A 113,782-nucleotide genomic window follows, 5' to 3' on the forward strand; every position below is an offset into this window, starting at 1 on the left:
TGCGCTTTTCCTCTTCCTCTTCCCCACTCTCCATATGTTCATTGGCGATCTAGACGACCTCCTTTGAAACCCTAGTCTACGCAAGCTCCGATTCTGGAATCCTCCTCTTCTTCGCGTTCAATCTCTTGCAGCATCAACTGACTAGGACTGATGGCGATGATCGAGATCTAGGCAATTAGTGTTGCCCAAGTGCGTCAGGGTCAGGAATTCTTCGATGGAATCAGTGATCATTGCCGTAGAGATCAGTCGGATTCTTGTCCAATGGTTTCGTGCATTCCGTCGATCGATATTGTCTTTGCTGTTTCAAAAATTAGCATTTTTTAAGGGAGTTAGCTCCGTGGCTCTGAAGTTGAGCGCCACCACCACCACCCAGGAGATTGGCTCTCACCTACTCCTGGAGTAGGGGACGACATCACCCTCCTCCTCATTTTTCTAACATTTTTTTATTTTATTTTTTTCATGCTACACAAACAAGCAAAAAAAATATATATTTGAAATAATTAGCATATCAAAACCTCTCATAGGCAAAAAAAAAAATTCTTCTATGTCTTTATACCTTTGACGTTAGTGTAGTTGGAGCGAGCTTCGGCAGTCGGGGTTTGTGACTTCTGAGTACGGATTTGTTCTATCCTTACACGGTAACCCCTTACATTTGTAAGGTGAAATCCTTACACACAAATATATCCTTACACGGTAACCCCTTACATTTGGTGAAATTAAGACCCACCCATGTAAGGATTTGTTCTATTTCTTCCTCTCTAAGTCAAGTCTAGTAAATGGATTTCAATTTGGGTATACGTGAATCTTGGAAACCAACTTGGTCTTTGAAGTTAAGCCTTCTTGTTTTAAGTATTTTGGATTGCATATTGGTTTGTTGGAAAAAATGAGACTTGAGTTATGTGCGAAGTTGGTGACCAGTGTCCATGGTTTGTTCTTGGAATCCTTCTATCTGTCTAAAGAAGTTGTTGGATAAACCATGATCGCTGGAATTAAGAGGGTTATGAAACAAAATCTACCCTTTATCGCATGAATTTGTGCTGCCCTGAATTCAGAAGCATGTGATTCTGCCTATAAAAGCGAACGACTAACTGCAGTGAAGTGAAAATAAAGGATGAAGAAAACAAACTCTCTTGGTGATCTATTGCCATATACATATATATTGCAATCAGTTTTACTGTTCCACGTTTTATCTTTGGGAATTCCCTTTTTTTATCATAATCAACATTTAGAGTTTCCAAAATGCAAGGCATTAAAAATTGATTGTAATCCTATCACGTGGATATATCTAGCACTCCTTGATATGCATTGGATTTGGACAGGATTGTTCTGGAACCTTCCTTACTGCCACATGTTGCCAACTCTTTCTCAATTTGGCCATGCAAACCATAGTAGCCAAACTCGTCCTCGGACATTCATCGGAAGATCGTCCGAAACAAAAGTCGGTCAACCTCAGCTTGTGAACTCACCAAATCGTGATTAATCGACAAAAACATGAATTTTATATTTATAAACACCTAAATTTTAAAATATAAAAACAACTACAACTACGCTTTCATCCCAAAACAATTGGGGTCGGCGATATGAACCAACAAAGAAAATCATTCTGGGTCTTCCACATGAATCCTTCTCCTCCATTCATTTCTATCCAATGCCATGTCCTCGGTGAGGTTCAAAGCATTCACATCCTTTCCTATCACCTCCATCCATGTCTTCCTAGGCCTACCCCGACCTCTTTTAACTAATATATTTTCCCATTTCTCCATCCTTCTAACTGGAGCATTTAAAGAAAATTTTTAAATGCACAATTAAAAATTTATTTAATTGTGCATTTAAAGTTGATGGCATGTTAATATCCCAGGTATATGATAAAATTTGGTCGAAGCTACACTATGGTCAAATACATAACAACTTGTAGATTAAAAAGGAAGAAGCAAGAAGGGGCAGGGGCACAACCCCTGCTTGCCGTTTCAAAAAGGAGGGAAGGGGCAAGGGCTGCACCCCCACCCGGTCACCTATCCTGTCGAAAGAAGCAGGGCAGGGGACGCGCCCCTGCCAACTGCTGTCAAAAAGAGAGGCAGGGTTCTGCCCCTGCCTGCAGGCTGCCGGTAGGACCGAGGCAAGAGAAGGGCGCAACAACACCCTCCCTCGCAGAGAAGCCATGATAAGCAGGGGCTCGGCCCTTGCTTATGGACCAATCAAAAAGATGGTAGGGGCAAGAGGGCCTTGCCCCGGCCAGCGGGACCAAGATGATGGCGGGGGCTTTGCCCCTGCCTGACAAACACAGAGAGGCCAGGCAACAACCCTGTTTGTCTGAGGGTCCAAACGACAGGGGCCTCACCCCTGCCTGAGCAACTTCAAAGAGGCAAGGGCGGAGCCCCTGCCTGACGGAGTTAGACAAAGGGGGAAGGGCAGCAGAGGCGGGTGAACCCCTGTCTACCGCGGAGAAAGAGGGGTAGAGCCTTTTTGCCTCTGCTGGCGGTGAAGGGGAGGCAGGGGTGGGCTTGGCAACCTGGCCAAGCCCAGCCCAAACCCAAGGGCTGGGGTGGGCTTGGCAACCAGACCGAGCCTGACCCTGCCAAATGTGTGTGTGTGTGTGGGGGGGGGGGGGGGGGGTAGAGAGAAAAGGAAGGCCGGAGGGCATATGCCAAAAGGGAGGGAAAACAAGGAGGGGACCGAACCCCTCCCCTGTCAAACACGAAGAGAGAGAAAATGAGAGGGTGGGCTTGCCTAAGCCCAACCCAGAGCAAGGGAGGGGGAGGGCAGTGGCGCCCTCTCCTCCGCCGCACACAGTCGGAGAAGTCGAAGAAGCAGAAGAAGACGAGGAAGGAGACAACGCAGGAGGAGAGAGAGAGTTACGTAAGAGGAGTCATCGACGTCAGGCGACCTTTGACGAGCTGCAGGGGACAGAGGAGGCATCGGGTGAAACGAGGAAAGAGAGGGAAATGAGCGAGGGAGGAAGGAGCATGGACGGTGGCCGCCGAGGTTGGTGTCGCTAGCGAAAGGGAACTCCGGCGAGCTGAGGGAACCCGAGAGGGGGGGGGGGGGGGGGGAGGGGGTGGCTTCGAGAGAGAGAGGGTGTCGTCGGTGAGAGCCCTGGCGAGGCTGCCGGAGAGTGGGAGGTCGGGCGACGGTGGTGCCCGATCGTGGGTCGCCGGTGGGGAGAGCAACAGGGGAGAGAGAGCTGCACGGAGAAGGAGGACAAACATAGAGAGAGGGGGAGGGGAAACCCTACCCTACGCGTGCTTTAAGTAAGCACGGGGGGTAACGAGTGCTCGGGTTGGATCTGGGTCAGGTCCGACCCAATAGCTCCCTTTTTTTTCTTAGAAAACCTTGGGTTTAACACCAGCCCCTCCTCGGCCCCTGGATCTGCCCTTGATTTTACATGATTCAGCAAAATCGTCAATATCTACAAGAAGAATGACGAAAGACTTTATTAATATAATCAATCACTACTGATGTCACGGGTCTATTTCCTTCAATGGGCTAGCGTGGCGCGACGGTCCTTCCTTACCGCCGCAAGCCTACTCGTCAGCTCCCTTGCCGGTCGCGGAAGCTTGTAATCAGAGTGCAAGAGAGCAAGAGAAAATAGAGGGAGAGAAGTTGCAATCACAAGAAACAATCACAACGAGGGTGAACAAAAGAAAGCTCAACGAATTTACTTCATTCACAATTTTGCCCGCAGGCTACTACAGTTCAAGTATATGGGCTGCCCCTTCGGGGTATTGATTCACCTAAACCGGGCAGCTTACATCAGACTCAACAAAAGCAAAACAGACTCTAAGCGCAATTGTACACTGTAAGTCGCAAGGGAACATGCTCCCCCCTTCAAATCATGCGCCGTCCTCGGCGCCATTTGTTTCGTGGTAAGCCCTGACTTCAGCCAGGTAGCGGTTGTTCATTCGAAATGCAGGCTCCCACGTTGGTTCCGTTGTTTCCTCCCACTGCACCAAGTATTTCTTCGCTTGTCCCAAGTAGTTGACCTTGTGGCAAAGGATCTGACTGAGGTGCTTCTCGGCCCGTTGTGCTGTCGGGGCCCTCTGCATGATGGGAGCGCGTTGCGGCACACTGCGTTCTAAGTCTCCATCATCTGGATGGAACTGCTTGAGGTTGCACACGTGGAACATCGGGTGCACCTTGAAGTCTGGGGGCAACTCCAGCTTGTATGCCAGCTTGCCCACCTTTGTGATGGTGAAGGGTCCCTCATACTTTTTGAGTAGTCTGCGGTGCCGCCCACGGAAGATGCCTGTGCAACCAGGATATAACTTCACCAACACTTGGTCCCCAACTTGGAACCCTGCGGGCCGACGGTGTTTGTCCGCCCACTTCTTCATTCTCTTTGCCGCTTTATGTAAGAATGCCTTTGCTAACTCATTTTGCTCGTGCCAGTCGCGAACACACTGATTGGCGAATGATGGCCTTCCCTTTTCCTGTGTGGCAAGAGTGTGCGGGGTCAGTGGCTGTTGTCCCGTGGCTATCTCGAACGGACTGTGTCTTGAAGACTCGCTCTTCTGTAGATTATAACAAAATTGTGCCACATCAAGGAGCTTCACCCAATTTTTCTGATTGGCACTAACAAAGTGCCTAAGGTACTGCTCCAGTATCCCGTTGATGCGCTCTGTCTGCCCATCTGTCTGCGGATGGAAGCTTGTTGAAAACAGCAACTCAAAGCCAAGTAGCCGAAATACTTCACGCCAGAACTTGCCCGTGAAGCGAGCATCGCGATCACTCACAATGCTCTTTGGTATGCCCCAGTGCTTCACTACATGCTTTACGAACAACTCTGCAGTCTTCTCTGCAAGGCACTCCTTGGAAGCTGGGATGAAGGTGGCATACTTTGAGAAACGATCCACCACAACCAAAATAGAACTGAGGCCCTCTACCTTTGGCAGACTAACAATAAAGTCCATGGAGATGTTATCCCAAGAACGTTCTGGAATTGGTAGAGGCTCAAGGAGACCGGCAGCCTTCTGGTTTGTCCCCTTATCTTGCTGGCAGATAAGGCATGTCCGCACATACCCCTCAACGTCGTCTCTCATCTGCGACCAATAGTAGCCGCGCTCAAGGAGTGCTAAGGTCCGCTCCTGACCAGGATGGCCGGCCCATAGTGTATCATGGACCTCCTTGAGTAGCTCTCGGCGAAGGCTTCCCCACCGTGGTACAAAGATGCGTCCCCCTTTTGTTACGAGGAGGCCATCCTGTAGCCAAACTCGACGAGTCTTCCCTGCCTGCGCCAGAGAAACAAGGTGTTGTGCGGTCGGATCCTGCTGCGTACCCTCGCTGATGCGGCTCAGCAATGCACCCTCCAAATGCACTTCAGAAGATTCCGCACGCGCAGCTGCCAGTTCAGCTCTACAGCTCAGAGCATCCGCCAAAACATTGGTCTTTCCAACCTTGTACTCCAAGGCAAAGTCGAACTCAGCCAAAAACATCTGCCATCAAGCTTGTTTAGGCGTCAACTTCTTTTGTGTTTGAAAATAGCTCGTGGCCACATTGTCCGTCTTGACGACGAACTCGGCACCCAAAAGGTAGTGCCGCCAGGTCCTGAGGCAATACACAATGGCGGTCATCTCACGTTCGTGCACTGTGTAACGCCTCTCTGCATCCTTCAGCTTGCGACTCTCATATGCGATCGGATGACCATCTTGCATAATAACTCCGCCAATGGCAAAGTCTGAGGCATCAGTGTGGACTTCAAAGGGTCTCGAATGATCAGGCAGTCGCAACACTGGCTCCCTCACTAAGGCTTTCTTCAAGCCATCAAAGGCATCTTGGCACGCTCCTGTCCAGAGCCATACCCGATTCTTCTTTAACAAATCTGTGAGGGGCGCAACAATGAGGGAATAACCTTCGATGAAACACCGATAATAGTTTGCCAAACCGAGGAATGACCGCAATTCTGGCACTTTGCTTGGCGGAACCCATTCCTGGATGGCCCTTATCTTCTGTCCATCCATACGCAGCACACCACGCCCCACAACGTGGCCAAGGAAGCTGATCTCCTCCTGCCCGAAGAGACACTTATCTTGTTTGACACAGAGGTCATTCTCCTTCAGCACCTGAAACATTGTTCGTAAGTGCCCGACATGTTCCTCCATGTTGCTGTTGTAGATCACGATATCATCCAGGTAGACTACCACAAACTTGTTTAAGTAAGGGTAGAAGATCTGGTTCATTAAAGTCGTGAACGTGGCTGGAGCATTTGTCAACCCGAATGCCATTACTAGAAATTCGTAAGCACCATAGCGGGTGACGCAAGTTGTTTTCGGCTCATCACCTTCGGCAATCCTCACCTGCCAGAAACCCGATCGCAGATCTAGCTTGGAAAAGATACGGGCACTGCCTAGCTGATCGAACAAGTCCTCTATCAATGGCAATGGGTACTTGTTCTTCACCGTGACCTTGTTCAAGGCACGATAATTCACACATAACCGTTTAGAGCCATCATGTTTCATCTGGAAAAGGATCGAGGCACCAAATGGGGCTTTTGATGGACGAACAATGCCTGCGTCTAACATCTCGTCTAGCTGCCTGCGCAGCTCCTTCAACTCAGCTGGCCCCATATGGTATGGAACCATTGCAGAAGGCTTCGCTCCCGAGGTCAACTCAATCTTGTGGTCAACCTCGCGTCTTGGCGGAAGACGCTTTGGCAATTCCGGGGGCATTACCCCCCGAAACTCCTCCAATAGTGGGGCTAGGGTCGGCGGCACTGCTGCTTCTACCTTTCCTTCATCTGCACGCACTGCAACTAAGAATGTCTGCTCCCCATGCTTGACACCCTTCTTCAGTTGCATTGTCGATAACACTGAAGACTTGCCTTTTTGCGTAATGCACTGCACTGTGTGTGACAAGTCTGACCCCATGATCGTCAACGTGTTAAACTTTGGCAGCATCATAACCTTCTGGCTTCGCAGAAACTCCATACCCAGAATCACCTTGAAATCGTCTAGGGGCACCATAGAGAAGTTGGCTTTGCCGACCCAACTCCCCACTTGAGTAGCCACATCTCTTGCTTCACCAAGGATGGGCTTGGACTCAGAGTTTACTGTTTTGATAGTCCTCTGCTTTGGCCCAGTTTTCAAGCCCAACCGCTCTGCCTCTTCCCGCGAGACAAAGTTGTGTGTGGCCCCCGAGTCTACCATTGCTGAAGTAGACTTTTCATTCATAATGACTTCTACGTACATAAGTTCCTTACTGACCTGCATGTTCTTAGCTGCGCAACTTCTAGCTGCGTTAATCGATCGCATGGCCCCCATCCTTGGTTGCATGGTCTCAGTGTCACTGCATTCAGTATCGCTGCATTTTTCCCGTGCAGCATTGGCTTGTCTGTCGTCCTTTATAAGGCGCTTTGGGCACTGCCTTGGGGATATGTCTATCGCCGCAGAACCAACATGTCACAACCGCACCCTTGTTGCTGTTGTTATGCTTTGTGAAGTTCTGTTTCTTTTCGGATTGATGGCGTGTCGACGCCTCACCTTTATCATTGCGTTGCTCATCCTTATTGCCTCTGTGGTCAGGCTTCTTCCCAACTTTGGTTGATGGGGTGAAAGGCTTGCGCTGAGTGTCAACTAAACGCTCAGCCGCCACATATGCATCTTCCAAAATACGGGGGTTGCTCCTTTCCACTTCAGACTATGCCCATGGCTGAAGTCCCACAATGAACCAGTTGAGCATGTCGTCTTCTGGCATGTTAGGTATCTCTAGCATAAGCTTCTAGAACGTTCTGACATAGTCTTGCAACGAACCAGTATGTTTGAGCTCACGAACCATTCGGTAAGCCTGTCTCTGCGCATTTCTTGGCATGAAGTAGTTGCGCAACTCCACTTTGAAGTCATCAAAGGTGTCTATCACACATTGACCCCTCTCCATGTCATTGTGCTTCCGCCTCCACCAAGCGATAGCATCACCATCAAGTAAGACCGCTGCAACCTTGATCCTCAGATCTTCGAGGGTCACATTCTGGATATCCAAGTAGTCTTCTACTTTGAACAAGAAGTTCTTAATGGCCTTGCTATCGCGAGAACCATTGAATTTTGCGGGTCTAGGTACATCAATCCTTGATGGTCTCTCACCATTTTCGCCATTTAGGGTCACCGTCCGCTGCAACGTACGGTTCCTCAACTCAAGATCGGTCACTGTAGTCGTCAATGAAGTGACCTGCCCCATTAGTAAGTTCATCTGCTCTTGCAGGCTCGCCACCACATCATTCAATCCATTGAATGATTCACATGCGCGTGAAATTGCTTCATCATGCGAAGTCACATCTTCCACCAGCTTGTTAACAGTTGCAGCCAACTCTTCTTGGCCCCGAGGTGAACTCATCTCCTCAGCTTCGGCAACTGCCTTGCCTTTGGTGTTGCGCAAGTGTTGATAAGGCGCCACGATGTCTTGCTCACAAATCGCAGCCTGTCGGCGTGTCTGTCGACACCGACTCCGGAGTCCCTTCCCCAGCACGAGAACGGGCTCTGATACCACTTGTCACGGGCATATTTTCTTCAATGGGCCAGCGCGGCGCGATGATCCTTCCTTACCGCCGCAAGCCTACTCGTCAGCTCGCTTGCCGGTCGCGGAAGCTTGTAATCAGAGTAGAAGAGAGCAAGAGAGAATAGAGGGAGAGAAGTTGCAATCACAAGAAGCAATCACAACGAGGGTGAACAAAAGAAAGCTCAACGCATTTACTTCATTCACAATTTTGCCCGCAGGCTATTACAGTTCAAGTATACGAGCTACTCCTTCGGGGTATTGATTCACCTGAACCGGGCAGCTTATATCAGACTTAACAAAAGCAAAACAGACTCTAAGCGCAACTGTACACTGTAAGTCGCAAGGGAACAACTGATACAATGGAGAATAAATAAAGCCACAAAGAGAAACAACTACATATGACGTTCAACCCACCAAGATGATCGATGTGTACAACCCAAGATCTTCCTCTTCGTCACCAAAAAAAACTGACACCTTTTCTCTGTCACAAAAAAAAACTGACACCTTTTCTCTCTCACTCCTCTTAAAACCGTAAAAAGCACATCTCTCCCTCTAAGTAAAGAAACCAATAGTATCACCCAAAAGAGAAAACACCCTCTCTTTTTTAAAAACCAAAATTACCAAAAAAGGAAAAAGAAAAGCCTGATCTCCCTTATTTATTCCTTTTCTATTCTCCTTTTTTTAAAGCTTAAGGAAATTCACGTTTCCTTTTTTCACAATCCCACCTCACGTGGGTAACCAAAAAAAACAAAAAGTGTCCAAAAAAGGCTTTCATGTGGCACATGTGGGTCCCATTCAAGCCACAAGTCAACAGTATCCTGTGTTTGATACGCAGGGACCAAGTGGTCCCTGTGGGGACCGCTTGCTTCCCCGGCCCTGTATTTCAAAGTGTCGGATGAGTAGTCGCACCCTTTGGGGTGCGACTCACAGATCCTGGACAAACACCACCTGGTGTGTCCAGGTGGCATTTGCCCAGCATATTAAACGCACCCTTAAGGTATCAAGATTCCAAAAGATTAAGCACATGAAGTGAACCATAGCATCCTCCAAAACCAATCCGATCACCTGTAAAAGCGCAAAAGGCTTTTCAGTATCCGTACGCCCTCAGCGCAAGGTACACACCTCTCTAGCAGAGAATGCATCTTCTATTTCTGTGGGTAATGCTGAGTGCACCCAAAAGAAATGGTTTCAATTGCCTTGAGACATATGCCGGAAGCCACAGAATTACACTACTCTAAACAGAGAGCAGAGATCTTCACAAGCTAAGCTGGAGCTGCTTGTGAGTGGCTCATCTTGTTGCTCGTAAATACACTGTTCTTTGTCAAATAAATAGGCAGTTCCATAGTCAAGCTAATGGATCACTCCTAAGGAACATTGCAATAGAGGCTGCCAGTTTAACGTCGGCTTATTCTGAATCTCTTGCAATGCCACCCCGGCCCAAATAAATTCACGTCACCGTTATCTGTAGCTCCCAGACTTGGCCCAGCTGCTCCATCTCCTGGTGAAGCCGTAGGTAACGCAGAATTCTTTTAGTGCTTTGGTATGTTATTATCTGCCACCAACCTTCTGAGATAAGACCATGAATAAAATATAGCAGAAATTATTTTGTTTCGTTTCCGCCTTTAAAATATGGATATTAAAGTACTCTACTTTATGATAACTAGAGTAGCATTCACATTGTGATAAAAAATTCTCTGAGCACATTGAGTTGATTGTCATTTCATTGGGGAGACATATTTGGTGGTCATATGCTTGTCATGTGTGCAATCTTTGCAAGATATTTGCACTCTTTCCACTCAGAGTTTAGCTACCTTCCTCGCCACATTTGCAGTGATTCCTGTTGCACCCTCTCAAATTCGAGGAAGAAAGTGAAAGAATACAATGTATATATTCTTGTAATGATTCACATTATATGCAGCGACCTGCTTCATAGCTACCCATCTTGGCATTTCTCGAGATGGGTGTATCTCAGGAAATGTTGAGATGGATGGTCATCAAAAACAGCCTTGTATCAAACCAACCAGAGAGACATTAGAAACATTACTTTGCCCCCCAACGCAGAGATCAATAAAGTAACAGATTTCTTCTATGCTGCAAAGAACAATTGGATAAATATTGAACTGTATCATGCTACATGGATCACATAATTTCTTCGCAAGCCGCCAAAAAGGCACACTACATTACAGTTAGACATGGCAAACTACAAAACTGCCAACTTCAGTAACTTTTGAGAAAATAACCGAAAATTGGAGCTATAAACACTTGCTTAAAACTCATGTACAAGAGAGGAATTTAACTTCGACCATTAGGCACCCCATAACATGCATGCATGTGTATTCAAGCCTTCCAGCCATAATCCATGTCGGTTGGTTCACCATTGAATATCCCATTTTCTGCAAATTCATGAGAAACATCCTGAACCAGCTCAGGCAAGTGGAGGTTCTGCGACACATCAAATCTTAAATTAAAGGCCTTGTTGCCACCAAGAGTCATCGGACTGTTGGTAGCATTTTTAAAGCTAGTATTCCTGCTAGGCATCATACCAATAATATTATTTGCTAAGTTGATGTTTCCAAATTGCGGCCCGTTACCAACCGCAACCCTTGAAGCCAATACTCCCGAGACACTTGTTGCTTGGAAAGCATCCTCAACTGTATTTACATTTGCATTCTGCCCGCTAAGCGACTGCCCTGATGGACCTCCATTGCTGTTTAATACATCATGAATCAGTTGCTGAAGTATATGCTGCGGAAACTGCTGGCTTGGTTGAGAAGACTGGGGATGCATGGTCTGAAGCAAGTTAGGGTTCAGTGAGTCCTGATGAACTGTCGTCGATAGAGGCACATTTTGTAGAGAGATGGGCATTGAAGAGATAGGCCCTTGGAATGGTGATGATTGTGATGGTACTTGATTTGAACCACCAAAAGAAGAGGCATGTGAAAGCGCAGTTGAATTTGAATTTGCATTCTGTCTTAGTAAATTGTGATAGCCAGCCAATCCCACCACAGGCTGGGGTGAGCCACTCAATACTCTGCTACCTAGATGGCTGCTATTTGTATGGTTGTTTAGACCAGAATGCGTGGCCATCATCTTATTGAGCAATGTTTGGTCTGGAGCCATCCCCTGACTCATCACCTGGTCCATCTCCTGAAATTTTGGTGTTTGAAGCTTAGCAGCAGCAGATAGTCGACAATAGCTCTGCAAACTTTCTGCAGAAAACACATAACAATTGGCTTCAAGAAAATGTCCACATGTAACATGTTTGATTTGCATAATTGGAAGTCCATTTGATTGAATCAAAGAATTTTGCTTCGTAAATTACATGAAACATATCTAGAAAAGGGGAAAAAGAAGTAGAAAGCACTCGCTCAGGTAACAAGTCAAGAATATTTCTCCTTTTTTATGCATGAGATGTTTCGTATCAAAAGTGTCCAAGGAATCAGGTTCTAATTTCATGATCTGACTGCTCTATTCAACAAATTAACAGTACTTATTCATGTCATACAGTTAAGAGTCATAAATGGGTGGGCATGGCTGGGTGGGGAGTCTAGAAAGAAACCAAGTAGCTGTCCACGTTCAAAAAGAGTTTTCAGCTACCAGTTCCAGCATTCATGCTTAGTGAATAACAACTTTGTTCTTCTTATCACCACCATCATCACGAGTGATTATGATCATCTTTCCCTTTATCACATTCACCATCATTGGAACCACCATGATTATCATCTTCAATCATCACTAACACCATTACTGTCATTGTTTTCCTTCACCTTCATCAGGATCATATAATCAACAACAAAACAATCAAACCTCTCTGTCTCTGTCTGTCTCTGTCTCTGTCTCTGTCTCTGTCTCTGTCTCTCTCTCTGAACTTCATTTACAGCACCCTCCTAACCATTTTAGAAGAATTCCATGGTAAAAAATAAACAAGAATTGATTTGCAGTTGAGAGAGAGAGAGAGAATTGCAGTATCATCTTGTAATACCTAAACATGCTCACAAAATCCAGAAGCATCCTTTGGGATATTTTTTCACATCATGTATTTTGTATTTGGGAAATTTCCATTCAGAGACTTATTTTTTTCCCCATGTAATTAAAAATCGCCAAATCCCCCAAAACACAACAGTCTCTTTGAAGAAGTTAGCAAATACAGACCTATGGTTATGTGCATCCATTTAACTCAGGTTATGAACATTTAATTTGAGTAAATTTATAAGAAATTTGCTGCCCCTTTCATCACATTGCCAAGCAAAAGCCCTTTATTCACTATTGCATGCTCGATGCTTAGAGCTGGTGATGAGAATGATAGTAAGCAAAATCAGGAGGAATCTAACCACTGGGTTGCTTTATAGATTGAGAATCATGGAGAGCATTGGATTGATTAGCCTTATGTTCTTCTATTCTTTCCTTGATCAGGGTCAGAGGAAAAGATGTCATCTTGTCATTGAAATCGCACTTGCAGGAAAACAATTACATTGGGAGGTATTGTGTTCACATAGAAGCAGGAAAATGATGTGCCTGAAGTCATTGATGTAAACAAAGCTAAGTTCTATGAACCTGAGCACATTGATAAGTTGGGTTTATAATACAATGCTGTTGAGGCTGCAGACAAGACAGAAGCATTATCTACCAAATCATCGGAAGTTGTCATTTATTTTAACCCTGCCAGCAGTTCTCATCAGCCCTTCAGTTAATCTTCATAATCTTCATATAAAGGCTCAAATTAAGGAGTCAAAGGTGGTCTACACTGAGATGAGTTCACGCATGGGAAATTTCCACTTTGAAAACTAGGGAGAATCTTCCAGATAAGATGAGGGACTTTACTCTATGTCTCTAATCAGATCCATTCATGGATGCTCCCTCTTTCTCAGAAAACTAGTCATAGTTCATAAAGGTATTTTCATGAAATGAAACATATGGGTAAAATATTTTCTAAAACAGGTTAAATATGCAATCTGTTTTCATCATAATCATTTCCACTTTGTCACTTCTACGTAGATAAGGGAAATTAGATGTTCAAAAAGATGAGTCTTACGAGACAAAAGATAGGTCCTTAATTGGAAAATTTTCCCCTTCTACTAAAATCGGTCTTCCAGAATTCATATCATACAGCATGATACAACATGATTATTTGTAGTATCATATGTCTATACAATATAATATATCCTCATGTACCCAAAACATCCAGACATCATGTCTTAAAATTGAGTATCATACAAATGTATGGATGTAGGAATATGTTACACACAACGCGCTTATACTGTACAAGTAACCCATGTGTTTTCAGTTGAACCAAACATCTCCAACAAAAATTTTTGTTCAGAAAGAAATTAAGAAATGTATATGGTCATTTTAACCCTTTCTTTCGCACCCAAAGTCCATTTCTTGATATCAAACATTCACAAAGTTGGATCTTTTCGTAATCTGTCCTTAATCCAAAAATAAAACCTTCCAAATTGCACGGGAAAGCTAAATCTGTAGTTGTAACCTTGTTTTAGGATGCATGATTATGTAACAAACTTACAAGTTTAGGCAAGATGAGAAAGACACAAGTTTTTTGGGAACTGTTGGCACAAGATCTACTAATAAGTAAAAGAGGTTCCAGCATGGCAGTTCGCTCAAATGGTTGACCTTAACAAGATAAGGTACGTATCATATTATAATGCATTTAGTGGTAAAACAACTAAAATATCTTATGAATATAAGACCATATAGACACTTATTACCTTTTCAGTTTTATGTTGTAGACATTTTTATGAAAGTTTAGATGCTTATTAGTGTTCGCTGAAAGCCATTATAGGTGCCTTCCACCAGAGCACACAGATAGGTGCCCTTTGGTTCATTTTGAACAAACTTTTCATCTTATTTTATCACTTCATGAGACCTTATGAGTTACAACTATTGAGGTCACGTTTCTAATTAGTTATTTTCACTCTATTGTGATGTGATTGGATCTGGATCTGGATCTGGATTGGATCCAGATCCAACACATTCAGCCTGGGGCGTTATGTTTATTTACATGTGCCTTTAGTATTATTATTTTTCCATTATTACCCTTATTAGCTGTGTATTCGCTTTTGTATTGATGTGGTAATGTTGTAACATTACAAAAAAGAAAGTTCATATATAATAGAAGGCAGACCCACACGTTCCCACATTGGGAAATGTGTTTTCAGAATTTTATCCAGCCCTATTCTCCTCTTTCTCTTCTCCGTAGCATCCAGATCTCCCCTTATATTCTGTTTTTGTTCTCTCTTCCTCTCCATCTGATTTCTTTCTTGAATACCTTTTTTTAATCGTTCTCTTTGTATGGATTTCATCTTGTTTCCCAATCGTCCTTCCTATCTCCTCGATTTAATATCTTATCACACTAACTTGCTGCATAAGTTAGGGTTCTTTTCTTCCTTCTTTCAAAGATCGGATTTGGTATAATAAGATACTAGATATCATATCTGATATGTGTGTTTTTTGTGATCAGCCTATTTTAAAGCACTTTCTTTGTGATTCACGTGAACCTTACCTTGAATCTCTATAATCTTTCTTGGTATTCTCTCTCATCTTGTGTAGCCTACATCCTTCTGCGTTAAAAGGTTTGTTATTTATCCATATTGATTAAAACAAAGTTGTTAATACAAGGGATCTGATTTTCTGGTACTGCGCAAAGCAAAAAAAATGAAACATTTATGGTCCCATTTATTTCTCGTATAATGATAGATCACATGGAGTAGGTTACTTTTCTCATTTTTTCTCAGTCTTTCCTTCTATTTTTGAATTGTCCCTGTGTTACTTTTCTTTAATTCTGTCATTATTACCTATATCGTGTCATGGATTCTCTTCAATCTTCTCCAAATCTTTCGTCTAATTTTCTTCCATAGTTAATCTCAAAAAAGCTTAATAATTCCAATTTCTTGACTTGAAAAAAGTATTACTCCTTTTATAAGGAGTCAGGATCTATCGAGACACCTGGATGGCTCTGTCTCGGTCCTGCCAAAGTTTGTTTTGCAAGAAAGAAAAGATAAGAAATGACAAATTGTTAAATCTATGCAGGTTAGAAATTCTGATGAATAAGGATCACACACTTGTTGCTTATATCACTTCGACCATTTCTCAAGAAGTTTTGATTAGGATTCCAGATGATTGCACAGCTATGTAATTGTGGATACACTTGGCTCAGACATACTCTCATGTATCTAAGTCTAAAATCATGTATTTGAAGCGAGAATTCCAGCATTTGAAAAAGCACAGCAATACCAGAACAAGATTAAGAGCATAACGGATCAGCTTGCTCTTATTGGGTGTGAAGTATCAAATAAAGACAAAGTGCAACAAGCCCTCAATGGGCTAGGTTCATGTTCTAGCTACCACCATGTCATGCCTTGAGAAGCTTTCAACTTTTGAGAATCTAAAACCCAAGTTACTTGACTATGAGATGTCGTTTAAGGGGTTGTCCGATAATTCTAACAAGGCCAAGGAGATGCACATGATGTCCTCTTTAAGAAGTCCTCCTATGGAAGAGGTGGTTTTCATGGAGGCAGAAGTTGAGAAAAGAACAATAGAGGTGGATGTGGCTTGTTACCCACTCCTAATATGCCCCCCTTGACGAATAATCAAGGTGGGTGTTGTGTTCCACTTGTTTTTTGTGCAAGAAACACATAATAAGCAGAAAAGTGAAAATCAAGGTTAGCAGAAGGCTCAATCAAGTGAGACTAGTAGTCCCACCAATATTAACATGTTATTGACAACACTTACTGTAAAACCCACGTTTTTCATAAAAAAAAAATAATAATTTATCGGACCCGGGCCGGGTCGGGTCCGGACCCGACCCGGGCCCGCCTGCGATAGGGTTTTAAGATAACCCGACGTAGGAAGAGGATTTTAAATCCTCTTCCCGAGCGTCGCCCCCCCCCCCATTGCGCCTTCTGCCCGATAGGGAAACCCATCGGGGTTTCCCCTTTTGTCGCCCTCCCCGAGCTCTTTAAGAGCATTGCGGGAGGGGAGGAACGATGCCCCGCCCCCCTTCTCGTTCCTTGCAGGCAGCAACCACGACCGACGCCTCCTCCTTCACTGCGCACGCCGGCGATCGCCAGCCACCTCGCCTCCCAGGTACGCCACTTCTCCTCCTCCCTCTTCTCTTCCTCACCCCCCCTCTCTCCGTCACCTCGTCGGGAGGCCGACAGGCGGCTCACAGCCCCTGTCGCGGCCTCCCACCTTCCCTGTGCCCATCGGGGGCCCGATAGGTGGCCTATGGGCCCCTGTCGTCCCCTCTTCCCTCTGGGGGTGCGCCGGAGTGCCGGCAGGGGACCAATGGCCCCTGCGACACCCCCTCACCCCTATGGGTGATAGGGAAACCGACGGAAGGTCGGTTGCCCTCCCTGTCACCCCCGCCCAGGTCCCTCTTCTTCTGGCAGGGGTCAGTCCCTCTGCCACCCCTAGATCACCTGTAGGTAGGGGCAATGCCCCTGCCGCTTCATGTTTCCCGGCAGGCAGGGGCTCGCCCTGCTGCCTCTGGGGTTTTGGCGCACAGGGGTAGTGCCCCTGTCGTTTTCCTATCTCGGCTGGCAGGGGTAATGCCCCTGTCGCCCTTTGTTTTGTGGGGCTGGCAGGGACTCACCCCCCTGCCGCCTCTTGGCTTCTGGGAGGGCAGGGGATAACCCCCCCTGCTGCCCCTTGATTCTCTGCACGCAGGGGGCTTGTTCCCCTGTCCCCCCCCGTCCCGAAATCTCTCCCTCTCTCTGTCGGCAGGGGCTGGGCCCTGCCTCCTTGTTGCTGTCGGCAGGGGCTAGCCCTGCCGTCTCGTGGCTGTCGACAGGGGCTGCCTCCCCTGCCGCATCGATGCTGTCGGCAGGGGCTGGTCCCCTGTCGTCTCGTGTTGTCGGCAGGGGCTGGCCCCCCTGCCGTTTCATGGCTGTCGGCAGGGGCTCAGCCCCTGCCGCTTCGCTGCTGTCGGCAAGGGTAGGCCCCTGCCGCCTCGTTGCTGTCGGCAGGGGCTGACCCCCTGCCGCCTTGCTGTTTTTGACAGTGGCTCATTCCCTGTCGCCCCGTTGTCGTCGGTGCCGCCATCGCCTAATTCTACCCTTGCCCCGTTGCACCATTAATTATATTAGCAAAAATTGAATATTTAACACTCTTGCCTATTTACGCAACAGGTCCCGATCGTGCTCCACGGCTCAACCCTCGTATTATCCTCTCGCGTAGGCGTACGCAGCTGCACGACATCCCAAGGTAGGGTAAAGTCGCACAAGGGGCAATAAGATCTAATTAAGTTGAAATAATTAAAATGTCTATGCTAGTTGTACTTAGATTTATACTGCTGTTGCGTGACTTATTGTTCTTATCTCCATGTTTATTAGTCGAGGTACGGTTTTACTCTTCGAGTATTAAATGGTGTGGTTTCGTATTTCTTGAAATACATATGCCCTTGTTTGCTTGCATCCATTTTTGCCTGCACGTTTCCTTTGAGTGAGGTACGACCTTGTGTCTCGTGTATTACTTATGACCTTATGTGTTTGCCTGTCTAAGTGGTCCATGTATGGTGTTGGTACCTCATGTATTACTTATGTGCTTTTCCCTCGATGTGCGGCATCGTAAGTCGAGAGTTGTTTGTTGACATGTTATAACCTGTATATGCTCACACTCATGGTAGATATGTACTTACATAACTGTAGTCTTGTGCATATCCTGTTATCACCTGTTTTCAAAACACCAGAAGTTGCACTTGTGCACTATAGTTCTTTTAAAGAGGAGTTCCTTCTGCAAACCCAGGGCTCTTCAAAATGCACAACTTTTGCAAAGTATGATTAAGTCTTGCAGGATTGCGAAGTCACATTTGGCCCCTCCCAAGTCCACACACTCGGGAGAAATGTTTTATAACCTTGACTCAAGTTGCGGTTCATTTTGAATAACCCCGATCACGGGCATGAGCATATGAATGAGTGGGGTTCTTTTGAAGGACCCATTCTTTATGTATCAATCTAGTGTAACATGTCGATACTAAGATAAATTTTGGATGTAAGATTGATAGTGTTGTGTCTTGTGTGAATGACTTAATGTGGCATTATGGCTTTTAAGGATGAATCGTGCCAAATGAGCACTCTTATATTCTTTGAGTTGTTATGAAGTTGTGTGTTGGGTATTCCTTTCGAGAAGCCACAGACCTCCCTGGTTCAGTAAAGCGTACTTTTAGACATGCACAACATGTTAAGTACTTTGTTGATTGGACGAGAGATCCGAGATGACCTTGCATCATGAAGTATGAAAAATGTTGTTAAAGTGAATTCAAGATTTATCTTGCCAGGCTGTGTTGTATTAATTCTTTTTGCAGATAACATCTGTTGGGGTTTCTTTTGTGGAACCTTATTCCTTTCATCGTAGTCGTACTTATGACATGTACGACCGTACTTTTTGACAAGTACGTCCTCTTACGTTGCGATGATTGGATGAGTAGGTTGTGGCAACCTCGATGAGCGCAAATAACAAAATGTTGGGATCACCTAAATAAGTGATGTTTTCGCCTTCACCGGCAAGATACTCAAGTGGGTCGAAAGACTAGAGTATGTAGAATGAGTCTTCAGTTAACTACCCCTGATGTACTCATTCGAATCGCTGACTCCTGTCAGGGGAGAGGACAGGAAGGTACAAAACTTCGATGGACAGGCCATTAATGGCAGTTACGAGCAAAAGACTCGGCTTCCCCAGTCATCGGAGTTAGGGGAATGGGACTACCATAATTATCCTAGGTGGTAGCTCTCCATGTTTGGGATGCATCCATTGTTTATGCTGCTTTGGGGATTTCTCTCTTGGTCACCGACCATCCCCTTAGGCGCGGACTCAGTCAGCTATCCGGGTTATCATAAAATACATAGCATAATAAACCCCCGGATCAGTCTAGGCTGTTTCTAGAGTCGTGCCTTGTGCGTACCCGCTTGGCCAGTTAATATCGAAACATAATTTAAATCCGATCACACAATGTGTTCAGTTATGCACGTATGAAAGTTATAGGGTACAACATGTTCAATACTTATGGAATTGTGTGTGTGGTTGATGAAGCATTGAATTTTGCTAGTTAACTTTCTTGTGCAGTGCTTTGCTTGTAATAGTTAGCCTACTTGTGCCAGTAAAATGCTTGTAATAATTTTTGCATTGTGTTAATGATAGTTGCTCTGTGAATCTGTTGAAATTAAGTTGCTATATAATTGTCTGTCTACTTGACATATTAAATTATTCTGCCTAATTATGTTCAATATTGTCATGCCGGTGCACCTACCAGTTTTTAGCGAAACTGACCCATTTTATGGGCAGGTTTTGAATAGCTAATACAGTCTGCGATGGCACGATGGCGTGATGAGGTCAAGATAGAGCTCTTTCCCTGACGTTTCGCTCCTGAGGACATGTTGGTAAATTTGGCTTAAAGTGTGTTTGAAAATTTCTCTTTTATTAAACCGTGAGTTAATAAAACTGTTTTGGTAAGCTTCTTTTTTGTTTCAACAAACGAATTCTCAATTATTGAAACTCCATTTCGAAACCATTTGATTTCAATGATTGTGCGGGATTTGACAAAAGGAAAGGTTACGCTGTAATGTGCTCAAGGTCCATTGACTTGTGGTTTTAAAAATATCATTTTCCGCTGAAGTATTATTTAAACTCTGATTATTGTATGCTTTCTAAACTTTTCTAAAAAGTTACAAGTCCTGGATTTTTGGGGCGTTACAACTTGGTATCAGAGCGACAGGGAAAATAGTGATTCTTGATCATCCGACATCTGCATCGCACAGTAAGTGCTATTGATTTTGTTGTTTTGTACTTAATTTGATTAAAATATTTTGCTTCGATTTAGATGTCGTATAATGAGATGAGCGAGGCAATAAATGTTTTGACTGGAGCCGTTATTCATCTCCAATCTATGGTTCAGAACCTGAGTCATAGTGTGGCTTGCGAGAACACCTTTCAGGGTCAGTGCGATAAACAGATGGATAACCATCAAGTTACCCCTAATCTATTGTACCCCCGAAATTCTATTGTTTGCTCTTTCTGTGGTAAGGTGGACCATTCAGGGAAAGAATGCCGCCATAAGCGAAAGTACGATGGGTGGCATCTGGCCACACAAGGCTTGGAGCAAGGGAAGCAAGTTAAAAATATTCAGAACAAAAAGTCAGTTGGTAGTAAGGAAGTTAGCAAATGCCGGCTTGCCAATAATAGTTCTTGTTATGCATTAGTTCATGCATGTTTACCTATTCACTTGGTTGTTTATGTTAATCATTGCATGATGTTGATCTCTGTTGCATTTAATTTCCTTATTGATTAAGTTGTGATCAATGTTAATTACTTCGTGTTCCCTTATGTTCAATTCTGCATGAATGGTTAATTGTCTTATGAATTGATTATAACCGTATTCCTCAAAATATTACATGGATCTTATTTATGCTCTTTTTCTTATTTGATTCATTAGGGAAACCTGTACGCAGAATTCTTCGGATTTCTGACCCTCTCATTTTATTGGTTTTTCCCAGACACAGGTGATCAGTGAAGTTGACTCGCTTCTGAGGGGATACGAGGGTCACGTTTACTTCAGACGGCTTCACTTACGGACAGAGTGGCTCTACTTGTGTTTCCTTTTAGTTCTTCTTATTTCTTGCAATTTGATATTTCACTTTTGACATTGAATATGACTCTTGTTGATTCATTAATAAAAGAGTTCAGTTGATTGGTTATGAATGATAAATGTAAGTTGTTTTGTGGTGTGTGGTTATCCAACTGAAATTGGAACTGTAGGGACCCCGGGTCTCTGGGAAGTTTTCCGCACTGTTTTAAAAAAAAAAAAATCCGCATTTTCAAAGGGGATGAGTTGGGGTCGTTACACTCAAGGTCCATCGACTTGTTGTTTTAAAAAAAATATCATTTTCCGCTGAAGTACTATTTAGACTCTGATAATTGTATGATTTCAAAGCTTCCTAAACTATTCTAAAAGTTACAAGTCCTGGATTTTTGGGGCGTTACATTATCACCCTTGGTTGAACTCAGATCTCTTTTCTAGTATTGATAATGTATGTTCTTCTGAATGTAATCAAAGAGACGACGGAAACGTATCTACTGCTGCGCAAAGAACTCAAGAAAGTGTAACGTCTGAATCACCATTGGCCCTCGAAAGGTATAAAGGCATTGTTTACTCTCGACGTAAGAAGGAGATACCTCCCAGCTTTAATCAGGAGCATAATTCTCCTTATGTTTCCACTCAATCACCTGCTCACAGAAGGTCTACCCGACCTCGGCATCCTATTGATAGGTGGGTCAGTTATAAGAACTTCACGATGGATTTTCAACTTTTCTTAACCTCTTTGGGCAAGGAAGATCAACCAACAACATTTTATCAAGCAATAAATTCTAAGAGATGGATTGAAGCTATGAACGACGAAATGGAGGCTCTTCATGAGTGTGGCACTTGGGATATTGTTCCTAGACCACATAATCGGAATGTGGTTGGGTCAAAATGGGTCTATAAGATAAAGTATAAGCCAGATGGTACTATCGAGCGATATAAGGCAAGGTTGGTTGCCAAAGGATTCACACAGGAGCAAGGACAAGACTATGATGAGACCTTTAGTCCAGTTGTGAAAATGGGAACTATCTGCATCATACTATCATTGGTTGTTGAGCACCAGTGGACTCTCAACCAATTGGATGTGAAGAATGCGTTTCTACATGGAACTCTGAAGGAAGAAATATACATGGAGCAACCCACTGGGTATGCAGAAGGGAACTCTAAAGAATACGTGTGCAGGTTAAAGAGAGCTATATATGGTCTGAAACAGGCATCTCGATCTTAGTTTGACAGTTTCTCTCTTGAAGTAGAAAAATATGGGTTTAGTCGGTCTCTTCTTGACCATTCTCTTTTCATATTCAAATGCAAAGATATAGTTACCCTGTTATTGATATATGTTGATGACATTATCATTACAGGTAACTCTAATGAACATATTGAACAGGTTAAAGAACTTTTGAATCATAGATTCAAGATGAAGGATCTTGGTAAACTGCGATACTTTCTTGGAGTAGAAGTTGACAGGACTCCTGAAGGCATGACACTTACTCAACATAAGTATACCATTGATGTTCTTAGCAAGGCAGGTATGACAGATTGCAAGCCCCTCAGCACACCCAGTGTACTTCATCAGAAACTCAGTTGCCAAGATGGAGATTTGTATGAGGATCCTACAGGATATCGCAGGATAGTAGGAATGCTTCAATATCTTACCTCCACTCGGTCGGACATTGTTTATTCTGTCAATCAGGTATCTCAGTTCATGCATGAACCACATATTGAGCATATGGAAGCCGTTAAACGCATTCTTCGATATTTGAAGGGTACTATTGGAGATGGTCTTCAATACAGAAAGAGTATGCCTAGTCATCACATGCATGAACTCCTTACTTACACAGATGCAGATTGGGCAGGAGATCCAGATGAACGTAAGTCTGTCTCAGGATACTGCGTTTTCATTAGGCTAAGTCTTGTATCCTGGAGCAGTAGAAAACAAAAAGCCATAGCCAGGTCGAGCACAGAAGCTGAATATAGATCAATGGCAACTGCTACAGCCGAAGTAACATGGATCAGACACCTGTTGACAGAAGTAGGAGAATCGATTTCTAAAAGTATTCTCTTGTGTGACAATCAAAGTGCTATGAACATGTCATTCAATCCTATCTACCACAGTCGTGCCAAACATATTGAAATTGATCAACATTTTGTAAGACAAAAGGTTGAAGAGAAGGAAATTGAACCAGAATACGTGCGAACTGCTGATCAAGTTGATGACTTGTTTACAAAAGGACTTATCAAGGACAGATTTTGGATGTTAAAAGGCAAGTTGTTCATGGTCCAAAACCATGTACAACTTGAGGGTGGATGAAAAGATACTGTCATTCAGTATAAGGTCTGGATCTCAAGATCCAGACCCAATTCCTTTCATTTTAAACACATGCTCATTAGTGTTTCATTAATGGCATGCTGTAATTTTATCATAACATGTAATGGGTATTTTCGTACCCTAGCTATTGTATATGTGTGTATTTAATCAGAGAAGCAAAACTAAATACCCTGATTAGGGATTTTTGTTGCAGCCACGTTCTCTCTCCCCATGTTGTGCTGTTGCTTGTAGATGAAGAAAGGAACCCATGATTTCTATCACCAAGTATATGTTTACAAAGCCTCTTGCTAGACCAAATTTCTCAAAATGTTGTGACAAGCTGAGCATGATTGATATCTATGCTCCAGCTTGAGGGAGAGTGTTGAGATTAAGAGGTTTTAAGTTTAAGTTTTCCTAAACTAGAGGTTATTTGATATTTAATGTTTAATGATGGACTTGTGTGTAATTTCTTTCTTTGGCCTCTCTCTATTTAACATAGAGATTAGCCCTAATCTAAGTTAACGAGTTCCCTCATTCTTTACTCTCTCTCTCTCTCTCTCTCTCTCTCTCTCTCTCTCTCTCTCTCTCTCTCTCTGCTTCTGTGTTAGTTTTCGGAACTTCTACACTTATCATGAAAAAAGTAATATAACACGTGATGGAACTCGACATCCCATCACATGTTGGTCAAATTTTCATTCTCATGTCCAATTCCAAGTCTCTTACCTTGTCTAATGTTCCTTTATGTTCCCCAAATCAAGAAAATTTTAACTTTTGTTTTCAAACTTGTGGATGATACTAATTCTAACATCGCATTTATCCCTGATTTTGTTTATGTGAAGGATATTCTCACAGATAAGACGTTTGGTGAAGGGAAAAGATGCAGGAATATGTATCTTCTCAAGGAGAGTTGTGTGAAGCATGTCAAGCCAAAATTGAACGTGCCATTCAAGTTGAAGTTGGTGTCATTGTCATCGTCATCTTTTGTTTTATGTTTCCAATGTCCATGAGTCAAATAAGCCTGAAATATGGCATAATCGTTTAGCTTATTGAAGGTCTTTTGTTGAAAAACTTGTTTATGGTCATTTGGTTCCTAGGTCTAGTCTAGGAAAGATAGTGAAGGTTCTTTATGTTTTAGTTGTCAAGTGTGCAAGTGTAATATCATGTGTTTTTGTATTGTGTTCAACTTTAAAAAATTTTAAAATTTGGCCAAGTATTGTAGAAACATCGGTAAAATGCCCCATGCTAGATTATGATATTTGAGTCTGGGCTTAGTTCAGGTCTCATCGACAAGACCTAAACGAGCTAATTAATAGGTGATAAAAAAATTTAATTTTGACCTTTAAAATCAAGCGAGGGTTGTGGTAGGTCAGTGACAGCCAGCATAAAAACTTAGTCATACCCTATGAATATGAACCAATATGAGAATTTCGTTGGGGTGTTCCCTAATGAGCGACGCGTTGTACTCTATAGGCCTAGAGGCAGTGATAAATAGGCAAGGGTTGCTAGGTCGTCGCCCAGAAGCGACGCGTCACACCGGCGCCCAGGTGTGGTGTCAAATAGGCAAGGCTTCCCTCACTTTGTTGGATGGGTGGGGGTAAAAAAGATAGTTCAAGACCATAAAAGTATGGTTAGCTACTTGGAACATAGAGTCTTTAACTGGTAAGTTGGTAGAGTTAGTAGATGTTATGTGATGCAGCAGCGTGGAGGAGGAATAAACAATGGCCCACCGTGAATCGGTGTGGCTGAAATCTTTATTAAAACAATAAATGTTCCAATAACCAATAGGAAATTCAACTGACAATAAGGAATGAACTGAAAAACAACAATAAGCAAGTAACAATGGAATAGGAATAGGAAAAAAAATGCAGAAGGTAAAGACGGCTGGAGTTTCAAAACTTCTCCTCACGCAACCCTAGGCAGGGCCTTTTAAAGGTTGTTTACTGGACCGGGTCGTGGGTCCAGATCTGGATCCGACCCACGATCCGGGACAGTCTCTCTTTGCAGCTGGTTCTGGGGCGTGCGAGCTCCACCACGCCTGACGTAGGTGCGCAGGGGTACCTCCCTGCGTCGTGGCTCCGTCCCTGCAAGTGAGTCATATGCGCGAAGTCCTTCATTTGCCCTTTGTGGCAGATCGGGTGGCACGATGGACCCAATCGGGTCCTGCCCTGCATCATTCTCCCCTGGTTGGGAAGAAGTCGGCTCTGTCGACTTGTTGTTGCCACAGTAAGCATATAGATCAGCCACGTTAAAAATAGGGGAAATATGCCAATCATCGGGCAGCTCAAGGAGGTAAGCATTCGAACCCAATCGCTGAAGGATCCTAAAAGGGCCATACTTCTTAGGACTTAATTTGCTATAGGTGCCTACAGGGAAACGCTCAGGACGCAGATACACTCAGACAAGTTGACCGACCTCGAAATGGACATTACGACGACCTTGATCTACAAAAGCTTTGTAGGTCTCATAGCTTTCAACAAGTTTGGCCCGGACTTGTCTGTGAATGTCACGCATATTCTCAACGGCATAAAAGGCATCCGGAGCTGGAGCTGAGAGATCTGACACAGGGGCTAGGTCAACGACATGGGTGGGAGACCGACCATACACTACTTGGAACGGAGATTTACCAGTAGAACGGTTAATGAAGTTGTTATAGGCGAACTCGGCTTGGGGCAATACGAGATCCCAAGTCTTGACATTTTCGCCCACTAGGCTTCGTAACAAATTTCCTAAGGTGCGGTTCACAACTTTGGTTTGGCCATCGGTCTGGAGATGATACGCACTACTGAACTGAAGCTTAGTTTTCAACAAGGCCCATAACGATTTCTAAAAGTGGCTCATAAAACGCGTGTCGCGATCAGAAGTGATTGTGTGAGGTAGACCGTGGAAACGGGCAACATCCTTGAAATAATATGAGGCGACTAAAGAGGCATCGGTGGTGCGCTTGCACGGAACAAAGATAGCCATTTTGGAGAACCGGTCAACAACTACTAAAATTGAATCAAAACGACGTGGTGTGCGGGGAAGGCCCACAATAAAATCCATGGATACATGCTCCCACGGCCGTTCAGGAATGGGTAACGGGGTGTACAGACCACTATTCTGACGATGACCCTTGGACACTTGACACACATGACAGCCTTGGATGAACTTGACAACATCTTTGCGCATTTTGGGCCAAAAGTATCGTTCATCTAAGAGAGCGAACGTCTTATCATGCCCGAAATGCCCTGCTAATCCTCCTTCATGTAATTCAGAAATCAACTGAAGTCTAAGGGAGAAATTGGGCACACATAATTGATTACCACGGAAGAGGTAACCATTATGAATACAAAAACGGGGGTCGAGGTTGCGATCTGAAGAAATGTACCCTTCCCAGACTTTGTGAAAATCAGGGTCCGTAGGGTATAAATCTTTGCATTGCTCAAAACCAATGACCTGCACCGACATAGTCATCAGAATATTGTTCTTCCTACTAAGAGCGTCAGCCACCTTGTTCAGGGTACCCGATTGATGCCGAAGCAAAAAGGTGTACTCTTGCAAGAAGCTGACCCACTTGGCATGACGAGCACTCAACTTCTTCTGACTGTTCAGATACTTCAATGCCTCATGGTCCGTGTACAAGACAAATTCCTTATAAATGAGATAATGTCTCCAATAACGAAGGGCTTGTACAACGGCATAGAACTCAACATCGTAAGTGGAGTATTGGCACCTGGCCTGAGTCAGTTTCTCGCTAAAGAAGGCAACGGGCCTACGATTCTGACTCAAGACGGCGCCAATCCCCACTTTAGAGGCATCACATTCAACCTCAAAGACTGCACTAAAATCTGGGAGGGCTAAAACAGGAGCACTGGTCATTTTGTCCTTGATGATCGTAAAGGCTTTGCTAGCCGCTGGTGTCCAATGAAAACTAGTACCTTTTAGGCACTCCGTGATGGGGGCCATAAGGGTACTAAAATTTCTCACGAAACGTCGGTAAAAAGTGGCTAACCCGTGGAAACTACGGATCTCTCCTATAGTCTTTGGGGTAGGCCAATCGACAATCGCGCGGACTTTAGCAGGGTCGGCCTTGACGCCATCAGAGGACACAATAAACCCTAAGAACACAACACTGGACGTCATAAACTCACACTTCTTGGCATTGGCATACAATTTTTCCTTTCTCAAAATATCTAAGACTTGACGCAGGTGACTCAAATGCTCGGACAATGAGGAACTATAGATCAAAATGTCGTCAAAGTAGACAACAACAAACTTCCCAATACACGGACGCAAGACCTGGGTCATCATGTTCATAAAGGTACTTGGGGCATTAGATAACCCAAACGGCATGACTAACCATTCGTACAATCCATCACGCGTCTTGAATGTTGTTTTCCACTCGTCCCCTTCGCGTATACGAATCTGGTGATACCCGCTTTTTAGGTCTATTTTAGAGAAAATGGAGGCACCAGATAACATATCAAACATATCGTCCAAACGAGGAATGGGAAAACGGTATTTGACTGTGATGCGATTGATCGCACGACTATCGACACACATGCGCATGGACCCATCTTTCTTAGGAGTAAGTAAGGCGGGAACGGCACAAGGACTAACACTCTCGCGGATGAAACCCTTTTGCAACAATTGTTGAACCTGTCTTAATAACTCAGTATGCTCAGTGGGGTTCATGCGATATGCGGGAAGGTTGGGTAGACTCGACCCTGGCACAAAGTCAATGGCATGCTGAACTACCCTTGCCGAAGGTAATCCATCAGGTAGTTCATCCGGCATAATGTCGCGGAACTCCTCTAGAAGAGGGGCAACGTCCGCGGGAATGGACACGGACGAACTCATCACTGGCTTTGCCACTAGGGCATAACAATAGCCATCTTCCTGACAGTGGTCCAGGAAGAGCCGGTACGAGAGTCCTGCGATTCGGGAAACTCGCTCAGGTTTGTCTACAGTGGGGAAACCAGTCTCCTTGATAGGTAGAAGGACTATTCTATGGCCATTAAAGACAAAGGAGTAGGTGTTCTTGCGGCCATCGTGAGTTGTCTGGCGATCGAACTGCCAGGGACGTCCCAAGAGAATGTGACACACGTGCATAGGGGCTACATCACACCACACCTCATCGTGGTAGTGTTCCCCCATGAAAAACCGGACTAGGCATCGCTGAGTGATGGGAACCTCATTTCCTTTCTTGAACCAGGCCATCTTGTAGGGTTGGGACAACTTTTCTGTGTTAAGTTTCAAGGTAGACACCATGTTCTCACAAGCTCCGGTATCAATGATGACGTCACATGCGTGCCCTTCACAGTTGCACCGGGTCCTAAAAATGTTATTCCTTAGTCATTTCGATGGGGCCAATTCTCAGGGTGTGGTCAACACATGACGGATGGACAACAAACTTTCGACGTTGCCGTCGAACTCTATAACTCCCCTCTCATCCTCAACCTCAACTAGTGAATTGTCATCACTATCACTCTCACTTGCAGACTCGACAATCCCTTCAACCAGATGGGTGTTCTTGCTCATGGTCGGACACTTGGATGCGACATGTCCTAACTCTTGACACCTAAAACAACGAAGGGTCGACTCAGTAGGTTTGGCTTTGGACCGGGTGTAAAAAGCTGGACCTGACTGGTCAGGTTTGCTAAGGTCTGTCCTAGGTTTTGAATCACTAGGGGAGCTTGCTCCCCTGGTTGGGAAACTAGGCTTGGGTCGACTGGAGGGCTCATTACGGGTCGTCTGATATTCCTGCCTCCGCTTTACCTTGTCCTCGATGTTCATGGCATAACTGCTGGCTTGATCTAATGTTTCGACTATGACACAATTAAAATCATCAGAGATAACAGGGCGGAGACCCGAAATGTACATCGTGACCTGCTGACGAGCTGTTTCCTCGATCTGCACTCGCAGGGAAAGACGATGGAACTCCGCGGTGTACTCGGCTACAGTTCGGGAACCTTGGCGCAGGGTCAGGTATTCCTTGTAGGCTCGCTCGGCGTGATCCGAAGGCACAAACTTTGACTGCATCAGTCTTTGCTTTTCCTCCCACGACTGTACGCGCTCTAATCCCTGCCGCTCCCTTGATCGTTGTAGCTCCACCCACCATGTCTGTGCTAGGCCTCTCAATCGTGTAGAAGCTAACGAGACACGACGATGTTCAGCAACTGTGTGATAGTCGAAGAAGAACTGCACGGCATAAGACCAGTCGAAAAACTGCTCCGCATCGAATCGCCCCGCAAACTCCGGAAAATAAAATTTCACGCCATAGGTGGAGTGGTCTGGTGGTCTCTGCTGTCGCGGCTCCACTATTCCTGCAGGATGCTCGTTCCAGAAAATGTCGTCGTCCCATGCTGCTTCATTGCCCGTATGGCGGTATTGTTCGCCGGGATGCTGGTGCTGTCGAACTCTCCCGATGGGGGGTCGACAGTCGGGGCGCGCCGGTTCCTGCTGACATTGCCTCGGTCGGGTTTGTCCGTGGGCGGGCACCATCTGCGGCCGGTATTGTGGTACTGGAATGACGGGAAGTCCAAGGTTCGGGGGAGGGTTCGGTTGAGGTTCTGGTTCCGGACGGGTAGAATGGGTATAATATGGTTGTGGGTTAGGAGTAAGGTGTTGGGCCAGATATTGGGTTGGGTTTTGGGTCAGGTTTGGGCAAACAGGTTGGTTTGGGTTTGGGTATGGGTATGGGGCTTGATGGGTATATGGATGGGTTGACTCGCCCGATGGGATGTGGATCGGGCCCACTCCTACACTACTCGTCGGACCCAGATATGGATGGGAAGGATCGAGGTTCGAGTTTTGGTGATAATAGGCTTGTTCTGAACTCGATCCCCGATCCAAGAGATTATGGGTCTGGTTTTGACCCGGCTCAAATCCAAACTGGAGCTCCGTCCGGGTCCGATATGGGCTAGGGTCGGCCTGAGATCTACTTTGTAGGTCAAAATTACTGGGTTGGTTCTGGTTCGGGGTTGCCCGCGCACCTGAACCAACTAGGTAGGCTGGGTAAGGGTGGTCTAGACCCAAACCCGCTCCCTGGGACCCAAGGGTTGGTCCCAACGAAACGGCCTGTGCCCTGCTGGAACAAAAGCCGAGTTGGACCCTCTGATATCAGGTCCCTCCAAATGGGTCTGGCCCTGTAAAACCCGAGATTTCTTATTTGAAAATATTTCAAATTTTTCAATTTGGGGCCTAGATCCACATTACGGATCCAGGACCCATAAAGGGGGGGGGGGGGGGGGGTAATTAGGATTGATTATTTGAAATCTTGATTTAAAGGGTAATAATAAATAAATGAAAATTTTTTTCTAATTAAAAATTTTTAATTTAATTCGAGGATCCACAGTGGATCCATTTGGATCCACTTGTGGACCCATTTCGTTTTGGGGCTGGGTTGCGGGTCCCGGGTTCGGACCCGAGCCCCACCCCAACTAATAGCCTTTTTAAAACAGAAAGGGCAACCCGATAAGGGTTGCCCGATAAACCCTAACAGGTTAGGAAAGGGGGAAAGGGGGTGTTACGCAAGGCGTAACCGACCTCCCCCTCCCATCTCGGCGAGGAAGCAGGGGGCCTGGGATCGATAAAAGGGGGGTGAAGAGAGGGTTATGCCCTCTTCACTCGGGCTCTCTCTTCCCCATCTTTCCCCATCTCTCTCTCGCTTTCTCGGTGCACGCACGCCGGAGGAGAGGAGGTCGCCGGAAAGCTGCGACTGCCATCAAAGGCCCTCCCGCGAGCTCCCTGTCACGGCAACAGCAGGGGCAACCCCAGCCGACCGTGGTTTCGCGTCCCCAGCATCCGATAGCCGAAATACCCTTCAAAAAGGTACGGGTACCTCTTTTTGATTCAAATGGGGCATCGGTGGAGGTTTGATTTCCATGCAACAGTCGATGGAAATCTCATGGAGAACAGTTCCACTGTTACTCCCTTGCACCTTCTGTGCTTTTGTTGTATAGAAGAAAAAAAAAAGAGAAATTTCAGTTGCAAGATAAATATGTTGTTGATTGCTGGCAGCATACACAGGCCCACACTGGGCCTGTGTATATGCTGCTAAGCCCAACCAACAAGGTCGGCTGGGCTGGGGCAGGTGTGTGTTCTCACAAAAACAAAAGATACCCAGTTTTTGTGGGGGGGGGGTTTTGCTGTCACCTTTGACAGCCTACACAGGTCCAAACTGGACCTGTGTGTATGCTTTTGGACCCAGCCGACAGGGTCGGCTGGGCTGGGTGTTCTTCCCCTTTTAAAAAAAAAAATTACACATGATATTTTTATCAGGTAATGTGCATAAATAAAAATTTCTTTTATGTTGTTCTTGCTGACAGCATACACAGGCCCACACTGGGCCTGTGTGTATGCTGTTAAGCCCAGCCATCAAGGTCGGCTGGGCTGGGCAGAGTTGCAACAAAAACATTTATAAAAAAAAAAAATCAGTTTTCTTGTAGCAGGTATGCTGTTCTTTTGACAGCATACACAGGCCCAAACTGGGCCTGTGCACATGCTGGTGGACCCAGTGACAGGGTCGGCTGGGTTGGGCTTGTGTTTTCATCTTTACAAAAAAAAATATAATAACAAAGATGCTTAAGCTGTTGGATTAAGTTATGGACAGTAAGAGAAGGATGGGATTTAAGTTACAAGCCTTCTGGGCTAATTTGTTTTTCTACACACATATATTATGTATGTATTATGGTGTGTGCACGCATCATGTTTAATCATGCCTTTTTCTTTTAGCAATAACAAGTCTCAATTTGTATTTTTTTTATACATGAATATATCACTATGATGCATGTACGTATCTGTGATACATACAGTGTATGTTTCTCTTTCAAACTTAAATCAAGTCAACTCTCTTTGTGATCTATCCTAATCTTCCCTTATGAATATAAATATGTTCTTAGTTTCTGATCCATCCTTGTTGACCCATTTTGTGTTTTCATATATCGATATGAAATTTTATGGAAAAACATTTAGATTTATCATGCTGATAGGCATTCTTATTTTAATTTGAATGGTTAGAATAAAATGATATTGTTTAAATGGAATTGACATCAGATTTATCATGCTGATAGGCATTCTTATTTTGGTTTGAATGGTTAGAATAAATTGATATGGTTTAAATGGAATTGACATCAGATTTATCAAGCTGATAGGCATTCTTATTTTAATTTGAATGGTTAGAATAAGTTGATATTGATTAATGAAGTTTTGCATCAGCATTATCAGGTTGATAGATGTCTTTTAATTGAACTGGAATGGTCAGAATAACGTTGATATTATTTAATAGTCTTGCATCAAAATTATCATGTTAATAGGCATCCTTTATTTGAACTTGAATGGTTAGAATGAGATGATAATTCATCCATGGTTTAATTCTGATATGTCTTGGAAATTAAATATGGTATTGAATTTGTGATCCCTGTATTAGTGTCCCGGTGATCAAAATGAATCATCGAGGGTTTGGTAAACCCGAGCTGTGGGAATATTTTCTATTACTCATTTCAATGCATTTCAAAGATCATGCTTCATAAATATTTCAGCTTTATTGCACTGTTCGACATGTTTCCACAGGCCGGAGTCCTGTGATGGCTCTCGCGAGGTAGATGCGAGCTTTTATTCTTTCTTTTTGCATATGATGTTGCAAAACTTAAGAAATTAAATTTTAAATAAAAGAAATAATAAAGCACAGTGTAATATACCCTCTAGGATCACCCATCTGGAGAATGGGGATCTTAGAAATCCGGTCTTGGGGAGACTGTGAGGATACAAAACTCCGTGTGCTTAATTTTGGTCCCCTGAACCCGATATTGAGGTTCCTTCTCCTGGCCACGATTTTAGGGAGAGTCCGCCACTTTACCCGGGAGTGGTGTGTTTGACACAACTGTTGTTTTTGGTACCAAGGAAGTGGCACTTGTGGGCGTGGGGTGTCCCTTGTGTCCCCGACATTAGATGTGGAGGTCTAATGTTCCGAAGGTGATTCGGTCGAGGGCTAAGTTGGAACCCAGTAATAAAATATAAATTGTGTGCTAAGCTACCCTGGGAACCTAACTTAACCTCGGAGTTTGTACCCGTTTGGTGTATCCGCGGGCAACGGTAATTAAAAAGAGAAATTTAAAGTGTATGCATTTAATAGGGCATGCATAAGGAAACAAAGGACTTAATGGAAGATAATAAAATGATTCATGCATTGCACAAAAGACATGCATTTTTCCTGTTATGCATTAGATCATGCATATTTTAATGGTTTCCTTACTCAGTACATGAGGGTAAGTGTTGAATGTTTAATTCTTGTTGCATGCTGAAATTTTAGTAGATGCTACTGCTTTACTGTCTGTGCAGGCTTAGCAATTATGATTGTTGCATGAATAAATTCTCAGTTGCTATAAACTGTCTTGTATGTAATTCCATTAATTGTTGCATGATATCTTATCTTCACTCTTTATCTCACTTGTTTCATTAAGAAGTAGCTGTGCTCAGGATTTCGATTCTGACACCCTACTTCATTGGTTTTTCAATGGAACAGGTGATCAGTGAAGTCGACAGCTACTGCGAGGGCGCGAGAGTCACAACGAGTTTTGACAGTCTTCTTTGTGGACAGAGTGGCTCTTTATTTTGGTTTTTCAGTCTAGTGTTCTTGTTATTTGCTTATTGTCATCAGTAGTTACTTGAGTCAGACACTTTATTTTTTAGATTAGTTTTTAATTCATGAATAAAGGTAATGGTTAGTTATGGATGTTAATTGCAAGTTCTTTTGTGGTTTGTGGCTATCCAGTTGGAATTGGAACTGTGAGGACCCCGGGTCTCTGGGAAGTTTTCCGCACTGTTTTAGAAAAAAAAAATCCGCATTTTTCAAAGGGGACGAGTTGGGGTCGTTACAGGCCCGCTCCCGCTCGTGGAGGTATCATTTCGGAGCCTCTCCGTGCGGGATCGGGAGGGAGAGATGGTTCTCCCCTGGGTCGGACAGACGAACCTGGGTCCATAAATGGACCCAGCGTGACGCTGGGGCCGTGCCGACCCAGGTCCCATTGCTGCGCATAGCGCGTGGTGCCCTGCCACGGGGTCGGACCTGCAGGTGGGCCCAGCGCAAAGCTGGGACCCTGCAGGCTTGGGTCGACCTGCAACGTAGCCCCAGGTACGCGCGACCACTCGCTGGGACCAACAGGCGTCTCCTGCACACGGCTGGGGTCCTGCTGGTTCAGTCCTACCTGCGATCCCAACGCAGGGAGGCGCGTTTTCGATGGAGGGGCTGTTACCAGGGGGTTGTTGTTCATCGGGGCTCCCTGGGGTTGCTGCGCATGACTCAGATCAGGGGCGAGGGTTGTCGCCGGCAGGCACGCGGGGCTTCGACCCTGCTGGTGTTCCGTCATCGGCAGGGTTGCGGTAAAACAGGGAAGTGAACCTGCTGTTGCGCCCTCGCCGAGGCCTGCGCACAATGTTGCGCACGGCTGTTGGGGTTTCTCGAGCGCTGTCACGCGATCTTCAAACCCGTCCATCCTCTTTGACAGGCCGGCGATATCCCTATTCATTCGCAGCATGTTTTCTTGGATTTTCGTCAACACATCCATGACTCGCAATAGTGGGTCTTCGCTGCCGGCCGCTTCACGTTCCTCGCCTCACACCGGATCGTTCCCTGCTTCAAGAGCCATCTCACTGATGAAGAAGGGGCGGCTCTGATACCACTTTGATGCAGCAGCGTGGAGGAGGAATAAACAATGGCCCACCGTGAATCAGTGTGGCTGAAATCTTTATTAAAACAATAAATGTTCCAATAACCAATAGGAAATTCAACTGACAATAAAGAATGAACTGAAAAAAAACAATAAGCAAGTAACAATGGAATAGGAATAGGAAAAAAAAATGCAGAAGGTAAAGACGGCTGGAGTTTCACAACTTCTCACGCAACCCTAGGCAGGGCCTTTTAAAGGCTGTTTACTGGACCGGGTCGTGGGTCCAGATCTGGATCCGACCCACGATCCGGGTCAGTCTCTCTTTGCAGCTGGTTCTGGGGCGTGCGAGCTCCACCACGCCTGACGTAGGTGCGCAGGGGTACCTCCCTGCGTCGTGGCTTCGTCCCTGCAAGTGAGTCATATGCGCGAAGTCCTTCATTTGCCCTTTGTGGCAGATCGGGTGGCACGATGGTCCCAATCGGGTCCTGCCCTGCATCATTATGTGTAGGAGAAAGATGGATATTTTATGTCTACAAGAGACCAAATGGGTAGGTGAGAAAGCAAAAGTGATAGAACCTTGGGGATATAAGATTTGGTATACAGGAATAAATAGGAATAGGAATGGAGTAGGGATTGTTATTAGTCGTCAGTTTATAGATAATGTAGTTGAAATCCGTAGGAAGGGTGAAAGGATTTTACTTATTAAATTAGTATTAGGTACAGATATTATTAATATCATTAGTGTTTATGCACCTCAAGTAGGTTTAGATGATTCCATTAAGCGTTAATTTTGGAAAGATTTAGATGTAGTACAAGGGATATCTTATGGAGAAAAGTTTTTCATTGGCGGTGACCTTAATGGACATGTAGGCATTAGTAAGGATGGATTTGAGAGTATCCATGGAGGAGGCTATGGTATAGGAAAAAGAAACGAAAGTGGAGAAAAGATTTTAGATTTTTGTTTGTTCGATGATATGATCTTAGCAAACACTTGGTTTAGGAAGAGGGTGTCTCACCTAGTAACATTTAAAAGTAGGGTTAATACGAGTCAGATAGATTTTTTCCTACTTAGAAAGAGAGATAGGGGTCGTTGCATCGATTGCAAGGTTATACCGGGAGAAAGTGTAGCTACACAACATAGTCTTAATTTTAGATCTTACAATTAAAAAATGCCGCAAAAGGGATAAACATAGGATAGATCCTAGAATTAAGTGGTGGGCACTGAAAGGAGTTAAACCAGGAATGTTTGTAGAGAAGTTGATTGGTGTCTCGAAGAGGATTCAGAATCAATGTGGAATAAGATAACGGGTGGCATGAGAAAGGTGGTTAAGGAGGTATTGGGTGAGTCTAAAGGCGGTGCACCGCTAAGTAAGGATATATCATGGTGGAATGAGGATGTCAAATTAGCTATTAAGGTTAAAAGAGAGTGTTATAGAAATCTAAGAGTCGTGATAATGAGAATTTGGAGAAGTATATGATAGCAAAAAAGGAAGCTAAAAAGGTAGTTCGAAACGCGAGGGATAAGGTATATAAGGAGGTTTATGACAAGTTGGATACCAACGAGGGCAAGACGGATATTTATAGGCTTGCAAAGATGAAAGATAGGAAATCGAGGGATCTGGGTATGGTTTGATGTATCAAAGATGAAACGCAAAGGGTTTTAGTCAAAGATAAAGAGATTAAGGAGAGATTGAAAGATTATTTTGATAAGCTATTTAATGGAAGTCATGCTCAGGATCTTGGAGACTTCTCCATTCCTTTTCATGAGATGAATCGTGACTTCATGTGCAAGATTCAAAAGAAAGAAATTTCAGAGGCTTTGAAGAAAATGTAATTAAGGGCAGTTGGCCCAGATGGTATACCTATCGAGGCTTGAAAATGCTTGGGTGAGAAAGGTTTAAAATGGTTGACAAATCTTTTTAACAAGATTTGGCGGACAAATAAGATGCCTAATGAGTGGAGGAAGAGTACTTTGGTGCCTCTATATAAGAATAAGGGCGATATACAAGATTGCACAAACTATCGTGGTATAAAACTCATGAGTCATACTATGAAACTTTGGGAGAGGGTGATTGAGTATAGGTTGAGAAAGGTTTTCATGATATCGGAGAATCAATTTGGTTCTATGCCTGAAAGATCAACTATGGAAACTATACATCTTCTTAGACAACTTATTGAGAGATATAGAGAGAAGAACAAAGATTTGCATATGGTTTTTATTGATTTGGAGAAGGCATACGATATAGTACGTAGGGATGTTCTCTGGTGGACAATGATGAAGAAAGGTGTTTCTCTCAAGTACATTTAGTATAATTAAAGATATGCACGAAGGAGTAGTAATCAATGTTTGCACTTGTGGAGGGGTGACAACCAATTTTCCTATAACGGTTGGGTTACATCAAGGATCTGCATTAAGCCTTTTCCTATTTGCTATAGTGATGGATGAGCTTACGAGATCAATTCAAGAAAATGTGTCGTGGTGTATGTTGTTTGCTGATGATACTGTTTTGATTGATGAGTCTAGAGTTGAGGTTAATGCTAAGTTAGAATTATGGAGACAGACATTGGAAGCAAGAGGTTTTAAGTTGAGTAAGAGTAAGACAGAATATATGGAATGTCGGTTTAGTAAGCAATGAAGTAGTGACGGGAGTGTAGTGAAGCTTGGTGAGCAAGAAATATCGGTGGATGACTGTTTCAAATATTTGGGATCTATCATTCAAAAGGATAGAAAATTTGAGGGAGATTTAAATCATAGGATAAAGGTTGGGTGGATGAAATGGAAAAGTGCAACTGGAGTGTTGTGCGATCGTAGAATGCCATTGCCGTTGAAGAGAAAGTTTTATAGGACGACAATTAGGCCCGCTTTACTATATGGTACGGAATGTTGGGCTGCCAAGAGACATCATATTCAAAAAATGAGTGTAGTTGAGATGCGTATGCTTCGATGGATGTGTGGAAATACAATAAAAGATAAGATTCGAAACGAGGAGATACGTAAGAAGGTAGGCGTTGCATCCATTGAAAATAAGATGAGAGAGAATCGTTTACGGTGGTTTGGACATATTCAGCGAAGGCCTAATGATGCTCCAGTTAGAAGGACGGAGAAATGGGAAAATATATTAGTTAAAAGAGGTCGGGGTAGGCCTAAGAAGACTTGGATGGGGATGATAGAAAAGGATATGAATGCTTTGAACCTCACCGAGGATATGGCATTGGATAGAAATGATTGGAGAAGGATTCATGTGGAAGACCAAGAATGATTTTCTTTTTTGGTTCATATCACCGACCCCAATTGTTTTGGGATGAAGGCGTAGTAGTTGTTTTTGTTGTTGTTGTAAAATCAAGCGAAATTTGGGTTAAATTTAGGCAAAATTTGGAGGCAAAATTCGAGTTATATATCGTTAGATAGGCCTCAAAATTATAATTTTAACGATATTTTATTTTTCTGAATTCGGGCTACGGTTGGCTCAAAAATTGTATTTTTTTTAAAAAAGCCTGCCTCGATGAGACCGAGTCTGGATTGGATCGGACCAGATCCGATCTATATGATTCAAGTTAATATGGATCTGGACTCAATCCAAGACCCATATTAATTATAATCCGCTCCACCTCAGGATCCATATGGATTTTGGATATAGATTTAGATCTTCGATCTAAATCCAGATCCAAAATTCAGGTCCAATGAAATTAAAGCTTTAAATTCAGTATAAAGGTTTAATTTAAGGAACTTTTAAAGTTAAAAAAGACTCCTAGAGGGATAAGGCACCCTCTGGAATTTTTTGGATATTTATTAATTAAATTTTTAGATAAGGTAGTTAAAAAGTAATTAGGGTTCTCTAGAAAAGAACCATCTGGTTGAGTAAACCAAAAAAGTAAGTTTTTAAAAAGAGTAGGAGTTGGAAAAGTCAACAAAAAGAAAATGAGTTGAGAAAAATTAGGAAAGAATTCTATCTCCAACCCTCATATGAGAAACCCTAGAGGAGGGCGTCACCCTCTAGAGACCCTCTTTAGTATAAAAACTCAAAAAAAAAAAAAGCAGAAAAGAATGAAAGAGAGAAAGAGAGAGAGAGAAGAGAAAACGTAGGAGAGGAAGAGAAGAAGAAGAGCAAAAGAATGAGGAGAAGCCTTCTTCCTCTCTGGTCATCCGAGATTTTTCGATCATTTTCGAGCTTCGAAAAAAAGTACTGATTCCTCTCTCTTGGTTTGAATGGAAGGGAATAGCCTAAATCAGATTTATGTGAGATTTTTGAAGGAAACCATGAATCTGATTTTGGTTGTGCATGTTCAATCTGTGGAAATCGATATATGTATGGCTGGTAATATGTATTTCTGATTTTAAACCTTGATTTCATAACAAGAACATGCCTTACACCTTACTATATATATAAGTGACTGGGGCACGGCCAGGGTTAGCCCTAACCCGCGATGGACTGGTTTAGATCAGGTCTCATCCAAACCATGCCTGTCACATGCTTAGAAGGCCTGTCAACGGCCTGACTGTATTATATTTTAATAATTGTTATTAAGGTATACGAGAATGAGTGGCTGATTTTCGGCCTGTGACTTGACTGGTTATGTAAAATATTTATGTGACTGTTTAGGTATGCCGTAACACTGTTCATGTTTCACATAATGTCACCCAAAGCACAAATTTTGTAAATTTCTGGGTGAGACTGAATTCCGAATTGACCATGAGACTGATTTTTTTTCGACCGGGCAATTTCTAAACACTGTCAGCCCAGCCAACTGCCGTCACAGACTTAAAAAGCTTTTCCTCCCAACTGACTGCACCTCCCAGCCAACTGCAGTCAGCTGGGTGGGTTGGTCAGAATATATATATATATATATATGTGTGTGTGTGTGTGTGTGTTAGATGCTTAGATTCATACATGTTAAAAGTCCAAATTTATACATGTCAAATGTTCAAATTTATACGTCACATATGCTGATTTTCACATGTTTCAGATTTACACATGTTACATGTTCAAATTTCTACATGTTAAATATTCAGAATTTCACATGTTACATTCAGATTTTTACAAGTTAAATATTCAGATTTATACATGTTGAATACTTAGATTTATACACATTGAACGTGCAGATTTATGCATGTTGAAAATTCAGATTCATGTGCTTACACATGTCCAGATTATGTATTCTTACTTATGATCAGACTCTTATGCATGCTTTCATGTGATTATTATGCATATTTTATGTGACTACTATGCATACTTATGTGGCTATTCATGAGTCTTGAAAATTCACTAAGAGTATGTGCTATAGTGTTGTAAAAAAAAAGAGGGTCATCACACATATGCAAAAATTAACATGGGACTGCATAGGGTCATCGGTTGGGGTTTTGACCGTGTTGTCTAAGCCCCGTCGATTGTCAATGGAGTCTCAGTGTTGTCCTTTGTGCGGGCAGCATAGCTCCGAGCTCGGTAACCATGTGTCATACCCTGAGTGCCAGATTTGACAAAAGTAATTGGTGTTTTCATGATCATGAGATTTAACACAATAATATGGCATAGATGTTCATATTATGATCACTTGAATTTTTAAGTTGCTTATTGTTGCATCATCAATAATCATGTGCATACTTGAATGATATGCATGAGACAAAATATGAGAACAAAATGTGTGTTCCAAGTGTGTTTTCATATGCATATGAAATTGTTATACATGTACATTCGTAAGGTGTGTGAATGTATGTGCATTTGTGAGCATGCTAAATGATTGCATAAATTACATGTTCTTTGTGGTTTTTGCATGTGATGCATGAGTGGTCGAAATGAGAATCACTCTAGGCCATGTAGGCCGCGGGCAGGTATTGTTTTAAGCTTTGTTTAATACATTGCAAAATCCATAAAATTTATTGGTTTTCTAAATTAATTACACTATTAAATATTGTAACGGGTTAAGGTCTAGTGTTGTGTTTTGCATGTTGATTTGCAAAACGAGTCTTGTGTGAAGAATCTTTCCTTTGATAAAAAGATAAAAGAAACAAAACAGTGTAATTAATGTTTCTTCATGAATGTTTCTTACACAGTATGGGAATCCTGGATGGCGGTTTTGAGGAACCGTGAGGATACGAAAACTCCGTGTGTGATTGTACCCCTAACCCAATATGGTGGTTTACCTCTTGGCCACGATTTTAAGGAGTTTCTACAACTTTGCTTGAGGGTGGTGTGTAGATACAACAGTTGTTATTGGTATAGCAAGAAAATGGTAACAGTGGATGTTGATTTTCCTGGTATCCCGAGATTAGATGTTGATTTCTAATATTTCAATGGATAGTGTTGATTCCTGATATCAGTCGAAGGTCAAGTGTGAAACTCAGTAATAAGATACAAATTGTTTTAAGCTACAACCGAGACCTGTCTTGAACTTCGGGAATTGTTGTGCTTGTTTTTTAGTATTCGTGAATTTTAATGAAAAGTGAAACTAAAATTGTGTCCATTTAATAGTGACATGCATACAAAAGAAAACTCTGATAATAACTTAATAAGTTATTCATGCATGTGAATTGATTTCATGAATATTTACTATCCTGTATTAATTCATGCAAATGTTACTTGATCTATTCTTTGTTAATTATTGCTAATGCATGATATTGATTTTAAATGCTTGAATGGTAAATAAATTATGGGATTGTTGTAGTTATGTTCCTCTAAAAATGTTACATAATTTGATTTATGTTTTTCTTGTCCATTTGAATTGTCAGAAGAATTCGTACGCAGGATCTTTGATTCTGACCCTGTGCCCTATATGTTTTTCACAGTCTCTGAAGCCCAGTGACGAGACCAACTATCATGGGGAGCCTACAAGACCTTGTGACTGCTTTTGACATTTTCTTTGGGACAATGTGGCTCCATTATTATTGATATTTATTTGATCATTGTTCTTAAACTTGAATTACTGATGAATAAAGATATTTAGTTTGGTTGATGGTTAATGTAAGATTTCTTTGGTTTGGATTGTGTTACGTCGATAAGGCCTCGGATCTCTAGGTATGGTTTTCGCAATTGTTTTAAAAAAAATCACTTTTCAATGGGGATGAGTTGGAATCATTACAGGTTTGGTATCAGAACAAACCACAAAATCTTACATTTGAACCATTTTTGTGTACCAAAAAAATTCTTTTGGTAATTTAGCCCTGTCCAAATTGTCAGAAAGTCATGACTCATACTCCAGAGAAGTCTCCATCACTGGTAAGTGCTATCTGATATTTTTACTAATATAAATTTGTTTAAATTTGATATGATAGACTGTGAGAATAATTTAATTGAATTCCTTTTTGTGTGAAATAGGAATAGGATGTGACTGTATGATTATGATTGTTGTGGGATCAATCCTAAAGGGGTAGTTTTGATTAGGGTATAATTTAATAATAATTTTCATGTTTTAGATGTATACCCGTTTCTGAGTTTCGACTTCTGATGCTTCCTCTGACTGGCAAGAGCAGAGGGACTTCATGCTGAATGCCCTCAACACCTTGACTGTGACACTGACCACACACACCCAGGCGCAGGCAGTGCAACAGACCACATATGTCCACCCTGTCGAAGTCACTCTGAACCCCGGTGTGGTGACATTCGACAAGTTTATGAGGTGGGACCCGCCAACCGTCTCTGAAAAGGCCAACCTAGAGGCAACTGAGAGCTGGGTCGAGGAGACTGAGAGAGTGTTTCACATCCTGCCTGTACTCGAGGACAGGCAGACTGATTTTGGCACGTACAGGCTGAAGGGCGATGCCAAGAAACGGTGGGACACCCTACGACAGGTGAAGTATGATGGAGTGAAAGTTATTCCTTGTGAGACTTTTAGGGAGGAGTTCTTAGACGCGTACTTCTCTACTTATACACGGGAACGTATGCAGTAGCAGTTCCTCGATTTGGTTCAGGAGAACATGAGTTCGGTGAACTACACCACCAAATTCACGAGTTTGGAGCGCTAATGCCGGAACCTTTTTGCTGATGATAAGGTAAAGGCAGCAAAGTATATTCGAGAACTGAAGGACAGACTCTGGGTTCGTATGATGACGATGTTAAAATATATAAAACAATCTTGTAATTTCGTATATATATTTTATATATATAAGGTGATACATATATTATATATGTATATGTATCTACCTATTATATATATAAATATATATATATATTACTAAGGGTAGTTTAGGTATTTTACACATATTCATTTTCGTGAATATGGTTTGTATTTTTCCCTTTTTTCTTTTTTCTTTTTCTTTTTCTTTAATTAATGCATTGTACTTGCATTGGGAGGGGCCCAACCCACTAGCCGTTGGACCCCTCCAACGGTCACATTTGTGACCGTTGGAGGGGCTCCAACGACTATGTGGAGCCCCTCCCAAGGCCTCCTAAAAGCCCTATAAATATGGGCAGCTCCTCTTGTATTTTCTTAAGGGTTTTGGGATTATAGCCCAACCTTTTAGTAGTTTATGAATCTTATGAGTGCATTTGCACATTTGTGATTCCGTGTGTTGTGCTTGTTGTGCACAAGTGTTCCAAGTGTTCTTGGGGTGTGTATGTTCACACATTTATCCTCAAGGTTATTGCGTTATCGACTAAAGTATCTTGTTGAAGATACTTTCACAGACGAGCCGTCCTACTACATTCAGTGATGCGATCGAGTCTGCATCCATCCTGAATAAGGAATGGGAGAAATTCAAGGGTGGATCGCATAAGAGGGGCGGCAACAGAGGCAGCACCACTGGCAGAGCAAGGAAGAACCCACCTGCAAGCGGCAAGGCGCAGGGGGGTAAGAGGCAGATAACACAACAAGGGCACCAGCAAGGTCGACCCCAGCTGAGGCAGCAACAGAGGAGGGCTCCGTTCGTGTGTCAGAAGTGCAACAAGAGCCATCTTCAAAGCTCTTGTCCACTCTTCAAGGGGTCTACTACCAGTGCCAGCAGCCCGGACACATTGCTACCTACTGTCCGAACAGGTCGACGGTTCAAGGAGGACAGCAGCAACAACAAAGGGCTTAGCAACAGCATGCACAACGGAGGACCAACGGGAGAGTGTACGCTATCATAGCTGCCACACAGGGCGATCAGAATGACTTGATCAAAGGTATTTTCGTAGTCGCTGAACACTATGCTCGTGTGATGTTTGGTTTGGTGCTAACCACTCCTTTATATCTTCTTCGTTTGCAAGTTTGCTTGATCTTATATCATCTAACCTCGAGAAGGCTCTTGATGTAATGTATCCGATGGGTACATCCTCTTCTTGCGGAAAATATTTTCCTGCAGTCCATGTGGTTATCGAAGGGCATGAGTTGTCTCTCGACCTGATCATATTAGACATGACTTTCTACGATGTCATTCTGGGTATAGACTGGTTGTCCAGACACAATACTACCCTTCAGTGTCGAGAAAAGAAGGTTATGTTTGAACGCCCTGACCTGTTTGCACCGGTGTTACAAGCAACCAGACCGACGAGTGAGGTGAAGGTTGTCTGAGCATTAGATATTTCCAAGTACCACAAGCAAAGTTGCATGGTGTTCTTGGCCAGTGTATGCGCGACGGACAGTCAGGCGACACCGTTGTAGCAGTTGGATGTGGTGCGTGAGTTTCAAGAGGTCTTTCCCGAAGACTTGTCAGGTTTTCCACCTCACAAGGAGATCGAGTTTTCGATCGAGTTAGTGCCTAGCACGATACAAGTTTCCCGAACACCGTATTACATGGCACCTGCAGAGCTGGTTAAGCTGAAAAAAACAGTTGTAGGAGCTTCTTGACAAGGGCTTTATCTGACCGAGTGTGTCCTTTTGGGGTGCAACTGTTCTTTTTGTCAAGAAAAAGGATGGGTTCATGCGACTCTTCATAGACAACCGCATGCTGAACCAGGTGACCGTGAAGAACAAGTACCCTTTGTCGAAGATTGATGATTTATTCGACCAGCTAAGAAAGGAAAAGGTGTTCTTTAAGACAGATCTTTGTTCCAGGTACCATCAGTTGCGGATCAGTGCAGAGGATATTCCAAAGACCGTGTTCAAGTCCAGATAATACGGGCATTATGAGTTCCTAGTGATGTCTTTTGGACTCACCAATGCCCCTGCAACATTCATGGACCTGATGAATCGGGTCTTCAGTCTATGATTGGATTCTTTTGTCATCGTGCTCATCGATGACATTTTTATCTACTCCGAGAGCGTAGAGGAGCACCAGAAATATCTTCAGATTGTGTTGCAGACACTGAGAAAACATCAGTTTTATGCTAAGTTCTTGAAGTATGAGTTTTGGCTCGACAGGGTGATGTTTCTCGGCCACGTGATCTCTGAGAAGGGGCGTTGAGGTTGATCTAGCCAAGGTGGAGGCAGTGTTGTCTTTGGAGCAACCAAAGACAATGTCAGAGATCAGGAGTTTCTTGGGATTGGCGAGCTATTACCGCCGATTCATACAGGACTTCTCTCGTATAGATGCTCCAATGACTCTGCTACTGCAGAAGGGGGCGAAGTTTGATTGGTCACCTCTGTGAGAAGAGAGCTTTCAGGAGCTGAAGAGGAGGTTGACCACGGCCCTGATTTTAATGTTGCCTTCTAGGACAGGTGGATTCATGGTGTACAACGATGCTTCAAGGACCGGACTGAGTTGTGTTTTGATGCAACACGATAAGGTCATCGCATGCGTTTCTCGGTAGCTGAAGGTGCACAAAAAAAATTACCTCACACATGACTTAGAGTTGGCGGCGGTTGTCTTCGCGCTGAAGATCTGACGCCACTACCCATATGGGGAACAATTTGAGGTCATCTCTGATCACAAGAGCCTCAAGTACATATTCACATAGATTTGAATTTGAAGCAGCGTAGGTGGTTCGAGTGGCAAAGCTGAGCTTCCTACGTCGCTGATCGACATAGCTCTGTGCTGCGACCAACCTCTGTGGATCAACCGCACCAGGTTCGAGTAGTGTTGGATGGCCTTTAGAGACTCCACTTCTCTCACTCCAACTTCATCAAAACATATTGGTGATCTGCATGGCCTGCCATACAGATCTTCATACGGGGCCATACTAATACTGGTATGGTAACTGTTGTTGTATGAGAACTCTGCAAGCTTCATATGATTATCCCACTTTCCTGCTCAATCCAATGCGCACGCCCTAAGCATATTCTTGAGTGTGTATCGTGTGCTCTGTATGCCCGTCTATCTGTAGGTGAAAAGTTGTGCTGAACTTCAACGTGGTACCAAGGGCCTTCTGCAACTAGCTTCAAAATCGAGATGAGGATCTTGGTTTGACGTGATCGAACGTGGCACCCCATGAAGTCAGACTATCTCATCCACATAGAGGTCTGCTAAACTCTCCAGGCTCTTACTGATCCTGATCGGCAAAAAATGGGCACTTTTCGTCAATCTGTCCACTATCACCCAGATGACATCGTGCTGACAATGGGTTTTCGGCAACCCTACGATGAAGTTCATAGAGATGTCGTCCCACTTCTACTTTGAAATATCTAGTGGCTGAAGAAGTCTATCAGGTCTCTGATGCTCAATCTTCACCTGCTGGTAGGTGAGACAACGAGACACGAAATCTGCGATATCTCGCTTTATCCCGTTCTATCAATAAGTCCGTTGGAGATCCTTGAACATCTTGGTAGAATCAAGGTGAATGAAATACCTCGACATGTGGGCCTTACTCATCAGCTCCTCCCGCAGTGCCTTCGAAACCCACCATCTGTCTCCGAACATGATGGTTTCGTCCTCTTCACGGTGAAACTGCGCATCAAGCTTCTGGGCACTCATGCACAACCTCTCGAAGGATCATGTGTTTGTTCGAATCTTGCCTATGAAGAGTGTGTGTTTCGGTTTGGGAAGAAGGGAAAGTTAAGTCCTCGGTATGTCGGATCCTTCGAGATCCTTGAGCGTGTTGGGGAGATTACATACCATGTGGCACTTCCGCAGTTTTCTCAGATTCACGTCTCAATGTTGAGGAAGTAGTGTCTAACCCCTCACATGTGATCCACTACGAGGCGGTTGAGGTGCAACCTGACTTGACGATAGAGGAGAGGCCGATGGAGATTGTGAATCGCCAGAAGAAGACAATGCGCAGTAGGACGATCCCGTTCGTGAAGGTGTGTTGGTAGCATCACGGACTGGACGAGTGCACCTGGGAGCCCGAGACCGATATGTGTGAGCACTACCCACACCTCTTTAGTATATTCTAATTTTGTGGACGAAATTCTTTTAAGGGGGTAGGGATATAATATCGTGTGTTTTTGTACTGTGTTAAACTTTGAAATTTCTGAAAATTTAGCTAAGTGTTGTAGAAACATCGATAAAATGCCCGATGTTAGATTATGATATTTGAATCTGAGCTTAGTTCAAGTATCATCGATAAGACCTAAACGAGCCAATTAATAAGTGAAAAAATTTTATTGTTGAGCTTTAAAATCAAGCAAAATTCGGGTTAAATTTAGGCGAAATTCGAGTTATATATCGTTAGATGCACCTCAAAATTCAGAGTTCAACGATATTTTATTTTTCTAAATTTGGTATTAAATATATATATATATATATATATATATATATATATATATATATATATATTTTATCCAAAATACCCAATAGGGGTATTTTGATATTTTTCACATATAATATAAGTTGTTTTAAAACAACTTATTTTAGGCTTTTTTTTATTCTTTATTTTATTTATTTTATTCTCCCTTTTTGGATCATTGGGGACCCCACAAGGGGAGTCGTTGGGGCTCCCCAATGACTCCTTTGTAGGGCTCCCCAACGACTCCTTTGTAGGGAGCCCCAATGCTCCCACACTCTTTCTTTTACTTTGTATATAAAGGGGTTCTCCCCCTCCCATTATTGTGTAGTTCTCTCACCTCTTCTTAATAATATTGATTCATTTTTTTGCCCTTTGGCATTTCCCCTTAGTGGGTTTGTGTATTTTCTTCTGAGTTCCCCTTAGTGAGTTTATGTATTTGCACTTTATGTGTTGGTGATTTCTTGTACATTATTGAACCTTCAAGTGTTATCACTTGTTATTTGTATTTCGGCTTATTTCCTTACATTCGAGCTACAGTTGGCTCGAAAATTGTATTTTTTCAAAAAAGACCCGCCTCGACCGTGTCTGGATTTGATCGAACCGAATCCGATCCATATTATCCAAGTTAATATGGATTTAAACTCAATCCAAGACCCATATTAACTAGAATCCGATCCACCTCAGGATCCATATGGATTTGGATCTTGAATCTTAATCCAAATCCAAAATACAAGTCCAACAAAATTAAAGCTTTAAATTTAGTATAAAGGTTTAATTTAAGAGAATTTAAAGTTAAAAAAGACTCCTAGAGGGATAAAGCACCCTCTGGAATTTTTTGGATTTTTAATAATTAATTAAATTAATATTAAAATTTATTAAATTCCGAAATTGTTAGATAAGGTAGTTAAAAAGTAATTAGGGTTCTCTAGAAGATCCCCAGTTGAGTAAACCAAAAAGGTAAGTCTTTAAAAAAAGTAGTTGGAAAAGTCAATAAAAAAAAGAGTTGAGAAAAATTAGGAAAGAATTCTATCTCCAGCCCTCATACGAGAAACCCTAGAGGGGGGCGTCACCCTCTAGAGGCCCTCTTTAGTATAAAAACTCAAAAAAAAAAAAAAAGAGAGAAGAGAAAACATGGGAGAGGAAGAGAAGAAGAAGAGGAAAAGAAGGAGAATAAGTCTTCTTCCTCTCCGATCATCCGAGATTTTTCGATCGTTTTTTAGCTTCGAAAAAAATACGGGTTCCTCTCTCTTGGTTCGAATGGAAGGGAATAATAGCCTAAATCAGATTTAGGTGAGATTTTTTAAGAAAACCATGAATCTGATTTTGGTTGTGCAGGTTCAATCCATGGAAATCGATATATGTATGGCTGGTAATATGTATTTCTGATTTTAAACCTTCATTTCATAACAAAAACATGCCTTACACCTGACTATATATAGAGAGAGAGAGAAAAAATTGAAAATAGAGAATTAAAAGCAAAGTTTGTGGGAACGAAGAATCAAATAGCTGATTTATTCACAAAATTTATATTCTTTATTACCCTTATTAGCTGTGTATTCTCTTTTGTATTGATGGGGTAATGTTGTAATATTACAAAAAGGAAAGTTCATATATAATAGAAGGTAGACTCACATGTTCTCACATTGGGAAACATGCTTTCAGAATTCTGTCCAGCCCTATTCTCCTCTTCCTCTTCTCTGCAGCATCTCTGAAACTACAAGATGCCAAAATCTTCACACTCAACTGCTCATTATCCAATAGTCTTCTACAGTTTATGACCTGCTAATTGCTATTCAGTATACAAATAATTATCTATAAATTGTGATCATCTTGAATATTGATATAATATTATTTATTATTCATTGTAGATCAACTCATGTTAATTAGTTAAGCCTTTGTTTCTTTTGTGCAATTATTTTATTTTTACATAAAAAAAATCAGTATTTTTATGATTTTCCTTTTTGTTCTTTTTAATTGAACTATATTTTTAGCATCTATCTTACAATAGCAAAAGATGAATCTGGAGCCAGGCCTTGCAATACATGTTAAGATAACCAACTCACTGAGTTCAATACAAAAATTTGGTACTTTTCTTAGCCATGGTTATCTTTATAATAGAGATGATTGTCTTTTTAAAGAAATGAGTCTTAATCTTGTTCACTACGATGAAGGCCAACTTAAGACCATACCAACAATATAAAGGATCAAGCATCTATCCACTTGTGGATTAATAATCAGTATATTAGTACACTATCCTACCGTACAGTGAAAAACTACAGTTTTCACTTACAGGCCCATGCGTCAGTATTAAGTAAATCAAACAAGATAATTTGATAAACGGTTTATTTAATCAAATTATCATCTGGATCAATTTATTTTTATGTAAAAACCTAACTTTTGTACCCTGCTAGGCTATCTATTTTTTTCACATTTGAGAACCTACTTAAAAATCAAAATGACTTGAATCATGTATCTTCTATGCAGGCAATGATAAAGCTATTTGTACCCTGCTAGGCTATCTATTTTTTTCACATTTGAGAACCTACTTAAAAATCAAAATGACTTGAAACATGTATCTTATATGCATGCAATGATAAAGATAGGTCCAAAATGCAAGATATTCATTTGATCAGTCACAATTAGTTGGACTTGTTAGGCTTAGGCACTAAAAAATATATATTTATAGTGTTACTGTTATTTATGCAAAATCACTACGGCAGCAACCTATTAGTTAGAATAAAAAAGTTAAAAGAGAACCAAAACTGATGACGTTGAACAATAAATTACAGTTTAGCACTTCAGCTCTTCAATAGAGGCTCCAACAGACACTATCTTGCCACGAACTCAATAATATGCCAACATAGCATAGCTAACTGCCTATAGAATGTTCAAAAATATGTAATTAAGAATTTTAAAAAATACTGTTATAAATGTTCAAAGTTACAAAAGCAGAAAGAGTTATGAAAACAGCTACAGAACTTACCAATAGGCCCGACATTGTGCTCCCGGCTGAAGTCAATCAAATCCTTCATGCTGTTGACAACCTCTGATATCTATTTGTAGTGACAGTAAGCAACAATGCTCAACATACTAGTCCATGGATCAATGAGAGAGAGAGAGATAGCTACCTGCAAGCACTGAATATATCTTTTGGGAAATCCAAAGTCATGGAGTTCCTGTAGCTCCAGAACCCTTGCAAGTTGATGTCCTGCTTGAACAAACCTAAAATAGACCACCACCTAATTAATCTTTTCTTCCCCACGAAGTTCAATTTAGTTTTTGCAAAACTATCACACTCACATGCTACAGTTTGCCTGCAAATCCTGGGCTGAAAGCCCTGAAGATCCACTTTCAGATACAGTGTTTTGATATTTCTGTACAACCTGTGCCAGCTGATTCACCTGAAAAAGGCATATTCTCCAAATATCAATGCTGATCAAGATTCAGTCCTATCAAGAACCTATGGGGATGTCAATAAGCAAATATGCAAACATGTCACTCCAAACAACAAAGAACCCAGGGCCTCAACAAATGGTTGTGTTAGAAATACATGTGATTTCAGCCTCTTATTTGTAAATTGTAACATTGTAATTTTATATCTTGCCAAAGGGCACATATGTAATTTCTCACCAGGGGCGTCCCAAAGGGAATGATCCTTATCTGATTTTCTGCATCTTCTTTTTCTTTGTTGTCTTGTCTGGGATCCAACTGAAGCACATATACCGAGGCTAATCTTCACATGGTATCAGAGCGCAGGCGAGGATAAGCTTCCTGCACACCACGGCTGCTGAAAACTCTTGCTATTATTCCCAGATGTGGTTTCCTTCAAGTTTTCAAAACCCAAACTTCTATTGTTTTTCTAATCTCTATTCTCAAATCTTCCTTCTTTCAAATAGCCTCTCTTTAAATGTGCTCATCCCATCTTCCTTCTTGAATATCTCATTAGTTTTTATCTATGTGCTGATATCTTTCACCAAAAAAAAAAGGTAAAAGTGTTGTCCTCCCTATTTTTCTGGTTTCATCTACTCCAAAAGGTAGAGTCGAACATGATTGTTTTCGATTTTGCAGCTGTAATACCCGTGTTTTTTATCAAATAAATAAACTTGAAATTTATGTCCTTCAGCGGGTACCAGGATATTTTTATTATTTTATGTGTTTAATACGTATTTGGATCTCGGATATCTTGTTTGGATCTTCAATGTCAAAACCCTAATGTGCTATTTGAATCGTAGATATCGGATCACAAACTTAGTATGTGGATACCTAGTAGTAAATTTCAATCTCTTGTTTCGGATCTCTGATATTGGATCCTCAATATCAAGGTCATATTAGATACTGGATCCGGGAAGAACTCAATGGATCCACGAAGTTTAAATTAGACGTTAATGAGAAAATTTCTATGTCAGACCTATAACACCTTATGGGGATTCGTAATAGTCTATGGGACATTTGGATCCACAATATTGCATTTGGATCCTGGACATCGGAGATTTAAATATGGCGAAGATGCAATTAGAATTTTTATGTTTGGACCCACAATAGTGGTCTAGATCTAGGTATGGTAATTCGGATCCATAGTGTGAAGAAAATTTTGGATACTTAGATCCGTATTTCTTAAGAGGGTTTTATGATTTCGATGGATCTTGGAACCGTAATAAGTGGTTGAGATCCATGATAAAGTATTTGGGTCCAAAGAAATTTAGTTAGAGTTTATGTAAAACCCCATTTAAAAAAAATAATAATAATATCGGTTTGGACCCGGGCCGGGTCGGGTCCGGACCCGACCCGGGCCCCTTTTTATTTTAGGGTTTTAAGTAACCCGACGCAGGGTCCCGAGCGCCGCACCCCCCCCCCTCTTCTCCCCCTTCATTTTCGGGTTGATTGGGGAAACCCACCGAGGTTTCCCCTTTCATCTTCCCCCCCGAGCTCTTTATGAGGAGTGCTGGAGGGCGAGGGGAGGCACGCCTCCCCTCTCGAGCTTCCTCCGCCGCGCTGGTCTCCTTCCCTGCTGCGCCCGCCGCCGACGCCGGGAACCCCCCCAGGTACGCCGTTCTTCTCTTCTCCTCCCTCTTCTCCTCCTCACCCCCTCCCTGTCACCGCGCCGGGAGGCCGGCAGGTGGCTCACAGCCACTGCCGCGGCCTCCCACCGCCTCTCTGTGTCGCCAGGGCCCCGACAGGTGGCCTACGCGGCCCCTGTCGTCCCCGTCTCCCTCTGCGATTCGTCGGAGTGCCGGCAGGGGACCGGTGGCCCCTGCGGCACCCCTTTTTGCTGCCACCTCGTGGCTTTCGGCAGGGGCTGGCCCCCTGCCGTCTCGTGCTGTCGGCAGGGGTTGGCCCCTGCCGACCTGTGCTTTCGGCAGGGGCTGGGCCCCCTGCCGTCTGGTGCTGTCGGCAGGGGTGGCCCTTGCTGACCTGTGTTGTCGGCAGGGGCTCAGCCCCTGCCACTTCGTGCTGGCGGCAGGGGTTGGCCCCTGCCGACATGTGCTTTCGGCAGGGGCTGGCCCCCTGCCATCCATGTGCTTCTGGCAGGGGCCATCCATTGCTTCCGGCAGGGGCTGGCCCCCTGCCATCCATTGCTTCCGGCAGGGGCTGGCCCCCTGCCATCCATTGCTGTCGGCAGGGGCTCAGCCCCTGCCACTGTGTGCCGTTGGCAGGGGCTCAGCCCTGCCACTTGGTGGCTGTCGACAGGGGTTGGCCCCCTGCCGCTACGCTATGTTTAGGCAAGGGCTTGTTCCCCCGCCGCTTGTCTGTTTTCGGCCAGCAGGGGCACACCTCTGCTGCCTCTCTTTTCCTATAGGCAGGTTTGTCTTTCTTTTGCTCCGCATGATAATTAACATAGCACTGTTGCAGACCTCGCATCGGACCCCTCGCTCTGGCTCCGCGGCCCGAGCCTCGTATCATCTACACGCGTAGACGCACGCAGCTGCACGACATCCCGAGGTAGGGGAAAGTCGCACGATGGGTTTGTAAGAATGAATTAAAATTATAAGGATTTTGTGATAGAATAGTTTATTTGGCATGCATTCTCACTCGTAGAAATTCCTAACTGGTGATTGTCTGTGTTGTGTTTCTGCATCTGTATTCTTTTGAAATTTCATACTTATTGTTGAAGCTCTACGAGTAGACTCATTGCTAGAAAGACCTTATTCCTGTATGTTCGCCTGGCTCACTGTTATAAGTTACTATAAATGCCTTATTGATTATTGCCTGATGAATCTTGGAGGTGACTTCTTGATTCTTAGTATTCGAGCATGCCAAGCATAATACAGACATTTATAAAACCTTGTGATAGGCTATCTATCAAGAACCCACAAATTTCCTTTGGTAATTAGACCTGAAGAAAAGTATGATACAATAGTACGGGAGGTCATTCAGTACCTCAAAGTGATTAAGAAATTCCTTATTGATATCCATGAGATGATACCGGCCTCCTCAGGCCCCTCTGCTCAGAGAGCAATTCATGTTATGTATGAACCAAAAGAATCATAAACCATTATGCTGCCCTCTCATTGTAGTTGTACTTCTGGGAAGGTACGATCGTACTTTTGGACAAGTACGTCCCATGTGGGTTACGATGGTGGGATGATGAGGTTGTGGCAACCTCGATGAATGCTATTAGCAAAAAGCTGAGATCACATAAAATCGTGATCATTTCGCCTTCACAGGCAAGATGCTCGAGTGGGTCTAATGGACCAGAGCATGTAGGATGGGACGGCGGTTAAGAAACCCCCGTCGTACCCATCCGATCTTCACGGTTCATCAAGGGAGAGGATGGATGGTACAAAGACTCCGATGGACAGGTTGTTAACAACCACCCCACGAGCAAAAGACTCGGTTTTCCCCAGTCATCGGAGTTAGGGGAATTGGGATTACCATAAATTATCCTAGGTGGTAATTCCCAGGCACTTCTGCAGAAGTTGGATGCATCCATGGGCCACGAATGCCTTTGGGGATTTACTCTCTTGGTCACTGACCGTCCCCTTAGGAGCGGACTCAGTCAGCCATCCGGGTTAATGAAAACACCTGACATAATAAACCCCCGGATCGGTCTCGGCTGTTTCTACGTTTCGCGTCTGTGCGTACCCACAGGCCAGTTAATATCAGAACTTAAAGAATATATTCAGGAATAGATATAGATGACTGAGACTTACATTGTTTCTCTTTGCACTTATTACATTTGCTAGAATAGACTACAACTGCTTTAATTGCTTAAATATCATAATTGCTTATCTCATGAATGTCCTGTTTTATTTTCATTCTACTTATCTGTTCGTGCACCTACTAGTTTGTTATGAAACTGACCCATTTCATGGGCAGGTGAGGAGTAGGACTTCACTGGCGGCCGATGGCGTGGTGCAACGTGGATCAAGATTCATTTTCTTTCTGCTGGCGGCTTGGCTCTTGGACTTTTTGGAGTTTTTCTTAGATTTATAGAACTTTGGAATAAAAGACTCATTTTGTAATAAACTGCAGATTTTAATCGATTGCCTTATTTCTTAAATTTCTTTAAGATGTGGTACATGTGAATGATGGTTTTTCAGCTAACGTACCCAGGATTGTTGACTTGTGTCCCTTTCTAAATGTCTTCTGCTGTTGTTTTTAAATATTAAACTTTAAATCTTTGAAAGGTTTTCGAAATCACAAGTCGAAATTTTGGGGCATTACAACTTGGTATCAAAGCCAGGTTAGAAAGAAGTGAATCTTGACTATTGAGCATCCCATCGCGCTGTAAGTAGATCTTTGATATTTCATAGCATGTTTAGACTAAATGATATTCTTGTTTTATTCGTAGTACCGTTGGATATATGGATCCAGTTACTGGTTCTAATGGTAGTCGCGGTAGGAGCACGCGTAGTGTACGTGGCCGTTCCGTAAGGGGGAGGGGCGGACGTGAGATGTTCGGGGCTGGTTACTGGGCTAACCGCCCTCCTCTACCCATTTTTACGGATGAGCAAGGCTTCGCACTACCAATCGCCTACCAGATACCCTTGGCAGCAGCGTGGGCTGAAGTGCATGCTCGAGAAGGTGGTTTCGCGCCTTCACACATTCGGGTGCACCATCAGACACCACAGGAGTCATCGGGAGATTTTGTTCCCCCTGAGTTAGCAGAGGAGTGCGGTTTCTGCGGAGAAATTGGGCACACCGTGGATGCTTGCCTCCACAAGGTCAAGCATGACGACAAGATCGCAATTTCGACTGTCGGCGAGCAACCGCCACTTCCGACAGACCCAGTGGGCGGTGTATCACCCACATATACACCTGCGACGGATTCTTCAGATTATAGTCTTGGCTCACCGGAATATACTCCGGCGACGCCCCTTTACGGGCAGAGCCCTCCTACGATGAGCCACTTCCCTTCACCCCTAAGCGCAGATTCAGGCGCACAGGCAATAGAAGGGAATATCTTAGGAAGTATTCTAGTCGTCCCTAAGGGGAGGTAGCACGCACCCAGTTTTGTTGGAGTCTGTGAACTCATTTATAACTGCGGAATATAACTTTTGCTTATGTACCAGCACAGCTGGATTCTAAATATTTGACTCTCGGAATAAAGATTTATGTTCTTGCCTTTGTTTCTATACTTATGCCTACTGGTACGTTTTCAGTGTTTTTGATTTTTATCTTGGTTGCTTTTTAAGGATGGCGGGAAACTCAAGCCACAGCATGGCCGATGAGTTGCGTGAACAGAGGGGATTCATGATGGATACCCTCAACTCCTTAGCTGAGGCGATTCGTAACCAGGGTCGCCCCCATCAGGATCCAGGTTCCCTTGTTGGGAATGCACCAAACGCCACATATGAAAAATTTCTGAAGCTGGACCCTCCTACTTTCTCGGGCAAGGTTGATCCTGACTTGGCGGAGAGTTGGGTTAAAGAGGTGGAACGGGTGTTCCAAGTGTTGTCCATTCCTGAGGATAAGAAGACAATGTTCGGGTCCTTTCGTTTGAAGGACGACGCTCGCGAATGGTGGGACACTACGCGGGAGGTGCAGTTTCCGGGTGCTGAGGTGATTCCGTGGGAGGCCTTCCGAAGGGTTTTTCTCGGAAACTATTTTCCTCCTCATGCGAGGGAAAAGAAGAAGGTGGAATTTCTGGAACTGTGCCAAGGCAGCTTAAGTTTGAACGAATATATCGCCAAATTTCAACGGATGGAGCGCTATTGTCCTCACCTATTCGAGGATGATCATGAGCGGGCCGGGAAGTTTATTCGCGGACTGAAGGAAGGACTCAGGCATAGGGTTCTCACCAGTATGACCGCGACTTTTTCTGCGGCAGTAGCAGCAGCCACCCTACTGAACGAGGATTGGGAGCGTTCAAAAAGTGTGCAAGCCAAGAAGTCAACCGCGTCAGGTGGTGAGCAGAAGAAGACCTTTTCCGGCGGCCCAGGGCAGCGACCACCTTTTCCAGTGAAGACTGAAGCAGGGAAGAAACAGTTTCCTCCAGCAAAACGCCAGCGACAACAGGGCCCTCCACCGCCCAGGCAACCGTCGAGTGATAACTGCCCCAGGTGCAAGAGGCCTCATGTGGGACAATCTTGTCCGCGGGACACTGGCGGATGCCTGTACTGTGGCAAGATGGGCCATTTCATACGCGACTGCCAGAAGAAAGCAGCAGATGACCTCAAGCGAACCGGCAACGTAGCTCAGCCTCCTCGACCACCTCATCAGCAACAACAGCGAGCACAACCAAGCAGTGGCAGAGAGCCGGGTCGAGTTTATGCAGCCACGGTCGATCAATTGACCAAAGGGGATCTCGTTTAAGGTACCATTCTTGTTGCTGATCAAGCAGCTTTTGCACTCTTTGATTGTGGTGCCACACATTCGTTTGTTTCAGAAAAATTCGTAAAACAATTGCATATAACGGTAAAAACGCTTGATAATGCATTAGACGTGTATAACCCCGTTGGGAAGAACACGGTTTGCACCACTTTCATACCTGAATTGGACGTAGTTGTGGCAGAGCGGCACTTGTCTGCTTGTGCTATCCTGCTGGAGATGACTGAATTTGACGTTATCCTAGGCATGGATTGGTTGCACAAGTATCATGCCAAGATATTTTGCCGTGATGGCAAGATCGTTTTATCACCTCCAGGCTCTTCGAGAGTAGAATTCAGAATTCCCAGACCTGTTCGAGCAAGCCGGATGATCTCGGCGCTTAAGGCGCAGAACTTTTTGCGGAAGGGATGCACTGCCTTTTTGGTTAGTGTTATCCAGTCAGATCCAATGCCCATTCCCATCAGTGAGCTAGATGTTGTTCGCGATTACCCCGACGTTTTTCCTAAAGAGCTGTCGGGACTTCCACCGTCTCGTGAGGTAGAATTCAATATTGAATTGCTACCAGGTACGACACCAATCTCCAAAGCACCCTACAGAATGGCGCGAGCTGAGCTTGAGGAGTTGAAGAAGCAGTTGCAGGAGTTGTTGGATCAGGGATTCATTCGCCCCAGCGTTTCTCCTTGGGGAGCTCCTGTGCTCTTCGTGAAGAAGAAGGACGGGACCTTGCGGTTGTGTATCGACTATCGAATGCTCAACCAGGCCATAATAAAAAACAAGTACCCATTGCCGCGTATCGAAGACTTATTCGATCAGTTGCAGAAGGCCAAGGTTTTCTCGAAAATCGATCTTAGGTCTGGATATCATCAGCTCAGAATTAGGAATGAGGATATTCCTAAGACGGCCTTTCGGACGAGATACGGACATTACGAGTTCACAGTCATGCCGTTCGGACTGACCAATGCCCCCGCAGCTTTCATGGACTTGATGAATAGGGTGTTCAAGCCATTTCTGGACACCTTCGTGATCGTGTTCATCGACGACATCTTGGTGTACTCAGAAAGTCGAGAGCAACATCGAGAGCACCTAACCGTTGTGTTAGAAACCTTGCAAAAGGAACGTTTGTATGCCAAGTTCTCTAAATGTGAATTCTGGCTCGAGGAAGTCATGTTTTTGGGACACGTTATTTCTAAAGAAGGAGTGTTTGTGGACCCTGCAAAGGTGGAGGCTGTACTTGGTTGGCAGCAACCAAAGAACGTGCGTGATATCAGGAGTTTCCTTGGACTAGCGGGTTACTACAGAAGATTCATTCAGGATTTTTCTAAAATTGTGTTACCCCTGACTAAGTTACTGAAGAAAGAGGCTAAATTCTTATGGGACGAGAAGTGCGAGGCGAGTTTTCAATTATTGAAGGAGCGACTTACCAGTGCTCCTATTTTGACCTTACCTTCTGGTAAGGGCGGGTTCGTGATTTATACCGATGCCTCTGGGTCAGGCCTAGGGGCCGTGCTGATGCAGAATGGGAAGGTGATCGCTTACGCTTCTCGACAACTTAAAATTCACGAGAAGAACTACCCAACTCACGATTTAGAGTTAGCTACGGTGGTGTTCGCACTGAAGATATGGCGACATTACTTGTATGGGGAGCAGTTTGAAGCATTCACCGATCATAAGAGCCTTAAGTACCTATTTTCACAGAAGGAATTGAATATGAGACAACGGCGTTGGCTTGAATTCCTCAAGGATTACGACTTCACCCTCTCCTACCACCCAGGAAAGGCGAACGTCGTGGCTGACGCTCTCAGCCGCAAAGCACCGGAAGTTTCGATTAATGCCTTATTCGCTGGATGGAGGTTGGTCGAAGACCTAGCCTCTTGGGAACCTTTCGCAATCACTCAAGGTTCAATCGGTTTATCCCACCTTGTTGCTCAACCTGAGCTACTAGCGAGAATCATCAATGGGCAGAAGACTGATGCGCGCTACGAGAAGTTGAAGGCTCAAGCGGTATTGGCAGATACACCTTTTCGTCTGAAGGAGGATGGAAGTATATGGTTGAGGGAGCGCCTTTGGGTTCCTGATGACCCGGTTCTTCGAGATGAAGTTCTTGCGGAAGCCCACAAGTCTAGGTACACAATTCACCCGGGTAGCACGAAGATGTTCAAGGACCTGCAACGCAGTTATTGGTGGAACGGTATGAAGCGAGACGTGGCTGAGTATGTCTCGAAGTGTTTAACGTGTCAGCAAATCAAGATCGAGCACCAGAGACCCGGTGGGGTCATGCAGCAGATAGAGATCCCTCTATGGAAGTGGGAAGATGTTACCATGGACTTTATAGTCGGTCTTCCGAGGACGCGGAGAAAGCATGACGCGATTTGGGTGATCGTCGATAGACTCACCAAGTCGGCTCACTTTCTACCTATCCGTCTCAACCAATCGTTAGATAGTCTCGCTGATCTCTATGTTAGAGAGATTGTGAGATTGCACGGTGTTCCAGTCTCGATTATCTCCGATCGTGATCCTAGATTCACTTCAAGGTTTTGGGGACAACTTCAGTTGGCGTTGGGCACAAAGTTAAAGTTTAGTACTGCATTTCACCCTCAGACGGACGGGCAGTCGGAGCGTACGATTCAAACCTTGGAAGACATGCTTCGAACCTGTATGATGGACTGGAAGGGAGAGTGGGATTCCCACATCAGTTTGGCGGAGTTCGCGTATAACAACAGCTATCATGCGAGCATCGGGATGGCCCCATACGAAGCTTTGTATGGGAGGCCATGTCGATCACCTGTTTACTGGGACGAGGTTGGCGAGCGAAAATTGGAGGCACCTATAGTCTTGCAACACTATACTCAACAAGTGCAGATGATTCGGGAACGACTCTGTACCGCTCAGAGTCGGCAGAAGAGCTATGCAGATAGACGCCGACGAGAGCTTACCTTCGATATTGGTGAGATGGTTTTTGTTAAGGTATCTCCGACGAAGAGCATATTTCGGTTCGAGAAGAAGGGAAAGCTGAGTCCTAGATACGTCGGACCGTTCGAAATCCTGGAGCGAATTGGAGAAGCAGCTTATCGCGTGGCGTAACCTCCGCAGTATGCTCAGATCCATAATGTTTTTCACGTATCCATTTTGAGGAAGTATGTTCACGATCCATCGCACATCATTCATTATGATGATGTGGACATTAGAGGGGACTTGACTTTCGAAGAAAGACCAGTGAAGATCATCGACCGTCGTGACCAAGTGCTTAGATCAAAGACCATTTCCTTTGTAAAGGTTCGGTGGCAACATCATGGGATTGACGAAAGTACTTGGGAACCTGAGAACGATATCAGGGAAAAATATCTTGACCTGTATTTTGATTCTTCAAGGTAATAGATATTTCGCGGACGAAATTCTTTTAAGAGGGGTAGGATGTAAAACCCCATTTAAAAAAAATAATAATATTGGTTTGGACCCGGGCCGGGTAGGGTCCGGACCCGACCCGGGCCCCTTTTTATTTTAGGGTTTTAAGTAACCCGACGGAGGGCCCCGAGCGTCGCACCCCCCCCCCCCTCTTCTCCCCCTTCATTTTCGGGTTGATTGGGGAAACCCACCGAGGTTTCCCCTTTCATCTTCCCCCCCGAGCTCTTTATGAGGAGTGTTGGAGGGCGAGGGGAGGCACGCCTCCCCTCTCGAGCTTCCTCCCCCGCGCCGGTCTCCTTCCCTGCTGCGCCCGCCGCCGACGCCGGGAAACCCCCCCCCCCCCCAGGTACGCCGTTCTTCTCTTCTCCTCCCTCTTCTCCTCCTCACCCCCTCCCTGTCACCTCGCCGGGAGGCCGGCAGGTGGCTCACAGCCACTGCCGCGGCCTCCCACCGCCTCTCTGTGTCGCCAGGGTCCCGACAGGTGGCCTACGCGGCCCCTGTCCTCCCTGTCTCCCTCTGCGATTCGCCGGAGTGCCGGCAGGGGACCGGTGGCCCCTGCGGCACCCCTTTTTGCTGCCACCTCGTGGCTTTCGGCAGGGGCTGGCCCCCTGCCGTCTCGTGCTGTCGGCAGGGGTTGGCCCCTGCCGACCTGTGTTGTCGGCAGGGGCTCAGCCCCTGCCACATCGTGCTGTCGGCAGGGGTTGGCCCCTGCCGACCTGTGCTTTCGGCAGGGGCTGGGCCCCCTGCCGTCTGGTGCTGTCGGCAGGGGTGGCCCTTGCCGACCTGTGTTGTCGGCAGGGGCTCAGCCCCTGCCACTTCGTGCTGGCGGCAGGGGTTGGCCCCTGCCGACCTGTGCTTTCGGCAGGGGCTGGCCCCCTGCCATCCATGTGCTTCTGGCAGGGGTTGGCCCCCTGCCATCCATTGCTTCGAGCAGGGGCTGGCCCCCTGCCATCCATTGCTGTCGGCAGGGGCTCAGCCCCTGCCACTGTGTGCCGTGGGCAGGGGCTCAGCCCCTGCCACTTGGTGGCTGTCGGCAGGGGTTGGCCCCCTGCCGCTACGCTATGTTTAGGCAAGGGCTTGTTCCCCCGCCGCTTGTCTGTTTTCGGCCAGCAGGGGCACACCTCTGCTGCCTCTCTTTTCCTATAGGAGGTTCGTCTTTCTTTTGCTCCGCATGATAATTAACATAGCACTGTTGCAGACCTCGCATCGGACCCCTCGCTCTGGCTCCGCGGCCCGAGCCTCGTATCATCTACACGCGTAGACGCACGCAGCTGCACGACATCCCGAGGTAGGGGAAAGTCGCACGATGGGTTTGTAAGAATGAATTAAAATTAAAAGGATTTTGTGATAGAATAGTTTATTTGGCATGCATTCTCACTCGTAGAAATTCCTAACTGGTGATTGTCTGTGTTGTGTTTCTGCATCTGTATTCTTTTGAAATTTCATACTTATTGTTGAAGCTCTACGAGTAGACTCATTGCTAGAAAGACCTTATTCCTGTATGTTCGCCTGGCTCACTGTTATAAGTTACTATAAATGCCTTATTGATTATTGCCTGATGAATCTTGGAGGTGACTTCTTGATTCTTAGTATTCGAGCATGCCAAGCATAATACAGACATTTATAAAACCTTGTGATAGGCTATCTATCAAGAACCCACAAATTTCCTTTGGTAATTAGACCTGAAGAAAAGTATGATACAATAGTACGGGAGGTCATTCAGTACCTTAAAGTGATTAAGAAATTCCTTATTGATATCCATGAGATGATACTGGCCTCCCCAGGCCCCTCTGCTCAGAGAGCAATTCATGTTATGTATTAACCAAAAGAATCATAAACCATTATGCTGCCCTCTCATCGTAGTTGTACTTCTGGGAAGGTGCGATCGTACTTTTGGACAAGTACGTCCCATGTGGGTTACGATGGTAGGATGATGAGGTTGTGGCAACCTCGATGAATGCTATTAGCAAAAAGCTGAGATCACATAAAATGGTGACCATTTCGCCTTCACAGGCAAGATGCTCGAGTGGGTCTAATGGACCAGAGCATGTAGGATGGGACGGCGGTTAAGAAACCCCCGTCGTACCCATCCGATCTTCACGGTTCATCAAGGGAGAGGATGGATGGTACAAAGACTCCGATGGACAGGTTGTTAACAACCACCCCACGAGCAAAAGACTCGGTTTTCCCCAGTCATCGGAGTTAGGGGAATTGGGATTACCATAAATTATCCTAGGTGGTAATTCCCAGGCACTTCTGCAGAAGTTGGATGCATCCATGGGCCACGAATGCCTTTGGGGATTTACTCTCTTGGTCACTGACCGTCCCCTTAGGAGCGGACTCAGTCAGCCATCCGGGTTAATGAAAACACCTGACATAATAAACCCCCGGATCGGTCTCGGCTGTTTCTACGTTTCGCGTCTGTGCGTACCCACAGGCCAGTTAATATCAGAACTTAAAGAATATATTCAGGAATAGATATAGATGACTGAGACTTACATTGTTTCTCTTTGCACTTATTACATTTGGTAGAATAGACTACAACTGCTTTAATTGCTTAAATATCATAACTGCTTATCTCATGAATGTCCTGTTTTATTTTCATTCTACTTATCTGTTCGTGCACCTACTAGTTTGTTATGAAACTGACCCATTTCATGGGCAGGTGAGGAGTAGGACTTCACTGGCGGCCGATGGCGTGGTGCAACGTGGATCAAGATTTATTTTCTTTCTGCTGGCGGCTTGGCTCTGGGACTTTTTGGAGTTTTTCTTAGATTTATAGAACTTTGGAATAAAAGACTCATTTTGTAATAAACTGCAGATTTTAATCGATTGCCTTATTTCTTAAATTCCTTTAAGATGTGGTACATGTGAATGATGGTTTTTCAGCTAACGTACCCAGGATTGTTGACTTGTATCCCTTTCTAAATGTCTTCCGCTGTTGTTTTTAAATATTAAACTTTAAATCTTTGAAAGGTTTTTCGATTCGAAATCACAAGTCGAAATTTTGGGGCGTTACAGTTTATAACCTTAAATTTTTGTTAATTATGTGAATTTATACTCAATTTTCTGAGTTTGGGGCTGGGATCCACGTTTCGGATCCAGAATTCATAAAAAGGGTCCATATATAATATCATATATATAGAAATATAAAATATATTACATAAATTAAACTTAGCAAGTAGATCCGCGGTTGGACCCATTTGGATCCGACCTGCGGACCCACTTCGCAAAGCCATCGCGGATCTAGACCAGGTTTGGATCCCGGACCTCGAACCTGGGTCGTGCCCCGTGTAAGAATTTTTTTTTGTTTAAGTTAGGTGGCCGCTCCAGAGCCTGCCCGATAAGAGGGACGTTATGGTTCTCTTAGAACCCTAACGCAGGACGTATCGATGTGGGGAGGGAGGGGTAGCGCAGCCGCCTGGGTCCTTCCTTTTTAGGGGGCCACCCTCCTACAAATCCCCGCCCGAACCCCCTTCCTCTCACGCTCTTTCTTTCCCTCTCAAATCACCTTGTTGCATTGTTTTTTCATGGTTTGTCCTTTTAGCATTTTTTAGAGCTTTTTCCTCACATTATTATGGGGTAGGAATCATTTCAGCTGAGGTCGAGAATGGTGTTATCACAAGCAGCAAAAAACTTGAGATGAGCTTGTGAAAGCCTTGAACTTGACCAACCGAGCTCCATCGAAGGTCTGTTGGGAAATTATCGCAGTGTGTATGGCAACCGATCTTGAACTAGGTACACTCGGAGGCATGTGTTAGACATGCTATCTTTAAAGCAATGATCGCCCCACTTAGACCACATCCTTGGTGCAATGAGTATTAGTGCAACCTCGGTCCCAGGATACAACTGAGCTTTCACCTACTCGTGAAGGTCGGTCCATGCTCTGCATTGGGTGAGACCGAGTAACTCAACACAGACCACCTTGAATAGCCTCTTAAGTAGGTTAGGCAAAACCTAAGCTCGACATAAGCGTAGATCCTAGGCTCAAATTAGGCACAGCCTTGACTAAGTCAAGGTCTAAACCAACTAGGGAGAGGGATAGGAAGAGAGAAAAAGAGAGAGGGCTCGTATGAGCTAGGAAGCACAAGGGGAAAGACAGAGAGAGAAATGGGAGGATGGATGCATATATAGGCCCCAGCGCCACCAGCCTCATAAAGGGGGTCAAACCAGAGTTACCGGAAGCGCCTAGGCAAAAGGGGAAGCGCGCTTCGGAAGCGCGAAACGTCATGCTTCCGAAGCGTGAGGGGAAGCGTCCCCTTTTTTTGGGAAGCGCGCTTCCCCCACGATTCCCCCTCGCTTCCCCATTTTTCCCATTTTTTCGCTTCCCCTCGCTTCCGGTTCGCTTCCGAGACGGTTCGGAATTTTCTTCTAAGTGGTCCCACGCTTCCCCGCTTCCTAAATTTTTGAAAGTGCCTCGCTTCCCGCTCCCTCTTCCTCGACTGGTAACTCTGGGTCAAACGGCTGGAAATGAATAGCCCTTAATGGCCAACGACTAGCAACAAAGGTCCCAATGGCTAGGAGAAGGGATGTTAGTACATGGAAAGTTCCAAGTATATTGCACCAATGCATAGCAAAGTTTCAATAATGTAATTCAGAAACACACACTCTGCATCCCAAAGATGTCATGATTTCCATCCATCTCATTGTTTTAAAGTGTCAAAATAGTAGCAAAAGGAGACCGTGAAAAACCTTCAGGTAATCTTCAAATGACCACCAAACTTTTAATCCTAATTAACATATCCAACAAAGGTCTCTCACTTTTCAAATACCCCCAAACTTTTAACCTGGGCTATGCAAATAACTCCAGGAAGTTACAAACATCAAAATAAATGATCAGTTTACCCTTATAAAAATAACTCAGTCCAATTTTATTTCCAACCTTCTTAACTCATCCTTGTCCTGACCTTACATCTGAAACAACACATTCCGTCAACAAACAAAAAGCTTTTGTTGAATCCGTAATCATCAAGGCCAACAATGAACATCTAATGACTTAAAGGTAGAAAATAAATTTACAGTGAGCAAAGAGTTGTTTACATGTTTCTATGAGGACAAATGTTAATTTTAACTCCATATTCAACACAAATCCAAGATCAAACTGAAGGTGTGGAGAAATAGGATATTTGCTTAAAGGTGGCAAAAGTTTGGGGTCATTTAAAGTGTGAAAACTATGGTGGGTACATTAATTTTTGTTGAGAATAGGTGGTTTTAAGTTCAAGTCTTTTTTATATTAGAGGTTTTTGATATTTTGTTTTCATAATGGGCTTAGATGTAATTATTCTTTTTAGCCTCTCTCTATTTAATATAGAGAGAAGCCCTAATCCAAGTTAACGAGTTTTCTATTATGCAGCCGACTCTCTCTCTCTCTCTCTCTCTCTCTCTTTCTCTCTCTCTCTACACAGGTGGCTGCGCATCGATCTTCCTTCTACATGGTATCAGAGCCCTCGATCTCGGGAGCGTGATCACGAGAGGACTGATCTTCACCAACGAAAAAAAAAAACCGACTGCTTGAAATCAGGTTTGTTGTTGCACGTTATGGAAGATCGGATAACAGATCTGGGATGTTACCTAGATCTGTCGTCAGATCTAAGGATGGAGCTCCCAGCGAAGATTTCCTAGAGCCGTAACCCTTGAGCTCCTCAGTTTGGAGTTTTTTTTGTTTTCGTGATCTGGCGTGATTTCCAGGATTTCCTGCCGTGATCTTTGGTTGTCGAGTTTTGTTCCTGTCGTGACGTGATTTTTTGTTTGTTGCCGAGTTGTCTTCCTGCTATTTGGGAGCAGCAGAAAGTTTTTGTGTTGTTGCGTGCCTGCCGTGATTTCATTTCATGTGTTGTTGCGTGACTGTCGTGATTTCCTGTTGTTTGAGAGCAGCTTTTATTTCCTGTGCGAATTGCGTGTGATCAAGATTTAATATGATTGATCTGTTTAACTGTGCCCTGAAGACTTATTGGTTGTCGTGCCCTATATGATTAGAGAACAGCAGTTGTCGTGAATATTTTTTTGCGACTGCATATTATCGTTGCTCGTGGTGTGTTTGGGCGCAGCAATGGTCGTGATTCCCTGCTGTGTCGAGTTTTGTTTCGTGCTGTGAAGCATGTTAGTTTAAGTTATCCTTCTGTCGTGAAAACAGCAGGAGTGATTCCCTGCTGTTTGTGGGCTGTTTTTTTTTTTTGAAAACAGCAGGTCTGATTCCCTGCTGTGTTGGAAAATTCTATTTGAGCACTTGTTGTTCAAGTGAGCAGTATGGCTCAAACTTCGAAATGCGATTCTAAAATGGAACATATTGGGGAGTATAAGGCTTTTGCCAACCCCTTCTCGTACGGCTCTTCCGTAAGGTTGAATGAAACCAACTATGTCAGGTGGTCAGAACTTTTATGATGTCGGTATCTAGACATCGTTGAAAACATATTCTGTTGGAAGATGAACCCACTGAAAAATTGGGAAAATATGTTACGTGGGATGAAGATAATGACATAGTTATGTCATGGATCATGAATAGTGTCGAACCCCATATTGCAGATGGATTGATCTACTATAATACAGCCAAACTGATGTGGGACAATCTTCGTGATACATACTCACAAGAAACTAATGTGAGTCGTATCCTGCAAGTCGAACAGGAAATATATAATTTGCAGCAGGGAGATCAGACCTTGGCCCAATACTATACCTCTGTCAAAGCTGCGTTTGAAAGACTTAATGCTCAGAGGCCTCTTTGTTGCTCGAAGCAAAAGGATCATCAAGAACAAACCATGGTTGCTCGCTTTCTTACAGGTCTCTCTTCAGAATTTTCTGTTGCAAAAGTTTAAATGTTGACTGAATCAGATGTTCCTACTCTTGCTGATGCATACAATCGTCTGAATAGACTTGCGATCTCTCTTCCACAATCTCAGCCTGTGACTCAGTCATCTGCTCTTGTTGTCTCATCTGGTTATGGGCATGGAAATATTCAGAATATCAGAGGACGAGGTCGTGGACGTGGTATGGGAGGCAGAGGAAAGCTTCAATGTACATTCTGTGGAAAATCTGGATATTTAGAAGATCGTTGTTGGGATAAGCATGGTCGGCCAACCTCTTCTTCATCAAAGTCATATGCCCCTAAAGCAAATGTTACTACTATCGAGGCAACAAATGTACAGGAGAATATCTCTGCAAGTGACCGTCGTATCACCCTCAGTCGTGTTGAATATGATGAGTTGATAGCACTTCGTCCTTTGAGTTTCACTACTCCTGTAGCTGGTGTTGCCTATTCAACCGGAAATCATCTTCATCCGACTGACAGTAAGTGGATTATTGACTCTGGTGCATCCAGACATTTGTGTGGAAATTCACTTGTTTTCTCAGATATAAAGGATATTAATGCTCATCGAGGAGTCTCATTAGCCGATGGGAGTTCCTCCCCGGTCGTTGGTCAGGGAAATAATTCTATATCCTCCTCATTACAGTTGAAAAATGTTCTTCATGCTCCAAACTTTCCTCAAAGTTTACTCTCTGCTAGTTGCCTTATAAGAGAACAAAACTGTAGAGTAATATTTGATCCGATGGGTTGTCATTTTCAGGATTTGCTGACGAGAAAGATGATTGGTGGAGGCTATGAAGAAAATGGAGTTTACTACCTACATCATCCAATGGGTAATGTTCATGTTGCAGTAGAACACTCATTCAGTCTTGTTCAGTGGCATCGTCGTCTTGGTCATCCTTCATTGTCAAAGCTTCGTTCGGTCTTTCCTCAAATTCCTTCCACCACATCATTTCAGTACGAAGCATGTCAGTTGGGAAAGCATCATCGAAGTTCGTTCCCTTTGAGTCAGAGTCAGTCTAGTAATAAAGTTTTTGAACTATTCCTACTAGGACTCAGTGTCGTTACTATCTTGTTATTGTTGATGATTTCTCTAAGTTGTCATGGGTGTTTTTAATAAAAGAACGATCTGAAGTTCCAAGTATTATCAAATCCTTAATTCTTGAAATAAAAAACTCAGTTTGAATTTATTGTCAAGATTGTTCGCACTGATAATGCTCTCGAGTTTAAATCAAAAGGTCTGTTACAATTTTACCAAGATCATGGCATCCAACCCCAAACTTCATGTGCTTATTCAACTCAACAAAATGGGGTGGCTGAGCGAAAACATCGGCACCTGCTTGATGTTGATGTTGCCAGAACCATTATGATTCAATCCAATGTTCCTGCGTTATATTGGGGTGATGCGATTACCACTGCTTGCTATCTGATCAACCACATGCCTTCGTCTTCTGTGGGTGATCAAATTCCATTACATATCCTAAAACCTAATGCCCCACTCTTTTCTTTCCCACCAAAAATATTTGGATGTGTTTGTTTTGTACACAAACTTGGCCCTGACCGTGATAAATTAGCTGCTCAAGCTACAAAATGCATATTTATAGGTTATCCCAAAAATCAAAAGGGATATCGATGTTATGATCCTATTTCTCGCCGAGAGTATGTCAGTGCGGATGTATCTTTCTTGGAATTCACTCCATATTACTCCATTTCTGGTTCCCCGCTGCAGGTTGATCCAGTTGAGTCTTTTCCATTACCTATACCTCCTTTTCCTTTGGAATTTGTGCCCTCATTACCGAACCAAACTTCATCCTCTTCCAGATTTAATAATCCTCCATTGGTATATGTGCGTAGAGCTCCACCTCCGCAAGAGCCTTCATCTTCTTCTTCTCCTGAGGTAAGTTCTACTGACAATAGTGATCTTCATGATGATGATAACAGGCCTATTGCCCTACGAAAGGGGACACGACAATGTACCTTATATCCCATATCTCATTTTGTCTCCGATGCCAGAATTGGAAATCAGATGAAGTCTTTTATTTCAGCCTTATCTGCTGAAACTATTCCTCTGAACTATCAACAGGCAGAGCTTGATAATCGCTGGAAGCTGGCTATGCAAGAAGAAATGAATGCTTTAGTATCTCAGCATACATGGGATCTAGTTGATTCCCCAGCAGATGCTGACATTGTTGGATGTAAATGGGTATATACAATAAAGTACAAATCTGATGGTTCTATTGAAAGGTACAAGGCCAGATTAGTAGCGAAAGGGTATACTCAGACATATGGTATTGACTTCTTTGAAACATTTTCTCCTGTTGCACGGATGGGTACCATTCGTCTTGTTCTCTCAGTAGTTGTTCAACGTGGTTGGAGCTTGTGCCAATTAGATGTGAAAAATGCATTTCTATATGGGGATCTATCTGAGACCGTTTACATGCAACAACCTCCAGGATTCGAGGTTGAGGGGGAGTGTCAGAAGGTGTGTAGATTGAGAAAGGCGATTTATGGCTTGAAACAAAGTGCTCGTGCATGGTTTCAAAAGTTGTTTGAAGTGATGTCACGCTTTGGCTTTAATAGGTCAGCAGCAGATCATACACTAATTACAAAGAAAACTAGCTCTGGCATAGTTGTTATGGTGGTATATGTGGATGACATCATTCTTACAGGAGATGATGTGAAAGCTATTGAAGCCACAAAGGCTCATCTTCAAAAACACTTTGTTACAAAAGACCTTGGTTCACTCAGGTATTTTCTGGGTATAAAAGTTGCCAGGAGCCGTGAAGGGATGGTTTTGTCTCAACGGAAGTATCTTCTTGACTTATTAAAGGAAACGAGCATGTTGGGAGTTAAACCAGCAAATATTCCCATGGACCATAAAGTTCAGTTGTTTGAAGAAGGGTCAAAACCAGTTGATAGCAAAAGCTATCGCTCCCTAGTAGGCAAGCTATTATATGTAACTGTGACCAGGCCGGATATTGCTTTAGCCGTAAGCAAAGTTATCCAGTTTATGGACAAACCAACTGAAGTACACTAGAATGCAGCCATAATGATTCTCAGATATCTAAAATCTCTGATGCTGACTATGCTGGATCTGTAGTAGATAGAAAATCTATCACAGGATTCTGTGTGTTTTTGGGAGACAACTTGATTTCGTGGAGAAGTAAGAAACAAAATGTGGTTTCCAGGTCGAGTGCAGAATCAGAATATCGGGCTATGGTCCAAACAGCTGCTGAATTGATGTGGGTTCGTATTGTTCGTCATGATCTTCAGGTGAAGGTTTTCTCTCCCATGACCATGATGTGCGATAACAAAGCGGCAACATATATAGCAAACAATCCTGTCTTTCATGAGAGAACAAAGCACATTGAGGTTGATTGCCACTATGTAAGAGATATGATTCAAGTTTGTCATATCACTACCAAATATCTAAAGTCGAAAGACCAAGTTGCAGATATGTTTACAAAGCCTCTTGCTAGGCCAAATTTCTCAAAATGTTGTGACAAGCTGAGCATGATTGATATCTATGCTCCAGCTTGAGAGGGAGTGTTGAGAATAGGTGGTTTTAAGTTTAAGTCTTTTTTATATTAGAGGTTTTTTGATATTTTGTTTTCATAATGGGCTTAGATGTAATTATTCTTTTTAGCCTCTCTCTATTTAATATAGAGAGAAGCCCTAATCCATGTTTAACGAGTTTTCTATTGTGCAGCTGACTCTCTCTCTCTCTCTCTCTCTCTCTCTCTACACAGGTGGCTGTGCATCGATCATTTTCTACAAATCACAATTAGGGACCTTTTACCCTGAGATTGGTTGTGCCAAAGTTAGGAAGAAGAGACAAAGGATTCCATTCATCTGAGGAGCTTTTTTTCTTTTCCCCCATAAACGACAACCTACTTGAATCTTATCCCTGTTATCTCCCTGAATCCTCTTTGTCTTAATTTACAAAGAAGGCTTGTTAAGCATTGAAATGGAGAATGTGCATTGCTTTAGTGCCCCAATTCCTAATAAGATCATTTTGCTAGCTAGGCAGCAACAGGAGCAGACAAAGGATAATAACTAGAGGAAATTACTAATATTTAATTCAGAGATGATACTATTTACAATAACAAACAACCGACTAGAATGAAATCTCACATCATGAACATCAAAAGGAGCAGTAACAGCCTGCTATAAAACTCACTAACAGTGAGCTACAACAGAATGCAATTGTAAGAAATATATCATCTATTTAATTGCCACAGTTCTTCAAAATTAACTAACAGTAAAATACAATAGATTGCAAATATGGCAATATATATTTTATTTTATTGCATTTGTGCTTTAGTTCCAAAATCCAATGATAGAGGCAAGCCTTAATCATATCCAAGATTTTACACTGCATGAGGAAGGGCAATATTGGACATAAATCCAATTTGGGTGATGGTCTCTTGGGAAGAAAGCATCTCAAGAAAATCGACACCTGTACCAATTTTCATTAATAGAAACAAATCCTTACCTCAAAAAAAGTAATTATGCCTTCTGGTTTTTATTCTCAAAAGCAAGAATCAATAAAGGTCTACATTCTCCTAGAACATTCCTTTTTTTCAGAAGAACTATAAGTGCAACGGATATTTCACCTTTAAAATTGTTGTTTGAATGTGTCACAACAATATCATCACATTGCGAAAAAAGTTGACCACACAAGCGTGCGCGCACACACACACACACACAGTAGAAAATAACAACATATTTTCCTTTGATTGTGGCAGGAAATAGCCCATCCGCTTAACACGTCTACTCATCTCCCTCTAAAATCATGTGGGAAAAATTGCCAGAAAAAAATTTGTAAAAAGATCTCCAATGAAAAACTTATAAGATTAACCCAAATAAAAAAACAAAGTTGACAAAACTGCTCAATTTGTGAGCAAATAATACAACATTTGTAAAGAAGATAATAAACATATATTAGTACCTGAGGTGCCACCAATCTACGAGGCAAAAGCTCCTCATGACGCTGAGCACAGAATTCCCAAGACAAAATCTGAATAAGAAAACAACCTCAGCAAATTCTCAAAGTGATGTCTACATGTCTCCAAAATAGAATCTGAAATTCCAGTTCCATCATGTCATGCTGCCAGATATACAAAATCAATGACATTTTCAATTTAATAAAAAAGGTGAACAAAATTTTGGAAGGTGAATCATGGCTGCAGAGAGCTTCTGGGACTCATTTTTAAACTTATAACTGGTTCAAGATATTATTCTCCTAAAACATTTAAAAGACAGACAAATAGCTAAATATTGATGTCCTAGTTGCTTACCTTCATATCAGGACTGAAAGCAATACGAAGTTGACCTTCACGAACAACGCGGAGCTTCTCATAGACACATTCTTGTACAGCTTTTGCACACTCCAACAACATAATCCCAGAAGGAAGCCTATGCTCCTGGGGCATGTCCAGAAACAAAAGCTCATCTAGAACTCCACTGTTAAACTTTATTTTGTTGAGCCTAGGAAGCACCTGAATGGTAGTTTCTGTCCCATATCCAAGAGTCAAAAAAGGTCTTCAGGAAAAATAGCTAGTAAAAGCAACCTTAAAATGGATAAACAAACTCTTAGCATTCCTATGGTTAAGTTTGATGTGAATTATCTCATGAATTGCAATTATCAAAAAAAAATACAGAAGAAATACTCAAAATGAACTACATATCGATAGAATCATAGAAAGAGATAACATACTGTACAGGCAAATTATTTGAGCAAAGAATACCGAAATCAATGAAGTGCTATACTGCTATGGCAGATCTCTTTGAAGATATCATTCATCAAAAGAAAAGATACAAAATGAAAAACAACAATACAAAACTGTTAGATGACAAAACATCATGCTTACAATAATCACCTAAGTCTCTAGATTCCTTTTCTGCAACCCTTGATCCAGGTTAGATCTTAGATCTTTTCCCATCGATTTGACTCACATCCTCAAAGAAACTGTTGAATCCTTCGGTGTGGAACTTCAATGGCTGAGGCTAAATATTTAAAGATTCTCTGATTCCTTCCCTTCAAAGTGTACCACCATATTAAGGGTATGTCTGGTTGTGTTTTTGAAAAGTGAAATACTGTTCAAAAGAGATTCACTTTCAAAATCTCATGAGACCTCATGAGAAAATGAATCTCACACAAATGATATTCACTTTCTAAATCTTACTTTTGAGGTTTGTGGCAACTCGGTTTGCTTTGGGGTTCTGTGCCATTATGTTTGGTTGCTTTTGAGGTACTGTTCAAATGAGAATCACATGAGATGCAACCAAACATACCCTAAGAGAAGCCACTACTACCAAATGACAAATCACTCTTTGCCTTGGCTTGTAATCCACAAGGCAAAAACCAGAAATTATGAAACTGGAAGGGTGGTAACCACCTCCTGTAAAAACCAAAAATTTTCGCTAATAAATATTGTTGTAGGATGGATGAGAAGCACCGAACCTTGGGTAGAGAGAGAGAGAGAGAGACGGCTGCACATAAAGTAAACTTCATATACGATTAGGGCAGCTACTCTCTACGTTAAATAGAGATAAGCCAAAAGGAAGAAATTACATCTAAGTCCATTATTTAATAAAATTTCAAATCACCTCTAATTTAATAAGGCTTAAACTTAAAACCATCTATTCTCAACACTCCCCCTCAAGCTGGAGCATAGATATTGATCATGCTCAGCTTGTCACAACAATGGAAGAAACTAGGCCTCGCAAGGGCCTTGGTAAAGACATCAGCAACTTGATCTTCGGAAGATACATGATCTGTGCAAATATAACCAGTCTGAATCAAGTCACGTACATAGTGACAGTCAACTTCAATATGTTTAGTCCTTTCATGAAAAACTGGGTTGTTGGCAATATATGTAGCAGCCCTATTGTCACACACCATCACCATAGGTAGGGATACTTTCACCTGAAGTTCGGTCAAAACTGATTTTACCTACATGATCTCAGCTGCGGTCTGAGTCATAGCTCTGTATTCTGATTCAGCACTCGACCTGGCTACAACAGTTTGTTTCTTACTCCTCCAGGTAACAAGATTTCCTCCCACAAAAACACAAAATCCAGTTGTTGATTTTCTATCTTCGATAGACCCCGCATAATCTGCGTCAGTGTAAGCAACAACGTCCAAGGAAGGATTTTGTTTAAACAAGAGTCCTTTACCAGGAGATGATTTTAAGTACCTGAGAACCATCATAGTTGCATCCCAGTGAGCTTTGGTAGGTTTATCCATGAATTGACTAATTTTACTCACGGCTAATGAAATGTCAGGTCTAGTAACGGTCACATATAACAACTTACCCACCAAGAATCTAAAACTAGTACTATCCACATATTCAGATTTCTCATCAAACATGAGTTTTAGGATCCATAGGAATGTTAGCTGGCTTCGCTCCTAGCATTCCAGTCTCTTTTAAAAGGTCCATCACATACTTTCTTTGTGACAAAACTAAGCCCTCTTTGTTTCTTGCAGCCTCAATACCCAAAAAATATCGAAGGGAACCAAGATCTTTAGTAACAAAGTGTTTCTGAAGATGATCCTTTGTTGCGGAAATATCTTGGGCACTGCTTCCTGTTAATATGATGCCATCGACATATACCACCATAACAACAATTCCAGCACTAGTTTGCTTGATAAACAAGGAGTGGTCTGAGACTGACCTGACAAATCCAAACTCCGACAATACCTCAAATAATTTTTGAAACCATGCCCGAGGACTCTGCTTTACTATATGGTACGGAATGTTGGGCTGCCAAGAGACATCATATTCAAAAAATGAGTGTAGCTGAGATGCGTATGCTGAGATGGATGTGTGGAAATACAATAAAAGATAAGATTCGGAACGAGGAGATACGTAAGAAGGTAGGCGTTGCACCCATTGAAAATAAGATGAGAGAGAACCGTTTACGGTGGTTTGGACATATTCGGCGAAGGCCTAATGATGCTCCAGTTAGAAGGATGGAGAAATGGAAAAATATATTAGTTAAAAAAGGTCGGGGTAGGCCTAGGAAGACATGGATGGAGGTGATAGGAAAGAATATGAATGCTTTGAACCTCACCAAGGACATGGCATTGGATAGAAATGATTGGAGGAGAAGGATTCATGTGGAAGACCCATAATGATTTCCTTTTTTGGTTCATATCGCCGACCCCAATTATTTTGGGATGAAGGCGTAGTTGTTGTTATTGTTGTTGTTGCTCGAGGACTCTGCTTCAGGCCATAAATAGCCTTCTTCAACTTGCACACTTCCTGACACTCCCCCTGAACCTCAAAGCCTAGGGGTTGTTGCATATAGATTGTTTCATGTAAATCTCCATACAAAAAGGCATTCTTGACATACAACTGAGACAAGGGTCATCCATAGTGCACTGCAACAGAGATAACAAGACGAATAGTTCCAAGACGAGCGACTGGGGAAAAAGTTTCAAAAAAATCAACACCATAAGTCTGAGTATAGCCTTTTGCAACCAACCGGGCTTTGTACCGTTCAATTGACCCATCTGAGTTATATTTAATGGTATATACCCATTTGTAGCCAACAATATATGCATCAGTTGGAGGATCAACCAAGTCCCAAGTGCCCCTGGAGTATAGGGCATCCATCTCATCCTGCATAGCCTGCATCCATTTGGGGTCGAATAGAGCCTGACTGTGATGAAGCGAAACAGAAGAGGCAGACAAAGCCGAGATAAAATTCTTCATGGATGCCCCAAGATTAACTTCAGAAACAAACTGAGAAATGGGATGAAGGGTGCACTGTCTTTTCCCTTTTCGCAGAGCAATAGGAAGATCCTTATCAAGAGCAGAAACTTCAGTATGTTCAGATATACTTGCCTCAGGAGAAGGAGATAATGGAGGCATGGAGGTAGGTGGTAACCTGTGAGTATACACTATAGGAGGGTTTCTGTATCGAGACTCCCCAGAGGATGGAGCCCCAGGCTGTGGAGTGAACGACTCTAAAGGAAAAGGAGAAATTGGCAGAGGAAAGACATCACCCTGACTCTCATGTAACCTTGGAGTAGTACTCGAGAAATATGGAGTAGACTCAAAGAAGGTAACATCCGCACTGACATACTCTTTATGGGATATAGGGTCATAGCAACGATATCTTTTTTATTGTTAGGATACCCATGGAAAACACATTTAATAGACTGTGAAGCAAGTTTATCTCGATCAGGACCCAGCTTATGCACAAAGCACACACATCCAAAAACTTTAGGGGGGATAGGAAAAAGAGGAACCTCAGGATGGAGAATTTGGATTGGGATCTGTTCTTCTACAGAACTTGAAGGCATGCGGTTTATAAGAAAACCAGCAGTCAAAACTGCATCTCCCCAGTATGATGCAGGCATATTGGATTGAATCATTAGGCACCGAGAAACATTGAGAATTTGTCTATGTTTCCTCTCAGCCACACCATTTTGTTGGGATGTATGAGGACATGTAAATTGAGGTTGAATCCCTTTATCAGAATAGAATTGAAGCAAGTCTTTGGATTTGAACTCAAGAGCATTATCAGTGCGAACAATTCTAACACACATCTCAAATTGAGTTTTTATTTCAACAATCAAAGATTTAAGAATGACAGGGCCTTGAGACCGATCTTTCAACAAGAACACCCATGATAACCTTGAGAAGTCATCAACAATGACCAAATAATAACGACACTGAGACCTACTAGGAATCCTACTCGGACCCCATACATCGACATGAAGAAGATCAAACAATCTCTGACTCGATGGACTTTGACTAGAGGGAAAAGAGTTTCGGCAATGTTTTCCCAATTGACATGTTTCGCATTGAAAAGAAACTGAGGGAGGTATATGAGGAATGACTCGACAAAGTTTTGACAGTGGAAGATGACCCAGACGATGATGCCATAACAAAGGACTCGAGGAAGACGTAACAGCAGAATAGACAGAACCCACTGGTTGATGTAGATAATACACACCACCTTCCTCATAGCCGCCACTGATCCTCTTTCCCGTAAGCAAGTCCTGAAAAGTGCAACCCATAGGATCAAAAATTACCCTACAATTCAGATTGATGACACTAATTTGTCTCCACCACGACAAAAAAAAACTCCACACTATGCATGTCCACAAAAAAAACTGTTACTCTGCTTTACGACGTCTGCGCAACATCCATACCACTCACCAGATCAGGAACCCATGGATTCATCACAACTTGTAGATCTGATCTTCTAGAGACGATCTGTCCAAAAGGAAATCCAGAAATCACCTTCACGCGATCAACCTTTCACGAGCTTTGCCTTCACACGTTCCCAAGAATGTACAATAGCAATAGCATAGTTCAAGACTACTCCCACGATCCACTAAATAATCAGATCTGAAATCAGTCAGATCTGATTCTTTCTCCCCCCCTTTTTTTTCGGCACCCAATATGTAGATCAACAACTGAGTTTGATCTTCACCACGACACACAGATCAGCAACTGCCCCTTTTTGTTTTCGACACCCACAAACGACACAGGGAATTACAATCAGACCTGATTTCAACACAACAAAGACTCACGCTTGCTGCTTCCACGACATGAGCACAACCGAAACTAACATGTTTCTTTCACAAAAAAAATCACGACAGCATGGTTGGTAGGAGTTGTCAATGCAGTCTCCTTGTGGTGATACATAGCAGGTTCAAAACTCAGTGGTACGTTGAATAAAAACTGGTGAGGGTCAACCTAACTTAGCTTTCAAAAAAAAATCACGACAAAAAAATCACGACCCAGCAGGTAATCACGACAGGTGCTGAAATCACAACAAAAGTTGAACTTACGACAGCTGTAAATCATGACAGTTGTTGTTGAAATCATATAGATAGATGTTGTAACTCACGACAGCATGAGAAAAAAAATTTCACGACCCAGCAGAAATCACGGTAGATGCTGAAATCACGACAGATGAAGAAGGAAGATCATTTCTTCAAGGGACACGATACAAAATCACGGCAGCAGTACATATAATCTGTTATAAGCTGCCAAACCCAAAAAATCACGACATGGCTCAAGGGTTACGGCTGCCAAATCTGAAGCCACACTTCCACGATGCTCCCTTAGATCTGATGACACGTCTTAAAAGAAAACTGACCATATTTGAATATATCATTTTTTTTAAGGTGTAGATCAACCGTAGATTGTTCACGATCGATCACGCTCCCACGATCGACTGCTCTGATACCATGTTGAAGGATGGATGAGAAGCACCGAACCTTGGGTAGAGAGAGAGAGAGAGACGGCTGCACAGAAAGTAAACTTCATATACGATTAGGGCAGCTACTCTCTATGTTAAATAGAGATAAGCCAAAAGGAAGAAATTACATCTAAGTCCATTATTTAATAAAATTTCAAATCACCTCTAATTTAATAAGGCTTAAACTTAAAACCACCTATTCTCAACAAATATATTACGAAATAGGCAATTTGGGCCTCAAGTCCACATTTCGGATCTAGGACTCATAAAGTGGTCTTTATATCCACAATTATAATAAAACTAATAATAAAAATATAAATAACAAATGTTTAAAACAAATAAATACATATATATATGTGTATATATAAACCTAATACGAGGATCCACAGTTGGATCCATCCGGATCCAACTTGTGGATCCATATGGTAGGGGTAAAGCACGAACCCCACTCGAGGTCGGTTACCGGGTCTCGAGTCCAGACCCGTGACACACCCGATGTAACAGGTATAAGAGGAAAGAAAAGGGGCAACCCGATAAGCCTGTAACAGAAACAAGAAAGGGGCAGGGGGGGTTACGCAGGGCGTAACCGACCCCGCGCCTCTCGGCAAGAGGAGAGGGGGGTCTGGGCCGATAAAAGGAGGAGTGGATAGAGGGTTTTTCCCTCTTCACTCAGTGTCTCTCTCTGTCTCTGTCGAGTTGGGTGCGCATCGGAGAAAAAGGGCACGCCGGAGTGAGGGTTTTGTCGTCGGCAAAGCTCCGGCCATCCGCAACCTTCAAGGGCTCCTCGAACAACCCTCTGTCACGGCAGTGAGTGGAGCAACACCAGCCGGCCCTACCCACGCGATTGTAGCCTCCGATCGCCGGAAAAGCTTCAAAAAGGTACGGGTCTTCTTGGAATCGGGGTGAGGAATCGAGCATGGGTTTGATTCCATGAGTGGATTTGAGGGGAGGATTTGGGGTTCCTGTCAACCCTAAACCTAAAACCCCAAATCTATGATTTGGGGGTTTTGAATTTTTTCTGATGAGGGGTGTTTTTTTTTTTATTTCTGGAAAAGGGGCGGCTCAAGAGAAGTTGTGGCATTATCAACTTTGATATCGTTAAGATAAGGCTGTTAAATTTTTTTTAAAGGGCCATTAGTCATTCAGTCCTAAGAAGATAGTTCTTGTGATAATGCTGAAATACTCTTTGTTTAAAAGTCATTTGATACTGTTTAGTTGAATAAATGAAATAGCTTTATTTACACTTTAGTTTAGGCATTAAGATGTTTGGGGATTTTCACTAGGTGACTTTAAGTCTTATTTCTTAAGAGTTTTGTGGATGATTTTCTCAGTATACAGGATTTTCTTCATTAAGCACGAGTGCACAGTTTCCATATTTATAGCTCCAAGGCCTAAATCGTGCATGTTGATGCATGTGAAAGCAATGGTTATAGTAAATATACCTCCAGTGCTTTTAACAATGCCTTTTAAATCACAGAACTAAACCAAATCTCCTGCCCAATTAAATACGGGGAGTCAACTGCAAACATAGGCCCATCTTTGAGACAAGCTTGGCTATATTGCATCCTCGGGCTGCAAGATAACTTGTGCACTGCGACTTTTCATGTAGCTATTTCTTTGCTATTCAACTGTCTACACTAGGATGTTGCTTGTATTTGGGTCACATTTAGTTTCATGTAGTAGCAAGAAGCAACTCATATATGTTGTCTATGTTACAACAAAATGTGCAATTTTAATATCGGCAAATCCAGATTAAAGTAACAAGATAGAAGTACTATTTAAATCTGTTAGACCGGTTTAATATGACAAGATTAAAAACATAAAGTTGGACAAACATTTTGCTCGAGAAAAGATTGAAGGTGAGCTTTAGGCTAAAATTTTATTTAGAGATTATGCAAATGACAAATTTGTTTACTAAGAACCTTGAAGAGGTGGTGTTAGTGCTAATGTTGAAAATATTTTTGGTAATATCTAACAATGGGATCTGTTACATAATGGCATTGATGCATGCTAAGGCATTTATGGAACTGAACCTGTTATTCAAAATGAGATCAACCTAGAGGAGGCAGCCTATTACCTTTTTCCTCCCTTGTTGCTGTCATCTAGCCTTCTCTCTTCTCTGATCTTTCATATGAGAGGTCTTATTTTGGTACAGGCGCATACATGATATGAATGTGTGCAGCCCTGAAGTTTCAATTGCTGAATCTAGGTTATGTTCATGTGTGTGGATGTTAACACATGAAAAGGTTTCCTGTGCCTATATCGATGGGACATGTTTATTTATCGTGCATTTATGGATTTGTTTTGAGTACATGTGCATACACGAAATCGATGTGTGTTTAGCATGTAAAATCAGGTATAAATGTCCTTATGTGTTTATGGATAAATGCATGTGTGTTAAGTGATTACATGAAAGTACTTACACATGGATGGTCACACATGCATATATGACTGTAGAAGCTCATGCACATTGTTAAAATGGTATGAATGAATGTGCATTTGGAATCATGTTGGTATTATTGCATACATTGCAAGTTGTTATGATTTTTGCATACGATGCATCGATGGCCTAAATGGACCATCATCGGCCGGGAAAGCCGTGGGTTGGTTTACTTTCACATATGTTTTTAACTGCATCATTTGAACCACATAAGATGGTTTCGCACATTACTATACTGTTCTAGTTGATTATACGGGATGGAGTTCCATAAGGATCCCCGCAAGGGAGGATGTGGGTTTTCACTTTACTTTTGCATATGGTGTTGCAAACTTAAAGAACTAACTTTAATAAAAAATTATAATAAAAAGAACAGTGTAATATACATTCTGGGATATCTCATCTGAAGTATGAGAATCTTAGAGATCCGATCTTAGGGAGACTGTGAGGATACAAAAACTTTGTGTGCTGTAATTTGGTCCCCTGAACCCGATATTGAGGTTCTTTCTCCTGACCACGGTTTTAGGGAGAGTCTATCACTTTACCCGGGAGTGGTGTGCTTGACACAGCTGTTGTTTATGGTACCAAGGAAGTGGCACTTGTGGGCGTAGGGTGTCCCTTGTGTCCCCGACATTAGATGTGGAGGTCTAATGTTCCGAAGGTGATTCGGTCGAGGGCTAAGATGGAACCCAATAATAAATACAAATTGTGTGCTAAGCTACCCTGGGAACCTACTTAACCTCGAGGATTGTACTCGTTTGGTGTATCCGCGGGCAACGGTAATTAAAAAAGAGGAATTTAAAGTTGCGTGCATTTAATAGGGCATGCATATGGAAAGATGGAACTTAAATGAAAGATAACAGAAAAAAATCATGCATTTTCCTGTTATGCATTAGATCATGCATGTTTGAATCATTCTCTATATCATGACATGATTTGGTGGTAGCATATGATTTACTTCTTGAAATCATGTTGCAAGGTTTGGTTATTTAGTTCTTGATATATGGTATTGCTTTACTGTTCTTGACGGGTGAGCATATGTAATTGTTGGTAGGTATGAATATTTGAATTCTGTAAATCTTATATCTGCACTCACTCAAATCATTACATGAAATCTTATCCATGTTCTTTGTCTCACCTGGTTTCTTTAGAAGTAGTTGTGCTCAGAATTTCGGTTCTGACACCCTACTTTGTTGGTTTTTCACAGGATATGGTGAACAGTAAGGTTGGACTAGCTACTGAGGATGGATGAGAGTCATACTTGGGCTTGTCAGCTTCAGCAGGGGACAGAGTGGCTCTTTCTTCAATCCTTCTTGTTTTCTTAGTTGTTTACTTTGAGTTGAATAAAACATTGTCTCTGAAATTTACTTTTACTCATAAATAAAGAAATTTTTTTTGTTCTTATGGATGATGGTTGCAAGTTCGTTTGTGGTGTTTGGGATATCCAGTTGGAATTGGAACTGTGAGGACCCCAGGTCTCTGGGAAGTTTTCTGCAACTATTATAAATATATATATATATTCCGCATTTTTAAAAGGGTATGGATTGGGGTCGTTACACCTCCTCCCAGCCCCCATCACCCAATGTGTTAGTTAGCAGCAGGTCACCTTGTAAAACCCAGTTTAACAAAAAAAATGGGGACTCGGGTCGAGTCTGGACCTGACCCGGATCCATACCCGAACCAGCCCTTCCCATCGAAAGGGGGCTTTCGGGGGCTGGCCATGGGCGACACATACGAGGCCGCCCGCCCCCCTGTTTGTTATAAAAAGGCGAGAGGGGAGGGCTTACGAGCCTCTCCCCCGATCCCCCGACTCTCTCTTATCTCTCCCCCTCTGTCTCTGTCTCTCCCTCCCCGACTCCATCTCACCCAAGTTCCCTCACTCTCCCTCTCTGGCGAGCTCCCTTCACGGCAACCACTCTCCGGCGAGTTCCCTTCACGGCGACCACTCTCCGGCTATGTCAAAGGGACTCGGCAAAACAGATGCCGCACCTGCGTCGACGCGACGCGGGTGCGCGTGCGGCACCGGGTGCGGTCAACACGACCCTGGGTGCGATCAACGCACCTAGGGTCATTTTTGTCTACTGTTTGGGCGTTAAAAAAAAATCCTCGATGAAAAGGAATATTAGGGCAAAAAAAAATTGCCCTAATCTCTCCTCTCCTCTCCCCCTGAGCTCAAGCTCTCTCCCATCGCCGCCCCATCTCCGCCTCCCAGGCTCCTCCTCTCGGCCCCTCCTCTCCTTTCGCATGTATGTACCCTCTCTCACTCTCTTCTTGGGTCGGCAGGGGAGGGGCCGAGCACCCCCTTCCCTTCTTGCTCTCTTGTTGGGTCAACAGGGAAGGGGCCAAGCCCCCCCCCCCCTCTCGGTCTCTTGTTGGGTCGGTAGGGGAGGGGCTGAGTCCCCCGTGCTCCTTCTGTTTTTGGTAGGGAAGGGGTTGAGCCCCTCCCTGTTTTTGGCAGGGGAGGGGTCGAGCCCCCCACCCTACTCCCTTTGATTTCAGGGGAGGGGCCGACCCCCCCCCCCTCGCTCTCTTGTTGGGTCGGCAGGGTAGGGGCTGAGCCCCCCCTGCTCCCTCTGTTTTCGGCAGGGGAGGGGTCGAGCCCCCCTCGCTCTCGCTCTCTTGTTGGGATGGCAGGGGAGGAGTTGAGCCCCCCCTTCTCCCTGTGTTTTCGACAGGGGGAGAGGGTCGAGTATAATTGATTTGAAAATTTTAATGTATTTTATTTTGTTTTCAGGATAAAAATGACGGATAAAGGGAAAGGACTTGCGTCATCCTCATCCCAACATTTGAGTTCTGCTGCTAGTTTTGCTGATAGTTGCAGTGGGATTGATGATGTAGGGCCACTATGGGTACATGTAGATAAACTTGCAAAAACTGGAGAAGGAGGTGGTGGAAACAAGAGATTTCGATGCAAGCTCTACGAAAGAGATTTTGTTGGGTCTTACACAAGAGTGAAGGCTCATTTGTTGAAGATACCAGGACATGGCATTTCAGCTTGCAGAAAAGTTGATGAGGCAATGCGAAGACAATACAAGAAAATACAAGAAGAATATGAGAAGAGAAAGGGCAATGGCCAATTCTTCTGCAGTTAGTGTGTCATTTGCAAGCCACCAAAAAGATGTTGAAAAAAAAAAAAAAGTCAATGTAGGAGGTAGAGGAACGATACAAGCAGCATTCAATACATATGGAAGAAAAGAATTGGATAGAAAAGTTGGGAGGTATTTTTATTTTCGTTCACTCTTATTTAATGCGGCTAGAAATCCTTATTGGAAGGATTTAGTAACATCCTTGGCAAATTATAATTTGAGTGGTTATGTGCCTTCAAGTTCAGAAAAAATATGAACCACACTTCTTGCAAAAGAGAGGGCAAATGTGGAGAGGTTGCTAGAGATTAAAAAATATTCATGGGAGCAAAATGGAGTTTCTATTGTGTCTGATGGATGGACAGATATTCAAAGGCGTCAATTAATCAATTAAATTGCTTGTTCGCTTAGTGGCCCAATATTCTTGAAAGCAGTTGATGCATCTGGAAAAAATAAAAATGCAGAAGGGATTGTTTATAGAAGTGATAAAAGAAGTGGGTAATCAGAAAGTGGTACAAATCATTACAGACAACGCTCCAGTTTGTAAAAGTGCAGCGTTGAGTTTAGAGAATGAGTACCCTCATATTTTTTGGACTCCCTGTGTAGCACAGGGCTTTAATCTAGCCTTAAAGAGCATCTGCAACCCCAAAGAAGAAGAAAATTCACAAGCATATGCTTTATGTTCATGGATTGAAGATTTAGAAAGAAATGTGAAAAGCATTAGGAATTTTGTTGTTAACCATCATCGTGCTAATCCTATATTTAATAGGCATTCTGATTTGAAATTGTTGAAGGTCGCTGAAACACGTTTTGCGTCCATCATTGTGATGATGAAGAGGATTAAAAGAGTGAAGAATGCTTTGATTAACATGGTGACTGATGAAAATTGGACATTCTATCGTGCTGATAATGATATCAAGGCTCAAAAAATTAAGAAATCCATTCTTGATTATGAGTTTTGGGACAGAGTGGTATACTTCCTTCAATTTATGCAACCTATTTAGGAAATGTTAAGAGAAGTTGATAAGGATGAGCCCATGCTTCACAGAATTTATGAAATGTGGGATAATATGATTGAAAAAACACAAGCTATAGTTTTCAAGCATAAAGAAAAAAATCCTACATTGGATGATTCAGATTTTTTTAATCATATTCATTCAATTTTAGTCAGAAGATGAGATAAGAGCAACACTCTTTTGCATTGCATGGCACATTCTCTTAATCCAAAATATTATGCAAATAAGTGGCGGGCTGGTGGTATTGGTTGTGTCCCTCCAAATTTAGACCCAGAGCTATCAAGACATAGAAATATGTGTATGACAAGACTTTTTTGAGAAGCATATCTTCTACATCAAGTCACACAAGAGTTTGGAAAATTTTCATCTTCGAGATTATATGGACCGGCATTATTCGCGAGACAAGAAGATAATATAGATCTTATCACATGGTGGTCAACATTTAGATCAGAAACACCTCTTCTCCAATGTCTTGCATTAAGATTGCTATCGCAGCCTGCTAGTTCATCTTGTTGTGAAAGAAATTGGAGCACATATTCTCAAATCCACAACATGAAGAGAAACAAACTCACTAGCAAACGTGCAGAGGATTTAGTATATATTTATTCAAATCTTCGATCGAAGCAATGATGAATACAGGTACTAATTTGTTCTCTTAGTTATTTGATTATTTCTTAGTTTTCATTTAAATATACTTGTATTGTATTTATCATTTTCAAATTGGGTTTATAACGCAGACAAGGAACATCCAAATTTTGGGATGTATACCCACAAGAGTGTGACTTCGAGGGAGAACATGATTTCAACATAACAAACATGGATTTAGCTGAGCCCAGTATTCCTTTTAATGATGCATTTGATGATGAAGAAGAAAATTATTAACATCCATTACTTCATCAGGATATACTTTGATATGTAATTTAGTACTTTTATACTTATTTGATTGATATTTCGGTCGATTTGTGTAATTACTTTACTTATTTGATTGATAATTTGATATTTAGGTTGATATACTGCATGCATGATAAATCATATTATGACTGTCACGGGCCTATTTCTTTCAATGGGCCAGCGCGGCGCGACGGTCCTTCCTCACCGCCGCAAGCCTACTTGTCAGCTCGCTTGCCGATCGCGGAAGCTTGTAATCAGAGTGCAAGAGATCAAGAGAGAATAGAGGGAGAGAAATTGCAATCACAAGAAACAATCACAACGAGGGTGAACAAAAGAAAGCTCAACGCATTTACTTCATTCACAATTTTGCCCGCAGGCTATTACAGTTCAAGTATACGGGCTGCCCCTTCGGGGTATTGATTCACCTAAACCGGGCAGCTTACATCAGACTCAACAAAAGCAAAACAGACTTTAAGCGCAACTGTACATTGTAAGTAGCAATGGAACATGCTCCCCCCTTCAAATCATGCGTCGTCCTCGGCGCCATCTGTTTCGTGGTAAGCCCTGACTTCAGCCGGGTAGCGGCTGTTCATTCGAAATGCAGGCTCCCACGTTGGTTCCGTTGTTTCCTCCCACTGCACCAAGTATTTCTTCGCTTGTCCAAAGAAGTTGACCCTGTGGCGAAGGATCTGACTGAGGTGCTTCTCGGCCCGTTGTGTTGTCGGAGCCCTCTGCATGATGGGAGTGTGTTGTGGCACACTGCATTCTGGGTCTCCATCATCTGGATGGAACTGCTTGAGGTTGCACATGTAGAACACCGGATGCACCTTGAAGTCTGGGGACAACTCCAGCTTGTATGCCAGCTTGCCCACCTTCTTTGTGATGGTGAAAGGTCCCTCATACTTTCGGAGTAGTCCGCGGTGCCACCCGCGGAAGATGCCTGTTCGACCAAGATATAACTTCACCAACACTTGGTCCCCAACTTGGAACTCTGCGGGCCGACGGTGTTTGTCCGCCCACTTCTTCATTCTCTTTGCCGCTTTGTGTAAAAATGCCTTTGCGAACTCGTTTTGCTCGTGCCAGTCGCGAACAAACTGATAGGCGAAGGATGGCCTTGCCTTTTCTTGTGTGGCAAGAGTGTGCAGGGTCAGTGGCTGCTGCCCCGTGGCTATCTCAAACGGACTGTGGCCTAAAGACTCGCTCTTCTGCAGATTATAACAAAATTGTCACATCAAGAAGCTTCACCCAGATTTTCTGATTGGCACTAACAAAGTGCCTAAGGTATTGCTCCAGTATCCCGTTGATGCGCTCTGTCTGCCCATCTGTCTGCGGATGAAAGCTTGTTGAAAACAACAACTCAGAGCCAAGTAGCCGAAATACTTCATGCCAAAACTTGCCCGTGAAGCGAGCATCGCGATCACTCACAATGCTCTTTGGTATGCCTCAGTGCTTCACCACATGCTTTACGAACAACTCTGCAGTCTTCTCTGCAGGGCACTCCTTGGAAGCTGGGATGAAGGTGGCATACTTTGAGAAACGATCCACCACAACCAAAATAAAGCTTAGGCCCTCTACCTTCGGCAGACTAACAATAAAGTACATGGAGATGCTATCCCAAGGACGTTCTGGAATTAGTAGAGGCTCAAGGAGACCGGCAGCCTTCTGGTTTGTCCCCTTATCTTGCTGGCAGATGAGGCATGTTCGCACATACCCCTAAACACCGTCTCTCATATGCGGCCAATAGTAGCCGCGCTCAAGGAGTGCTAAGGTCCGCTCCTGACCAGGATGGCCGGCCCATAGTGTATCATGGCACTCCTTAAGTAGCTATCGGCGAAGGCTTCCCCACCGTGGCACAAAGATGCATCCCCCTTTTGTTATGAGGAGGTCATCCTGTAGCCAAAATCGTTGAGTCTTCTCTGCCTGCGCCAGAGAAACAAGGTGTTGTGCGGTCGGATCCTGCTGCGTACCTTCGCGGATGCGGCCTAGCAATGCACCCTCCAAATGCACTTCAAAAGGCTCTGCGCGCGCAGCTGCTAGTTCAGCCCTACGGCTCAGGGCATCCGCCACAACATTGGTCTTTCCAACCTTGTACTCCAAGGCAAAGTCGAACTCAGCCAAAAACATCTGCCATCGAGCTTGTTTAGGCGTCAACTTCTTCTGCGTATGAAAATAGCTTGTGGCCACATTGTCCGTCTTGACGACGAACTCGACACCCAAAAGGTAGTGTCGCCAGGACCTGAGGCAATACACAATGGCGGTCATCTCACGTTCATGCACTGTGTAACGTCTCTCTGCATCTTTCAACTTGGACTCTCATATGCGATCGGATGACCATCTTGCATAATAACTCCGCCAATGGCAAAGTCTGAGGCATCCGTGTGGACTTCAAAGGGTCTCGAATAATCAGGCAGTCGCAACACTGGCTCCCTCACTAAGGTTTTCTTCAAGCCATCGAAGGCATCTTGGCACGCTCCTGTCCAGAGCCATACTCGATTCTTCTTTAACAAATCTGTGAGGGGCGCAGCAATGAGGGAATAACCTTCGATGAAACGCCGATAATAGTTTGCCAAACCGAGGAATGATCGCAATTCTGGCACTTTGCTTGGCGGAACCCATTCCTGGATGGCCCTTATCATCTGCCTATCCATACGCAGCACACAACGCCCACAACGTGGCCAAGGAAGCTGATCTCCTCCTACCCGAAGAGACACTTCTCTCGTTTGACACAGAGGTCATTCTCCTTCAACACCTGAAACATTGTTCGCAAGTGCCCGATATGTTCCTCCATGTTGTTGTTGTAGATCACGATATCATCCAGGTAGACTAACACAAACTTGTCTAAGGGTAGAAGATCTGGTTCATTAAAGTCGTGAACGTGGCTGGAGCATTTGTCAACCCGAATGGCATTACTAGAAATTCGTAAGCACCATAGCGGGTAACGCAAGTTGTTTTCGACTCATCACCTTCAGCAATCCTCACCTGTCAGTAACCCGATTGCACATCTAGCTTAGAAAAGATACGGGCACTGTCTAGCTGATCGAACAAGTCCACTATCAATGGCAATGGGTACTTGTTATTCACCGTAACCTTGTTCAAAGCACGGTAATCCACACATAACCATTTAGAGCCATCATGTTTCATCTGGAAAAGGACTGGGGCACCAAATGGGGCTTTTGATGGACGAACAATGTCTGCGTCCAACATCTCATCTAGTTGCTTGCGCAGCTCATTCAGTTCAGCTGGCCCCATACGGTATGGAACCATTGCGGGAGGCTTCGCTCCCGGGGTCAACTCAATCTTGTGGTCGACCTCACGTCTTGGCGGAAGACGATTTGGCAATTCCGGGGGCATCACCCCCCGAAACTCCTCCAATAGTGGGGCTAGGGTCGGCGGCACTGCTGCTTCTACCTTCCCTTCATCTGCACGCACTGCAACTAAGAATGTCTGCTCCCCATGCTTGATACCCTTCTTCAGTTGCAGTGCCGATAACACTGAAGACTTGCCTTTCTGCGTAATGCACTGCATTGTGTGTGACAAGTCTGACCCCATGATCGTCAACGTGTTAAACTTTGGCAGCATCATAACATTCTGTCTTCGTAGAAACTCCATACCCAGAATCACCTTGAAATCGTCCAGGGGCACCATAGAGAAGTTGGCTTTGCCGACCCAACTCCCCACTTGAGTAACCACATCTCTTGCTTCACCAAGGATGGGCTTGGCCTCAGAGTTTACTGTTTTGATAGTCCTCTGCTTTGGCCCAGTTTTCAAGCCCAACCGCTCTGCCTCTTCCCGCGAGACAAAGTTGTGTGTGGCCCCCGAGTCTACCATTGCTGAAGTAGACTTTTCATTCATAATGACTTCTACGTACATAAGTTCCTTACTGACCTGCATGTTCTTAGCTGCGCAACTTCTAGCTGCGTTAATCGATCGCATGGCCCCCATCCTTGGTTGCATGGTCTCAGTGTCACTGCATTCAGTATCGTTGCATTCTTCCCGTGCAGCATTGGCTTGTCCGTCGTCCTTTACAAGGCGCTTTGGGCACTGCCTGGGGATATGTCTATCGCCGCAGAACCAACATGTCACAACCGCACCCTTGTTGCTGTTGTTATGCTTTGTGAAGTTCTGTTTCTTTTCGGATTGATGGCGTGTCGACGCCTCACCTTTATCATTGCGTTGCTCATCCTTATTGCCTCTGTGGTCAGGCTTCTTCCCAACTTTGGTTGATGGGGTGAAAGGCTTGCGCTGAGTGTCAACTAAACGCTCAGCCGCCACATATGCATCTTCCAAAATACGGGGGTTGCTCATTTCCACTTCAGACTGTGCCCATGGCTGAAGTCTCACAATGAACCAGTTGAGCATGTCGTCTTCTGGCATGTTAGGTATCTCCAGCATAAGCTTCTGGAACGTTCTGACATAGTCTTGCAACGAACCAGTGTTTTGAGCTCACGAACCATCCGATAAGCTTGCCTCTGCGCATTTCTTGGCATAAAGTAGTTGCGCAACTCCATTTTGAAGTCATCAAAGGTGTCTATCACACATTGACCCCTCACCATGTCATTGCGCTTCCGCCTCCACCAAGCGATAGCATCTCCATCAAGTAAGGCCGCTGCAGCCTTAATCCTCAGATCTTCGAGGTTCACGTTCTGGATATCCAAGTAGTCTTCTACTTGGAACAAGAAGTTCTCAATGGCCTTGCTATCGCGAGAACCATTGAATTTTGCGGGTCTTGGTACATCAATCCTTGATGGTCTCTCATCATTTCCGCCATTTAGGGTCACCGTCCGCTGCAACGTATGGTTCTTCAACTGAAGCTCCCCTACTTCAGTCTGCAAGTCGACCAATGTAGTCGTAAACGAAGTGACCTGCCCCATTAATAAGGTTACCTTCTCTTGCAGGCTCGCCACCACATCATTAAGTCCATTGAATTATTCATGTGCGCGTGAAATCTCTTCCTCGTGCGAAGTCACCCCTTCCACCAGCTTGTTAACAATTGCAGCCAACTCTTCTTGGCCCCGAGGTGAACCCATTTCCTCAGCTTCAGCAACTGCCTTGCCTTTGGTGTTGCGCAAGTTTTGATAAGGCGCCACGATGTCTTGCTCACAAATTGCAGCCTATCGGCGTGTCTGTCGACACCGACTCCGGAGTCCCTTCCCCAGCACGAGAACGGGTTGTAGTACCACTTGTCACGGGCCTATTTCTTACAATGGGCCAGCGTGGCGCGACGGTCCTTCCTCACCGCCGCAAGCCTACTTGTCAGCTCGCTTGCCGATCGCGGAAGCTTGTAATCAGAGAGCAAGAGAGAATAGAGGGAGAGAAATTGCAATCACAAGAAACAATCACGAGGGTGAACAAAAGAAAGCTCAACGCATTTACTTCATTCACAATTTTGCCCGCAGGCTATTACAGTTCAAGTATACGGGCTGCCCCTTCGGGGTATTGATTCACCTGAACCGGGCAGCTTACATCAGACTCAACAAAAGCAAAACAGACTCTAAGCGCAACTGTACACTGTAAGTCGCAAGGGAACAATGACAATTTTTAGTGTTAAATGTTAAACTGTTAAAACTTCAAAATTATATATATATATAATTACATTTTTTCCCCTGCCGCACCCGGGTTTTTTGGAAGTGCTGCACCCGCACCCGCACCCATGTGACATAGCTCCCCGGCGACCTCCCTTCTCTCCGGCAGCCTCAGGTGAGTCCCCTCCCTCTCGCTGTCTCCTCTCCCGATAACGGCAGGCAGGGCCAAAAGCCCATGCGACTCTCTCTCTCTCTCTCTGTTTACCTTCCGACAAGGGGGCATCGGCCCCTGCCCCTCTTCTTTTCAAAAATCCAACAAGGGTCGATGGCCCCTGCCTTTTTTCTCATGAATGATATGGCCCCTGCCTCTTTGAAAGCCGTGGGGGCCTTTGGCCCTTGCGCTCCGTCTCTCTGCTCGTTTCCTTGGCAGGGGCCATCGGCCCCTGCCCCTTTCTTTTAAAAATCTAGCAGGAGCCGAAGGCTCCTGCCCCTCCTTTCTTTAAAACCCAGCAAGGGCCTCCTAAGGCCCTTGCCCCTCTTTTTGAAGACCCAGCAGGGGCCGATGGCCCCTGCCCCTCTCTAAACCGACAATGGCCTCTGGCCCCTGTCCCATTTCCTGTCGAGCAAAGTTCGACAGGGGCCATTTGGCCCCTGCCTCATCTTCCGAGGGTCGCAGGTGGGCATTTGGCCCCTGCGACCCCTTTTCTCTCTCGTTTTGCCTTCCGACAGGCCAACGGAAGGGGTTGGGAAGCCCCCTTCCATTCGGGGTAGAACTGTTGGCCCTTGCCTCATGTTTCTTCAGGACTCGACAGGGGCCCTTGGCCCTGCCTCGTTCTTTTAAAAATAAGCTGACAAGGGCCAAAGACCCCTGTCTCGTCTTTTGGGAAACTAGCAGGGGCCTTTGGCCCCTGCCGCCCGATTATGTCCGACAGACAGTGGAAATAAGCCCATGCCCGACCTTTGTTCTGTTTTCAATTAAGATTCATGCTAATATCATACTCTTGCAGTGTTACGCAACGAAGCCCATTCGCGCCCCGCGAACTAAACCAACTATCACCTACGCTCGTAGACGACTTCTTCCTCGCAATACCCCAAGGTAGGAGAAGTTGCACAAGGACTTAAATAATTAAATCGAGCTTAAATAATTAAAGATTGAAAGGACTTAATTAATATTTATATACATATACGTATATAAGTATGCTTTTAATTCAAGGACGCGGTTTCGCGATCCTTGTCCTTTGCTTTCGCATTTCCTGTTTTTGTTTGCCGTCGCGCTTTGCACCCAGACTTTTGCTTTCGTATTTACTACTTAGTAGTCTTTTAATTCAAGAACGTGGTTTCACGATCCTTGTCCTTTGCTTTCGCATTTCATGTTTTTGTTTGTCGTCGCGCTTTGCGCCCAGGCTTTTGGTTTCGTATTTACTACTTACTTTTAATTCAAGGACGTGGTTTCACGATCCTTGTCCTTTGCTTTCGCATTTTCTGTTTCTGTTTGTCGTCGCGTTTTGCGCCCAGGCTTTTGCTTTCGTATTTACTACTTACTGTCTTTTAATTCAAGGACGTGGTTTCGCGATCTTTGTCTTTTGCTTTCGCATTTCATGTTTCTGTTTGAGGAATACCTTTTCCACTATTTTACCCGATATGTTTTGGGAAAATCCTTGATCTGGGACAAGATCAAGTTGTTGGGCGATGGGTTCTTTTGCAAAGCTCATTCACCAAGACCAGTGTCGAGACTTGCGTAGCACCCAGACACTGCGTCATCAGATGCGAGATTCGAGAAAATCACATGCCATATGTAGGCAAGTTGTTGATCGTTTTGAAAGATTTAGAATGTTAAAATAACTTTTTAAAACATTATATGTAAAACCCGAAAATTTTAGTTTAAAATATTTTTAAAATATGCAAATTGGGCCTAGATCCAATTTGCAGATCCAGGACCCATAAAGGGGTTTTCCGCATAAATTTAGCTCGTAAATTTGATATGTACGTATAAGTACAATAATTTTAATTAATTAAATAATTCGGAGAATAATTATTCAATGGGCGTGCATAGATGGGTATGGGATCCATATACCGGATCCATATATATATATATATATATATATATATATATATATATATATATATATATTTATATCTATATATATATATATGTATAATCATAAATAAATAATATTAATGTTAGTAATAAAATAGAAATATACATAAATATATATAGAGAGAGAGAGCGAATTCGAGGATCCACAGTTGGATCCACTTGGATCCAACTTGCGGATCCATTTTGATGGGGGTTAAAATTATATGTATAATGTGAAACTCAAATTTAATAAAATTTTAATTTTTAAAACTTATCCGAGGATCCACAGTTGGATCCATTCGGATCCAACTTATGGATCCATATAGATTGGGGCCGGGTTACGGGTCTCGGGTTCGGACCCGAGCCGCGCCCCATGTTACAGCCCTTTTTAAAGAAAAGGGCAACCCGATAAGGGTTGCCCGATATTTTTAAAACAGAAAAAGGAAAGGGGGGAAGGGGGGGTTACGCAGGGCGTAACCGACCTCCCCCCCCCCCATCTCGGCATGGAGGGGGGCCGATAAAAGGAGGGGAGTTAGGGGTTTTCCCTCCCTCGCCTCTCTCTCCACTCAGTCCCCTATCTCTCTCCCTCGTCTCTCTCTCTGTCTGCGTGCGCATCGGAGGAATAGGGCACGCCGGAAAAAGCTGCGCATCGGAGAAATTATTGAAAATCATGGAACTTGTTTAAAAAAAATCTTAAAACACCCCTTAACCTAACTTACCATTATAAATAATAATGTTAAGAGAGAGGGGGCATCTTTCCCTTATTGGAAAACTCTCTCTCTCTCGCTCCTCCCTTTCTGCTTTCTCTTCTCATTTTCTTCTCTCTTTCTCTCCCTTTTCCTCGTCGGCTGGGAGATTCCTTCTTTTTCATCAGAGGTATTGCATGACGTGTGCTAGCATTAGAAATGCCGCTCTGTTCTCCCCAATCCGTCGGAGGCGGATCGGAGGTGTGCTTATTCTCCCCCTTCTCTTTTATTTTTTTATTTAGCATAGTTTTGCATAGACCAGTTCCTTTTTAATTCGATTATTTTCTGAATACTAGTTAGTTTTTTTATTATTGTTGAAAAGGAAAAACGCTAACTTCGAGCAGACTTGCTAATCAGATCCGCAACAGATCTGACACAACATAACTGCTAGGCCTGATAATGTCTTAATTTTATCGAAAAATCCTTTTTAAAAATACTTTCAAGAAAAGTTGCTTCAGTGTGGATTCTCCAACGAAAGCCACTTTGTTCTTAAGCTTTGGACATGCCGGTTTAATATGACCCGACTCATTGCAAAAGTGGCAAACAATCTTCCTTGATCTTCTATAGTTGTTGTTCTATGTGCCATTTTGCTTCCCACTGTGTAGAGACTTGTAAGTTCTTACATTATTGTCGGACCTAGACACCGCCAACACTTTATCTCCTCCTTTAGCCATACCAAGGCTAGTCTTTTCTTGGCATATTTTGGCTATCGCATCTTCTAGAAGTAGAGGAGACAATCTATAGAGAAGAGATGAAATTAGTTTAAATTTCAAACATAAATCATATAAAAATTGAAAAAATATTCTATTTTCATTTGTTTACGCCTAAGTTCCACATCTTCGATGGCAACCCAGTTAGTCTCTAAAAGTGATAAGTCATCCCATAAAGGGGATAAGGCACTAAAAAAGTCTCAGACACTCATGTTCCCTTGCTTGGTTATTTTAATCTTTTGTTATAAGATCTTTTTGGGTATACATGTCTTTCATGAACAACCATGTATCATTTGTCTTTCTAAATTTGGCAATGTTGGCACATATTTTAATTTCAACATTGTTCATAAACCATGCAAGGATTTTAGCATGGTTACTCTCTCAATCTTATACTTTGGATTGATAATCATAAATACCCTTTGTTTAATCATCTCCTTCAAGAGTTTTTTTCTCCTTTTTCAAGTTTGGTAAGCTTTAGTTGAGGCTCTGGAATAGTCCTCATCACATATCCCCATAGCTTTTTTCCTTTAAGATTATTCTCCGTAGCGGACGCCCACATCATGTAGTTGGTACCATTGAGTTAAATGAAGAGATCTATCTTTGTTTCATGTTTCATTGTGAAGTAGAGTAAAAAAGAGAAATAAAGAGAAAGAGGGATAAAGTGGTTAAGAGCACAACCACCACGATCTTTCACTCGACCATGTAGCGAAACAAGCGAAAAGCAAATACAATATGCACACGCACAAATACAAGTCCTCAAGAGACAATATAAATGACAAGGGCAATAATACAAAGGCACCCAAGTGCAAGCAATGGCTACAAGGAGCCTAACAAGAATACAAAAATAAACAATATAATTTTTATTGAACACCAATATGCTTAGAAAAGCATTGAACACAAGAAGGGGCAAACAACCCATGCTCAAAACAAAAAAGACATAAAAATAACAAAAGTAAAAAGGCAAAATTGTCCCTAAAGAACAGTACCTATTATAATATTAAAAAGACCAAAATGCCCTTAAGAGGCAATACAAATTACAAGACTGCATTATGCCCTCTTTTCTCATTTTGTCCCATAGTTTGAAGTGGTTTATGATAGATATGAATTGTTAGAAGTGTTTAGCATGCTCGATTTAGTAGGAATCGACTGTTGGATCATGTTTTTTCTACGAAAAAATGTATTTTTATGAGCCAGAAAAATTTGATGCCTTCATAGCCATTGATTTTGGATCATCGGAAAAACCTGTATACAGGTCAGATTTCGGTGATCTAAAAGTCGGTCCCCACTAAACAAAAACTATAGATCACACCTATGGTGTTAGATGTGAGAAAAAAAAACAAAAACTATGATTTTTTTAATGGGCCTAACACGGCAAAACAAGCGCATTACTTTCTCTCTCTCACTATATATATATATATATATATATGCCTATTTTAACAGGGCCATCTCAACTCCCCCAAGACACAACACTAGATATCTGAAAGCCCCACATCCAATGTAGTCAAAAGCGTCGACTAGGCGCCTAGTCGGGCTAATCGCTAAGAGACCTAGGAATCGGACATATCCCTAGGTTTTTAAAAAAAAAGGCCTTTTTTCTCGACTAGGCACCGACTAGGCTTTGCCCTAGGGACTAAGCATGAGGGCAAGAATGTCTTTTTTTTTAAACCTTAAAACACAAGGCGAGGGTTTATTCCCCTTTTTCCTATATGCGCTCTGCTCTCTCAATCTCTCGCCCTCTGCTCTCTCGATCTCTCCTCTCTTGCCCTTTGCTCTCTTGATCTCTCTGCTCTCGCTCACTCTTGCAAGCGCAGGCTCGCAACCACAGGCTTGACCGACCTCTGCCATCGTTGTCACGCGTACTGTGATCGCTCTCACGGCACCATCGTCGCCCTCAGCGGCTCAGCCTCAGGTATGCATGCTTCTTTTTCTTTTTCTTTTTCTTTTTCTTTTTCTTTTTCTTTTTCTTTTTCTTTTTCTTTTTCTTCTCTTTGTCTAGTTTTTTCTCTCCCCGACTCTTCTTCACATCGTTCCTCTGCCTCTCATCTTACTCTTAATCACAAGTAATTGAAGGGCTTTGAAATAGTTGTGTGCATGTCCACAGATTAATTGTGACCATATATTTTTCAATAGGTGAACGACCCTTCTCTTAATGACTAGTTGCAATGTTTTTCATAACATGAGAGTTTGATTCATGTGCCGAATCTCATCAACACCTGATTTGCTTGCTAAATCTCATCAGCAAATAAGATCCTTTTGATAGCCTTCAAGAGGGAATTAACATTTTTGGTGTATTTTTTGCTTCGGATGCATGATCAAGCCAACATAGAAGTCACCTGAACAAAACAATAACTGATGGTGAATTTTCTTGCTACGATTGTTGTGTAGGGGGTCGATGTAGCCGGTTTGGTAAACCCACTCACATATAAATCAATATGAAAACAAAAAAAACAAGGCAATAATGGCATTCAAAGACAACCACAATACAACAAAATTCAGATGTAGAGACCTAAATACCCATGCTTGCATAATGCAGTTGTTTTATACATGATAGTATAATATTGACGGAGATATATTAAAATATGCTCAATAGTTATTTGACTTGATAATTGTTTTACATGCCCTGTTTTACACTGTTTCATGTTTATAACTTTATACTATATATGATAACTTGCATGCCATGTTTTATGATAAATCATGTGCCTTGTTTTACTATGCTTGACAATAGCAATATTTTATGCTTCTTGAATTTGTGAATTTGTTGTTGTCTTATTGATTAATTCTATGTTGGATACATGTTTATTGTTAGTTTTAGCACTTTATTTGAAATTATTCGGTATTTGTTGATAGTTGCTTGTTTTGCTTATTCAATTGTTTTTAATATTTGGGCAGGCTTCGTAATGTTGGACATGTTTTTTTTTATCATATACTTATTGGTGATTGATTTTATGTTGCATACATGTTTGTTACTAATTTTAGCAGTTCCTTTGCATTTTATTTTTGTTTTTTTAATTAAGGTACCGACTAGTCCGCCTAGTTCCAACTAGTCTTTTTAGGGGTCCACTGTAAAGCCCGTTAAAAAAAATGTGTCGGACACGTGCCGATGTCGGTCTGCGGTAGCGGACCCGGATCGGATCTGGGCCCGACCCCGACCAGGCTTATCAAAGGATCGAGAGCCTGCGTCTTTTAAAGGCGTAGGCTGTGAGGCGAGGGGCAAAACCCTTGCCCCTTCTCTCTCTCCTCTCGGTCTCCTCCCCTTCCTCTGCGGCCACCGACAACCAAAGTTGTCGGCGACCTTCACCCGCAGCAACCCTCACCGAAATTCCGGTGAGCCCCCCCTATCACCGCCTTTCTCCTCCCCCGTGTTTTCTCTGCTAGCCTTGTCGACCCTCCTTCCGCCGACACCATCACCAGACGTCTACCAACACCCCCTTCTCTCTCCTCTTCGACTCTTGTCTTCCTCTTCCGTGCGGCTGTCGGCGACCCTCCGCCTTCGCCATCTCTTCTCTCGTCCAGCCTATAACTCGCCGAAACCACCGTCGGTGTAACCCCTTCTTCGGCAACCCGACGTCAACAGCTGCAGGCGACAGCACCACCGCTGCTCTCCTCCCTTCTGCTCGTGTTTCGACACCCCTCGTCGGCGATACTCTCGGTCACCCGCTGCTTGCCGAAGGCTACCTGATGACTGGTTCCCTGGCAAACCCCTGACGGCCCCGTTACCCTCTCCCTCGTGCCTCTTCGGTTCGTCAGAGGAGCCCCCGACATCGGAGCTCCCTCTGCTCGTCGAAGCCTGACGTCGGTGACCCCGAGAGCATCCTCTCCTTCCTTCGTCCCTTTTCGCCCATCGAAAGAGGTCCCGATGTCTCCGCCATCACCTTCGCCTGTGTCGTCCCTCGACTCTCCCGTCGTCGCGGTCTTCCCAGTTAACACTCCCCCCCCCCCCCTTTCCATTTGTTGGCGGTGGACCAGAGCCACCAATGTGGGTGGCTCTGGGTCTACCAAAAGGGAGGTGTCGAGCACCCCTCCTCGTTGTCTTCTTCTCTCTTCTTCGTCTGCCTCAACCCTCCTGTTCCCGGGTCGGTGGACCAGAGCCACCATCATGGTGATGGTGGCTCTGGGTCTGCCAAGGAGGGAGGTGTTGAGCACCTCCCCTCGTTCTCCCCCCCTCCCCCCTCTTCTCTCGTTAGGCCGTCGGCCTCCGACCGCAGGCGACGCCGACCGGGTACTCAACCCCGGTTGGTCATCTCCCCCTTTCCCTTCTGGCAGGCGGCAGGGTTGTTGCCTGCGTCGCCTCCTTTGTCTGGCAGAGGGCTCCCGAGTGGCCCTTATGCCTTGGTCGACAGGGTGGCAAGGGCCCCCTGCCTGCCTCTTGTTCAGGTAGGTCGGCAGGGGTCGAGCCCCTGCCACCTCCCTTTTTCTTGTTCTCGGTAGGTTGGCAAGGGTCGAGCCCCTGCCACCTCCCTGTGTTCGAAGGGGTCGGCAGGGGCCAGCCCCTGCTGTCTTCTTGTGTTCCGGTCGATCGACAGGGGCTGAGCCCCAGCCACCACCTTGGGCTTTTCGAGTGAGTCGACAGGGTCAGGTCGAGCCCTGTCGCCTCCCTGTTTGTCTGGGTAGGTTGGCAGGGACTAAGCCCCTGCCACCTCCTCGATCATCCGTGGAGTATTAGGGGCTCAGCCCTGTCGCACTTTCTGTTGAGCCAGCGGGGGTCAAGCCCTGCCGACTTAGACCCCCTCCATGTCGTCTTTTGTGTTGCTTGTGTTGCGAGGGAGGGGTTCGGCCTCGTCCCTGTTTCGGCACCTGTTCCCTCTGTTGCAGGGGAGGGGTTGAGCCCCACCCTGCGTTCAGGTTGGCGGGGAGTGGTCGAGCCCTCCCCGTTCCCCTCTTCTCTCTCTCTGCTTTTGTTGGGCAGACAAGGGCCCGACCCCTGTTTCTGCTCCTTTCCAGCAGGCAGGGGGCAGCGCCCCTGCCTTTGTGCTCTTCCGCAGGGCTGGCAGGGGGGCGAACCCCCTACCCCTCTCTGTTGTTCGGGCATGCAGTGAGCAAGGCTCCCTGCCTCTGCCCCTACCTGCCGCCTTCTGCCAACAAGGCCTTGGCAGGAGGGCCTTTGTTGTTTCAGCAGACAGGGAGCCGAGGGCTCCCTGCCTTTGTTGCTCTTTTGCGAGGAGTTGAGCTCCCTGTCTAGCTTTGTATCGGGGTCCGGTTCGGCGACCATTACGGGTCTCACCGGACCCGCCTGTTTTTTTTATCATGCCATTCTAACGCTTTTACGCTCGCAGGGTGCACGACGGAGCTGGCTCACTCTTTGTAGCTTGAGCCCATGCTTACCTACGTCGCAGGCGTACAAGGACCCGCAACCCCTCAAGGTAGGAGAATGTTGTGTAAAAAGACAATGAACGAACGAATGCTGAAATAAGAAAAGATAATTAAAAATGGAAAGAAAGAGACAATTATACATGTATATATATAAAAATATATACGATGTCTTTTAACTCAAGGACACGGTTTCGTGATGCGTGTCCTATTTACTTTCCTGCACTTTACTTTGTGTTGTTGTCGCGCTTTATGTGCCGAGGCTTTTAATTCTTGTCCTTACATTTGATGTCTTTTAATTCAAGGACGTGGTTTCGTGATCCTTGTCCTTTTTACTTTTCTGTCACCCCGCGCTTTATGCTCCATGGATTTTACTTTCTGCACTTTCCTTTTTGCTGCCCCGCACTTTATGCGCCATGACGTTTACGTTTTGCCTCTTAATTTTTGCACTTTTCTTTATGTTGCCCCGCGCTTTATGTGCCAAGGCTTTTCTTTCTGTCCTTTCTGGTTTTTACACTGTTAATACTTTTCAGCCTTGCATATTTACTTGCTTATGTGTTGGCTTGGCCGAGGTGCGGTTTCATACCTCGTGCATATGCATTTACTCGCTTGCACGGTTGTTTGGCCGAGGTGCAGTTTCGCACCTCGTGTACTATTTTGCGTATTACTTGCTCATACGTTAGTCGAGGTATGGTTTTTGTACCTCGTCCATTGCCGTGAGTATTCACGTACTTGCTTGGTTGATTAGCCAAGGTACGATTTTGTACCTTGTGCATTGCCTTATGTATCTATTTGTTGGCTTATATGGTTGTTTAGCTGAGGTATGATTTCGTACCTTGTGTATTTGCTTGCGAGGTTTCTGCGCTCAACCCACAGTGTTGCACTTTGAGGATCGATCGCACTTGTTTGTCGCACTGTAACGTGCACGGGCTTGCTCTTTGTTACCTTGCACTCACTGAGTGCAACTTTTAGGGTATTTTCTTTTTCGTTCATTTGGATTAAAAAGACACAATGCACACTTATGCACCTTGGTTCTCCAAAAAAGATGACTTTTAAGCACAAACCTATTTTTGAAATGGTTCATCAAGAGAGAGGATGGATGGTACAAAACTCTGATGGATAGGCTATTAATGGTTATTTCAGGCAAATGGCTCGGTTTTCCCAGTCATCAGAGTTAGGGGAAATGCTAAAAAGATAGCCTTCAGGCCACTTCTGCAGAAGTTTGGATGCATCCACAGGCCACGAATGCCTTTGGGGATTTACTCTCTTGGTCACTGGCCGTCCCCTTAGGAGCAGACTCAGTCAATCATTCGGAGTATCATAAAATACATAGCATAATAAACCCTCGGATCGATCTCGACTGTTTCTACGTTTCTTGCCTTATGCGTACCTACAACGGCCAGCTAATAATCAGAACAAAATGTAACCTACTCACATTATTATGAGATGTGTGTGTTGTGACGTGAATTGCTTGTTTACTTTGTAGTACAGTACACTACTCATTGAGCTATACATGTCTGTTGTGGTGTTTCGCTAGTTCTTTGCTAGTAATAACTAGCTGCTCGTATTAGTTAAATGTTTATGATAATAGCATTACGCTAGTTGCAATATATTAGCATGTGACTTGCTTTACTACTTGGTGGAACTATTCGTGTTTGCTGTAATGTAGCACTTGTTGACTTAAACATCTTATAATTGATGTGATTGCTTACAGCTCGTAATCTACGAACTGTCTACAACTAGAATCGATGTAGTTGCTTGTCTTATAAGTTGTTTACATTTTGTGGTTAATATATAACTGTTGTCGTGTGATTGCTTATCACGTGTAGCTTATAAACTACTTGTTATGCAATGGCTTGCACCTTATGATTAATATAGTTACTTGTCAGTGAACTGAAGAATTCAGTGGTAATTACATCCATTGATAATTGCATGCATTGTGAGCTTTGTTATGAATGCTTACCTTATTCAGTTATTTTGCTTACTATGCTTGACTGCTTGGTGGAGTTAGTTACTCTCTACCTATAGAGTTAGTCGGACTGCTATAGTTGCTTATTTGGCTTGTTTAGCACTTTGGTCCTTACTGCTCTCATATTTAGCTATTTGCTTTACTGGAGTTTTGTTTGTCATACTCGACAGCATATATGGTTAGCTCTATTTTGTTTTTCCTGTTTTGTTTAATAATTATCTTGCTTATTACAGTCTTTGTTTCTTATTGTTTTTTGCACTCCTACTAGTTTTTCGCGAAACTGACCCATTTCATGGGCATATGATGAACAGGAGGATACAGCTTGCGATGGCACGATGACGTGATAAGATCAAGATGAGGCTATTTTCCTGACGTTTCGCTCCTGAGAACATTTTGGTAATAAGAGTATCTTTGAATGTCTCTTTTTGATTAAATTGTTTTATAAAACATTTTTTACTTGTTTCAATAAATATAATGAGTTGCAAATCAGTTGTAAATTCCTAATTATTGAAACTGCATTTTGAAATCATTTGTTTTCAATAGTTGTACGTAATTTGAAAAGAAAAGTTTGCGCTGTAATGCACCCAAGGTCCAGGGACTTGCTATTTCAAACATGATTTTTCGACTTCTGTTTCAAACTCTGATAAATGATTGATTTCAATGCTTTCAACCATTTTCATAAAAGGTTTAAAGTCCAAGATTTTTGAGGCGTTACATCCACCGCCTGGCGCTTTTAACTACATAGCCCACATCATCAGATTTTTCATGGTTGGGACTGCATTAAGAGTAACAGCCACATAAAAGATGCCACAAACGGATTTTGTCCCAGTCTGCACAAGGTGTTGTCCAGGAAGGTATGCACCATTGGTTCTATTAAAGATAGATGGCATGACTTTACCAAGAAGACTCTTGGAACCGCACATTTAGAAGTTATTCTACCCTGTTCTCCCTCTATCGACTGAAATTCCATTAGGGGAGTCCATTATTTAGATTTTGTCGTTGTTGGTTGCATCCTAACTTCACATCCCACACTCCCCTTTCTAGCCAGCGCTCAGAAACTGAAGAAGTCTTAAGGCCCAGACTGAACACCCTTGGAGAACTTTTTCCTGATTCCTAAAGGCCTATGACCTATCCAAGTATCTTATGAAAAGCTGATGAATCTACCATTTCCAACATACCACCATTGCATATTCTCGTGACAGCATTCACATAAGAAACCTGGATATTAGAAAGGTAAAATATATGATATTATAGTATTCTGCCTGGTCAGGAACTATCCTGCATATCAAAGCTAGCAGTAGGATTTTCACAAGCCAATGTAATCATTTTTCAAGCTCATTGGCCACTGATTTCCATAAAGTCTACCAGCCAGAGTGCAAAAGTTCATTCAAACAGACATTTTAGTTTTAGGCAGAGCTAGGATTTGCACAAAAATGGGGATCCTAGGTACTTAAGGATGGCCCTCTAGAAACTTCAGGCCTAAACTGATGTTCTGAAGGGCCCTTTCTTTCTCTATTTTCTGGTAATGATCTTTCACACTAATGACCAAGAAGGAGATACAAAAATAATTAGACAGAGTCACCCCATTAAAGGCAAGAAGATATAAAACCTGCCCAGACATTTCAACATAAAGTGTGATCATTATTAAACAGTGAGATTTAGTCTTATATCATAGGCACAAAGGCAAATAAGTCAACAAAGAATGGTTACACTACATATTACATCCTATAGTCTTCTCCCATGAAGCGCATAAGCACAATTCAAGGTGGGTTTTGGCCAGGTTTATGTGCAGACTTGTGGATACCTGCAGCGCAGACCAAGCACAGAATTATTTCCTTTTTTAATAAGAATTTCCCAGCACTATATGGGAAGGCCAAAGTTAAGGTCAAACCGTCAAAGCCTAACCAACCAGCCCCAACAACCTAACAGGCCAGGCAAGATGGACTTGAACATGGTCTTTTCCCCAAGAATATCAGGTTCTTGCAGGTCCAAGCCAAGCCCGGACTCAACATGATGTGAATCACCTAATAACAATGCCGCTCAAAAAGGGAGAGAAAAATAGCCAGTGGAAAAGGGGTGCCAGAAAATGGGGAAGCACCCCTTTACAGTGGAAATGAGCATGCCAATCTCAATCTTCTATTGTAGATGCAGTAATCATAATTAAATAAAAGAACTAAAAAGATTCTAGTAGTAATTACATATATTCACCCAGCAATAGATGGTCAAGCCCTAAGTTGCTCAGAGAAAAATCCGTAGACAATTCCCATGGCTTTCTTGTGGATCCAATTTGAACTTCAAAACAATAAATTACACAATTCAAGTAGAACATCATTTAGGTACAAGTCATCTAAAACATGTAAACACAAACACTAACATTGCCCTTGCATCAGCAAGAATATTTCTCCCAAGGACTTAAAAAAGAAATTGGCTTCTCCAGAAAATGTCAGCATTTCTTTAAATAAAAAAATAAAAACTGAACCTTTTCAGAATGATAATATCACACTAATATCATGATAAATATATTAGTCATGTTTTCAATTTATTGTGATCCGTCTGCCATTTTCCATTTCTGGAAAAAAAACTGAAAATAAATTGGAAAATATCAAAAACATTTGGTGACTATGCATCTGAGTAAAAATGGCATATAAATTAGATGATGACAAATAACCAAGGATAGAAGAAAAAAAACAACAGCAAAAACAGATAATGAAAGTACAGTTGCCATCCAGAAGGTCCAGAACAACATGCTCTAACCCACAACAGAAATGCTGAAAAGAAAATACAACAAAGAAACATACCAAGAAACAACAAACAGTTTCTCGGCACTATGAAGTTCAGAAGCTACAAGCACATTTTCCGAGTGTTAAGAGCTTTAGAATAACAGCAACGCCAGCTTCATAAGAAAATATCATGTTGTAGACAAGCAAAAAGCGAAAGATTTAATGTTAGGTTAGGTGTGTACAAACTAGGCACCATTTCAACTTTCAAGCAGAAGACAATTTTACATTTTAAATTTTAAGCAAGTACATAAAAGTAACATTTTCCTGACAAAAGCGAAAAGGAATTGAAGGCCACATGTCATCATCATAGATAACATTACTGCTTAAATGTACTAACCAAATCCCCTCCCCGATTTAGAACCACAAATTTCACACTGCCACACTTCCTGCCAAAGAATAGCAAAGAATATCATTCTCAGAAAATCCAGAAAGCAGGCTCTAGGTTAAGGCATTTTAGGAAGAATTTCTAACCTTCAAAAGCATTAACAGCTTAAATGCATATCTGAACTTTCAACTAAGGTGCAAATGCAGTGTATTATAAAGAGGCCAAAGATGTCATAAGCAAAAAACTCACCATAGCCGATTGTGGAAACATGCCAAGGTTACTATGTCCCGCATTATGATATGATGATAAGCACCACCTTTTCTTAGCCCGAGGCGCAAAATATTCAGCCACAAATTTTCTCCAGTAAAGAATACTATTGTCCTGAACAAGGTAAGAAATCCATTAGAAATGATGCAGCTATCTACAAACACTAATGCTCGAACTTGAATGGACAAAAACCAATGGACAACACTCATAGAGGAAGTCTAGATAGTATGATTTCGGAGAAGGCAAAAGCTGCTTGACAAATACAGTTGTAGACAGAGATAAATATACTCTTATTGTCTCTCATGGGAAAGTCTGTCTTTGAAACAACTCACAGCTGGCCGTTGGCGCTGATGAATTATGTACTGCATAAGGCGGCGAGAACAAGCCCCACTTTCATAGGGTCTCTTCATAGCAGAAGTTGGCTGCAAATTCTGTTGTAAATGATAGCAAAGCTGCAGCTGCTGCTGTTGATGCTGTATATGGGTCCGCTGCATTGGTGACATAGGCTGCAACAACTGCTGCTGCTGCAACTGATGCCGCTGCAAAAGCCTCTCCTGCTGAAGCATTACTTGTAACTGGGGGCTAATGCCATGTAACTGAAGGGAATCTTGCTGTTGGAGATGAGCCGCCAGCCCCGAATCTGATCTTTGCAGCAGCAGCTGCATGACATGTTGTTGTAACAGATCATCTTGTCTGGAATCAAGCCTACAGCTCTGCATTTGGTTGTGCTGAATGAGCATATTTTTTTGGTCCTGATTAAAATTTTCAAACGCCTGGCCAGTAAGCTGCTGAATGGTTTGTTGATTAATATAAGGTGTTTGCTGGTTTCCTGGTTGAGAACCTGCTGCCAGGACCTGACCAGTTTGCAAAAAAGACTGCTGCTGAGGGGATTGCTGTATCGATAATTGCGATGTAGCAGATGAAGCACCTTGTTGCTGCATCTGTTGAGAATTCTGATCCTGAATCCTAGTCAAAGAAGATCCGCTCTGCTGAACAATTGAAGATCCCTCCATGATGGAAGAGCCGGATATGCTTACGTTACCGGATGAAAATGACATGGGTGATGCAGGAAGCCGCATGTACGAGTCCGCATTGATTCTGGCGCTTCTCTGCAGATAGGCACCACTAGAGAGAGAGGAATTGGCATCGGTGACCAACGAGCTTGCCCCAACGCTTGGTCCAGAGTTCCCCCCACTGTTCAAGACACGGTTCATGTCGCCCACTCCCGGTCCTGGATTCCCCCTTCCAGAGCCAGGAATCAACACAGGCGAGTTCCCAGAACTAGGGTTCAGTTGGGAGTTCGCGGCGCACTGGGCCTGGCCGTCTCCTTGGAAAAATATGCTGGAAGCAGATGAAGGTACGAAGCTATCCAATGCCAGCTCCCACTTCTTCTTCAACCCCAGAAAAAAAGATTCAAGCTTTCGACTGAAAATCCTTCTATGTGATCATCCAGCAAAAACCCTTTAGTGCTACAAGAAAACCCGTATTTCCCCCGGCTCTGAGCTTCCGGTATCTTCAAAAAAACCGACGCAAACCCCTAGCTCAACAAAAATCTTCTGTAACGAAACTCGATCGTTCTCACCCTGCTGCTCTGCGCACGTACAACCACTCCCAACTCAGAAAGACCTCACCACCCAAACTGCCTCAGCAAGAAAGAAATGCAGAGAAAGTCACACACTGGAACAAAAACACTGTTAATAAAAACCCTAACGATGATCAGGGAATACCTAAACCAAAAAACAAAAACTCCAAACTCCACTACCTCAACAAAAACCTTAAAAAGAACAAAGCTCGATAGAAATTCGATCGAGCCGCGCGATCAGATCCCGAATTTCAAAATGAGAACCATAAAAACGAATTCCCCACTCAACAAACGCCTTTTCTAGACAACCCAAAAGCTAAAAATTTGAAAATATATATATATATATATATATATATATATATATATATATATATATATATATATATATATATATATATATACACCTGCAATTGTTCAATTCCCATCCAACAAAAACAAATCTCAAAAAAATAAGAAAGAAAAGAGAGAGAGAGAGAGAGAGATTTGATCATTACCTCAATTCTTAGCGTCGAGAAGGAACAAAAATTTAAAAAAAATAAATTCCTTTTTTTCTTCTCACCGCCACCGCCCAAACGAAAAGACGCCTGTGATTTCTATATGGTGGGAAGCGTCGCGGGAATTCCAGTGACTGGCAAAAACTGTCGATAGCCCGCCTTGGACGGGCTATAGCTGGTAGCCGAAAATAGCGTGCGGGACAAAGGACGAAGCCATGTGTGAGAGACGGTGTAGATAGCGCCAAGTTTCTTTTCCTCATTGGATCGTTTTTTATAACTACAGTGCTGTTTCTACTGAGATGATGACGTGTCGGTTAACTTTCCATAATCAGACTCTAGTCGAGATGGAACGGGAGGACGTAAGAGGGAGAGAATGTGGAGTTCTCGGTTTTACCCTTATCAAATGTCGATCATGACATCCATGTCCTTGTTCTGGACTTGGATTATGGGCAATGGATTGGACCCCATTGGCTATCTTGCTTGGCCTGTCCGGATGGCTCGGTTGAGGTTTCGATAATTGGTCCAAGGCTCTGTTTGGGAGCTGGTAGTCTGAGGTAGCTGGGGTGGGAAGTATGAAATTGACAAATTCTGTAGATTTGGTAGTTTTGACTACCTGTTTGGAAGCACCATCAAAATTCTGGCAAGTACTTCTTATTAAATCCATTTGAAAGTTATTTGGAAAGATATAGTGATTTCATTGTTGGAAAAGTAATACAAATGGAAAAATCCCTACAGTTTCTCTTTGGAATTGTTTTTTTTAAGTATATTTTTGATAAAAAAACATTCCTCGGTTGAGGTGGAGGAAAGTTTCCTAACAAGATAAAATGGTGAGATTCACTCTCCAACACCCATCTCACCACCACCAAAAACCGAATATCTCACCGTTACCACCACCATCACCCACAATGATTTTTCACAAGCACGATTGCCACCATCCATCTCAACACCACCTACCTCATAGAAAACCGCCCTCTCCACCATCAATCAACATCACCCATCACTATCCATCATTACCCACATCCCAAAAAAATGGTATCAGAGAAGCTTCACCACCACCACCTCACGAAGATTTTTACCATCATCCATCTTACCACTACCATGACTTACCTCTCAGAAAAAATGTGCAGGAGAAGCTCCACTACTACCCCCTCCTCTATTTCATATTCTCAAGATTTTTCATTTTATTTTTTTCATGCTACCCAAACAAGTAAAAAAAATTCATTTTAAAAAAATTATCATATCAAAACTTCTCATAGGTAAAAAAAATATTTCATAAGGTAGCAGCAGCTTCCAAACACATGAAAATATTGTATTTGCGTCTGATTGTCTTTCTCTTCTTTTTCATGACAAATTTTATTAACAGACTTGCTGAAAATTAAGAAAATAACTATGTCCAACTTGATTCTAATACAAACTAATTGTATCTAAGTATAATTTTTTATTATAGCGACCTAAACAAATATAAACTTACTTTCACGAAATCCATATTGGTCTTACATACAATTAAGATTCAACATGGATCAAATTCAATTAGCTTGACTTTGGATCTAAATTTTTTTAACATCTGTGCTTTTTCGATCCATCTTTTGTACTAGCTACAGTTATTTAAGATCCAATATGGGTTTGAAAGCAGTAATGGGTCAGGCTCTGTTGAACCTACGATCCAGATCCAATATATTTTCCCAAAATCTGACATTTTTCTCGCATATTGATTTCAAAATAAGACGCATGTAAAACCCATGAATTTTAAGGAATTTTCAATGAAATAAAAATGTGTGTTTGTGTGAAATAATATGGTTTATGTCATATTCAATGCAATTTCAATGCTTACGGGTTAGTTAGAGTGAACCTAGTAACGATTACTAGAAATGGGACTTGGATCTGGACTTTAGTGAGATCTGAAGATTCGACCCAGTTTGTGAGGCCAAATGGGGAAATCCGATAGTTCCAAGATAATAGAATGGGATTCAAAGCACATCAAACGTAAAAGAGTGCAATGTTGAAACAAACGGGAGAAAAACCCACGTAGAAACGGGAGAGATCCAAAAATAAGGAAAACGTTCAACAAAAACATAAAGGAAATTTCCTTGCAAAAGTAAACAATAAGTGATGGTGTGGAATTATGGTAAGACTCATAGCTGTGGGGTGCCTCAACCCCAATTCAAAACCCACGGTGCACCTACGTAGAAGGGCCACGTTGGGAATGGTAAAAACGTGGGATGTTAGCCAAGCCTAAAATTTTGACTTTTTTCACCTAACTTTACCAAGGATTGAGGAGAATCCCATGTGACATGGGAGAGGGGTACTACTAAAGCAACAAATAAAGGTAGTTTGAGAGACCTTTGCTAAAGGAAGGAGGGGTAGATTTTGGTAATGCTAAGCAACCACCCAAAAAGGGGTCGTGGGATATGGTTGAAGTGGGATTTGAAGGTTTGAAAACTCCCCTAAGGAGGGGGGTTAAATGAGGGATTTTAGGTGGGAAGTTACATTGGACCTCTCTCTCTCTCTCTCTCTCTCTCTCTCTCTCTCTCTCTCTCTCTCTCTCTCTCTCTATATATATATATATATATATATATATATATATATATATAGTTGAACCGTGGAAGTCATCTTCATCTTCTTCGTGACCAAGTGTGCTACAACGTGAGAAGAAGAAACACAAGAGACGTCATTAATGCTGGTAAAAGCTTCAAAAAAAAATGTAAGGGCATACTCTTTCTATGCGTGTGTGTAGTGCCATGGGGCACCTATACGTGTTAGACTAACTGGATGTATGTGCAATAATCTGTACATATAAATTCTTATAACCGGTTCTACATATGTATAATGATGTATAACAATTTCTGTTAAGGTCATTCTATTACTTTCTTGTATATCCCTTGTAGCTAATCTCATTAGGTTCTGAAAAAGTTCCTTCTTATTTTAAGTGGAATTGACTGCAAGTTTTGGTTTGTTCTCATTTTATTTTTGCCTCATAGATTGCACACATTATTGCTATAGAGGATCTTCTATTCCTCTCCTATTATTTATAAATTAATTATGGTGGTTAAACATAATAATGTTGCATTTTTACTAGGTACATAGACTGAAGTTTTATGCATTTGAACTTTTATGGGATCCTGGTTCAGATATTTTATTGAAAAAAAGCATGAGAATTGGAGTTAGTTCTTTACAATGTCTGCCACAATGATAAAAAGTTAGAATGTTGTTGAAAATGAGATTATATGAGGAATAAATCCATTTGCAACAGGACAACCGCACTTATAATCTCAGTTAATTCAAAGAACATTATAGTCTCTCATTAAATTCAGAATTCAGTGTTTATAATACTAATCGTGCCATTTTTGTTTTGTATGGCTGAAGTCTCAACCATCAAGGGTTTGTTGCTTCAGTAATATGTTTTAAACTTGAAATTGTATAGCAGAAAGTCCAGAATACGCAGAAGGCTTAGGAATAGCATTTGGCATTTGTAGTTTTTTTTTATGGCCAGGACATGGATTGTGCAAATGGTTCATGTATTGTCTGCTAGGAGAGACGGTTTCCTAAAGTTCAGTAAAACAATGTTGCATCATCATATAAGTCTAGGGCTTCTAAATAGACGTCATAAAGTTTTTAGCAGACCCTGCTTTCAGGCAAGGAACTAAGACCAATGACACTATTCTCGACCCAAAAACCAGTATAGTAATCAACATTAGCAGATTGAGTTATATGACTACCTTGCATAATGTATTCATGTTTTACATGTTTCAGCAGTAAAGTACTTATCCTATTTACTCATCTTTGATTAAATCAAGAGGAAAACCAAATTTGATTTTAGTGAAAAAGATGCAAATGACGAAAAGGCACAAATGAGAAATATGAGTACATTTTTCTTATGTGAATGATCATAAGAGATTAAGCTTTCATAATGTATATACTATAATTTCTAGAAAGGAGGACTTATAAAATTTGTAGTACTAATGTCATCTTCTTCATCCATCATGGCCATTTCTTATGTTCTTTTTATATTAGATTTAGCCTTAAGATTTGTATTTCATGAGACTTAAAATTTGAAAGCTTGCCAAGTAGTTGAATGGTACACCTAAGGATACTCAATGATTCTAGTGTGAATAACCGCCTAAGATATTAGGTTGCTCTATTATGATCATAACCATGTACACGTGAAGACCATGTGAGACATGTTTGTCATGGTTTGGAATGTTGATTTTTTTTTGTGTCATAATATCAACTGAAAAAAAAATGTGTAGGTAGATGTGCTTATTATTTATAGACATCACGAGAAATTTTTGTATATATGTTTTTCTTAATGTTATGATCCATGAAGTTGGTGTTTAGACATGAATCGATGAGTGATGATTAGTGACAAAAAAGAAGAAGAAATGAAACAATGTTTGAATCTAACGTTTAGGAAAGGCTCATATGCATTTTATTTTATTTTGAAATAGTACTTGTGCTTCTTTGTGACACTGTACACAGCTATATGCTATTTTGTTTAGGCATATAGGAATTAAAATCATGTGTTAGATGTTATATATGAAGATAATATTCTCATATTGTAAATTGGTGCTTTCCCTTCTCCATATAGGTACTTGTGAGTTTATTTGCATATTAATATAAAGTTGAAAATGGTTTTGCATGCACCTATACACTTAAATGGGTTTTCAGCATGTGAATAACCTGATTGCATGATGTGTTAGTTGGTAGATCTTGCGATTGTGCCGATAAGCCTACACGATCTGCATGCACATCATTGAATCAGTCAAAATAAATAAATAAATTTCAGATTTCAAGTAGTTGCAGCAAGTGCGACTCCACTGTGAACAAAAATCTATCATGGAATTCATAATAGTCGTATTACAATACATGTGAACCTACAACTGTCATTGAATTGATATAACTATCATGAAGTAGCATATGCAAATTCTCGTAGTATCATATAGAAGCACTTATAAAGAGTCATATGTCATAAGGGTGTACGAATAACGGGGTACGAAAGTGTACACCCTTACCTAGAGAGAAAATAAAAATACGTAATATCAAGCATATATACATATATATATATATATATATATATATATATTACAGATAAAAATATATTTATATAGGTCCCAACGGCCATTGCCAAGTTATCACAAACAGTGATTGTTAATTTGTCACACATGATTGAATATTCATACATATCAAGAATTCATGAGCTTGACTATGACACAGAGAAATGTGAAAAATATGATGGTATAGAGTATCATTTCCTGCGCTCAGTACAAATCTACTATCTAAATTTATGATTGTCCGTCTGCAAATCTACTATAAACCTGAAGCTGCCATAAGATTTTCTTATGAAATATGTGTTACATCTGGGATTCACTAAAATACACATGCTCAGAATGGGTTTAAGAATTTATAGTATGTACCTATATTAACTATGATAAAAGCACATTGTAGTACACATGTTTAGATAGCATGATAAATTTAATATATGCTTATAAAAAAGGAAAAAGAAAAATTTTGCAACGATCACAACATGACACTGAGCACATTCATATGGATATTATGCTCCTTACTCAAACGGGGTAGTCTGACCCCTTCTGAATTAATATTTTCAGAAAATAAAGAAAGGTGAGCAATTGCGGTCGTCGCAGCGGACAGTGCCATGTGATCATATATTCTTCGGATGTCCTAAGGAATATGACTTGTAATAAATCATTAAGTTGCAATTTAAAGCATGTAGTATTTCAATGCAAGAGTTTATTTTAGTTAATGCCTTGAGTCTGTGCTATTACTTGTAACCCGCCCAAATAAATTGACTAAGGATTTAATAAAGCTTTTTAGTT

At 43.0% G+C, this 113,782-nt stretch overlaps 1 protein-coding gene across 3 annotated transcripts; it reads right to left on the bottom strand.

Annotated features, from left to right (window-relative positions):
* Window positions 1-10,628: 10,628 nt before the first annotated feature.
* Window positions 10,629-108,066, bottom strand: LOC149817641 (putative transcriptional regulator SLK2). Of its 3 annotated transcripts, none has more exons than XM_089985159.1 (10): window positions 107,952-108,066; window positions 106,208-107,552; window positions 105,858-105,989; window positions 105,621-105,669; window positions 72,817-73,031; window positions 72,468-72,536; window positions 50,842-50,942; window positions 50,670-50,763; window positions 50,525-50,594; window positions 10,629-11,690 (listed from the first exon to the last, which is right to left on the bottom strand). In XM_089985159.1, exons 2-10 carry the CDS (start codon window positions 107,087-107,089, stop codon window positions 10,819-10,821), a joined length of 2,484 nt encoding a protein of 827 aa, XP_089841285.1. In that variant the 5' UTR covers window positions 107,090-107,552; window positions 107,952-108,066; the 3' UTR covers window positions 10,629-10,818. The 3 variants fall into 3 exon arrangements, with proteins under 3 accessions (XP_089841285.1, XP_089841286.1, XP_089841287.1); XM_089985160.1 differs by having other exon boundaries at window positions 106,208-107,514; window positions 107,952-108,065; XM_089985161.1 differs by lacking the exon at window positions 10,629-11,690 and adding an exon at window positions 49,842-50,418.
* Window positions 108,067-113,782: the final 5,716 nt, after the last annotated feature.

This window comes from Nuphar pumila, chromosome 13, assembly GCF_984573655.1.
Source record: "Nuphar pumila chromosome 13, dmNupPumi1.hap1.1, whole genome shotgun sequence".
NCBI classification, from domain to species: Eukaryota; Viridiplantae; Streptophyta; class Magnoliopsida; order Nymphaeales; family Nymphaeaceae; genus Nuphar; species Nuphar pumila.

What these genes read in the sequence shown, in the direction of transcription:
- LOC149817641 (XM_089985159.1), bottom strand. Translation starts at nt 107,089, where the DNA reads ATGAACCGTGTCTTGAACAGTGGGGGGAACTCTGGACCAAGCGTTGGG. An exon ending in GTAGATTGGTGGCACCTCAG is followed by an intron (nt 50,943 to 72,467) that starts GTACTAATATAT and finishes TGCCTTTTTCAG; the next exon opens with GTGAATCAGCTGGCACAGGT. An exon ending in GATATATTCAGTGCTTGCAG is followed by an intron (nt 50,595 to 50,669) that starts GTAGCTATCTCT and finishes CACTACAAATAG; the next exon opens with ATATCAGAGGTTGTCAACAG.